We start from the raw sequence: 115,083 nt of genomic DNA, 5'->3' as shown, positions 1-115,083 counted from the left end.
ATCTAGAACAACCATTCTGTTTTTTAAACTTCCACTATAGTTATGGTATATAACAATGTATATATTTAATCATATTATAAAGGACAGTACTAAATCATGTAACAGTATTTTATATAAACCATAGAAAAAACAAAGAGAGGGAAATGTTTGGACCAGTCCCTGGAAAAATCCCTGAAGTTTCTAACGTCGCATGTATAATAATACAAACAACGGCCGCGGGGACGATTGGCGTAGGTCTTCTGTTATTGACGCTAGGACAGCCTTCACCGGATGTAGGTCAAAGTCAACGTGTCTATGAAGGTTAGAGCTCTGTAGGCCTGCCTTCGTGACTGAACTGCGTCAACCGGCCGGCACACTCATCTGTCTGTGCAGAATCTTTTATCCAACAAGGTATGGATTTTTGTATTGCCAGCAACATGAATGTGGAAAACCATACAGATAAAGAAAAGGAAAGATAGGAAGGATGCTGTTATCCATAATATTTCCTTTCAATCCCATTTCCACATGTAGTGCGGTATCGAAAGAATTCGACCCCTCATAGCTTTTCCAGACTTGTTCTTGTAATTTTTCACTACAGAAGGTCATATGGCACCTCAGTTTACAAGTTTACCAGATTGCCACTCAGTCGAAATGTGAGTCCGAACATTTCAAACATTTTGGAAGCCTTTTCCTCCTTTATTTACAATTTAAATTTTAAGCTTAGTTTGTATTTTAGAAAATAAATTTGTGTTTTCTGATATTATTCTGAATTATCTTATATAATTTATTGAATTGTTTACCTTCTATTGTTAACATTTATTATTGTTATCGAATGAATGTGCATTCATATCTCTAAATTTGTCAAAGTTGGTAATATCTTTATTAATTTCTTTACGTTTATTTGTTACTAGTTTTGTTAATTTATTCTCCTGATCTTACTTCACAAATTTATTATTACTGTTACCTCACTTATATAAATTTATTTTTTATTGCTAATTGTTAACGTTAATTCTTAACATATTGTTAAAATTTGTTATTTCCTTGCTGCAGAATTTCATCGTTAATGTTATCACATTGAATACATTTATGTTTGGGTCAGTAATTTGTTAATATTACTGTTATGAATTATTTATTACTTAATCAGTTGCTATAAATTTCAAAAGTACATTAAATTCGTACTATATATAAATAAATAAATATATATTTATAAAATATTATTTATTTATATCTATGTGGCTTTTTTATGTACATAATGTCTGTTATCATAATTACAATAATCTACAAAGAGTTTTAGTCGAATTTATGTAAAATGGTTTATTGCCGTACGTCCCATTCAAAATGTAAATGAAGGGAGACGACCTTATATAGCACGAGTAGAAGACAATATTTCGCACAGACAAGTTGTCTATGAAATTACTGTTCTAACTGGTCTGTATTTTCGAGACAGATTCGAAGAATCGTATCCCAATGACATCTTCGCAGCGTGCAAAACACTAAATAAGCATTTGCTTATCATATGAGTGTCAAAGAAATACGCCATCATATCTGTTACGTAAAAATTGGGTTTGACGCACTCCTTATCAGTATCGTTTGATTTGGAGCGGCTGTGAGGATCGTTGTTTCTCAATCTTCGATCAGATATGATTATTTTGAAGAAGTGAATAAACCAGCACCTATTGAGTTAGTTGTATGGTTAAACGGGTGCTGGATTCGAGTGTTTTTAAAGAATAGGACCGAAAAATTACATTACAACAGAAACTAAATAGTAAGTGCATTTTGGTTGAATAACTTAAGGATGATTGAAATAGTCGAAACCCTTGGCTAAACGACCAGAGAATTTATTGAGATACACTATCGATATAGAATCTACAAGATTGTTTGGATTTGTTAAAATAAAGTAATATTAAATACAGGAGAAATTATACACTGAGATAATCGGCTTTTTAGGTACATTATTGGCTATACATACGATGGAACATATTGTAGCATCTCCTTGTCACATTCTTAGCACATCCATTTTTATCTTATTAGTTCTGCCCATTAGCTAATTATCACTGCAGAATTTCAGTACCCTTAAGTCCAATAGAATGTGTACCCAGACTCATATAGGCTACACTATTTTTTACATGTTAATAATTGTAATAGTCGTACAGTGAGTTCCAAATTTTCATGTAGACAAAAGGCGTTCTATGTTAAATCATTGTTTGATAACTGAATGATCCACAAACGCAGGGTTTTTATTCGGACTGTAACTATTTCAATTTTAAAATTTTCATCTACGAAAAATATTACAAAAACGGAAAATTAAAGATCATTTCGACCGGATAACCACATTGATTCTTATGTAGGTTCAGTATTTCAAGGTGTTTTGATCTTTAGGTGGTAACAATCCGGTTGTCGGTTGGGTTGCTGTTCCCTTAATACAGGAAAGTATACGTTTTAAATAATTCCACGAGGAGTTTTAGACATTTGAAGTAGAAATATCTACCGTCATAAAGTCCAACTCGTGGAAACTGTCGAAATGAGGATATAATATTTTTTACAGTAGTTTTGAAATCTAGCTAAAGAGAATAACATTTATTATATCAAAACCATATAATTTTCTAAAGTCTAATTTCACTAAATTTGACTCCATTTAGTAGACTAACAGTTCAAATATTTACTAAAAACATGTACTCGTATATCCTTATTTTCAGCAGCTTGCTTTGAGCATAGTTACATAATTGTCCAAAATTACTACATTACATGACTATAAGCTAAATAAAATGAAACCATGGAACCATCCTGGTCAAAGCACTGTATACTGAGTGGCTGTGGCTATGAGACTGAATAATCAAACAATGAAATTGATCTCACTACATCAATTGACACTATTCAAAGAGGTGAATCACGATCATGAGACATTCGCTAATATAATGTAATACTATTTTGAGTGCTCTGCGAACACTCAAAGCTTTCTCTTGTACTTTGAACACCACTCAACATGGGACATGCGTTTCAAGTATGACTCAGAATAGAGGAACAACTGATGAAGGGATAAGGATCCGGCAAGGTGTGAGTCGGGGAAGGTAATGTGGGCACTACATTATATTTAACACTGATTCATGAGACGATTTGTTTCTAGATATACTCATTTCGTACCAGAAACTCGATACTCAAAATTGTAATTTATAGCTTTGCGGTAAAAGTTTTCTACTGTTTTTAAACATCGATACGTATACATGCTAATAGTTTAAAGTACAAATGCTTATTTGGGAATTCATTTGAATCAATCCGCTTAGGTGACCGCAAATTTCGTTTCTTTAAACATTTGTAGTTATAAACAATGTCAAAATCAAGTTCACAAAGGCTTTCACCTAGGACCAAAATGATTCTCTGAGTAAACCGAGACAAATTTGGAACCACAACCAACTGGCCTATTGTTTTTCGGGGTAAAAAATTTCTCTAAATTATTCGTACGGTCAAAGTATCGATGATTGGTATTGGTATTGATTGGTTGATTTTTTTTATTTGATCTAAAAATTAAATTTATTCGATGTTCTCTGCTTCATAATCAAAACGCTTCCATTGATTTATTTATACATATATATATATATATTATTATACATTTTGAATGATTTATACATTTAAAATAATTACAATAAGCAATCCCGGAATTCGCAAGCAATGTTTTACAGTACTACTTATTGAATAAAAAAACTTCTCAACAACACACATTATTTTAACATAACAATATTTAGGTAGTGTTTTCTGTTTAGTTTAGTAAAATAAGCGTACACGAGTGCACAAGCACAGTTTAACACCAGACGAGTCCAAGAAATCAAATTTGTTAAAAAAAAACTCACATAATATTCGTTGTGCCATGACATTCAATGGAGCGAAATCTCTAAATAGCTCTATAAAAAGCTATATGTATGAAAACCAAATTTCAGAATTATTAAGTGTCCTGAAAACATTTTCGGGACACCGTACGTTATTATAGAAACACCGGGAAAATCCCGGTTTTCCGGGACGTTTGGTCTCCATATAAGGAAGAAATGTCACTAGCAGCACTCACCGGCCAACTGTATAGTACATGGCGTAACAATCTGAGTTGGGAGCTCGAATTTCCGCTGGATTTGTCATTAATTTTATTGTTTCTTTATACGTTGATATGTTATTAAGACCAATATCGTCGTAACAGAATTAAAATTGCCCACTCACGGTAAAATTGACGCCCATTAAATGAGCTTCCAAGAGAAGCGGTCAATTCCGGTAAAAACTCTAATGCGAATAAAAATGGTTTTTGAAGTGGCAGAAAAATAACTGTTTACAAAATAGGGTTTAGTAGTATCAGGGTTCCCTATTTGGAGGTATTTTTATAGTATAATAACGATAATTTCAAGAACCGTCGAACCCTGTACTTGGTGACTGATTTTTTATTGTTATGGACAATGGAGATATTTTTATAGTATAATAACGATAATTCCAAGAACCGTCGAACCCTGTACTTGGTGACTGATTTTTTATTGTTGTGGACAATCAATCATTTTAATTATTTTGCTTAAAATAAACCATGTTCCAAAATGTTTGCAGTTTTGATGGTTCCACGAAGAATGCTTTTGAATGATGTTCCCAAATCGGGTGTTTTGCCAAATTTTAAAGAAAATTAATATTAGTGACACCGTCGCGGATAATCACGTGATCTAGTCTTGTCAGTACTCAGTAGAGTTGATCAATAATCATGAGATTAGTTACATATATCACTAAACAGCGATTGTAACTGTAGCCGATAACGCAATGGTTGAGTTGGTGAAATGTGTGTGCCCTTCATGTGATAACAGGGGCTAAACTGATAACATGTGACCTTAACCCATGAGTCGCCATTAACGGCATTAAAAAAATAAAGTCTATCTTATTACTCGCCTTTGACGATGAGTAGTTTTAAAACGCAATAGAGATTTATCGTGTAAGCCATCACAAATCGATAACGGTAATAAAAATAGTAGACGGAAACGCTGAAATAAACTTTTTAAATTACTCCTCCCCCCCATCACATCATACGAAAGGAATGCATAAAAATATTTCCAACATTCCTAAAATAACGGATATGTTATATTAATTATAACATATCCGGATATGTTTGAATTGCGGTTTTTATGTATATTATACTGAATACAACTGATCATTTGGTTTAAAAAAAACCTTGAAGTAAGCCATTCCAGAATAATGGCCATATATAAAACATCCGGTATTTTCTTCTAAATGCAATAATAAATGTTCTGAACAAGAATTTAGGGGGTTTTATAAATATGTCAAAACTCATAAGATTTATTCATTATTTCGAATGAAAACGAGACATCATCTTGGAACATTTAAAATAAGATAAACATTGTGTTTTACTTAAATGTAGAAAGAATTAAAACAAAAATAAATTTTTATATTTTGGCTGATTTTATCTCAATTTCTTTTTAAATTGTCGGAAAAAGCCTATTCTTCAGAATACAGTATGAAGGTCAAGAATTTACTTGTATTAGTGCACGCATGCACGTTTGTATCTCACAGCTTTGTAAGAAATATTTTAACATGAAATTTAAAATTTTGTTTTAATTGTTAAATTTAAAATACGCTCTCAGTGCCCGTACTCGTAACGGACATTTTCTGAAAATTTTAGAAGGCGTCTTTAGGGAACTCGTCACCATTTATTAGTATTAATTTATAGATTTTTGAAATTTTTTCATATTTTTTTATATGCATGTTTTCATAATAATGTTATATTTTAAAATAATGTTAGGGGGGGAAGTGTGAGGGAGACCATCCGTACGGTATGTACAATTCTCGCAAATACTAACTTTAGTACTTTTTTCTTTCTCATTTACCCCCTAATGTGATCTCAAGAATCCAATTTAAATATTTTCAACGCTTTTAAATAGCCCAAATGGCACAATTCGGGGAGTAGGGGTGCTTCTTGGAGAAATTTCAAATCCAAACATTAGTTGTGTGATACAAACATTTAAATGTTTATTTACACTGAGATTTTGGTCCAAACACAAGTTAATTATCTTTATCCACATTTATAGGGTGTACCAGGTTTACTACACAGCACCTACACTACAAAAGATCTCTGTCTAGTTACCCAGCAGCCATCCAGTGTAATCTAGATGAAGAGATGTCCTCATCGTGTCATTAGGTGTACAATAATTGTTTCAGACACGGAGCGAAAGGTGAAATGGAGCTGTATTCAACATTCGAAGAGATGTTCTCATTGCCTCATTAGGTGTACAATAATTGTTTCAGACACGGAGCGAAAGGTGAAATGGAGCCGTACTCAACATTCGAAGAGATGTTCTCATTGCCTCATTAGGTGTACAATAATTGTTTCAGATACGGAGCGAAAGGTGAAATGGAGCTGAACTCAACATTCGAGGAGATGTTCTCATTGTCTCATTAGGTGTACAATAATTGTTTCAGATACGGAGCGAAAGGTGAAATGGAGCTGAACTCAACATTCGAAGAGAGGTTCTCATTGTCTCATTAGGTGTACAATAATTGTTTCAGATACGGAGCGAAAGGTGAAATGGAGCTGAACTCAACATTCGCGTTGGCAGTCCTTCCCACCATAGACATGTTATATTTAATATATTAAAATTGCGACAAATTTTATTTTAAGTGAATTCTAGGGCATTTTGAGATTAAAAATACAACTGCAAACATCTTAGTTAGGTTAATAGTTATTCTCTACTTCAATATATAAATTATGTATACTTCATAGCTACTCTTATAATGTACAAATCCTGTACAATAATCTCTGTTATGTCGGGGTTTCTGGTTTACTTGTCATTGGATGCACATTTAAATATAAACCTCAATTGAAAAACAAATCAGTGACCAGATTACGTAATTTTCAAGAGGAGCATGAACAGTGCATGAAAGCTATATCCGTACTTAGAAAAACACATCGGGCATGCCAAAGTAAACCTTCAGTCCTTCAGTCACTGACTCAGGAAGCAAACACACATGAATGGTGTTAGTAAACAATATTACACCTTTTACATTTTAATTATAGATCTTACAATTTTGAATGGATTAAAACTTTGTGCCACACTGCAATTAAAAGTGAACAGATAGTACACAAATAGTATATGGTAGGGATTGTGAAGACATTTTAATTTAGTTTAGGTTGAGGTGTTTTGCAACTATGTTTATCTTCCAAAAGGTATAGCATCGTTACTCAAATAATATTCTTGCTCTGTGGTGTTTATGTATTCACGGGGGGCAGTGTTACAAGAGGATAAATGGACCTTACTGGATAAATTTTAAATTATATCTTAATTTCTGAAATACTTTATATTCCTAAATATAATGGCAGTTTTCTTTTAAGATTCTAAATTCTTTGAAGCCATATTTATGGATACTATAACCTACATTCCAGTCTTTTCTAAAGTTGATGCTAGTGTCTACTACGATATTAAAGTCTTCTCCTACTTCCGCATTTGTGCAACTGCAACTCATGCAACGCAGAGAGATTTGTTGTAATGGAACATCTACAGCACTGTTATTACCTCCCTGTGCTAAGTTGCGGGTGAGTGACTGAGTGAATAACTCAAGGGCAGTCAAGGTGACTGTACCGCAGACTATCATCGGCTTGCCTTACCTGGTACCGGATGGGTGACGTGTCGACGAACGTTATATAACATTTCATAACCTTTGAGTTGATTTTATTTGTTACAATCAACTCATACTATTTAGTTGGCTAAATAAAATACTGTATTTTGACTAGGTAAACTACACAAAAAGCGTTAAGCAAATCTTCTCTTTCTGACGTTGTAGAATGAAACCTTTCTACTAATTAAGGAGAGAAAATACACAATTAAGATTACAAATTCAGACTACTGTCATGAACTTATGTTTATTTATGTATAACATTATTTGTACTTCCGTCTCACAGTATTGAGTTTTGAATTGAATACACGATAAACTTTTTATAAAGCTTATTCTGAATGATTTGTATAGGCTGAATATTTGATAAACTATTTTTTTTTTCAAAATGTTTACACGTGAGTATTCTCAAAAAATGGGATCAGTGCGGGTAAAAAAAAAATTTTTCATATGTCGTAACTTATACAGCCCTGAATGGATCATCCGTCTAAATCAGAGCGGTAGACTCAGCTAGGGTAAGGCAGCTCAGAAGGTTCAATGCAGGATGGCACTACAGATATGTAGGGGATATCGCATCATTCTAGGGGGCGCAGCACTAGTCATATCAGGGACTCCACTACGTGAGCTGTAGATTCGAGATAGGTGAGATCCCTAATAAAGAATGGACCCTAATAACTAATCAATGGACCATCAACAAAATTACATTGAAAAGTTTAAAGTCATAGTCAATCTCACATCTATATGCCTACTTTTCAAAAACGCTGGCTAGGACTAGCTATATACCTAGGAACATGTATGACGCAACGAAATTTAAAACGCCAAACCAGTCTTCAGGCGGAAATTACAGTAAATTGAATACGAGTATACCATCACCAATTTCATATACATTCTTCGAAATGTAGCTGCTCTGTATCTAAGATTATTTTTACTAAACTTATTACAGTCAAGTATTATCTGAAAACTAACATCTTGGTCTCATAAGTGGTCCTTATCGGTAACAATTCAAAGAAAGAGATTTGCTAGCAATTATTGAAATTGTGTTTTCTTTGAAAATAGAGCGTGATTCTTGTTCAAACAAGACAAAATAATTTATATTCTGAATTAGATTTAAACAATAATCCACTTAGTAAAATGGATTATTATATAACTAAATTTAGCCATTATTAAAACGTTACAGTTACATAAAAACGTTATATAGTAATAATCACTTTTATTATTCTGTATAATCTGTTGGTATTTTTGTAGATTAAGATGAACTTACAGCAATAAATTTACTATCTATGAATTGTTCAATAGAAAATGGGAAATTTCAATGCTTATCCCCAAAAAAATGCATAAGTAAAGGGTATTAAAATAAAATTATATTTCATAACTATACAGTTTTTTTCATAGTACGTGATTTACTGCAACATTGTAAGCGTATTTCATCTCAATTTATAACTTTTGATTTTGCTCTATGGTATTACTAAGAGGTTCTTAAGTGGTCACTGAATCAAAAGTTAAGTGTTTAAAACAATCTCATCCCGGAAAACAGCGATGTTGTTCAGATGAAAGAATCCCAAATTAGCAAAGGAAGACTTGCGCAGATTTACTGCCTTTCAGTTCACGAGCGCCCAAGGTCACGTCCGTAATAGCTACAGACCTTTACACAACCGTACACACGCACACCTGCTCGTGCAACCAATCAGGGGCTCCACGCTGGGCGAGTGACAGTGACGTCAGATGATGACAATCTGGGAGTAACATCAGCTGATAACGTTTGAACCTGGTTCAATAACACCAATGTCACTGACAATAAAGAGGTTAACGGCTGATGACCTCCAGCTTGACATACACAAAGGTTACACACATTTTCGTAAACAAAGCAGTTCACTGTTTAGCTCAGAAAATTGACCGTTTTAAAATTTTTATGGGAAGCAATTTGTAAGTGAATTGACCTTAAGAATTGTAAATTACATTAAACTATCGCAAATAAAACTACGATTTGTATGTAAAGCATTGGAAATCGACAGTACAGAACCAATTCCGATACCGTATTTAAATTTTAACATGCATACTGTCTGATGCATTCTTTATTTATCGGCCCACAGTGGGATATATTTGGAGCCATGATACTCTGGGGAAACATGCGTGGATTATGTGTGAAGTTTTACAAAGCCCTGGAAGATTTACAAGGGAGTGGATCGATTCCGATACTCGATACCATGGCACTTCTCACTCAAACCGATACCGACAAAAGTGATTAAAATACGATTGAAAAATCACGATTTCACAATGTTACAACTAATAATATGTGGGAGATGAATCTCGAATCAAAATAAGTCTATTTGCGGACGACAGCTGATCGCCAGTACGCAAATTACCGATTGCTAAAACATGTTTGTAGATTTCTGCATGAAACACTGTTGACAGATGAACAACATTAAGGCAAAATTATTGACCAACGCTTACAAAATGTATACAGCATCTTTTAAAATTGATTTATGTCGAAAATACAAATACAAATATAAAGATTTTCATAACATTTAAGCCAACATTTTGTTTTATTAAGATACGTTAAGTAGTTTCTGGTACTAAACGTGTACAGCAACTACGAGACAATAGTAACAAATATAGTGAGTGTTTTAATTCAGAAATATTAATGATAGACTAAAGTTTCAGTCATCTCGTACAGTATTCGAGTTTCATTGATCTCCAGAAAGGCATTGTAAAAACTGGAGTGATTCACAGTAGCTTGAAATTTCAACGTAAAAAATACGAATACGATGTAAAGTAATTATTAGTACTAAGTGACGGTGCAAGCAGGGTTACTGTTCCACTTTCTACAATGAAGGCCGTAGCCAATACAGGGCTTGGACACAGGCCTTGAGTGCAACAATCAATCAGCTACGTCTGATTCGCATTCGGACTTTGCTCTTTCATCTGGTGTCCACACTGAGATTGCATTGTAGTCCTGTCCCCTCTGGACTACAGGATACATCTGTTATGTATGAATAACAATAATGTCTGTTTCAAACAATGCCTTAGATACTCAAAATAGTTTTAACTGAAGATCTAGGCGGTCACCATTATACAAGAAATGCTAAAATAAATTACTTTCTAATCTTGTGATAATTATTAAAAAACAAGGCCAATCACCTTTCTAGTCTTGATCTGCCCATCCTCAAAGGACCACTGGACTTCGAAGATCTTATTAAATAGAATAAGGAAAAAAGTCAGTACAGTACAGGTACTGACAGTACTGAAAGTACTGACAGATAAAAGGTGCAATGGTCACAGACAGGAATTGAACATGCTACCTCTATTTCAGATCTAAAGTGCTTAACCTTCAGGCCACAGGCTCTCACAGGGATTCTAAGGATTCAAACTTGGAGACTACAGCTAAGGTCACACTTTCCCTATATATTAATCAACCAACTGTAGGGAAAATAAAAGAAAAACTAATATTCAGTTTAAAATGTGGGAACTTATAGATTCCCCTTGTTGGATGCTATTTTTGGAAAAATTCAATAAGAAAAAGTTTTGATGATTACCCAAATGTATCCTTATCACCAAAGACAGGAGGAGCACAAACAAAACAAACATCAAATCACATTCATTTCTCACAACAATAATATTAAATCTAGTGTTATAAAAAAGGAAGAATGAAACAAATATGAAATAAAAATTAACTAAACACAAAAGAATTGATGTTACAAATAAATAAAAACATTATTTTTGTTCATTTTTATTTAGGAGTATATAGTTTCACTTTAACGTAGTGTATAAATTTTTGTTACATATAACGAGTAAAAGATTGTGCTAGTGCTCTTAAAGCAAAGGCGTAAAGTGTAATTTCAGTTGTTTGAGTAATGATTAAGAAAACTTGTGCTTGTTGTGGTAGAAAATGGGCTGTGCAATTTACTCTCTTTACAATTTAAGAGCCACGCAAAGCTTGGTTGTATCGAAATGCTATGAAAATCCAGGTTTCAAAGCCAACTTATACATTTTTGAAAGAATCCTGAACCTTGCATCTCACACTGAGTTACAAGGATTTTTTACCTCCCAAAACCCCCTGGAAGATCCTTCCTCTAGCATCAAAATCAAAATTCTGCCCATGGTTATAAGGAATAAAACAACAATTTTTCTTCGCATCTCAGCCTTCGCATTAATTGCTGTTTCAGGAATGAAGAGATATTTGTTTGACAAAAATATGTGTTTTAATTTATCATATTTAGTCACCTTTTCTGCTAAGAAGTCATCTTGGTTAAGTGCTTTTGCAGTTATATTATCATATAATTAGAGACTAATCCTTCCCAGAATTATTGTTTATTACTCTCTTATCTAAAGTGATAAAGTTTACGGAAAAATAGTTAATATTACTAAAATTACTTTAGTGATAAATTAACATGCAGTAAAAGCATGAGACTCGGAACAATACAGGATAGTTAAAATAAAAACTTTGTTTAGAATGTAGAGTTTTAAAGATGTTCAAAAGGTGTCTATAGACCAGCTTTTGTTTACATAAAATTGAATCTTAGCAAATGGAAGAAGATCTGTGTTTTGACTCGATTGGAATCTCATCTGTCTGTCTGACCTTTCAGGAAAGCCAAACAGTTGCGCCTATTGCTAAAATTTATGGCAGGAATATACTTTTATAACTAAACTCAACTATAATAGATCAGTGTGAGTTGTGCCCACATGTTCACCTGTCTGATTAACAACACGATTATGGCAATAATTATATATAAACTAAAATTTCTCAAACATAATCATGTGACCTAATTAATAAAAACCTGTTTTCAAGCTGAGATTGAAACTCTGTGTAAAAAGTTTAAGTCATAATATTATGTGTTATTATTTTTACTCATGCAAGTGTAACAGAGTTATATTATTAAAACAAATCCTAAATGTATATAGTAGTTCTAATTCTACCTTCTCAGAACGCATAAAAGCACATTTTAGAAATTATGTTTTTAAACGTTTTCTGCAGGAGACTATGCTCTAAGATTATGACTAAGCTGATGGAACATTTACCTTGATTTGCATGACTATCACAGAGGTAAATTCCAAGAACAAGCTTTTGCAAACAAGACAGGTGAAAAAATGCGGATTTCCAAAATTATGAATTTTAAACACCTTCAACTGCAAATTATTCTGTGTGTAGCCTTCAGTCGACCCTGCGTACCTGAGTGGGTATCAAAGTAAAAGTATTTTTAGCGGATTATGTTGATCTGATTAGCTGAATATATGTTGATTATAAAAACCTTGAAATATGTGACACTCTTAGTGTGAAAAGACCCCAAATATTTTAAAATATATTTTTGTGAAGTATAAAATCATTGTGCGGAAATAATGCTATCAATGTTAATGTAAATTCAATTTTCAAGTAAGTGATCCTATGGCTATAAAAACAACCATCAAGTCCAATTTTTAAAAAACTTCAATATAATGATGTGGTGCACCAAAATTATGTATGATTGAGAATCTAAATATTCATACGTTGGTTTTTGAATACATAATAAGGTAACTACTGAGCTTAAAGTTGTTTTTCACAAAAGCTAAAAGTTGAGGAATAACAGTGTTTCCAGAGTAAGTCAAAGGAGGCTCACATCTTTATGAATGTAATATTAAGAACCTTTGAACTAGTGTAGGAAAGAATGCTAGGTGCAGCCATTGACTATGTAATCTTCAGTTAGAGGCATAGATAAGAGATAAGCTAGCTGTCAATTAGCAGTTTAGTCAGACAGACCCAGAGCCTCACTCTGCTGGTTAGAGGAGAGCTGTTAACTTTACTGTTCTGTACCTTGTACACAATGCAGCCCTGGCGTACCACTTGCCAGGTTGTTTTGAATTTTCATTTAGTTGGTTACTTTCAACTGTGATTTTTCCACATTTTATTTTTTAAATTAAAATTGATTATATAGAAATGCAAAGGTTATTAGAATTATCAAAATAACATTACTCCTTCTTTTAATAGAAGTTAAAGAAAGAGTCACGAAAAGAAAAAATATATTTTTACAGCTAATTATAATTTGTAATCGCATTAACCAATAGGTTAATAGGTTAATAGGCTATCACTGAAAGAAAGCAAAAATAGTGATATATTAGATGTATTTATTAGAGACTTAGAGGCTGGTGGGAACGGTTTCCTTCTACTTTTTACATTCCTGGTAAAAAAATCAATAGGGTGAAAAAGGAAGGGAATTAAATATTTGATTGAAAAAAACACTGTTATTTAGAATATACGCCTGGTACTCCCATGTAGGATAAATATATTGCAAACCCCTATGTAGCATCTGCAGCTCAGGTAATTTTGTTTACTTTCCAAAGTTCATATTACGAAAGGTTCCTGTAAGTAGTCAAGGAAAAAACAAAGACTTGTGTAAACTTGACAAATACTTTGACACAACAAATTTCTCATAAAATCAAATATAATGATAATATTAGACCTGTAATTTTTTAAAATCAGTTACCATGTTTCTATGATGAGACTCCAAAGTTTGACCACTCAATGGAATTCCGTAGTGGTCCCTCTTCTTTAAACACTTGACCAAAATAAAATTAACAGTTTATCATGACCCAATTAACACATACAAATCAAAAGTTTTCCAAACAAAGATTAAAAGTATATGAGGAAATTACTGCTGAACAAACCAACCATTCCTTCAGAAACAAAGGAAGATAGTGCTACCAGTGGCGCATAAAGGAACTAAGTTTTGGGCGACCAAGCTCCACATTGTAAACAGCATAACTGACACTGACTGTACATTTGCTTGTTACTTGAGTTGCAGAGATTGATGAGGCAGAACTGGACAAGCCTTCAGAAGTTGAAATGAAATACAAATGTTTATTTTAATATGTAAAGTTAAGGCAAAAGGCTCTTTCTGACATTTAAACTGAATTGACGTGATAAATAATGTAAAGAATAAAATAAAGCTCTTACAATTTCTTTACATGACAGTACTTAAACAAAAGAACACTCATATATACACATGCACATATCCATTAATGGAACAGCCCAAAAAGTCAGCTACAACGAACTTCGTACTTTATCCGCTTTAAGTACATTTGTTCAAAACAGCCTCAAATTAAGAGTAAATTACAATGGAAGAATAACGTGAAGGTAGAACAGAATATAGAACTTATATTTAACACAGATGTTTTGTTATTTTTTAACTCCTTATACAAACACCCAAATTCATAATGTAAGAGATGTGATATGACTTGTTTCCTGTGAATTGGTTGTACAGTAGTCAGAGAAAGAAAAATGATAGTTTTATTTGATATTCTTGCTTAGAGAACAAGAAGCAAGTACTTGCTTCTGTTCAATCGTTCTCATTTGAAATTAAGTAAATCCTAATCTCTCTTCTTTTACGTTCTGAATTTATTTTTCCTACTGAAATCATCCCTGCAGCTCTATAAAGAGATATTGAGTAGTCATACAAAAAGTAATGCATCAATGTGTCTGCATGTAATGCATCAATGTCCAGATCAACACGTTAAATTTTAATTCTGGTACATATTGTATGTACTAATAATCGGTTTCCAATTTTCACTCCATAAAATGAAGTAAACAAGTTTTTTAAAGGGATTGTGAACTTGAAGCAATTCTATTTCATAAAGTTGTTGAACTGACTTATAGTCTGTTCACAAACTACTGTAATTATTTTTGTAGAAAATCTATTAAATAATATTCTTCCACTACAAAATATTGTAGATATTTAAAGCTCAAAGTAAACTATTATTGTTTAAATTAGAGGGGAAAAAATCAATAAGCAGAAAAGGGATGAGTTTAGTAAGATACAACTAAAATAATCATGGTAGAGTGAATTTAATAAAATTGTAATATAATACTTACCAAACCTTGAAGAGTGTGCAGCACACTGACTGACAGGGAGATGAACTTGGCTATCACGATAGAGTAAAGTTCACCAGTATATTAATATCAGTTGACCTTGCTTGTAATCAGCGATTGCTCAAACACTGTTTCAATGTTTTGTAATAAATTAGTGGTCTTTGCGTGTTTTTCACTCAGTCAATGAGTCGATCAGTAGACACCCGAGTGAGCTAAAGAAAAACTGATGATTTCTTACACAGATCTTGCTTAACTTTATTAACCTTACTGTATGCACTAGCCGCAAGCTTATGTTAGTATTACAGCAGGAATATTTTGCATGAATATTTGTGTTGACTTTTTTGTGGAGTGATGCAATAATGAAAGACAAGTCGTACTTCAAAACTATAATTTGCAAAATTCTTTGTGATTCTTCAAGAAAATGTATTACCATTTTAAAATGGCTCATAGAATATATGGTATCATGTGAATTTTTTAGTTCCAGTTCACCTTCCTCTCAGTGCAGTGTCTGGAATCTGACACTGTCACAGACTAAATTGTGCATCTGATGAGACAATGGGAATACCTTTTCACCTAGATTACGCTATATAATGATATTTTTTAGTCTAGGTGTCTCTGATGTCCAAACGATATAAAGAGTTCATCTTGAGCTTCTTTGTCACCGACTTCTTTTAGATCTCTTCAGACAATCATTCACATTTAATCAACCCTTCCCACCAAAGATACGTTATGTATCATATTATTTGGCACAAACTTTCTCACATTCCTTATATAATACCTCAAAATAACCCTAAATAGCTTTTGATCATATCTACAAGAAAATAAACAAATTTTTTCAGTAGCTTTCGTCTATTTTCCATCATCAAAAATTGTTTGGAACAGACCAGATTTGCCACAACCAATTTGACCAGCCTCGTAACATTGGCAAGTGCTATACACTAGTAATCACTACTTCAATATTTGTTTTTCGACATATTCAAGATCTGAAAATAAACCAGTTTTGTCAGCATATTGCTAGCTATGTGGACATACTGGCTTCACTAGCTAAACTATCTTACAAGTTTAAGTCAATATCGGTTGCTAATGACTTTGCTAGCAACCCTATCTGGCGATACTGTAAACTCTGGTTTAGACAGTGATCTTATTACCAATCCATTAAGAATACGTCCTAGCGAAGCACAATGCTATCTGACGATTTCAAATAAATTTCATGCACTCTTTCGTACAATATTGTTATGGACCGCTTAGGTTATCACAAGCGGTGTTGTTCCAAAAATGCTCAATGAGGTGCACAAAACCAAGAGGCTCGGAAATGCTTTGACTTTTCTCACACGGTACAGTGATGATGGTGAGGAGTTTTTAAACAAAATTGTGACAGGTGATGGAACTTGTGTCCATCATGTCACACTTGAATCCAAACAGCAGTCAATGGAGTGGCAACACATGCAATCCCCGAAGTAACAAAAATTGAAGATGACAATGTCTGGACAAAAGATCATGTGCACGTCTTTTGGGATCAGAAAGGTGTTTGCTGATTGATTTTCTCCCAAGAGGTGAAACCATTAATGCGGCAAGGTATTGCAAAACCTTAAGAAAACTAAGGCGGGCAATTCAAAACAAACGGAGAGGAATGCTCAGTAATGGAATTGTGTTGCTTCATGGCAATGGTTGGCCCCATATCGCTCGCTGGTGACACTCAAACATTGGTTCGACAATTTCATTAGGAGCAGTTCGATCACCCGCCCTACAGCCCGGAATACCACTTGTTCCTGCACATGAAGCACGAGCTAGGCGGCCAACGCTTTGAAACCGATGATGAAGTTAAAACTGCTGTGGCTACATTCGTTGGCGGGAACCTTCTACAAAAAGGGTATAGACAAATTGATCACCCGCTATGACAAGTGTTTCAATATTGGTGAAATCTATGTTGAAATATAGTTTAAGGTTTCGGCTTTCATGTAGAAATAAAATTGTGTTGAAAATAACTGTTTTACTTGTTTTTCTTTTTTTATTAATGGTACTTATTTTCCGAACACGTCTCATATTCCCAGTGTTAACGAAGCTGACAAGATAAGGTTTTCAGTGAAGTCAAGTGATAATTTGATTGTGCCACCTTGCAGCTGTAGAAACCTGTGCTTTTCTAATAGGCATTCCTAGAGACTGGTGGTACACTAGGAACGTAATTATCTGAAGTTGATGGAACCAAACCAGTTTTGAATAATAATATTCCTTCCAGTTTAGTGGGAAGAAAGGTACATTTTACATGTGGCTGTCATCTTGAAATGTTAAACTGAAGGTTTACATGTCAAGTTCAGCTGATTAATTTGTACAACACTGATTTCATGAATACTCACACGGTTGGAATGTTAATATACTCAAACATTTAAAAACTCCATAATCTTGAAACTTTACAAGACAAAAATTGTTATAAGCATTTACACTAGTTGTTAAGACGTAGACTTGATTTAGTTACTATCTATCCAAAATTATGTTTGTAAACGTATTTACTTATAACAGTTTGATTTTATACTTCTAAAACTTTTGAATGGCTTTCATCTTAAAACCTTATGAGTTATCGAAAGATGAGTAAGAACAAAATAATGTTGCTTGAAATTGCTTCAAACCTTCATAAGAAATGTAAATTATTATATATGTTATACAGTACCCAAAAATAAAAATATTGCACAAATCCGCCATCTTGAAACCTATTATTGTTTCAGACAAACGTATTCAAGGAATGTAATGTAACTACCAAGTTTAATTTGAGTCACCTATAAATTATGACAATTAATGTGTTCACCCTTATTTTATCATTGTTACTGTATATTACTCAAAACATTGTACGGTAACTATCTGGAAATCTTACAAGATATAAAAAAACACAGAGGAACAAACGTTACTGTAACCTGAGAATTCAAAAACACTTTTTTGTTTTGCTTCACAATGCACAATAATAATCAATTCTTTCCCAAACTTTGAACAGCTACCATCTTCAAACCTTAAGAGATTTTGTGAAAATTACAGAAATAAAAGTGTTTCACAATTTATTATCTAATATTTTATAAAAATCAAGTCATTTGGGTCCTATTTAAAATTACTTTAGTTAAAAAATGTTCACAAATTCAATTGGCTGCCATCTTGAAACCTTAAATTGGTTAATCCTGGCTAACAAACTCATCCAAGCTATGTGCAAACACTATCTCTACACCAAGTTTAGTATGGATCTATTAAAAGTTACAGCAGTTTCCGTGTTAAAATTATTTCTACAAGTTTTATACTACCGTACCCAAAACTTTGAATTGCAGCTATCTATATACCTTACAACATGTAAAAAATTGTAAATTATTGTAAATTATCTAAGAATTCTAAAACACCTCTTAGTTTTGTTCTACAAACTATAAGTAAAATATATTCATTCCTTTTAAAAACTTTGAATAGCCACCATCTTGAATTTTTAAAATATTTAAAAAAAGTGCAAAAATAAAAAGTTGTTCCTAATTTCCTAATATTAAAAAAATCATGCCATTTTAGGCCCGTACTTGGAATTAGTTGAGTTAAAAGTTTAGAATTTGTTTTAAAAATTGTTTAAATACATATACATTTTCGGATATGGTAGTTTTGGGTTCTAGAGGCCATGATTGGAGAAAATCCAAAAATATCTCCTGGTAATTCCGTTGTGAAGGGATTGTAATAGGCAGATTTCTATAAAACATAACTAAAACTTCAGATATTGTGGAAACAATTAAAAATTAGCTTTCTGGTTGGTATTGATAACTAAAACCTGAGCAGTGGTATTACACAAACAAGTGCAACAATGGCATAAAAAAATATTGAGTTAAAAAAAGATTGATTTCCTGCATCATCCATTATACTTCCTCCTAGATTAAGAATATGAAATGAAGCAAAAGTATGTTTTATTCCCACATTCTCCAGTTTGAATAAACACATCAAAAGTGTTATGAATACGAGATATGTTTAAAAAAGTAATGGGAATTTTCTTTTTTTGAAAAAATATTTATTTGTTCATCTATATTAATGTTGTCACTTAAAAATAATCCCCATTAGATATTATGCACTTGTACCAGTGCTTCTTCCAATTCTCGAAACACTTCTCAAACTCGATCTTTGACATAGCCTTTAGCTCTTTCAGAGATGCAATTTTAATGTTATCTATGCTTGTAAAATGACTGCCCTTTATGTTTTGTTTTATTTCGAAAAGTCAAACGGAGCCATGTCTGGAGAATATGGAGTATGGGGTATCTTGACAATACTGTTTTTGGCCAAATGTTAATGAACAAGCAATGAAGTATTGGTGAAGAAGCATTCTTGAGGTAATCCTCCATGCTGCATGTCAAGATCTCCCCAGAAGAAACAACCTACATAACCACTTCACAAGAAACGGTAGCGACTATATTCTTCCCAATCACAGACTGGCACTCTATGAGAAGAAGCCCTCATACATCGGTGCCAAACTTGCCAACTACCTGCCTGATGAGCTGAAAACTCCAGGGCCAATCAAGAATATGAGACAGCGGCTTATCAACTGGCTCCTAGTTCGACCTCTTTACTCAATCGACGAGTACATTCGGTGGAGGGAAGACCCGACTTTTCAAAATCAAAACTAATTTTTGTACATGGATTCATCAAGTTCCAACTCTTGCAAACTTTTGACGACATTTCTGTACTCAAAGTTCATGAAATAAAGAGATTTGTCTATTGTCTATTGTATGAGCAGGTTCATAAATGTTTTTCCACTAATCCAGTGTTTTTTTTTTTCGGATTGCCTCATGCAAACGGCATTAAACTTGCAGGCAGTACTCATTATTGATTGTTTAACCTTGTTGCAAGAATTGATGATGCACCGTTGCTATTAAAATGGAAGAATGAATGAACGTTTATTGTCATATTACATCTTACAAGATATTACATCTTCTTACAATGGAAGAACACAATGACCATAACCTTCACGTTTGACTGCACTTTCAAGCCTTTTTCGGCCTTGGCTATCCAGAATGCCTCCACTATAATGACTGAGCCATCATTTCAATGTCATATCCCTAAATCCACCATCACTTGTAACACATTCCAGTCAATCTGCATCATCGTTGACTTTATTTAGTGACTCCAGAAAAACTTCCATTCGCCGCTGTTTTTGTTCAAAATTCAACAATTTTGGAACAAATTTTGCTGCCACATGTTTTATACAGAAAACAGTCAAAAAAATTTCATGGCATGAGCCAACTGATATTCCAACACCATCAGCGACTTCTTTGATTATAATATGGTGACAGTTCATAACCATTTCTTCCACTTTTTCACATTTCATTTGGTTGTTGATGTACAGGGGCATTCGTCATCTTCAATGTCTGCACGGCCATCTTTGAAATGTTTACCACTTGTAAACCCTTGTTTTACTCAAACCAGACTCACCATAGGCCTTTTTGACATTTACCACACTTTATTTAATTTTTTACACAAAATTTAATACAAATTCTTTGATCCATTTTTTATCAAATGAAAATTGCTGATTTAATAAAACACATCTAACCTTAGTAACTCCCACTGAACAAGTAAACAATGAAAAACTGGAAATTTTACTATATTTCAGGAGCATAAGTACCAATATAATAAAAAATATCTTGACAATTAGAGTTTCCAAACCCATGCAACTTTAAAATTCCCACTACTTTTTGAACACACCTCGTAGATCTACGAATAATCAATCAAAATCTGCCAGACACCAGTGTAGTTTTGATGCTACAAAGAGTACTATGCTACGTAAAAGTTAAAAGTTTTCATACGTGTTTAAGTTTTATGAGATAGTGCCATGAGGATTTTTGTAACATTTTAATTGTTTCCCATACTGTTTCAAACAGTTCAAAACTATTAACAAAAAGAGGAATTATTGGAAGAGAAAAATAATTATGGGTTATAGTTCTAGTTAATTAAGGATGTTCGAAAATCTATTCCCTTTGCTTTTGAAATAACTAGTCTAATGATCATTAAAATTGCGAGACTTAACAAACAGGATGGCGTTGTAGTGTTCTGCTTTTTTCAAAATAGAAAGTGATGCATAACACCAAATAGGAGGCTGAATATTTTTGATCTTTTTCAAATTATTCTTGAAAATTAATTTTATAAGGCAAGCAAATAAAGAGTGGCAGATATTTCAAAATACAATTCTATAATAGTTTAACATAGAAAATGCAGCCCCCTTTCCACACAGTGGTTGTAACTACATGGCAGTCTGAGGAACAAGTGAACAACGTTACATAACATAAAATATTTCCAAAACTATTATAAATCAAGGCCTATCTAAAAAGTTAAGGTGGGTTAGCAAGTTAAGGTTTAAGAATCTAAATTGGACTTTAAATTTGCAATGCTGACCAAAGTCAGGATGAAAGAGTTCAGATGCTGGAACTGTGTACTTCTTCCTCAACTAAAGTGAATTCTATACATATATTAATTATACCAATGATGGGTAAAATTCAAGCATTTACAAAATTTGTCTGGCCCTGGAGCTCTTTCCTCAGACCAATTTTCCATCAAATTCCATAGATGCTTAAGATGTCGATGATAGTTGTGAGCAAAATGGTTTTTTTCCCGAACCTTAAACCGTTTTAACTCTTAAAGCGACCTCAGTTTAATTACTGCACATTTAGAGATTCTAAAACGAATTCTGTTTTTGCTACAGTTAAAATTATTTTCTTTTTATTGGAATAAAAATAACACAAATACATTTTTTAAAAAAGCTCATAGCATCGCATAAGTTGGTATGCCGTATGCTTATATCTGCATGACGTGCCTTGCACTGTAAGACGAAACATCAATAAAAGAATATCACTGTTTATTGTTCGATTATTCAAGTGACATGCAATCCAATTTCCTTCCCAATGGTCATATACATCAACACTTTTATACATTCCTACACATTCACATCATTTTCATGAATTATATGTACAGAATAAACTAAAATATGACAATACAGATATGTTACACAACAATGGAAATGTCCAAAATCCTATTAACTTTCAAATCTTCCATTGTCAATAACAAACTCTAAACTAAGAGTAGTGCTAGGGAATATGTTTATAACCCTTGACTCTTCGGCTCAAGGAGTGCTGAAAATTTATCATACAGAATGTGCAAGCCAGATTTATCTAAAATTTATGGATACCTAGAAGTCCAGGATATTTGTGTAGAAAATGGCTTTGCCTTTGGGAGCTCAACCCTGCTTACTTTAGAGGAGTTTACTAACACATTTATCATGTAACATTCGTTCCAATCCATAATCCATAACACTTGGGGGGTATTTATGTGCAAAATGTTTTCAGACTTGGATTATGCACCTCCATTTTCTTGTTTCAAAGGGTGCTAAGTAATGATCTAATGTATAATAACTTATTCTACAGAACATCTATCCCAAGTAAGACCTCTACCACAACATTATGTGACCCTCATGGTCTATAGATTCCTAGGAATAGCCTCGATTAACATTAGCTCTATAGAATGTACTAGCTAATGTTTGATAAAGTTTTTGCAATCAAAATATTATAGAAGAACTTTAGAAAATAAATTTGGCCTAAGAATCTACTTCTTTTGGTCCAGTTCCTAAAAAATGCATTGAAACTAATCACTTACTTGTAGAATGTATATACAAAGTGACTTGCCAAAAATACATTACCATACATAGATTGGAAAAATAGTACAAATTTTGAAATTTCCATGATTTACACTTATGACTTGCCTAAATTGACTCCTGGAAACATGCCGAAGTACTAAAAATTGTCTGGGAGTGAGTCAGTAATAAAGTTACATAATTAATATCCAAGTTGCTAGACACATGTTGGATCTTAATGTTCATGCATTTGTATATTATAAGTTAAAGTAAACTTTGCCACAAGAGTCGTACATTATAATAACTCAGGGGTTATTGAAACAAGGTATCTAATACACAATTAAATTTGTGATAGGTTGACTATAAGTACATCAAGGCTAGCAAAATACACAAACTTCAAAAACGTTATTTAATTTCATTCTACTTTTAAAATATCAACATTAACAAGGAATACAACAAAATAATAACTAAAATTAACTAACACCACTCTAAATGCCTCCATAAACAACCTCAATATTATCATGAAAAATAATTTGCACCACCTCCCACAACAGTACTGACAAAAGTCAATATACTATTTAACATTCATATCAAAGTTAATTAAACACAGTCATTGTTTGATCATACAGTATTTAGACATTTGGCACTGTGTAAAAAGTTTCCAGGCACATTTCTAGGAGAAAAAAAATATCTGAATAGGGTATAAAATAATAAAATTAAAACCAAATAAATCAATAAATTTGAGAGACATTACAAATCTAATAATACAAGTTAAAAAAAATCAAGATGTATATGCTATAGACCTTTGCAAAAAAACGTCATTTGTAAATGAAACTTTAATGATGTAAAAAAAAGAAATATAGCATTAAAAGAAATTGTGTGGTCTCAGGTTTTAAATTATTAGTATCACTGATTAGGCCTAAGCATGAAAAACTTTTATTTTTTGTTTTAGTAACATAAATATTATTATGTTGTAAGTACGAAACACTTACAAATATTTATAACAGCATCTACACTCTATTTTTCATTAACACTTCAAGCTTAGCTAATTAAGTAAGCATACAAAAAAGACACTAACAATATTATGGTTTGAGTTTGTAAATACAAAAATATATATTTTAAATGGTATATTATTATTTTTATTTAAAAACATGAGATATCAAAGGTTTTAATTAAAATATAATTTTACTACTATATAAAAAAATAATGTCAAAAGTTAAAATACGGATAGCATAAATATTTTGCAAAACAAAGCTGATAACCAGCCATGAATATATTGATCACAGTGTTAAAGAGGCTATATTATCACAAATTATCTTGGCCGTTTTGTCACAGTTGTAACAAAACTCTAAGGCAGGACAAGTCCTTTACTGATTCTCTTTACTGAAGACTCGATGGTTGCTTAATCAGGAAACCTGACCTGCAGCATGTGGTACACATAGTCATAGACCACCAGCATGATCGCACCTCCAGGACCCAGTCTCATCACCTTGGGCACCAGACCTTTGTATAGAGCTCTCCACCTGTCAACACCAAGTCTATTCATGTAGGATTTTGGCTGAGTTACTGTATAAACTTCACCAGACTTTGAATGGAACATCGTGATGTCAGCAACGTCTTTATTACAATAAATTCAGGAAGAACAGAAAGGAGAACACTCCAAAAACAATTTTAAATACATCCTTAAAACAGTAGATTTGAATGTCATTATATCTTCAAGAATCATACCATACTTCTTCATACTTTGAGTTAGTTTCACAGCACCTCTCTTAGAGGATGGATATGACATCACCTGATTAAATTCTTTTGTAAAGTATATGGAACAAAATCAAGCTGACTGCAGTGAGAAATCTAGGGATATTCTTCTCCTGATAAGTTTTCTATTAGTTTAATCCACAAAATGTATACTATATGGAACTCTTAAGCAATCTAATTACAATAATGTAACACAATTATTCCATTGATTGTATTTTGTTACAGAAAAGGAACATTTAATTTAAAAAGAAAGGTATTTACCCTTCCTCTCTGTAGACAATGACAATAGTAGCAAGTGTTCCTTTGTACTTGATCTGTCCAGGGACAGGCTGGGGACCTTGTATCCGAGACTTGGCCACGTCAAACGGCAGATTGAACAGTGAGCCCAGCGTTCCAGACACAAAACCTATTCCAACTTTACGCAGAAACTCGTGCACTGGATCCTGCAGTTACATAATCGTGTTACATGTATGAACAAAAATATAAAACACACATAAAAACAACATCAGTAGTGTTTGACACTGTCTTTTACTCACAAGGCAAAAGTCAATATATACTTAACCATTTTTTATAACGGTTTTATAATGAAATTAAATGTTGAAAATCTTTAATTACATTCACAACGGTGGAATAAACTTTGTATTTTCAAGATAAGGCATTTAGAAACTCTGTGACATGTCAAAAATATGCTATTTTCTTTTAGCCCCAGAAGTATTGTATTATGGATAGTTTTATATAATATGTACTGATCGCGAGAGAAAAGAAGAGACCTGGATTCTGGCCTATCTGAAATTTGCAGGCGCTACTACGAGTATGTTGCCGCGCCTTGTTTCGTAATTCCATTATTGTTTCACTGTTCCATTGCTATGATAATCAATTCGCAGGGCTGGCTGTAGGGCGAAGCGCCTGAAATTACCGCGCGGCAACACACTAGTACACAGCTGTGCGCCGGTACGGGCCAGGTCTCTTCTTTTCTCTCGCCATCAGTAATTTATAAGTGTATTTTTTTGTTTTTGTGTAGGTTAAATTTTACCCATAACTCACATGAGAAATCATTTGTTTTGCAGAGTATATCAAGTGTCTATATTGACCCACCAGTTTTCCCTGATAGATTAGTTGGGAATTTTACATGCATATCTTCTGATTTATACATGCAATATTGGTGGGAAGCATGTATATATAAACAAATGGTTCTGAATTTGTAATTTTTTGAATTGGATTAATTGATATGCTTTGTATTATACAACAAACATTGTAATGTTCTGTAAATTTAATTATGTTGTAATACTTTCATAATAATGTAATATTGACAGTTTTATGTTTACATAATCATTTTCTCACAACGTAATGTTCTTTAATTTTAATTTTATTGCAATATTGACATTACAATATGTAATTAAGATGATTTTGTAAGGCCTATAAACAGCTGTGAAATAAAGTCTATACAGTTTTAAAATGCTTTGTGCATTTTACCTTAAAAATAACTTATATTGGGTCATAATTGACCAACAATATCTAAAAATATTGTTGTGTTGTTCAACAATACCACAATGCTTGAAATGAGGCCAGTGACATTTTTGTTGCCGTTGAAACTAAATAAAAGTGTGGGGCACATCTAACACATAACGTCATATAAGAAAGTGCTGTGGGTTAAATTTGAACCATGCGATCATGGACGTGTTAAATAAAATATAGAATCCTAAACTTTAATAGGGAGATACATTAATTACATGCAGTATTTTTTTATTACTATACAGAGCAAAAGGAGGAGTGATAGGAAATATTCCAATGCCATTTACAGTAATCTTGTTTCATCTGCATTAAGATGCATCCAATAAATACAGTACTTTAATAAAGAATAATATACGTGCAATGTGTTTATCAATCTTGCTAGTTTCTGAGGCAAAATCTACAAATTGGACAAATTGTTTTATTTTCTAAAAATATATACAAGAGCTATTGCTATCAGATAAGTATAAAGAAAAATTCATACATAATGGAAATACAATTTTATCTTGTAAATAAAGCAGGGAAAAAGTAGTGTGGTACCAAATTATTTAATTAAATTTAAAGTAAGGCATAACTTGATACTCATTCATATGAGGGAAAAGTATAAAGAATATTGTTAAGAAAGATTTTGTAATAGTGAAAATGAAATCTAATTCAAAGCTATAAATATCATACATAATTCTATATTTATTAACTAGATTTTGAATAAAAATTCAACATAAAACAATCTTTCGTCTATATATTCAAAAATAATTTCCGTAATAAACAAACTATAATATTACAAGTTAAAAAAGTGGTAAAGGCTGAAATTAAATAAACTAATGTGTACAACAATATTATAGGGAATATTGTCAACAATTAGTACTGTGCGTTGTTGAATGGTGATTAATAAGAGTTCAGCTGCAGAATAATAAATTGTATTTATGAACATATGCCAAAAAAGGCTTTTACTATACCTTAAACTAATTAACCTTCTTAATTTAGATATAGTTTTGTGGAGTGTCTCATTTCACTTAAGGTATCATTTAAAGAATTTTCTTATAATATGAGGAGTTACCAAAATATAAACTGGAATTATATTTTAAAAGCCAAACATATTGAAGTTTTTTTACAAAACAACCTTATTCCTTCAGAATACTATCTATACACTTGATTATTTTCCTAATCAGTAATTCCATTGTTAAAACGTTTTTTTTTATATTCGTCTTCAGTAATGGACAATGCCTAATCTCAGGCTCTTAACCCTTTGGCTGCTAATAATTTTTTGACATGTTATCCCAAAAGTGCTCAGGTTTTTATCGGATTTTATCCCAAAAGTGCTAAGCCTAAAATGGTGAATTTGTAGTTTTACTAAAAAAATCATAAGTTCCTCAGATTTTAACCTATTTCATTGATTTATGTTTTTTTGTAGTATATAATATATGTAAGAAAATAAAAAATAATACATTTTGAAAAATACAAAACTATGTAAACAAATAAATAACTTTTTTTTTCAACTTTGACACAGAAAAACATAATTAAATTTAACTTTTATTTTTTTAAATACATTTTTACCTAAAACCATATGTTGTTTTGAGTACATACTGAAATTTTCATTCAAAAATATAGATTTTTACTTATGAAATGAAAAAAAACACAAAAACTTACCATGTGCTATCTAGATCACAGCTGTTTTTTGCCGTTAGTGTACTATAAAAAAAAAACCAGCAAATACAAGTGTTTATTTTTAAGGAAAAGTAAACTTATTCAACTGTCATTTACCGCAATCCGCGTGTAAATAACGTAATATTTAGCGCTGGAAAAAAAAAAATTTGCAACAACGAAATATCGTTCTATAGCATTTTTCGGAACAAAGGCCAACTACGATATATCGTTGCATAGCATTTTTTGGCATGATTACCAAAAACGACATATCGTTGCATAGCAGTCAAAGGGTTAATACAATAATAAGAAAAAAATCACACTGAACCATGACATTTTTTGCCAAAAACTGGTTGACAGAGATGACTGAGTATGCATATGCATTGTCATGGTGAAAAAACCAGTTTCAGTAGTGCGTCTGCCACAAACAATTTTTTTATGAACACTGTTGTACAATCTTCCTAGAACTTCTAAATTAAAAACTCAAGGTCTTTGAGCACACATTGACGTTTCTCAACATTTTAGTCATGTTTGGGTAGTCCTGAATGAGATTTGTAGTAGGGATTTAATGAATATTGACCGAGGACCACTAATGGTTCACACAACACCACGGATACTTGTACAGATAATGGTACATGTCACAACAAGTTTGGGTAGTCCTGAATGAGATTTGTAGGGATTTAATGAATATTGACCGAGGACCACTAATGGTTCACACAACACCACGGATACTTGTACAGATAATGTACATGTCACAAGTTTGGGTAGTCCTGAATGAGATTTGTAGGGATTTAATGAATATTGACCGAGGACCACTAATGGTTCAAACAACACCACGGATACTTGTACAGATAATGTACATGTCACAAGTTTGGGTAGTCCTGAATGAGATTTGTAGGGATTTAATGAATATTGACCGAGGACCACTAATGGTTCACACAACACCACGGATACTTGTACAGATAATGTACATGTCACAAGTTTGGGTAGTCCTGAATGAGATTTGTAGGGATTTAATGAATATTGACCGAGGACCACTAATGGTTCACACAACACCACGGATACTTGTACAGATAATGGTACATGTCACAACAAGTTTGCCTACGCAGAATATGGCAAAAATCCAGAACATTTAATACATTTTCAACATTTTATATCAATTTATTGATTGATTTTAATGTACTCAAATCATGAACTTTAATTTATACATTGTTCACCACAGTGACATTTTGTACAACCCAATCCTGGATTTTGTATTAACAAATAGAAACTATTACTTCTTACATATGTCAACTATGAATTGTTGAAAGTTCAAAGTTTAATTTGTAACAAGCAATTAGCAGTTAACACATTAATTTTTTTTAAATTGAATATTATATTTGTATTTATAGTATCAATAACATTACATACATAATCAAAATAAATCCACAGATTTCATTATATTTCCCAATTTATCATATAGCTATAAAGTGAAATAGCTTTATAATAATTTTGCACCTCTTTCACTCATTAGGGGGGTTGCTTCAGCGTTATCTCTTAGTTGCGCACTTATGAGATATCATAAAATCTTTTTTCCAAATCTTACATGCATTTGGATGTGTAAATACATTTTCTTTAAAACTTCAGTGCTATATGTTTATACATTAGCAAAATTGCAGGTTAGGGTGGAATCAATCAATAGCACCAATAGTTTTATACTATACATGTTTTCAATTTATATTTAATATATTACAATATTTAAATCTAATTGCATTCTGTTCTATCATGGTATAAAATTAACATTTTTGCTTTCCAATTCACATTCTCATTTAATGCAATATTTTGTTTCCTTAAATTTTCAATTCATTTTGTGATTTAAAACATGTTTTATATTTTCATCTTTAGTACTCAAAAGTAAATTGCTCACAAGTATTTGTAGTATTTGTTACATATTAAATATCAGAGAAAGAGAATATAATATAATTTCATGATCTCTAACGTGGTAATTATTTTTAAATTAAATTCTAATTATAATTGTAGTGCATTTTTAGGGTTGAATCTCATGTGTAAATTGTTGATGCTGTACTAAACTAGGACATTCAGAGATTGTGCAGGCAGAAGATTAGGTGAGATCATCTTGATTCACAAACAAGAGCTTTGCATGCTTTGTGGTCAACAGATATTAGCCAGTAACTAACCAGTTATGAGTCGTTTCATGATAATTCAATAACACCACACAGCGTTGTAAACCCACCCAAAAATTTAACATTGTATATGAGTAACTACCATCCCTGTAAAAAAGTATCCATTATCATTATTATGTTCATACAATCATTAATTTACATGACGTATCTAAAGATTGCAACAATATAACTAAAGATTCTAAACCTACATGTTTTTACAGTAAGGTACTTAATTACTTGGTTTATGGTCAGGTCAAAATATTCTCTAATAGAACAATTTTAAAAATATTGGTTTCATAAAAATAAACTTGTTATCTTTCATGTTTCACTTCATATGCCATTACACTACTACAGAGGCTTGCCACATACTTTAAACACTTGAGTGGCACTCTTTATCTGAGCTAAAACATTAGTAGTAGCTAAGTGCTTTACGCTGCCTAACCTACATAACACAAGATAATGTGAAGTTGATGTAAATCTAATTCTCTTTTGACAGGATAACAATAAAAAATTGTGACTTTTTAACTCCTTAGTAAAGGAATAAGAAAGCAATGTTGACAGAATTTTCCTATTTAAAGGAGCTTAGGTGTGATATTATGCAAGGATACTTGATGACCACTGAAGTGATGTTAATGGTTTGAAGTGAAATGTTTCAAACTTAGTGGGACTTTTTAGAAATGAAAAAGGTACAAACGCTTGAACTGCAGTGAGATCTGGAAACTGCATTCCACTGTTTGAGATGATGCCAGATTAGAACATGGGAGATACCTTAGCAGCGAGAACCTTCTAGATGTAGTTTACTAGATCCTACAAAAAGGACAAACCACATCTCCGAGGCATTGGTACCAAACCCCAATGAACAGGTGTTTGTGTTGGTGTGCTGGAACAGTATATGATTGTTTTTTGTTTACTTAGGACAATAAGCGGAAGAAACCCCTCATTTCACCTAGTCTTAAAAAGACTTTTGTGCTTGCTTCTGGAGTGACAGACATTCCGGATGGATAAAGTTTGTGGTACGGCTGTCTCCTGTTTAGATACCATGAGAGGGTTGTCTTATATTTCAATTTGGTGAAGATAATATAACATGAAGTGTAAATATAACGTCAAAGGAGGACTTTTCAAAATCATCAGATGACAAAGAAAAATATCTAGAGAAGATGCTCTATGACAAGCGATCACAAATGCGACAAGATTTTGCACTACTGACAGGTGTTATTCAGTTACATATTCTCATCAAAAAGATCTTTTCACTGAGTGATACATACGCCGATTTTAGTTGTACAAGTTCTTTGGCAGTTTGGACATTAAAATTCATCTGGAACTGTTATGATACAAATGGGATCATGTAGAGCATAATTTGGGGTAAAAGAAGTATTTAGAAGGATACAAATTCTTTGCTTCAGCTTGACATCTCATAAGTACGAGGCATGTTCAGAAAGTAAGTACCATAAAAAAAAAACAAGTAAAACAAATTTTGTTCACACAATTTATTCCTACATGAAAGCCCAAATCTATTTTTTGACACAGTGTCCACCGATGTTCAAAAACTTGTCGTAGCGGGTGATAAATTTGTGTATTCCCTCTTCGTAGAAGGTTCCCACTAACGAATGTAGCCACGACTCCACCGCAGTTTTCATTTCATCATCACTTTCAAAGTGTTGACCTCGCGCTTCATGTGCAGGAACAAGTGGTAGTCAGACGGTACCAAGTCCGGGCTGTAGGGCGGGTGATTGTACTGCTTCCAATGAAATTTTTGAACCAATGTTTGAGTGTCACCAGCGGTATGGGGCCGAGCATTGACATGGAGCAACACAATTCCGTTACTGAGCATTCCTCTCCATTTGTTTTGAATTGCCTGCCTTAGTTTTTTTAAGGTTTCACAATACCTTGCCGCATTAATCATTAATGGTTTCACCTCTTGGGAGAAAATCAATCAGCAAAATGCCTTTCCGATCCCCAAAGACAGTGCACATGATTTTTTTGTGCAGACATTGTCTTGAATTTTTGTTTCTTTGAGGATTACGTGTGTTACTCCATTAACTGTTGTTTGGATTCTGGTGTGACATGACGGACCCAAGTTTCACCACCTGTCACAATTTTGTCTAAAAAATCCTCAACACCATCACTGTACCATGTGAGAAAAGTCAAAGAACTTCCGAGTCTCTTGCTTTTGTGCACATCAGTGAGTATTTTTGGAACCCACCGGAAACACAGCTTGCGATAACCTAAGCGGTCCGTAACAATTTCCTACAAAAGAGTTGGTGAAATTTGTTGGAAATCGTCAGATAGTGTTGTCATAGTGAATCTTGGATTTCTGTATTGTCTTCCTTGGATGTCTGTTCTCATGGATTTTTTCGTCAACTGCCCTTACCAGATCATCGGTGACGAGAGAAGGCCAACTGTGCGCATGCGTGGAACATCGATTGCGGCGCTACGGCGGCAGTGGAATGAAACCTGTACTTACTTTCTGATCACGCCTCGTAAAAGTGCCTGGTTAAAACAAGATACACACAAGCAGATCACCACCCTCTGGTTCAGCTTTTGTTACCTCTGACCATTAAATAAAAATATTCATTGTCCTACGTTAATTTTGTTTGACACATAAAGCACCAATCTAAGAGGTACAGATATATCATGTTTAGGTAAGATTGGCTACTTGAGGTGCAGTAACCGTAACTCTGCTCCTTGCTCATTGAAAAAAAAATGTTAAGTGAGTCATATTCGTACATGTTATATATTGGACAAGGTGAGTTTTTACCGATTTCATGAAACAATGGTGTTAAACATAACTTTCTGATAAGAATCTAGAAAATGCTTGGTTTTATAGAATAATAGGTACTTTAACATGACAAATATGTTTTGACTGAGTATATTGACAGTGTTCTGTAATTCTGTAATGTTTGAATTACTATTTACATTGTCACAATGTTATATTAACATAAATAACAATTACTATCAATAAATTTGAAAACAAACACTCCAAGTAATACATTTTTTTTATTTTTGTGAGACCTTTCGTGTTCAAGGCTCCTCAAAATCTTGTATATGTCTAATTTAGCTCTCCTTGACCTGAATATATTCCCTGAGTTTTATTTTATTATATTGTATCACAAATAATAAGGAAAAGAGAGGTGGCATTCTTTATTATCAATTTTTACTAATTAATTAGTGTTCTAATCAGAAAAAGAAGGGATACGATGCATACACTTAATTCAGCAAACATATATTTCTGATCACTTCTTTGATTTAAACTAGCTAGACTCAGTTAACCGAGTGCTTAGATTAGATTGTATTAATAAAACATTTTTCAATAAAAGGAAAGATGTTAATGTTAATATACAAATGCATCATTAATTACTACAGTTGCCATCTAAAATGCATGATTCAATTTTTACAAGTTGCATGCATGTTAGAATGGAATAAAGCGAAATACCTACAATCTAAAACACCTCTGCTACTGTAAAAACAACACACATAAATTATGTCTCACAATATATATATACATACATACATACATAGACAAAGGTTTTTTTTGTACATAGAATTAAATTAACAAAAAGCAATTTTTGTGTTTCTTTTATTCTAGATAAATTTAACATGTTAAATTGATGTATTTTTTATTTATGTTCAAAGTAGTAAGCCTATATTATAAAATATAACTCCGGTACTGCAGTATTGTTGTATTTTGTGGGATGTTGAAATAAAATGTACTATAGAGGGTACTTTAGTATGCAAAAACTATCAAACCCAATATTTTTCTCATTATAAATGGTACTTTTCACTAAATAAACATACATATTGTTACCATAGATTGCAGTCAGACAAACTGAGTCGCCTATAGAGATAACAGATGAACAATATTGTGTTTGTGTTATTAACTTTAGTTTGTTAGGTTACACAGGTACTCAGTCAGTACCTATGTCACTTGTGTTTCACGTATTGAATGTTTTACTATTTAATCATTTGTCTTACTTTGGAAGATCTGAAGAGTTCAAAAGTGATTTTGGTTTCCAAAATGAAGTCTCCAAAGAATTGTAGTTGTTTTAATTGATTATATTTGACAGGCAGCATTAGAGACAATTAAGAGATTTCCTAGATAAAATCAAAATTGTTCATAATCGTAATTATGGCTTGCGAGATTATTCAAAATAAGTTCCTAATGAACTTTGTATCCTTCACTGATTAGTTTTTATAACTTTAAGCAAATACATTAAGTAGACCAACCTTCAGAAATTATCACTTTCTTACTCCTTGTCAATGTTACCCAAGACTGTAAGTATGGCTATAGGCAGATAACCCCTAAAATAAAGTAAATAACAAGTCAGCAACAAATTAAATATACTTCAGCCTGTAGGACTGCTAAGAGAATTATTTTCTGTCCGCCCTAAACAGAAATTATAATTTTTTTAGTTGAAATTAACACAAGTATTGTTGGTACCCTTCCATACCCCATGTGAAATGCTATACAATAATTAGTAGAAGTGAAAGAATGTAGTTCTAGGTGGAATGAAATAAATATAATTTTTTAGACTTACACTTTATCTCTAGCTTAAATAATGGTACACAGGGTGTCTTGCAACCATTTGACGAAACTTAATTAGGCATTTAATCATCTTACTTTATGAAGGCTTAAAATTCAGTAAACATCTAGCCACAGACTTTGATGACAACAGATATCAAGTCAAAAGTACCATAATCAAGAATTGAAAGAGAAAGAGAAAGTCCATTGGTTTTACAAACTTGTGTACCATTATTCTCTACTGTAACTGAGTAATAAACTGTTTGTGGCCTCACTGTGTATGTAATTCATTTACTTAAGGCAAATATTAATTCAAAAGGGTTCAGAACAGCAAATAAATAAAAAAAAGTTCTTACTCAATCAAAGAGAAGGAACCACTCACAATTCTATCTGATCTTCACTTTTTGGCAGCTTCCAATCTGGATAAAATTTATATTTAAGTTCAATTTAAAAATAGAAACATAGCCAGAGCAGTTTTGAATACCCTGGTTATATCAGTATTAACAATGAATGCATTTTACTGATTAACAACAGTACCTTTGATGATATTTCAAAAGAAAATTCACTAAATTCTATTCATTCATTCATAGAACTCAATTATAGGTCTCAAACTATGGTTTTTTTTATATGATTTCTATTTTAAAAACAGTCAAATTGAACCTTATATACTACTTTACAATTTTGTATTGTATAACTACACAAACAAACTATAGATCATTCAAACCATTCATAAATATCATACTTCAATATGAAATAAAATCGGCCTGAGATATAATGTATCTCTCTTTATGGGCACTATATTGTGGTTTATTTGAATATTTTATCCCACAGATTTTAACATTACAAAAATGAATTACTAAAGTTTAAAGATCTGAAAACTATTACCAACATAAACAAAGTATTGTTTGTTCGTAGAAAAGGGAAGTTAAATTTTGATTAATTTCTTTCTATTACTACAGTTGATTTTAGAACAGCTCGATATAAATGAAGCAATCCAGTAAAAATGTTGAATTATTCAGTGAAAACATGAAAGTAAGTAACAGATTGACTACAACATATAAAGCTTCTTTTGCAACAATTTCACAAATCCTAGAACACTACTTTAGACTTTGCTACAGGTAGAGGACACTTATTCAATGTGAAGATCAATTGAATTTACCTCCATTTCTGGTAAAATTCCTTTCACAGAATGGTAGAAGCCAAAGTAGACTGCGTTGAAACATCCATTTCGTCCAATAGTTGCAGTCACTCCTTTGTTGAGTCCTCGAGATCCTAGACCCTTATTACAAAACATATTTCATTTAAAAAACTGTGAAAAACAGAAAAAAGAATTCAGTCTGAAAATATGAAATTGCTTACATACAAGGGTTATAAACAATGTAATCACCATTTATGCATAGCATAGGGAATAGTGGGAGTAGCACTGCCATATTGACATTGGTGAGAACAGTGGTTTAGTATGCTTTTAACTGTGTCGCAGCATTGTATGTTCGCGTTTTGTCCAGTTATAGTTCAAAACATGAGTCCCATAATAGAAAATTCCACCAAATGTGGAGTGTGTGGTGTTATAAGATTTCTTTGGATGAAAAATCAAACCGCAGCTGAGATACAACGTGAGTTGTGCGCATTTAATGGTCCGAACATTTTGAGTGAAGGTGTAATCTGTCTGTGTGTGCATTAAAAACAAAAGTTAAATAACAAACATTCATGATGAAGAAAATAGCGGCAGGCCTTCTCTTGTCAATGATGATCTACTGAATAAAGTGAATTCAAAATTTCATGAGAACCATCGCTTCACAATTTCAGAAGTTTCCGATAATTTTTATGAAATTTCTCTGTGTCATTTTACATGAGACAGTGACTAGGCTACCACAAGTTTTGTGCTTATATACCAAAACTGCTTACCGACAACCACAAAACGGAAGTTCTGCCATAGATTTTCTTACTCGGAATGACTTGGAAGGAGAAAAACTTTTGAACAGGATTGTTACAGGTGATGAGACAAAACAGCAGTCAACACAATGGGGACATACTTCTTCTCTAAGCAAGCCAATGGGAGCCCACCAAACTCTGTCAGTCATGGCTATAGTTTTTTGGGATGCTAAAGGTATCTTACTTGTTGATTTTACTAAACATGTTATGACCATAATTTCTGAAGCCTAATGTGACACTTTGAAAAGACTAAGAAGAGGGAACCAAAACAAGCATTGTGGCCTTCTTAGTGTTTATACATGACAATGCTTTGTATGTATATGTTCACAAACATGAAACTGTGGATTGCATCTTAGCAATTGGCCAATGATCAAGAGTTTCAAAACGCTATATTCACAGGCAACAGATTTTTATACAGAGATATTTCAATGACTGTTCAAAGATATGACAAGTGCTTGGATATGTTTGGTGACTAAGTAGAAAAATGGAGAAAAGTTATAGTTTTCAGGAGTATGTAACATTGTATCTTCACTGGTTTACTTTTTATTTCAACACAGTGATTACTTTCTTGATAACCCTCATATATGAAAAGACTATCTTGGAATTTATTTGATATTCTATATAATTTAATTTATCGAAACGTCTCTATTAGACCTACTACAATATACGAGTACAATACATGTACAAAAGTATGAAACTATTAAAATAACCATGTACAGTTCAACTACATTTGTTTTAGATATTTCCTTTCAAAACATTGGCTGCAGCACACGCCTTACAGCACACATCTCCAGTGCGAGTTGTTGGTCTTAATCATTATAGAGCTGCAGTGAAGCTAGTAATAACCTTTCAGACTGAAGTTGGCAAGTTTCATACTTTTGAGAAAGGGAGATAAAACGAGGCAATTAATATTTCTTTCTGGCAAGCCATGTCATCTTTGCATTTGTAATATTTCGTTATTTGAAATATAAATTGTTATTATATTCACAGAACACTCCATTCAGGTCAAAGAACTGCTATTATACACGGTAAATTTAACTACAAGGTAAAGGTAATTTAATAATTAAATTACATAGTTTTCTGAATTAACCCTTCCAACGCGGCTAACGCCTATAGACGCGGAACTGCCGATAATTTAAACGCGGATAACGTCTACAAACGCAAAAGCTTTTACTTTTGAAATGGCGAAGAATTAGTTATTAAAACTTCCGTAAGAGAACAGATCGATGTTCCTTTCGACTGTCGGGACTAGACAAAATGCTTTGTCACCGTTGGTGGACGTTGTTACGGTATCTACTCGGGTTGAAAGCAATCGCCGCCATTTTTTGTATGGCCTGTGACGCGGCATACGCCTACAGACGCGTTCGTTTCATTCAGCTGTTTAACTGCGTGTGTGTTGGTCGTATGTTGGTTATATTGTTAAACAAAGTGTTTTGAATCAGTCCGTTGTTATTCTAATAGTGTTTTAGTTTGTTTTTACTAACATTTAGTATAATGTTTTGTTATAATGGCTAATCCAACTTTTATCATGTTACTACGAACAAAGTAGTTTGAGCACATTTTTGGTATATTATGTGTAATATTTTTTTCTATTATTTGTTTTGTATTACCAGTTTTACCATACAAGTCCAGTTTATTTATTCTAAATAAATAAGGTTTATAACTACAATATTTATTTCATTTCCCTTGTAGGCTATCGTATAAATATATTTGTGTTGAATTTCATATTATTACATTTTAAAATCTTATACTGAACTTATTTGTTTTTATGTACTAATTATACAGAAACTTCAGTTAAAATTTACTTATTATAAATAACCTGTATAAATGTAATGTAATCTGTCAAATAGTGTTCCTATGTACATTATCCTGCAATGCAGTTTATCCAAAATTTCAAATGTTTTCGTCCGTATAAAATTCTTAAAAATATGTAATATTACATGTTTATTATTTTTTCTTATAAAGGTAATATCAAGGAATTGAAACAAAAATTAGCATTGGGAAATTTAAAAAAAATATATTTTTTTATGTCTTAGCGTTTGACAGTAATTTAAATTAGCGCTTTAAGGGTTAAGGGTGAAATGACTTTAACGTTTTCTATATATCATGTGTTTTGTAAAGACTCACATGTTCTCTGACTATCTCCTTGGTGACAGCCCAGGTACTGGGGGTGTACTGAACCTTAGACCTATTGGCCTGGAGGGTGACCTTGACTACCTCAAAGGGATTGACAAGGATGGCTTCCGTCACACCTGCCCCAAGTCCCGCCAGTGAGAATGTCTGTAACAAAAGGTTGTGTTGTGAATTATGGGATATGACATACAGCAATACTTATTGGTGTCCATTTAATCAGAATAAATACTTGTTCATTACACTGCACAAAACAGCTGACTTTTGACACAGATATTAAGAAGTAAAATCAGAATGCAGAATTGTTAAATACAAGAACAATTGAAGAGCATGCAATATAGGTGAAATGTATATAATAAAGCATATCATCTAAAGATAAAAGAGAATACACACTTAGAACAATCTTATAGATATGATTTTTTAAATTATCCATGCTGCTGAGCAATATCGGTGATAAAATATGGGCATCACGAGAGCCTCTTTGAGATTGTAGAAATAAATGTTTGTAAATTAATGTAAATCATGATGTAAATCCAATGGGGCAGTATAGCGGGTATGGGATAACCTAATCAAACAAACAAGCGTTGCTGCTGTTTGGATGGGAGACTGCTGAGCAATCCTGGCCTTGCAAGCAGCCTACCTGTTTGGCTATTGGTGATGGTTCAGAAGTCACCTTTAAGCCGTTAGTCCCCAGGTTAACTTTGAGACAGTCCTTCTTAGCCGTATCTGTGATTGGTAAAATAAGACATTTTTCCCCTTTACTTTTATCTTTAAATGGAGAAAAAGATTTTTATTTAAAAAAAACACACATTTTTGAATGGAAAATGAGAAGAGAAGCAAAGGTTAGGATAACACTTGATTGGAAACATTCTCTACAGCTTTCATTTGGTTTCATTCCTCAGATATTCATTTTGAAGAGTAAATATAAGAATTGGTGACGTTAGTAAATCTCCAAAATATTATACCGACCTTAACTTTGACACAAATAAGCCTAAATAACCAAGTTTAAGGCATTTTTCTGAGGCAAATGTAGAAAAACATCTTAGAGCAAATGTGGCCAAATTTATCTGCTTCAATAATCTATGTATAGTAAAGGCAAAGTCCTCACTCACTCATCACTAATTATTAAACTTTCCAATATTTCGGTAACTTGGAATTTGGCATTTCTATCACTCTTTAGCTTAAATATAAAAGCTAAAGAATTTTCATAAAGATCAAACATTTATAAAGGTTGAAATAGGGTTGTAACCTATAGAAGAACTATATCTTGTTTTAATCTTCCCAATGTCCTACAACAAGGCAATTGACATACATGTGCCTCATGCTCTAAACAGACAAATATAAAATTTTTTCATGAGAATCAACTGCTCAAAGGGTTTGAAATCGGGTTGCATCCCCAAAAAGAACAATATTTTTTATGAACTTTGCAATGGTCTATTATAATAATGAAATTTGAAATGTGCATACCTTATGCTCTCAACAGATAAAGTACAGATTTTTGAAGAAGATCAATTGCGGGTGACCAACTGTTTTTATATTCAAATTTGAGATATGTTATGCAATTAAAAATCCTGCCAGTTGTGAAGTGCTGACTGTGATTAATTTTTTGTTGGCAAACAATTTTAAACCAATAGAAATTCATCAGGAATCGTGTGAAGTGTACGGGAACAATGTAATGACTGAAAGTTCTTTCAGCAAGTGATGCATTGAGATTAAAAATGGCAAAACAAACGTTCATGACCAAGAGAAGAATGGACATCCGAGCATTGTGACTGACAACCTGGTCACCAAAGTTGACGAAAAGATTCATGAAAACCGCCGTTTCACAATAACTGAGCTTTCTCTATGTCTCCCACAAGTTTCACGGACTTTATTGTTTGAAATTGTTACACAGAAGCTAAGCTATCACAAATTTTGTGCAACTTGGGTGCCAAAAATGGTTACAGATCACCACAAAGAACAATGGTTACGTGAACACCATGAATGGTTAGGTGAAGGAAATTGGCTTCAACTTACTTTTTTAAGCATACAAATAAAAAATTTGTTTGCTTATAAATAAAATGGAACTTATTACAAGTGAGGGTGATTGTATTCATAAACTTGAATTTTTGCATCAGGGAATAATGACAAATTTGCTTGTAGGGAACAACAAAATTTTAATTATTTTGAAAACTAAGTGAGTAAAAGATGTAAAAATCTTGTGAAGAAATATATGAAAAGAGATAAGATGAGTTCCCAAGCTACTAATATTGTTAATCTTAATAATACTACAGAATTTTGAAAATTGCGACAAACTGCCGTGGGTGCAACCTCTTGCTTGCGTGTTAATAGTATAAAACTGAATATCTTAATGTTAATATTTAAGATGTGGTTAGATTACTGGATAAGCACCTGAGCGTACCAGAGGAGTGGGGGTCGGAGAACCAAACATGAAAAACTTCTTGTACTGCTCAAACGTCAAGAACTGAAACACACCAATAAAATGATAAATAGGTAAAAAAAACTTAGACAACAAGTATTATGACTACATATTAATACTTTAACACATATTACTTCAAATACCATTAATATATTAGAGAATTTTACAATATGATAAATAAATTTATTGAATGCTTGCTGATGAAAAAAAAAACTAAAACCATCTTTCACCACTTACACACTGGTCATGAAGCAAACAATAGATTTGTACTGTCTTGATAGTATTGATAACAACTAACTGATGGGAATCTTTTAGATACTTTCTGTATTAGTTTTTATGTAAATTATGGCTTTTAGTATCATGAGTAAGTTGAGAGGAATATTAATATCCTATTATTAAAAATTTCCAAATATTACTAAATTAAAGTTTTTTTGTAGTGTTAATATTTTTTATGTATGTGAGCTCATACATTTCTGCAATGTTACAGAATGATAGGTTTGTAACAATTGATATGCATAGTGAACTGTAAAAAAATTGTTTCACATTAACTATGAACAAAATAAACTGAAAATGTATTTTTATTTAATATATAAGAGTGTTAATTTATTTTTGTGCTCAGTTTTTTATAGTGATAAAATTTTGAATTTTTTTTTGTTACCATTGAGTTATAGCATGAAAAGATGAAAAGGTTGAAGTAACAACGTGGGTGTGTTCTCTTCCTGTGTCTAGTTTAGCCACAAGGGAGTTGGATAGTATAGTAGCTCATTGATCCTCCATTATCTATCACTTTGCTTCAATCTCAAGATTAATAACAGAGCTTATAACATGCAGATACCAGTGACAGCTGATCTGTGAGTGAGAAGATAACGAATGAAAGATCAACCTGTTCATTACTGGGTTACATCAAGTACCATAATCATTCTTACCCCACAATATAGACTATAAAAATTACATGCAAAAACAGTCGTTGAATCATTACTATATTCATTTTGTGCAAGAGCTACTAGATGTCTTAAGACATGTGAATCGTTTCAAACTTTGCACACTATAGGAAGGAAAAGTATTAGTAGGCAGATTAGAAGTTCTTTTTAACAAATATTTTTTAATGTCAATAGAAACAATTTTACATATTTTTTACCACATCAATACATAAATTTAACAACCAATGACCCATTTTTAGTGTATTTAGAACCTATTATAAATTCTGAATCTAGAAATTGAAATTAAATTAAACTAAATTACAAATATGGATTTGGTGTTGCTCCAAATTTTAACCCTTAAAGTGCTGTAGGAAATTAGGTCTCGGTTCAATTAGCATGCACTAATAGATCTAAAAACAATGTTTAAAGTTAAACTTAATTTTCTATTTCCTATTTCTAAGTTTTTTACAAAGCTTTACTGGTTTACATGTAGACATACGAGATGAGGTTATGCCATGTGGTTATATCCGCATGGTAAAACGAAACATCAATAAAAGAACAACAATAGTTTTTTATTAATTTTTCATACAATCCAATTATTTGTCAATTCCTGACAGTTATAGATCAATACATTTTCACATTTCTACACAATTAGAAAACTTGTATCTCTAAATTGAATAATGATATAAAGTTCCAACTTTGCAAAATGTTAAGTCATTAAGCCCTATTTTTAAACTGTAATAACTCAAAAACAGAGGATGTTATGAAAGAGTTTCTCTTAAGTGAATATTTTGATACAACATTTATTTCACCTTCTGTTTGAGGTGGTGGAGAAGCCCATTAAGTAACAATGATTATTAGTTACCTAAGACCTGTTGAAACCTGCAAAGTGGAAATATAGTAGACCTTGTTGATGCATGCCATAAAAAATATAAAGTATGATGAACAGTATGGATTATAGGATTTGTGTTAGGTGTCTTTAAGATGTTATTATCATCCATCAATTTTGTCAGAAAAATACGTGAATCATGTCCAAAAATTCTTCCACCGATTTGCCATGCATTATAAAGAATTTTAGCCCAATACATTGATGAGCAGTTTCGGACCTTGTTATGCTAGGGCTACTGATGGTGCAGTGGTACAACACCAAAAAATCATTTACCAAGCTTGTAGCTAGTTCGTCGCTACCTACCGGCTCAGCTGATAGTAGCGTTAATATGTTGCTCATTATACAGTGATCTTTTCCGGTAACAAGATATGCACTATAAAATCATCATATAGAAGCAGTTCCACTGCTAGCCAATGTATTTGACATAACTCAATTACCATCTGCTCCACTCAACACCCTAGTATAATAGCAGCCTTACTGTCCACCACAGTTTAATCACACACAGCAATGTTGGCAGTAAACACAATCTATCTGATTTACTCTGTACCAACAAAGTAAACATCAGTAGTCTGAATGAACTTGTGATTATCGTGTATTCATAGCAGACACTTTGAAACATTTCCACCAGCATGTGTGAGAAAATGTGAACAATAACACTAGTTTCTTTTACAACAGATCCTGAATTTATGAGAGCTCACACAAATTTTGAACAGTTTAAGAATGTAATCTTAACCCTGGATCTGTCAAACGTATTGTGACTAGTTGCTTAAAAATGTTTCTCCAATGTTAAGCAAAAACAATGATGCGACTAGTCACTAGTCGTTGTTGCAGTCACCTTTTCAATCAAACTTTTGCTATTAAAATCATATTCAAGCAGGAAAAAATGTATAGCAGATTAATTGAGATGTTTCCTATTTTAATTTGATATATTGTTTAGTGAGTAATAATACATAGTAAGTACATACTGAAATAAAAAGTTGAAATACAAAATGTTTTTTGCAATTGTTTGCTCGTTCACTTTGACAGAATGCAAAATAATGGGATTTTGTCATCTACGTTTGATGCAAGAAATTTCCTTTGGGAAAAGGTTGGCTACATTATTGCGTTTAGAATTTCTTCCTTGACAAAAGTTTCTGTTTCAAACATATGTTTATTACTCTCTGGTCTAAAGAAACATCCAATGCAAACAGAGTTAGCGGCATTTCTGTAATACCAAATGACTAGTTGCTAGTATTTTGTTATTTTTAATTTTATTATAGAGTTGTTATTGAGATAAATGATATCAAACGTTTAATCATGAAATTTGGCATCAAGGGGTATATAGTAGAGAAAGTTTTGAAATATAATAACCATAATGAATATGTCAACAGATTTTTAAATTTAAATATGTGGTTTTTGTAAGATGCAAATTTTACAATTTTTTGAAAAAAAAAAAAAAACAAAATAGTTGGTGGAAAGTGAAATTTGTTTTATGTTTTGCTTTTGTAGGATATTTTGTTATTTTAAAAAATAAACAAAAACAATTTTTCTACTTTTTATTAGTCTAATTTAAAATTTGTTTTCTTTACTTTTGTAAAATTTGTAATGCTAAAAAAATATCCTAAATTGAAATACAAAAATAGATCCAATTGCATATAAATATTTTATGCAATGTACTAAAAAAAGAAAATATATAATAGTATGCACTTTACTTCAGTAATAAATATATAACAAAGGTTTGAATGATGGGTGCGCAACTAATAAAATAGAGCATGAAATTAAAGGAATTTCAACAGCCAGATCCAGGGTTAAGAAATGTTTCTTTATTCTATGATGAATTCTAACCTTGACAGCTCTCTTAGGTGTCTCTGCGAGGATGGGTGGAAGAATGCCCTTCCAGAGAGAGAAGAAGCCTTCAGTTCGCTGCATCTTGCGCATACAGTCGAACACTCCACTGTAGTGGTTCGGGTCTCCAGGCTTGGAGTTCTGCATCTGCAGGCGGGTCTTCACCAGGTCCAGGGGGTGCATGATGCACACCTCCACGAACCCTAGGACACACCAACAGATTGTCACATGCAGCAGAGACAAGACTTCCGTCACACCTTTATTACAATATTCTGTCAATTCACATAAATAAATTATGTTTTATTAAAACATATTATGAACATTTTTCTAGAACCACATAGCGAAAAACAATTATAGTATTCCTTTGTCTAATGAATCGTTTGACTAAAGTTTATACGAAGTATAATTTTACAGCGCAAAGAATTTATGTTTACGCTTTAAGTTGAATTAGTTGAAGTTATGTTTATAGATCATCAATATACCTTACATAATAAAGAAGCTTAATTTACATATCATAGTTAATCTTGTGTAAAATACAATGTATTTTATATGTATATCTATATAAGATTTGTTGTCTGTTAGTAATAATTATGATAATGAATCGTATCTATAAGCCAACTGCTTAGCACAAACAAGTTATTTTGTGCCAAAACATATTTATATCTATAGTAGGAACTCAAGTGAAAGACATTCCTACAAACATTTGTTTATTGTATAAGAATCTTCTATATTTATCTTACATCAAAGATTGATTGTAAAATCATTATTAGTTAGGAATGGATATAGATTTATTACACAATTTAACTTACACAAATTAATTGTGTTCTATTTTTAAATGAATTTCTTGAATAAGTAATGTACAATATGGCATAATACATTTATTTAGTACATAAAAAACTTCCACCCCTTTTCACCCCTTTACTTAGCATATATCCATTTAGATACATCATCCTGACTGATACTACTTCTCAGTATTTGTCACATTCTCACTATATACTGCCAGAAAAAAATTAAACATTTTATTCATCATATGGTTATTGTATTTGTTATTTATTATTTGACTTCTGCTTATACTAAATTTTGTTGTTTACTTTACAATAACAGTCCTCTTAAGAAAACAAAGTCAATGATAAAATAAAACTTTTTTAGGTTAAAATATTAAAATGTTATTAAGAATGTTTTGTAATTTTGGGACACCTACTCACTATTTCCATCATAGTAAATAACAAATAAATTATACACATTCAGGAAGTTATTGTTGGTTAAATAGCGAATTTCAACATGGGTACGTTACTCAACAGGATATTTGCAATATAATAGCAGTGAGTAAGCTTTATTTTGTGCAATAAAGATTTGTTTATTGACTGCAGCAAATGCATTATGACGTTTGCGTTTTTGTCGATTATGCTCAAATGTTATTGATTTCAGTAGCATCAGATATTTGGTTAGTACGATTAAAAATTGTGGTAATTTTCAGCTCTAATTTGGCATTTCGTATTACAATTACTGAATTCTAATTTACTGAATATTTTAAAGCACAGTGGTTAATTTACTTATATTAACCACACACAATGAATGATGCAAAACTAAACGCTTATAATTTAAATCCATTTTGATTCACTTTTGAGGAGTTCAGTGATATGTGAGTATAAATGAGTTAACCTGTTATTAAGTGACATAGGACAGAGGAGATATCCTTACAGAACAAATCCGAACTAAGGAGGTCACAGTAGAGAAAGGTGTATACGGTCATCCTGTTACTGTGCATCAGAAAGAATCCCATTAATGACCTGCAAGGATCCTAATTGCAAGGTGAGATTTTATTACACCATTCTTCTGGTTCAATAGTAATCAGACATTACTATACAATATGAGTTAAATTAAAATTAAAATCAAAAGTAAAATGTAATAAATCTGAGTTCAAAATATGTGACATAAATACCTGACAAGTTTCATTCACTATGTGAACAAAAATTCATCATTAGTAAATTCCAATATTCAAGTTAGCATATTAATTAAGATTTGTTAGCTCAGATTGTTTAGGAAACACATTAGTAAAACTAGTAAAATTTGGACAACTGTGCAAAGTACATAAGTTGATATTTAATATTTAACTAAATAAGTATATATTAAAATATTTAATATGTCAATATAAATTAATGAGTACCAACATTAATATATACATTCAAAATTAAAACATTTTTAATGAAACTGGAATACAATAGGCTACTTTAATTGTAAACTATCATGTACATAAAAAAGAAACATGCTATAAACAATAAATAAAAACAAAAAACGTAAAAGCTATTTACAAACATTTTAAAGGTAAGAACTGTTTCTCCATTAAGAAGAAATCTGGGCGAGTTGTTAATTTAGAAAATTAAATTATATACCACTTTAATTTAATATTTAAATTTTTTAACTACTCTAGATATAATTTGCAATACAGCATAGTATTACAATGAATACTTGTTAAGAGAATACCACAAGGATATATGTTTAAATAAAAATATGAATACTTGCACAAATTTTACTTTCTTGAGCCTCTCTTTTTACGAAGTATACAATGTAAAGCCCTTACTCAGATGGATATTGAGAACCCTGCGCTTTCTTCAATTACTTTTATAACATAAAAGACAATTCGATAGACTACAACTCGTCTCTCTCTTCATAAATACGGACGTCGGACAGTCTGTCCACAATTTTAGTGTCACTCACTTCTTCGCATGTCTGAAAATAGAAGTAAATCTCGAAACATTATACAAGTAATGTGAGTATAGGTGCTCAAGCAACTCTTGGTCACTTGAAGATTTGGTTTACCAAATTCGACATGAAAGGTTGACCTCTTTGATATTCATATGGAATTCGTTCCCACATAAAACATGGCTTCCAACAGCTTATGCTATGGCAAAGTTAGTGTAGTACTACTTTACTGTTATGCCAATGGCTTCCTTGCAAAAGATCGGTTAAAAAAAACAAAAATTCATTGAAGCTTCGACTGAAAAATATAATCTTTTCTATCTAAAATTTGATACCATATTATTAACTAAAAAAAATTAAAAAGAGTGTGTACAGAAATTGAAGTAGATATACCATCACAGCAAAATAGGAAAATAAACACTGTATAGACAAGTAAATTATATATACAATTACAATTTTTAGGAAAGAATTTTAACAGAATTTGCACTTATCAACTTTTCAATGACAATCTATTGTTCTTACTTCTAGTGTTGTAGATAAGAAAATACTATCAACCACATATCATTATCAGAATGTCTTTATGAATGTTATACAAAATATTTCTTTAGTAAAGATTAAATATTTGTATGTCCCAATAATGAACCCTTCAAGAACTTCAATGTATTGTATTTGTAAATGAAGTATGAGATCTTGGTCATATCAACTGAACATTTATTGAATATCTTGAGATAATCTGTTGTACTTAGTTATACTTAACACTCAAATGAACATAAGTTCTTTGTAATGTTGACAGTGACTTTGAGGTGATCTTGGACATAGGCTTCTCACAAGTTTTAAACAAATTTAGTTTTTAGTATAAGAAATTCACTAATTTCAGGATAATGAGCTTCACCATTAAAACAATTATATATAAATGGCACATATAAAAAAGGAAAAAGTTTTCTTTGTTGACCAATATTTTCATACTATACCCTAGTATGCATTTGTTATTTCAACTTGGTATAACTTGCTGAAATAAAGTGAAAAATCTTTATATGATAGAAGAGGGAAAGGTAAAATTTTGTGTTTTGCAAGTGTTTGTGGGAACACAAATTTCTCAAGTTCTATAATTATACAAGAAAAATTTGTTATTAATTTGTTTATGAAAGAAAAATCTATAATCTAAAGTGAGTATTAAAATTATTAAAATATATAAGTTAATTTTTTTTACTTAAGAAAATTAAAAAAACTGGGATTCAATTATTTTAATAACTATGTTAATAACAGTAGAAACTAACAAATCCATGATAAATAATGTTATAACTTAGCTAACTGATCAAAATAAAGAATATCCATTTGAGCTATCACTTTTAGAACCTAAGAAATTTGTGTTCCTACGATAAAAAATATGCTTTTGAAAAACAAAAAAACCAAAAAAATTCAGTTTATACCTTTGTTAAGGCCTACTTACACTAAAACTGCCCAGGACTAAACAAGACACCTTCAACTTTTTTTGTTTTTATAAGTGTAGTAAAATATATAGAAGGAATAAAATACAAAATCATGCCACTTTTTATGATTCATTATCTAAAACTAACACTTATTTGTATTAATAAATTAGTAAAAAATATAAATATAACAAAACACTTTAAAAAATTTAGATTTTGGTGGTTTTTGATGTGAACTTAATCCTTATATACCAATTATTAAAATAGTTATCAAAACAACTTTTTATGAGGTAATTTTCAAACTTATTCATGTATCTTGAAATATGTTTGAAGAAACTATAAAAGAAGGGATGTTTACACTACACATAAGTGTAAATAATAGTCACTTTGTTGTTTTATACTATCCTTTGTGTAAGATTTAAGATTGCAAACTCAACTGTAATATTTTTCATAGGCAATCCTATAGAAGACAAGCTTACTTGTCCTTCTTGTAAAACTATTGTGACAGCATTGAACAATTGTAAATTATAAAAAATTTTCTAGGTGAATGTTAGCTTATCGTTTCTTCAAACTTGCACATCTGCAACATTCGATTTCCATCTTTACAATTTCATTTGATAACTGAAATTTTTAGCTGTTTCACCCTCTAAATTCCTAACATTTTTAGTGTTTTTACTTTAAATTTTTTGTAATACAGACTAAATTTTAACAGTTTAACAGTTTCTTCATAGATTTTTTAAATAATGCTTTGAATTACAAAGCAAAATTCACATTTGTGAATTGAAATGAGACAAAAATATTTTCCATAACATAAATGAAAAGTGATTTTTAAAACATTAAATTTACTTTTTACAACATTTGAAGAACTTAAACTATGACATAATGAATTATTTCTGCTCAACCACAAGTTTAGATGAAACTGACAAACGAGAATGTGTTATACACCTGAAATATTAGAGGATTGTTGAGTCAGTGAACTTCAAAGCAGAGGAGAGCCAAACATTGGCCGCCAAGTAATTATATCCTGAGGTAATTTATAGCCAGGCCTTGTGTGGAGCAGAGCACGTTACATGTGCGTGGCCGTGAGTTGTGTGAGGCTCGCCCATGTACTCCGCCACAGAGAGACAACTGATTGTGCCAACCATTGTCATCACTTCCCCTACTCTCCAAGGCTCGGCTGTCCCCTCCACTGTGAGTTGTCACCAACATGTCATTCGGGCCTTCCAAATTTATACAGAAGCTCATCACATGTCAAATTGCCAGATTTCAAATGAATTTGAAATGAAAACTGAAAGCAACTTTACAATTGATCATTTAAAAAATAATTTTACAAAGAATAATTTTCAAAAATTTTATATAAAAATCACTCTTTGATATAACTCTGATTATTCTCGTTTATTTCCCAGAAGCTTAAAGAAGATTCTGATTTTAAGAAAGAAAGGGTTTTGAAGAATCAAATTTAAGTATAGAAATTTATTGTAACTACACAGGTTTTCCAATTTTGTATAGTTAAGTATGGACCACAAAAACACAGTATACAACCGTACAAATTAGTATATATTGTACTGATTTTTGTGTGTGTGATACTACTTGACAAATGTAGATGTATTAATAGTTATTACTTACCATGTTCTAAAATTTATATATATATATATAATATTTTATTTCTTTAGGATTTGATTTATATTTTATAAAAATTGCAAAACAATAATGCTAAAAGGTGATTTTAACATTGACATATTACAGGATTTTCCAGATAAAGAATACTTTTCAAATTTACTAAGATAATTTGATAAGTACTGCCTTCCATATTATGATAAAACCACAGAGAATGATTTTATTAGGAATGTAATGAATGCAGTAACGTATGTAAAGAAAATGTTACAATGCCCAGTTATCGAATCAAATTTATCTGACCATGCTGGAGTCCACGTAGAGTTCTACGGATTGTGCTTATTATATAAATTGTCTGACAGTAATGATAAAAAAAAGGTATGTAAGAGATTTGATTCCTGATGCTACTGAAAATAAAAAATGTGAATAAATGAGGTAGCTGTTTTACATGTGTTTTCAATTACTTCATGCGTTTACTGGCAAATTCTTTAGGAAAATATTGTGTCCTAAATAGTGTAAGGGGAACCCAGTTATAATAAATTAAAAAAAAATAATATTACTGATTAAAAACAGTAATATTATTGTATTTTCTTTTATGCAAACTTTGATACCAAATACTTGATATTTAGTTAACTTTTTATGAGTTTAATTTCAATGTTAATAATAATTTCAAAGGAGAATATAGTATATCAGGAGTAACACAGTTAGTCAAAAAATCAGTTCTCATATTTTTAATGTCGCGTGAAAAATCACATATCATAAAAGAGTTGTAATTAATTGACATAATGTTACAAAAAAAGACAATCAATTTCACAATACTTCCTTCCAAACAATGTTGGATGTAAGCCGACTTTGACGTTTAATTTCTACCTTAATATTTTTTAACGATTTCCTGTGCGATAGGGCCACATACAACTACTGACCATGGCTGAACACTGGTTCAGGTAAGTATAATCCAACTTGGTCGATTGTTTACTCCTGCGCCTTGTTAATTGTCATTATTAGTCTGGTTAGAACTATAGAAAATCGGAAACACACAATGAGTGTGTTTCTTGACCTGTCCAAAGCATTCGACTGCGTTGACCATAACACACTGCTAGACAAACTTGAGTCTCATGGCATTCGAGGCGTGCCCCTTGAATGGCTTAGCTCATTCCTAAGCCACAGATCCCAAGTTGTCCAAATTTCAAATCAACTGTCCAGGCCAATAAAACTGAAATATGGTGTCCCACAGGGATCCATACTCAGTCCTGTGCTTTTCCTGCTCTATGTCAACGACATAGGATCATCACTTCGGCATGGAAAACTAGTGCAGTATGCTGATGATACGACTCTCTGTTTCAGTGGGAAATCCAGTGAAGTTTTGGAACAACAGGCTTTTGTTGACATCAACAACTGTGTCCAACACTTCAACAGCCTCAATCTCACAGCAAACTCATCAAAATCAAATGTTTTGAATTTTTCTTTGCGTGTGGTGGAAAACCTTGGTGAACCCGTAGTTTTCTTGGGGGACTCCACACTGGACGAAGTCTGCTCTTCAAAATTCCTGGGAATACACCTTGATAGAGGGTTGACCTGGAATGATCATATTGACCACGTTTGTGCCAAAATTTCCTCAGGAATTTTCGTTCTGAGGTCTTTAGCAAAATACTGCCCGAGTCAGGTACTGATAACGGCGTATTACGGCTTGATTTATCCCCATTTGTCCTACGGTCTGGTTTCTGTGGGGAGCGTGTGCAAACACTCTCTTCCAGAGAGTTTTCAGACTTCAAAAAAAATCGATTCGAATCATCGCAAAAATCAATTACAGAGAGTCGTGCAGGCCGGTTTTCAAGAAATTGCAGCTGTTGACGTTGCCGTGTCTCTACATTTTAGAAACAACCATGTTTTGTATGTACAAATGTGCCTTAACCAGAGGCCGGGACATACACATGTATGAGACACGAGGCAGAGAAAAAACTACCGTACGGGAAGACACAGAACGGTAGTTTGTGAACGCTTGCCTTCGCAAGCAGGTGTTAATTTCCTCAACAGACTGCCCAACTCTATAAAAACTACCCCAACGCCCAAGGCGTTCAAAGCTCGTCTCAAACGCCTTTTGGTGTCGCATGCATTTTATAATGCAGATGAGTTTTTTGAATTCGACTGGGAGACCACACAATTGGAATGACTGACTCCAATGTTTGAAGTGGGTTTCATTGGCCAGGAATGAAAGATGCGGGATTGTAAAACTGTATGTTTGAATGAGGTAATGTGGTATGAATGTTTAAAATTTTAGAATAGACTCATACAATATTGACGTTTGCTATGCAACTCATACATGTTGTCCTTGCAATAAAAGAATTTGATTTGATTTGATTTGATTTGATCATGCAGAATACCACTCTGATAGGGAATTGTCTTCGCTTTAATCAAAACTCTCTTCCAGTAATAATTTCCAAATCAAAACAGTTATTATTTTTTGACAATTAGTCTTGTACCATTTAGTAATCTGAAGGGAATCTGAGGGGAAGGTAAAGTTTATGAGCTTGGTTATTCAGCTTTAAAGGCCTTATATCTTTTGAAGTTTTATGGGATACGCTTCATCTGGAAATTTGGACAAATCTGTTGAAAATAGCTCTGTGTGGAGAAACCCAGCAACTAGAAGTCTTGAAGGAAAATGTTCCTCCCACAACACAATATATTTTGAAAATTCTTTCCTTGGTAGAGGAGTACCTGGTTTAGTCTGGTTACATTGGACCATCAGAATGTTTCATGCTGTCTTAAGTGGTTTGAGAACAGTCTAAAAATAAGATTACTTTCTTTCGCTGATCTTTTCATGGAATATTCTTTAAAAAGACTTATGCAAACAAATTTAAAAGGAGAGACCCTTCCATCCATCCTTATTTCTGGGCAGTGTATGCTGGTCCCTGCATAATCATTTTCAGTGATCCAGATGCTCCAAACGTAAGTACCTTAAAATATGATGAAAGGGGGCATCTTTGTCCCATCTGCTGCCCCACAAGTTAGCACTGTTGTATTTAGTTTTCCTGAGCCAGCGATGTTTTTGGCCACTCTTTTAGTACTTTTCTTGGCTACAACCCGGACGTCTTTTGGATCATGGGTGAAACAGGTTTCGTCAAAATTAAAGAAGAACTTTCCATCTCTGCAACTATTTTTTTCTTTTTTGTAGAGTTTTTTGATATCCTTAAAAACATTTGCAACCACTCTGATTACTTAACTCTTCCCCTTTCAAAATTCTCAAATTTTGGTGCTGTTTTAAAAATAAATTAAACCTATTATCTGATGGTTTGTTGTCGTTCCATCTTATTTTTAGCTTATTGAATTCTAGGAACTCTTTTACTAAATTTAGAGTTTTTTAAGGCCTTCACTGTGTGTCGCACATGTTTCTAAATACTTTGAAAGGGCAGCTTCGTCTTCTTCCGAAATTTCCTGCTTGCGTCCTCCTCCAATTTTGTTTTCAGGAGCTTTATAATTTTCCAAGAGTTGAAGCAGGCACATTGAACTTTTTTGCTGCTGCTCTTATTGATGTACCCTTCTTCACTTCTCTAATTGCTTTCTGCATTTCTTCAGGATCAAACTGACACTTAGGATTGTTTTAAATATATTTTCTAGGCATCTTAAAAACTAACATTTATATTTGGTCTATTAAATTAACTGTCTATTCACTACCAGAAGAAACATCTTTAGTATAAATTTTCACTCAAAAACCTGAAAAAAAATACACTATGGGTAATAAGAGACAAGTGCCTCTTATTACTCCTTAAAATGTTAAAAAAGGGTTAATAACATACATGTTAAAAATTCACCTTAAATTACATCTTGCAACAGTTTAAAAAATTGCTTGGTATTTTACATAATCTTGGTCACAAAATAACATGCAACTGATTTCTAAAATTCCATCTCAAATTTTAAAATGAAATTTCATTCTTTCCAGAATGAAATTTCATTACTCTGAAGTTACAATTTTGCTCGGTAAGTTCGGGCGTATCTTATTTTTCAGAAATGGAAAAAATATTTTTACCTGTTGTAATATTGGGTCAATAAATTAAGGTTACACAGATAAAATGTCAAAAATTTTAATTGTATTTTTTATATATAAAAAAAATATTATTAAAGGTTGTTTTAGTTCTGTCTCTTATTACCCCGGCTTCCCCTACTTATATTTATTTAAAAAGTAAGAGTTTGGTGCCACATAAGTTACAAGCAATGCAGTGTTAAAACAAAACACCACCGTTAAAATAATAAAATAATGTTTTATATGCATGCTAAGTGATGTTTGATAAACTAAAATAAATTACACAGAAAAGAACAAGAAACATGTGGTAATATTAAACAATAAACAAATGTATACCAAATTCAATTAATATGTTAATTTATCATAGAGGAAATAAACAACCCAATTATACGTTTGACAATGAAATGTCTAAGGTAATAGGTTCTAATAAATAGGAAACTAAGAGCAAATTTTTTAAATTTAAAAATTTTGTGTATGAATAGAATTTATAATAGAAAAACAACAGAATATACAACACAAATTGTCGAAAAATTTATATGAGTGATAATTTTTAGCAATGAAGTTTGATAAATATTGTCATGAACTTTGCCCAAACACTTGCTGAAGAAACTATCTCTATTTACAACGATGTCTTGTGTAGAGATGACAAACATTAACTTGGAGAACACACAAACAGTGAGTAACTCACAATATTTTTGCCATTTATCGATTTAATTTAATACATGTTAAACAGAATATTAGCAATACACAGAATACATTAGGTTTTAATTATTAATTAACTAGCGGGCCCGGCGCGCTTTGCTGCGCATTTCAATAATTTTTTTGCAAAAGTTGCCCGCGGCTTCGCACGCAATTTCCCGTTGAAAACAGTACACTATATTCACTTATTCTTTTTCTATCACATTCTAAACATTGCTGAGATAATTGATAGTCGTTCCATCGTGAGCCTCTTGGGCGTATTATGAAGGTATGTACCATATTCCTGCCTCTATCTAGCTGTTACCCACGGCTTCGCACGCAAATCTTAAGAACCGAAGTCCTTATATTACTTAAAAATTTTTTTTTACTATAATAAATTTTAGATTAAATTAGTTATATCTCCGATGCCACGATTGAGCTTGCTTTGTTGTCTCGATCGAGAGAATATGTACACACGGAGTTTTGAGAAACCATACTTCTGTCAAAAAAAACAACTAAGGTTGATTTTTTGATTTTATAACATTCTTTATATTTGTAGCCAACGTAAGATAGTAATTATGATATCTGCATTACTCTTCTGATCAAGCATGAGCATGGTTTATATTAAATAAATATTGCAGTTAAAGGTGAATTTTTTACGTCAAATTTGAATTGTATTATCTGGATAGTAAAGTCTATGTTTAACAGTGATTGCAAAAACAGTTTAAACAAAATTTGTCGTTTCTCTTAAGCTTACTCTATGCTTTAAAACTATAAGTGTAATATATGTTTACAAAGAACAGCTGATTAAAAATTTGAAAAGACGTTAACATATGTTTGCTGCAATGCATTTCTTATGGGTATTTCTGTAACCAGTGGGGCGGAATCCTGAATCGGGAAAGGGATGGGCATAGCTTATAAACCTTCTCCGTGGAAAAATACATATACGTACAAATTTTCATCATGATCGGTCCAATAGTTCACGATTCCATAAAGGACAAACATACAAACATTCATTTTTATATATATAGATTTAAAATAAACACATCAATAATAATTTGTTTATTTGTGTGAGGCTTTTCAACTTCAGACCCACATAAACTTATTGTTTAGTAATCTTTAACAATGAAGTATCTGATCTAAGATAAACAGCAGTATCAATCAAATGTTTAGGTTGAAAGTGTAGTGACAAATCCATCATTAGTAAGACATGTACGTCATACAACTTCAGACTTGAGTAGGCTACTTTTTTATAAATCTTTTTACAATACATAAAAATCAATAGGAATAATTTCAAAACATAAATTCAATTAACCTTGTTGACAACATTTAAAAAATGTATTATTAATAATATTGAAAGTATTTATATTCAAAAAATAATTCTGTTTTCTAAATTGAAAGAAAACTAACCCAGGAAAATAATTTTTATCATAAAGGTACCATCTATCAAAATATATATTAACTGCCAGAAGCTGGGTTTCAAACTCTATCTCACAATCTGAATAAGGTTTTTGAAATTCCTTCTTGAATACATTCACGATAACCCTGCTGCATAAAAGTTTAAAAACGAATTTTGAAGTTGAGTATTTGTATTATCTGAATAAAAAATAATTATATGTATTAATTTATTACATTTATTCTTCAAATAACGTATCTACAAACATTTTAAACTTGCAATGAAGCAGAAAATAACATGAAGGGAAATTAGATTATGTTACTGTTTTATTTTAAGATTAGTTGTGAAATATCTTTCATAATCATTATTACTTAAATAAATTGTAGTGTTAAATGGTTTGGGAGCAGGTTCAATAAAATCTTGATCTCCCTATTAGAAAAAAATCAAGCAACAAACAGTTTACTTAAAAAAAGTATAATCCTTCCAAAGTAATAAACTTATACAGATAAGTTTTCATCATACTGTAAGCATCAACAAGCCAAAATATGATAACGTTCACACAGAAGTTATTTGGTGTCTTTCAAATTTAATGTCGGTTGATATACTACTATGTAACACTGATGTCTTCATTACACCCAACTGTGTGTGAGTTATTGATATTTATCTATCCATAAGTGTTTACATATACAGGATAATGTACCAAAATTAATTACATTTCATAATAAGTTTTCATATTATTCACACTCGTAAATTTAGCTTTTATATTCAGGTTTCATTTGACCTAAAAATGTGGTACATTATGGACATATTGGGAGATGTAATGTATTAAACGATTTTTGAGTAATATATTTAATGATTTAATTGAATTACACTTGTGAGCTGCCACCGATTTCCACTTAGCAAGCAGTAACAATAATTAATACAGACAGATTAGGAGTCAGTAGCTTCTTAAACATTTTTATGTTCAATATTTTATTAGATTTTATAATTTATAACAGTTTAACATGATAAAGTTTACCATATATTTAGTTATATGATAAATATAATTAAATACAATCTTGTCAATGTGTGTTGAGTTAACTTATTATTTTAATACTTTAGTTTTTAATCAAATATGTCCGATCGGAAGAAAATATTTGGTTAATCATATAATTTTATTTGCGTACAAAATTTTTATGTTTCAAATAAATATAATTTGATCCAAAAGTAATTACAACTGATCTTTGACCTCCTTGTGGATTAAATTTGAAACTACTGAACTATTTGTGATATTTTCAACTACAATCAACCTATTATAGTCCAGGAGACAAGAGCCAACTTGTACTGTACGAGCAAAAAGCCTGGCTTTTCTTAAAAGCAACAGAAATTCATTGTCAGCGCATTAATTATGATAGAGGTTGAAATGGGAAGACATCAAAAAGTTCAAAAGTGTGAAACAATAATTTTTAATCTTAATATAGTTTTCCTAACTTACACTTAAAACCAACTGTCAGATACATAAATAAATGTTAAAAATCACTGTCGTATAAACATATACAGACCCTTAAGTGGTGACTTTCAGTCTTTGCATTCAGTTATCTGACGATGATAGATTGTTGTCTATTATTTATATATATATATATATATATATATATATATATATATATATATATATATAAACTATTATTTGTACATCCGAGAGTCAGTGTTAAGTGTATCAAGGTAGAAAAAACATAATCTGAGAAAAACTTATTTCATATTTTTAACCCGGTAGATACCTTCCCTTTTTGAACTCCACCAAAACCAGACCTATCAATTCCAACAGACCCTAACTAACAACTAACAATAACTATCAACTCAAACTAACTAACAACTATCAATTTCAAGAATAACTAACTTTAGTTTAACCTAGATATTTAATTAATAACCAAGCGATAAACAATACATGAGAATTATGTTGATGACCAGCTGACTCCAGCCAAATGAAAATTTATTTTTTTATTTTGCTATACAACTATATTTTTAATAGAGACAATTCTGGATATTAATTACTATTATTACACAGTCAAGTGGAATATTTTAAAAAGACGCATATTCAAAAACAAATTATTATTAAAATATAGGAGGATACCACACTACATGTTGTGTAACAAGCTTCACAGAGATTACATGCAAAATGTCAAATCTCTAGCTCATTTCATTTTCTTAGTGATGTCCTTAGGCCAGTCAGACAGACACACAGTCAGATGGAAAAGAAATTATTACACCATCCCGCAAAAAGAAGAGAAATTGTATCAGTTTACAGGTCCACCCCTGAAGTTGTGGGTTTGATTTCCATGCCTCACGTTAGGAATTTTGCGGTCTGGTGTGTAGTTTTGAGTCACTAGTCTGTGGTAAAGCTGGCAGGAGGGCCCACCTTAAATTAACAGTGGTTGACTTGGGTGGGATTAGCTGATGGGATCAGTGTATTTTTGTATAAGTGTACCAGACCAAAACAGCTGTTTTGCATTTTTGTCTTTACAATTTAAAAAAACCTTGATTTGTGTTATTTTATGTTTATTATTATTATTAAATCATAATCATAATATTAGCTTAGTTAAAACCCATTAAAATCATACATAGCGTGTTATAAAAGATAACCAGCGGTTAGAAGGTTAAACCTACAGATGAAATCTTTCTTTAGATAATTTGTCACAAGGTACATTCACAGTTTTTTTTTAATTAAGCAGAGTGTCATAGCAGTTTTTAAAATAATAAAAGTCAATACACCAGGTCCCCAAATAGATGATGTTGTATGTGTTGGTATAATTAGACTGTTAAAATCTCATTTGGTTATTCTCAGCATGTTCACAGATTTATTTATTCAGCTATTTTCTCATTGCTGTAATGGTTACACTCATAAGAACAATGTACCTGTAACATTTCATTGCTATTATGGTTACTTATAAGAACAATGTAAAAATATTTCACTAACACTCAGCTAAATCCCACAAAGTGACATCATCAAACTAAGTGTTGGCTTTATAGAAATGTAGCTACTTGCATTTGTTATTCATCTTTTGAGACATTGTTAGGACAGACAAACAGACAGAAATTAAAATTTGGCCTGGTCAATCACATATATTGGTCAGATATATTTATCTCATGTATTAATTGATTTTTCAGTGGAAAACTTAACACATCTATTTTACAAAAAGCTTAAACTTGGTTAAAACCGTTTGACAGTAGTCCACACAACACATGGTTACCAGTCTGAGACTCGAAAATATAAAATCAGCCATGCAAAGTGATTTGCTGTTTTCAACTATATTACTTATTTGAAAATGTTAAAAATAATACTTACCAGCAGATCCTCCCGCCCCCACCTGCATGGCAGCCTCCTTAAAGAACCGTCTGATGTCTGCCATGAGACTGAATAGACAGAGCAACCTGTTAGCTTATCTCTTTATGGCTTGTTTTATCAAATCACAGTGAGACAGCCAATCAAGACTGGCCGTAATAGTTCAGTGTCACTTGTGAACAAGAATTCACTCACATGAAAAGAGAACACTCGTTTCTCTCAGTCTGTGCAATACAGTTACCAACACAGCATATGATGTGAGTTATTTAGGCTTGTTTTCTTCACACATATGTATTATATATGTATATTGTATTATGGTGATATTCATCTGTCTACATTGGAGAAGACATGCAGAACAGATCGTCTAACAAGCTTTATAGGTGAATTTATAGTGAATAAAACTTGTATTCCCACAATAAAAAAATATAACTAAACAAAAGACAATATTAATTTAAAAAACTAAGTGTTGATATTGGTATCAAATAAACTTAATTCAAATGGCTTCTACTATGAACAGAAAAATATATTTCTAAATGAATTCAATTGAAGAAAACAACACTAAATAAAAATGGAATACTTTGTTTTGTATTATAATTTTCAAACATAATAATAATTTTAAGACTCTTCTGTTCCAACAATTTTTTTAATAATTGAAATTTAAATTAGCTTTCCCAATTTAAAATGTTATATTTACAGTTTAGAACATGAAAATTGATGAATATTTAAAAAGGCATTCTCTAAATGTTAAACTCCATAAGAAATGTCAGCACTTTGAGCTCTTGTATCTCCGTTATTCATAAAAATATCAAAAAAGTTCAAGGAATAAAATCTTAAAATTACTTTTACCCTTGTAAATAATAAAATACAGGATGTTCCATGAGAAAAAACAAAGTTGACAATCATAATGGAAAATTATGGCAGTTTTCAAAGTTTGATGTAGATATTTTTAAATGTCTCTAAACACAAGGAAAGGTTCCCCATTTAAATATGCTGTCAGATTTATAGTTTCAAAGATCACAATGGTGGTCTATTAAAAAAAAGATACACTATTTAACTAAGTATAACAAGTTTAGTATTAGCAACCAATACTTACACAACACAAATTTACAAAAGATTATTAGGTTTTTACCACAAAGTATTGTGGTTTAAGTAATAGAAATTTAAATGTCAGCCAAGAACTTTTCATATTTACTTGCAAAATTAATGTTTTGAATCCTAATTACACTTTGGTATCAAACATATAAATGGATTGTGTCAGAAGTGATTAGCCAAACTTAGGCAAATGATTAAACGGATTAAAATAAAGAAACAAGTTCTTGTGATCACAATTATCCCTATTTCTTTTCTTTGTGCCTGTCTTTTATTACTTAAAAAGCCCTAGTTCACATGGGTGGTTTAAGTTTTGCACAGATTTTTGTATAATAAATAATTAATTCTGGATATAAAAATTGTATTGATTCCAGAATGGCGGCCATAAACACATTAAAACAGCAAAATTTCATAAAAACCAATATAATACAATAAAAAGGTACCTATTTATTTAAAGAATAAGTCTGAAAAAAACACAAGATTGCTCCACAAGATTGTCTTTAAAGTAAGATAACCCATTTTTACTGTCTAAATAATCAAGGCCTTTTAGGACTAAGTGCAATGAGAGGTTTCTCAGGTTCTTGAAACCCTGAGCGAAAAAAAGTGTGAATAAGTGAATTACTCCAGGCCAATAGCAGTTGCTAGACTGTTCCTCAAGGTCATTAGGAACATGCAAATGTTATTTGTGTATCTGGCTAAAGGCTCCAGGCAAAATGGGAATTTCACATAATTTAGGTTGGTAGAGTGTTTCTTACCACCCACCAACCCTGTTATATCAGCCGAAGCAGTGAACATTTTTTTCTCTGTAAAGGTTGCAATCACAAATGTTTATTTGACTCATTCAAAGTTTTCTTTTAATTTGCGCCCTCTCACTGTCTGCAAATATTAGAGTGGCAATCAATTCATCACAGATCAGTTTGGCATTTCTGATTTGTGCTTTGTAGAGAGAGAAGCAATGATGGAGTGAGGGATATTTTATTTTCGGAATAACTGTTCTTTTTATCATCAGGCTTGCCAACTGACTCATTAGGCCTAATAATCTTAAATAACGGATAAATATTCTATTACAAAAATCTTATCAGAAGTGTACTATATTGTACATCAATGTACCATCATAAAAAGGCTATGGCAGTATCTTACAATGTTCCCACGCTGCCATTGACTAACCAAAATAATCCCTTGAGATAGTGTCTATCAAGTAACATATGAATATTCCAGGTCTGACCATAAATGCCTCTGGCCAGAAGTGTAACTAAATATTACGAGTAACTATGCCGGTGCTAATAAGTACCTGAAGCTGCTTGAAAGATTCTGTATATTGACTTTATGGCACTTAATATTCCTTCTTTTGTGAACAACCTATCCCAAAGATGTAAAGTTGGAAATGTAAGATTCAATCATATATTTGCTCAACTCAATTCAGGGAAAATTGAACATACTACCAGTAACATGATCGTGCTCAAAGGGATAGGCTTACTATCCAAAACTGAAGATTTTAGCAGTGAAAGAGCTGTTAGCAGTTTAACAAAAGTGTTCTAAACCCTGTGAAATTCACCAAAACCGTAACAAATGCCAATAACTAAATTCTTTGCTTTAAAAATAAGTCTCACTCTTTACTAATAATTTGAGTTGTCTACCCTAAGATATATGGAATAAACTATTGTTTCCATCCTTAAACCTTAACCCTAATTATAGGGCTATCAGATCTCGGAAATATAACGTTTTAATGGTATGGTCTCATTGCATGACAAGATGTCTTAACCATAGTAGGTACTTTCTCCCAACAATGCAACATGTAAGGTATAAACCCCCTCTCCAGACTAAGTTTGTTAGTTGCGAAGTGAATTGGCCATAATCTCAAACCTAGTGGTTTGTGGTAGTTTTTTGTTCTCTTAGGACAAGAAGCTTACAAATTGCAATTAGTTCTATAAGAACCTTAGTGCTGCTTCCGGAGTGACAGGATATTCAGGATGGGTAAGGTTAGGGGGTAGAGGCCGCCTCCTATCACGATCTATGAGGAAGAATCAAGGCACTAATCTCAAAGGCATGTCCCCCCATAAGAAGAGGAGGCCAGCTCTAAACCAGCCTCTCCAGTCAAAGCAGGCAGGGGGTGGCACACCCTTGTTGAGGCTAGCAAGAACCTCTGATACTTAGGGAACAAACCCCACCATCTCCAACAGTCATTTCCCGCAGTAGTCTAGACCTACCCTTGCACCCCTGAATCTCGACATTTGCGGTTAATGATGTACCACTCTTGGACATCCATAAGGTTGCCCAGATTTAAGTGACACATTGGTTTTTGTTGTGCCCAGTGGTAGGTTCAAATTGGAAGGTATAAACAAGCCAGAAGTGATCCCTGCTGGGTAATCTGTGGTACCTTATAGTTTGTGATACTAAGTATTTGCTCAGATCTTTGGTACGTTATAGTTCGGAATAAAGTAGAGTACCAATTATCTGAAATGTTGATTAACTGAAAACGCTTCTGACTAATATAGTTTAATTACAAAATTCTTGCTATGCTGACAATGGACAAGCGGTCTGATGGTAAATTAATAACCCTAATGGCTGACAGGAGAGCGGGTGACGCAGCTTTCCGGCTATGTTACTGTTCCACATCCACCTGTAACCTATCATCATTTTGCATAATTGAAATTAGTGTTATATTAATGGTCTTTGCTGTTGCTTGATGTACTGTATAATGTCTAGCAATGTCAGCTAAATATAAACATATGGTGCTTAGTTTTATTTTACAACATGTTTAGCTACCGCCTCTGAAACCTTGATGACAAAAAAACATCTCTCAAATCTTTTAAGCAAGCAAACCAAAATAAAAAAATGTATGTGTAATCCCTATGTATTTATGTGTGTATGCATCATACAAGCTTTAATACATCACTGACGTGAGTCATTAATAAGTATTACAGTATGTATTTATAGTCCAAGAACATATATTATTTTCGACCCACCCTCACCATTACCCTTAACAAAAAAGTAGACTATTTAGAAATGTTCAATTATTCGGAAAATTGATTAACCAAACACTCTATACCAATTGTTTTGACAATCAGTACTAGTGCTGGTCTGACTGTATCATTTTCTTATTTTTAGAATTTTTTTAAGGTTATAAAAAAAATGGAAGAAAATAATTTTAGCAATATTCGTCCTACAGATAAAAAGTTTGAAGAAGAATTTTCAGTTGAGATGATTTTGAAAATATTGCTCTGTTATTGATGTATTATTTGATGGTGATTAAGGGGCTAATCCTACCCAGCAGGAATCACTTCTGGCTGGTTTATACCTACCAGTTGAACCCACCACTGGGCACAGCAAAAACCGATGTGCCACTTCAATCTGGGCAACCTTTTGGATGTCCAGTAGCGGCACATCACTAACCGCAAATGTTGAGATTCTGAGATTCATGGGCAATTCCATAGGTCTAGTCTACTGTGGGAGATGACTGTTGGAGTTGGTGGAGTTTGTTCCCTAACCTCAGAGGTTCTTGTTAACCTCAACAAGGCTGTGCCACCCCCTACCTACATTGACTGGAGAGGCTGGTTCAGAGCTGGCCTCCCCTTCTTCCGGGGAGACATGACTTTGAGATGTAGTGCCCTAATTCTTCATCATGGTCTCGATAGGAGGCGGCCCCTACTCCCTAACCTTACCCATCCTGAATATTCTGTCCCTTCGGAAGCAGCGCAAAGGTTCTTACAGGACTAAGTGCAATTCATAAGCTTCTTGTCCTAAGAGAACAAAAAAAAAGGCGCTAATCCAGATTTTATCCCTCCATCTAGCTGCAAAGAAAATAATTGAGAGGTATTTGAAATTCAAAGTAAATAAGACAACTGTAATCTAATGATAATGAAGCTCCTCTTATAACCTTTTGCTGTCCCTGTGTCTGTTTACCTGAATCTGGGTTACCTACCACTACCTGTAATATATCTGCTATTAACAAAGCGAACAAAATCTTGTGGCAGAGTACGATAAGCGAACCCGGTTTTTATATGATTTTATGACCCAGTAGGTATTTGTATGATTCATAAATAGAATACTAGATTATCAATAGATATCTGCATATCTATAGTCATAATAACAATCATGATTGAAATTAAAATAATTAGTATATTATACACAGTGACAATCTAATAAATAGTAAAGGAGCCATAACAATCAAACAAACAAATAGAACAGGGAATAGGAAACACTCACAGATAATAACAAAGTGATAACAACATAAATAACATTTAAAATTACGATTTAATAAGGTTCAAGTAATCTATTGATAATTAATTTATAAATAATGATGTTAAAAATAGAACAGAAAATAGGAAAGTTGTGGAACTACTTATTTGTTTTCTTCTGAATAGCAATGATCGCTTTCAAAAAGTGGTTGAAAGCATCCTTTCCAAAAAACCACAGATTATTCTTATCAAAAAACCGCTTATCATTCTTCTGTACCTACTCACAGAGATAATAAGCAAGCAGGTTGGTAGATATGCCACTTTTAAAACTCTGTTTCAGGACCCTCCACTAGCTTTTGACTATTTGAATATTAGTAAAAGTTGTCACAACGGTTGATGGAAAAATACACGGAACCACATTCACTCAACCAAAATTGAGCATTTCATAAGTCTGTGACTATGGTTATCCACATAATAGGCTTCTCAGTACCAAACCAACATCTTGCTGCCAAGAAAAACGCATTTTACCATCTTTTAAGGTAATTAAATTAAATTTTAAAGTTGACATTTAGAATTCAGCAAAGTCACTTATTAAAAAGTAAAATTTTATATGCCTATTCATTAGCCTATCTGAAAAAGTGTTTACAGTTGATACAGATGACAAAAAATATATTTTTTTTTTTAACTATTTAATCAAAATCCATTAGTGATACCAATGGTTACTATATCGATGGTTTGTTTTTTAGTAATATAGTTTGTTAATATCAATATAAATAAAACGGGTCCGCTTATTGTACTCCAGCTGAATCTTGTAGTAGCCTAATAAATCCAATTGTAATTAATTGATTTAAGTTTACTAATGAACTATTATTTGTTGTTTAGAAATACATTAACTTTATGAAGTAAAATATTGTTTTTAAAGAAGGTTTGACACAGTCTATCTGCCATTGTTAATTTTGACAAGATGGTGTATAAATCTTCTTTTATTTCGACCATATATTAGTATAAAAAATTGCCCCTAATAATAAAAAAACTGTTGAGCCAAATCACATAAAGAAACTTATAAGGATTCAGAAAGGCAATGTAACAGTCTCAAGAAACCTTATACTCTTATATAGTCAGGTAGAGGGTCAAGATATAACTTATCTAATAGGCCTACATAATAATTAGTAAAAGGTACATAACCATAAATTATGTGTGTATATTATGTATAATAGTATACAGAACTTATATAAAAAATAATTTGATTACAGTACATGGTTAGATCAGTAAAAGCACTGAGTTATCTTGGGTTGATAGAGATGAATTGCCAGCAAATATATTGCCAGGGCTGAATTTGTGTTTACCAATAGAGATAAAAATTATTTACTATTCTAACACTACTTTCAGATAATGTACTGAAGAAAAGAGATGAACTATTCACTTATTTATACAATAGACTATGTGTATTTACACCAGTTTTTAGGTTATGTTTACAAACTGACGTTTTTTTTGGCAGTATCAAAAGTGCAAGTCACTTACTTGTTAAATCAAATTAGGCTAATCCTTCCTTATCCAATGCCACAGTTCAGTTTTGAGATATGCTTAGTGAGTGTTCGACAACGGCACCGCGCTGTGCCTATTGCTTTCAGAGGCGACACGGAGTGGAAAGGGTTAAGCCTATCGTAGATGACCTCCCCTACCAATTTTCTTATCTGACAATTTAGGCTTGAAGAAAAACAAGATAACTGATTTCAGACAAATAAGTTGAGCACTTCATGCCAAACCGTCTATATTTTCATTTAGTGAACCAACGACTACTCATGTACAGATAAAAGTCTAGTAACATCCTCAGCTGGCATTCGTTTCTTGGTGTAGTAGAGTAGAGGACTAGGCTCTCTCTCATTATTGACAGAAGAAGGAGTCTCAGGAAAACATGAGTGTGCGGAGAAGAAAGGTAAGTTCAGAGATTTACACGAAAATTCTGTTAAAACATTTAAGGCATAATTTTACAGGTAATTCTTAGAAAGCATTGAGAATTTTTCAATTTGTTTGAGTACTGATAGTAGGTTGACAGTTATAACAGCTGATTTCTTGTACTAAGAATAACCTCACCAGTCACCTCACAAAGGTCTGAATGTTCAAGAGGCAGAGTGTTGTTCCTATGTATACTGTGTGACGTGTGATTTTTGCACTTTTTATAATTTGTTTTCACAATTGAAAGTATAATTTTCGAATAGGAGATTTGTATAAAAAGTCAGCTAACTTTTGCAATAATATTTCAAAATTATTACTGCCCTCTCGATTTTTTATAATTTCGAGGTTATGTTTACAGTATGTTCAAAATACAACTTTAATAGTGTCACTGTTGTGATATAAAGCTGTGATATTTGCGATATATATTTAATATTATCAAATTAATCTTCATGAAACTGTGTAAGCAGTTATCCAAAGTTAAATCTAGTCAAGTTTTGTTAGGCCTACTATTAAAATAATGTCGTCTCTTGTACATTTGGCTAGAAATCCCAGGTATCCAACTTATGAGAAGGTATGTCAATTGTTTGTTTGGTTTAATATTAAATTTTCTGACCACCATTAACTTACGATTTCAAAAATTCATTGTCTATTATGTAATAACATGCCCAATGACAATCAGACCATCGATATTTGTGAAAATCAAATCCTCGATATTCATGATTACTATCTAAAACTACTGAAACCAAAATGTTGAACCAAATTATGTTATAGGTATTTCAAATTACAATTAATGATGAATAAAAACTGTTCATTTATATTTATAAGTGGCCTACACTCGTTATTGGGTTGTTTTATCAAGTGTTTCAATTGTTTTTATCAAAAGATGAGCAATTTGTTAATAAATTATAGTAATGTTTAATGTAAATATTAAAGAACAAGACTTAAAGGAGAATCTTTTCCTGTATTTCACAAAAGTGGTTGCTCACTGCTATCAAGGCACACTGTAAGAATTTTAAATTAGTATTTCAAATATACAGGTTTTGGTCAAAATTGTTTTTACTATTTTAATGCTATTGTTAAACTTCTGGGTAGGGTACGATAAGCCGACCCCGTTTTTTATATCGAAGAATGTAATCATCGATACCTAACATTCGCATCTCAAATCCTAGACCATCAATCAGTATAAAGCATCTATAGTCCTCAATAACAATCATATGATTTAAATTAAAATATGAATTTAATATTTACAGTGATCAAACAAATTATTATAAAACCAAAATTAGGAAAACTTAAGACGACCATATTTGCTCCTCTCACAGTTACAGTTGTTCCTTTTTGTTCCCACAAATTTCACATAATGGGTTTCTCGATACGAGTCCAACATGTTGAAGTCACGAAAAACGTGGCTTATCATCTTTCAAAGCAATGTCGTATAGTTTGCTAAAATTTACTCCAATTTTTAATAATCAAATGTTACTTATATAACATTGAAATATTACAACTACGAGTATTATTTGAAAGTGTTTACAGTTGTTGGTATAGATTATTGAAGTTAATTGTTCAAAATAATTAATCAGTATCGATTTATTATATCGATGGTTATGATTAAGTAATATCGTTTGCCAATTTCGATATAAAAAGCCGGGTCCGCTTATCGTACCCTACACAAATTTCTTTTGTTTTTGTATTTGTGTTAGTCTTGTTGTTAACGTATTTTAATTGTTGTTGCATACAATTATTATATAGCCTAAGCCTAATATTGAAGTTTAATAATATACAGAATAGTTATATAATAACAATCTAATAACGTATCCAAGCTGCTTAATAAAATCTCCCCTATTTATAAAATGTAATAAACAAAACAGTGTAACATTTACTTACATATTACTATTTTAGAGGATAAATGTGTCCGACACCCGGTGACGCAAACAACACTTACATCGCCATTGTAGGCTATTTACAATTCAAATACCATACACATGATTTTGCTTTGTTTTAATTAATTTGGAACAATAATGTTGAACCGAATTACGTTATAGGCTTTTAAAATTGTATTATAATGAAGCTATAGTTTTATGTAAAACAATAAAAGTATTTAATAATATAGAAAATAATACTTTAGTTTGGCTATATTGTTATAACCATACAAAACAAACCTCTACAACATTTGTAACATTGTCTACCCATTTGCAATGGTAGACAATAGACAATAAACAAATCTCTTTATTTACATGATCGTAAAGAACAGTATAGCGTCAAATATTTAAAACAGTCATAACTGAGAAATAAACTTTAGAAGATAGTTTGGAATTTTGGAAAAGTTCATCTGAGACGTGCACTCCTTGCTCTCTCAATAAATTCATCCAGGCTGTAGATGGTTTCGGACATGAGCCAGCTACGTAGTCTCTGCTTTAAGGAAATGTGATTCCCTATGTTTTTTCTGCATGTACTGAGGATGTCAAAACTACATTTATTTATTAGAAAGTCATAGTTGGTTTGGTTCCAATTAAAATAGTACAAATAAATAAACTTTAAACAAAGAATAAAATAGTACGTGATTATTAATATATACATAAAACAAAATTTAGAGTGTTAAGAAATGTCTTCTCAAGTGTGTTTTTCGTAATTTCATGTTTATTTTGTCGATATATTTCATCCACTTTATATAACAATGAAATATTCACAACATGTAACACATCATAATTCATAAGGTCTGATCTAAAATTCCTTTAACAATTTTTGTGCAAGCTGATGTGTCTATCATGCTGATGATAAATGTCAAACTCTCTCAAGATAATCTCCAGTAATATGTTAGGCCTATATAACATACCACAGGGTCTGATACTCAAAGATTACTCTTAGAACCAACAAATCTTTCACAAATTTTATAGTATTTTTTAAATCTGTAATAAACAAAATGATACTACGAGAAAAACTAAGAGTAACATGCTTATTTTGTAATATTTACATTAAAACATGATGAATTGAAGTAATAGTTTGGAATATAGAACTCTCAAACATGACTTTTAAATATCAAAAATAGCATGTGATTGTACTTGTAAAAAATGACGCAGCCTGTCAGATCTTAATGATTTCGATTAAAGCTTGCTCTCTCTCTCTCTCTCAAATATGATATTTAATGATTTACGGTACTTTGGGATTATACCGACCACACCAGTATGAAGAACACAAAGATATAAATTTATAGAAACAAACATGATAGAACGAAAAAACAACTCTTTAATTACAAAATTACAAGCATTTCCAGGTATTTTGATCGGTATTGTTGTCGCTGTTATCTTATCTTTCTCGAGAATCCCGATTACGGCTGGCCTCGCAGCATCACATGATTATTTAAGTATTTTGCACGGTACATAATTGCCCTTCCATTACAATTCAATTTATATTTCTGATCAGCTCCTCTAGAATTTGATATTTTACTGATAGGTACTATCTCGAGGGATGTTTTTCTTTCGTTGACATCAGCGCGGGGCAGCACCAAATGCCGAAGCCAGCGCTGATGGCCGGAGGCACTCGCATTTTGGGTGGCGGAGTATGATCAAATAAAAACAAGTTTTTAGTGTTTTTTTTTCAACAAAGAGTTTAGTTTTTGTTTGGTAATGTTTCTTTTTGTTGATTTTTTTGTGTTTGGAGAAATGTAGGGGTAAAACACGGAAGTACAACAAAGCGACGCACCAGCTGAACGGGCAGCAAAACTCTGCAATCACGTTATCTACTAAACCGCTTGACTTTGACCTCTGTCTGAGGATGGGGAAGGGTTTGCGATAAGACAATTCCTATTTTATATTGACGAAATATTGTTCTACGCTAATCTAGTAATCAATAGAAGCAAAATGTCAAATAACGATTCATGTCTGGGTGTGGTCGGTATAATCCCAAAGTACCTGATTTTCTTTGAGCATTTTATTTTATATAATATTTTAGATAATATGTTATTTAGCTAAAAATATGTGTAAGTACGTGCATGACAGCGTGTGTGTGTGTGTGTGTGTGTGTGTGTGTGTGTGTACTTTTTGTTTATTTTTTTACAATTGTGAATTAGAATTTCTATATTGTGTAGCCTACTTTAAAAAGTAACAAAACTAAAAAAAAAAACAATGAAATATTGTACAAATAACTGCAGTCTGTGTTCAAACTGTTTTGATTTGAATTGCGCGCACACACACACACATACATACATATGTTGGCTAATGTTATATGTATAATTTTATTCCAAATTGGTTTATGTCACATTATACCCCCCCCCAAAAAAAACAAAATTTTTATTTATTTCTGCCAGACTAATTGTTTGTAAGTACAATATTATCTGTACTAAATAAAATAAAATCACAAGAATGAGTGAACTTTCATCAAAATATAATGAAAAATGTACACTAGTTAGAGATGTACCTCACTGCTTTGATGTGTAATGTTTTCCCTAATAAAACACAGGTCTACTAACACTAAGAGAGTATGACACTATGAGGATAACAGTGTTTGTCAACTCAGAAAGAAGGGCAAACTGAGTCTTATCAATTAGAGTCAAACGAACAAAAACAATAATTTAGAAGACAAACAACCTCCAATTTCTAGGCATATAGAGACAACAACAGTTATATTATACGAGAAATTACTACAAAAAACTCCATTGGAATTTCTTCCATTATTACAATAGGGTCAATAGTTTTTAATGTATGAAACTATTCTCACCACATTTCTTTAAGCAGTAATACATTTTTCTTGATATTTTTCCATGCCAGACTAGGTTATACTGTGTACTGTGGATGAAGTAGGAAGTTATAGATGGAACTGCTGCCCTAGATTTACATTATACAAAAAACATATTGTGTACCTCCATTGATTTTCAGCCTCTTGAAATAATTCATTGGACATAAATTATAAATAAAAAATCCCAATAAATTTTGATTTTTGGTTAAAGAAAATTACGAGATATAACAAAAATTAAGTTTTGATATGTTCTGAAAATATGATAGATTTATTTAACTATTTACCTTGTGAATGCATTTGTTTCTAAAGTGACAGTTTACTAAAATTTTGTAAATTGTCCCTCTTTGTGTAAAGGATCTCAACATTTAGTAGACAATCTAAGATTCATTTTCACTTTTCCCTCAGTTCTAATGTTTTTGAGAAGCCTGTCACTAAAGGGCTTACATCTTAGACTGCATACGATTTAATGTCCACTTCTTACACTTTGAAAGAAAACCACACACAGCTGATACGGTTTTAAAAATTTGTTAAGAGGACATCAAAATTCAATCTGTTTTATTTAGTACGTTGTAGGAGCTTTCTGTGGCATAATTAAAATATTTGCATGTACAAAACATAATGATGATAAAGTCTTCTCTGTAGTCTCTCTAGGGTCCATTCTGAAACCATCAGTAATAATCTCCCAGAACATTTATCTAAAGTCCAAATCGTCATGTTTAGTGATGATACCTCTTGTGTAATATCTGCAAATAGCAAAACTGTCTTTTGTTATCTGCTATTCCTAAGGTGTTGTACTTTTACCCTTGTAGTACACAACTTGGATTCATCCAAAGTTTTTAAAAATAAATCACAGTTTTACTAATTTCATACTCTAATCTAAAGCAATGTAGAAGATCCTCAATGTGATACATAGTTTCTCCTAAATTAATGTCTAGTTTGTAGTTATTATTATTGATCGTTATTTTGATCACGTTGGCTCCTTTACAGCTAATTCCCATTATGAAGGTAGTAATTATTTATTGGTAAGATCTGATTTTGTATTACTCTACTACGAGTAATGTAGGTTTGGTTACTAACGAAACCCTAAAATTATGTCAAAACGTTAAATTACTTAAAGCAAAAAATATCTAAAGTCATTTATGTAATTTTAATCATATCTCAAGTGATAAGGGTTAGTTGGAATTGATGGTCTTGGGCAACTCTGGAGAGTTATCTAGAGTTTTCATAGTGCAGAAAAGGAGAGTATTGATTATTTCCAGAGTTAGATGTACAGATATAAACAGATTTTCCAATCGCTTGAAACTGTACTCCTTCTATTAATATTAATATTTATGTGTATGCGTTTTTGATGTTCTTAACTTAAATACATTTTACAACAAACCATAAATATTAGTCTAGTCATTGAACCAGGCACTCTTCTTAAAAAAAAACATATTTTCACGAAACACTCCCTTTTCAAACATCTATCTATTATGGTGGTAATATTTACATTACAACTATTTTACAGCTACTAAATAAAAAAAAATCTGTCAAATTATAGAGCAAGATTATTTGAACTTTATATCAAGATACGAGGGCAAATCAAATATAAACGGTAATTTTGCTGTTGACTGTACCAAACACGTTCGAACGTGATGCGGCTGTGGGCGATTGTCGTTTTGCTTAATAGGAGTGGGGGGACTGCTTGCTTCACACTAGCGTTGTGTTCTGCCTTCAGTACAGCCAGTCTGAGTGAGAGGTACATCCATCTTTTGCGCAATGCATCGTCATTAAATATTTTTAACAAATGAAGGTGTTAAGCCTTCAGAAATTTTTACTCGTTTGCAGGCACAGTTTGGGGACACTACTCTGTCTCAAAATCGAGTGTATACGTGGGCCAGAGAATTTAGGGATGGCCGAGAACGTGTTGAAAACTAAAGTTACGGTCGACGCCCAAGGTCTAGTCTTACAGATGACAACATTAGTGCGGTTCGACGGCTTATTGAAGGTGATCGCCGGTTAACTGTTCAAGAAATCTCGTCGGAAATTGGTATCAGCTACGGGAGTGTTCAGTCTGCAATCACAGACCACCTTGGCTTCAGAAAAATTAGTGCTCGCTGGGTTCCGAGGTTGTTGACCGGAAATCAAAAACAGGTCAGGTCGGAGATTGCTGGGAGACTTCTGCAACGATTTCAAGAAGAAGGTGAAGATTTTTTGAGGCGTATCGTCACATGTGATGAGACGTGGGTCCACCATTACACTCCCGAATCGAAAATGGCAAGTAAGGAGTGGCGAAGGAAGGATGAAGGCTGCCCAGTGAAAGCCAAAACTCGTCTCTCAGCCGGAAAAGTTCTTGCAACAATTTTTGTTGACTCAAGGGGAGTTCTATTCATTGATTTTCTTCACGATCAACGAACAGTGAATGCGGCTTACTACTGCCAGGTGCTACAGTCAGCAAAAACCAGTTACCGGAACAAAAGACGAGGTATACCCATTAGAGATGTCATCCTTCTCCATGACAACGCAAGGCCTCACACCGCATTGTTGACAAGGGATAAATTTGAAGAAATGGGCTGGGAAACTCTCGAACACCCTCCTTACAGTCCAGACCTGTCCCCTTGTGACTATTTTTTCTTTGCGCCCCTGAAAGAACCACTTGGAGAAAAACGATTTGAAAACAATGAAGACGTCGAATAGCACGTGCGCGATTGGTTAACAACTCGCCCTCAATCTTTTTATGAACAGGGAATATTCAAGCTTCCAAATCGGTGGCAGAAATGTGTAGATAATGCAGGAGACTACATTGAAAAATTTTGAAGGTATAGTTTCTATATAATATTATTCAATAAATATAATTTTGAAAATTACCGTTTATATTTGATTTGCCCTCGTATGTAAGTGATATTTATTCGGTAAGTTTTAAGACGAAAGTGGTTTTATAGTAATAAGCAAGCCTTAGGTTTCTGTGGCTCAATCAAAAGTCAAAACCTAGATCTGATAGACAATTAATGTTGTTAATAGATTTATATTTAACTTATGATAATAACTGTTAGCTTTAATTGGACTATTCTGAAATTTGGTTTATCAATGTCGAGATAAGGACGTGGCAGTATTGTCTTAAGTCCACGTCAACCCTGATCATTAGGGTCATATAAACTATAACAAAATAAATTATCCCATATATGACTGGCACAAACTTTCTCCTGTTCCCAATATGTATTATATCACTAATGTTCCTAGAAGTTGTCAGCTATTTCTATCACAACTAATCTAAACTGTCCAGTAGCCCTTTCTCGCTTTCTCTCTCTTTTGTCAACCTCATTGTGGCTTTGAAATCACTCTGGCTTCTCAAAGTAATATTGGAAGTATACTTTGCTGACAACCCTACAAAAGTGAAATATCAAATTTTAGTGATGGTTGAAAAATAGCATTTTAAATTACGTAAATTGATATGCAAAATTTTAATCATCTTATTTATTTCATAAACACAAAATTCTTTTTGAATAAACACAAATCTTAATAATTTATAACAGTAACTTAAATATTTGAAAACACTTTTCATCTTTGGGGACAAAATACTTAACGTTTTATAACAGAGTGATGGAAATTAAATAATTAAGTTTATTGTTACGGTTCAATAGTTTTTTTATTTGATTATAAAATTATAACTAGTTTGATCATTATCAAATTTATATTTAATTTGTAACTATACATACTTTTAAAATATAAAATTTAAAGTTGTATGTAATTAAAAAAACATTATTTTAAATCTTTTTTGTTGACAATTGTTTTATTCAATAGTTTATCAGTTTTATTTCTGAATCATGACATGTTATTTACTCTCTTCTTATACATTTGCACTGTATAAAAACAATTATAATACTCCAAAAATAAAAATTTAGTTTTTAATAGAATTTTATGGGTGTCTTCAGTAGAAAATGTTGAATTTTGAATATGATCAGGATAAATGTTGATGCAGTGTGGTTGCTAATTGGACATTGCTGGTAAAGTCAGCCTGTCATTCTGTGCCCTGCTATTAAACTGACATGTTACAATGTTGTCAGTAAGTCTGGCTGCAGAAGCGCTGATTGTATGTTTAAGTTAGATGACGTTGACATTATTTATTTTTACACTAACATAAAATGTTTAATTTACTGTGTGATGTATTGCATATTTTTAAGTGATAAAATTTTGGTAAAAATTCTTTTGTTAAACTTATTTACTAAAATCTAAACTTTTCTAGTGTACACATTATATTTTTTTTAAACTGAAAAGGAATACATACCAGAATAGATGAATTTTAATTGACTCCATGCCATTTGTAACTTTTTTTGTATGTTTTAGTTGGATCAAGAAGATGAGGGATCGCCCACATCTGGTAGAAGAGTCAAGGTTTATGGGCCTAGCCGTTCTCACAAAAGATGTCTTTTGTATTCAGCAGTCGTATTTATTATCAGTTCAATTTTTGGTAAGCAGTAGTATTGCCTTAATAAATTTTAATACTTACCATAATCACCTGAAGCATAAAGCTCTTGTTTCAAGAGCTAATTTTCAAGTTAAATCATATTTTTAAAATACTGTAGAATTATATTACTTGTGTAATCCCTGAGCTCATATGGCAAAGAGTTAAACAAGTGTTTTTCTATCAAATGTTTTTCAAAAATTATTTACAGCATGCTATCAGGTGTTACTTAATTAAGGATCTGTATATATCTATCCCCTAGTTTAAATTGGAATTATGTGGCAACACAGGCTCTGCACAATTGTCTTGTTATTTCCAACCTAGGCAACTACACTGGTAATTCCTCATCAGAAAAGTTACATATTGGATTTTTCTTCTTCAAACAAGATTCTCTGAAAACATGGCCACAATAACCACAAACTTGATAGTTATAAATAACTGTTCAGTGAATAACTGTTTACTCTCACAATACTTTTCTCCATTTACCACTCAGAAGAAATCTAGCAGTCTGTAGATATATGCTAGTTTGAGTGGTGCATGCTATTTATTTATGTCTTATTCCCTATACGAAGTATATGATGGAGACAGTATGTTGGAAAGGTAAACAGTTTTGTAAGTAATGGAAGATTTGTTTTAAAATAATATGTTTTGTATTAGGGAGATAAATAAACAGTTCTTGTAAGAAAAATATTTGCGTGTATTCAGTTGTTGAGTCAATTTCACTCACATTTTTTATGTAAATTTAGTTGACATATACAAATAGTTATAATTTTAAATTTCTCCTAAAAATGTATTTTTAAAACTATAAATTAAATATGTATGCAGAAAACAATAATTTTGTTGCAAAATGGTTATGATTATGAAACTTGAATTAAAAACTATTGGTATAGTTTATTTTTGATAATTTAGTACATAGGTTTATTATCTTTTAGTGGCATTAATATTGTGATGAAAATGCAATTGAATCAGTTCTAGAGACTATATCTAGGTTTGATTTGGATCAAATTCAGCTTGCAATAGGCCTAATCTAATTTTTTTTTATCCGAAGACTTTTTCTTCTAAATAAATCTGAATCCAATATTTAGATCCATTAAATTAAACTTTTGTGTAAAAAATATGTTTCCTCAAAATAAACTATCTGCCTTAAAATAATAACAATCCGTATCAATATTAAATTGTAATTTATAATTATTTTTATTTATTTTTTTTTATTTATCTGATGGCCTAAAAATTAATAACAACTATATATTATTAGTAATTATCATGGTCAAAGATGGAATGATAAACCCCACCACCATTATTGTTTTTCCAGGAATCTCTGTAGTGTATAAACATTTACATTCAATGTTTACTACACAAAGAGAGATAGTGTGTGTGCTGCACTTTGCCACTGTTTACCATCAGACCTTGAATGTCCCAAGTGACAGGGTTTGTGGACTGGACAAACAACTTGTATGTCAAAATAATTTATCATAAATACTTGTCACTTGGTCACTTGTGTCGGATTACTCATCAACTACAACTTTCTAAAATACCGTACAGTTCTGAGAAAGGCTTCGCCCAAGTTAACAGATTTGTTAAATTAGAATAAAACTGTAATAAAATAACTATACAGTTTGTTTTCAAATTTGTTCAATCAAATATTACTCGGCTCAAGAAATTTAAAATTATTCTTATACAAAAGCTACTGACTCAAATAATTATAATTATAGTTCTCAGCTTTATTAACAACAAATTTGCAACCAAACTCATTGTGTTGTGATAGAATTACAGGAATTAAATATTATGTAAAATAACCTTCGATAACTGCAGGTGTATTATCTTATCAAAGAGTCATTAACCACTGAGCTAAGGATAGGCACTTCTGCTAACTAACTGTGTTGTAATGAGATTACCGAGTGGATAGGCACTTCTGCTAACTAACTGTGTTGTAATGAGATTACCGAGTTAAAACTCGGAAATAGAAATAACGTTCGGCCTCATAGTTTGTATGTTACAACCAAAGTAACCCAGGTATTAGAAATATAATATACATTCATTATGTATAATAGCTAGTGATTTTGGTCTAAGTGATTAATAATGCCCTTTTTATCACTTTATCTGGTCATTATACATATTATTTGACTAAAGATGGTAAAAGTGATTAATTATATTTAATTTATTACGTTATTGGTATTTGTTAATTATAAAAACACAGTGGATTTTTACAAGGGGAAATGACAATATAGTATTAGTTTTAATTATTGTTGGGTGTCTGCGTTGTTGTATGGTAGCAGTTATGTAATATGTGTTAAAATTAGTTCCTGTTTCGAGGGATGTTATTCTTCTTTTTTTGTCAGAAGAATGGGGTGACGCCAAAGACACCACAGAAATTTGAACTTCTTACCTGGGGCATTTCCGATTGATGCTTTCCCGTGCTCAAATCACACTAGATGAATTGGTATGGAAAATACTGATCATAAATGCCACTGGTCAGAAGTATGGACTTCGGTGATGGTTGTCCTAATCTTTAAAAAAATCATCTACTGAAATTCTTATTATTGAAAAAAATGTATACAATAACATTTATGCATGGTAATTAACTTTTGAAAATACATTTATGTTTAGAATTTTGATTATTTTTGAGTAAGGTTTCTTCAGATGGGTATTAAAAACTTGTTTTCAATCATTCATGTAGTTAATAAAACAAAGTTTTAATCACTTTAAGGAGCTAACTTTTCATATGTAGATGAAGCCATACTATCTTAAATGTAGAAATTGCTTAGAAAAGTTAACAGAACACTTGTGTTTGTTTCTGTAGTCTCTTGGGTGTATGTTGCAGGATACTTGTTACTACTACTGTCTACAACACACACCACCGGTACCCTGGATAGTATAGCTCTGACACTTGGCCTACACAAGAGCATATACGTTAACAGAACACTTGTGTTTGTTTCTGTAGTCTCTTGGATGTATGTTGCAGGATACTTGTTACTACTACTGTCTACAACACACACCACCGGTACCCTGGATAGTATAGCTCTGACACTTGGCCTACACAAGAGCATATACGTTAACAGAACACTTGTGTTTGTTTCTGTAGTCTCTTGGATGTATGTTGCAGGATACTTGTTACTACTACTGTCTACAACACACACCACCGGTACCCTGGATAGTATAGCTCTGACACTTGGCCTACACAAGAGCATATACGTTAACAGAACACTTGTGTTTGTTTCTGTAGTCTCTTGGATGTATGTTGCAGGATACTTGTTACTACTACTGTCTACAACACACACCACCGGTACCCTGGATAGTATAGCTCTGACACTTGGCCTACACAAGAGCATATACGTTAACAGAACACTTGTGTTTGTTTCTGTAGTCTCTTGGATGTATGTTGCAGGATACTTGTTACTACTACTGTCTACAACACACACCACCGGTACCCTGGATAGTATAGCTCTGACACTTGGCCTACACAAGAGCATATACGTTAACAGAACACTTGTGTTTGTTTCTGTAGTCTCTTGGATGTATGTTGCAGGATACTTGTTACTACTACTGTCTACAACACACACCACCGGTACCCTGGATAGTATAGCTCTGACACTTGGCCTACACAAGAGCATATACGCTGTAGTAATAGATGCCGGAAGCACAGGCTCCAGGGTTTTGGCCCTGTCCTTCCATCAGTCCATCCTAGGTATGTGTATTATTTGGATTTGTGGGAAAGGTATTGATAAATTTGTACTAACAAAATCTCAAGTTAGAGGTTACTAACATACGGTATGTAATGTAGTGTGGGCAAACACACACAAAGAAAGATATGGAAAACTTCATCAAACGTTGAGATTATAGGAAGATAATCCTTACTAGATCTTATCATCTGACCTTAAAGAAAGAGTGCAGTAAAGAAATTATTTTGAACAATGATGGTTGAATAGCTCATTAATCCAGAAAACAATGTATACCTACTTTTTGTTTCTTCCCATCTTTTTAAAAATTTATTGGCATAGTATGAAAAATGTTTTATTTTATGTTATATTCTTAAGCAAATCTTAATTTCACATACAGAAAACCTACTTGTACCCTACTGTCTGATTTTTGAAACTTTCCATATATGAATGCATTTTTTTTAAACTCCCATATTTAAAATCAGTAAAATAAACATCGATAGGTTATGTAACACATAACAAAGCATTTAACATGGGTGGTAGCATTTGATATTTGGCCGTACATGAGTGTGAGGGATAAACGGGGTGGCCAACCTTGAATGCTAAATGTCTGTCAAACTATTCACAATTGGTGACTAAATATCAGTAGCTGTGTGTTGCTGGTTACTGCTTCCAAACACAACACCTTCACGGTTTTTTGTTAATTGATGCCTACTGTTTTTTTGTGATCCAAAATTTACTCTTTGATATCCAAATTGCCTGTTGTGACATTAGTCCGGATATCAGAGGTTGTACTAGAAACAAACAGTAAACTCTTATGCGCTAGAAACTGTCAGTCTTGATGTTGTTAAATCAAAGTGGCTGTAAATTAAGTTCAATCCGACTTTCCAGATATATGTATCATCATAATATAGTATCTCTGAAGCATTGATTGGTTGCTGTTTATTGAGGAAGAATTTTGATGATGCCTTAGAAATAGTACCAAATCATTATAGTTTCCATATAATTAAGTAGTGCAGTGAAAGTCATTGTGTGTACATTTACTTTTATAAATGCTTGTCTTAGATATGATAATACATTTAATAATAGTATGTTTGTGACATATTTCTGCAACAAAAAAAATGTTATAATGATGAAAATCCTGCACCTGGAGACAAGTTAGGAAAAACATTGGTGCAACAAATGTCTTAAGTCCTGGACAGTGGTGATAACCATTTGTCAAAATAATATGTACATTATTATTTGATGGGATAAGTCTGGTTGATAATGTTGAACGATGTTATGACAATAATTGACCATACTATGTACCAGTGAAGATGGTACAGTAGGTGGCATACAGCTGTCTGCGACCTTGACCAGTGAGGGTGGTGGCGGGTTTGGTACAGAGGATACTGTGTGCATTTCTGCAAATGTAGAATAGGCACCTTTCCTGCTAGCTGATGATTGTACACAGGTTGATGTTTTTATGCATGACTATACAACTTTGGCCTGTTCCGGTTGCGCACAAGGTTATATGCCTCCTAAATATAGGAGGCATATAATGGTAGTGTAACATGTTAAGGCCGTTTCACACTGCGGTCACACTATGTCACGTTACAGATTTTTCAAAAGATCTGTTTCCATAGTTTTAAATGGTGTAATTCACACCGACCTCGCAGAACCTCACAGACGTCGACAGACGAATCTGTGGAATCGCTCCGAGAGCGACCTTTTCAAAACATCTGTCGACGTCTGTGGCCCCGCGCATGCGCACTGGCTCGCTTCCCGCCGCGCGCATGACCAGACCTGTCGTGCAGTTTCGTGCTGTAACTCTTTACAAGAAGTTAGATTGCTATTTTTGTTATTTATTATGTAACAGTTAATTGAAGCCGTCAGAACGCGTCCACTGCTGTGGAATAAAGATTTGGAGGTGAATAGAGACAGCAATTTAAAGGACACAGCATGGGGTGAAATAGCAGAGCAACTGGAACAAAATAGTAAGTAGTTCTAGTGGTTGATAGGGTGTACCTAGTGCATTCGGTTTGTAACCGAATACAACAGCATGAGTTCCTCTTCACTATTCGAACTACTATCGCCGTCATCCAACCAAGGCAAATTTTTAGTAAACGCGCTATCGCACCACGTACCACTTGCCATGTTATCTGCTTCAACTAAACCGACTGACAGAGCAGAAACAATGTACCAGTATCTGACAGACGTCGGTGGCGGTGTGAACTGTATGTCTGTCACACGACATCTGTCACGTTACGCAACGTGACATAGTGTGACCGCGGTATGAAACGGCCTTTAGTCTGCCTTGTTGTTTACATAATCAATCTAATAGATGATAGACATTTTATTTCATACAACATTTTCAAAATTAGAAAAATTGTGTGTTAACATCTATCCTAAATCCATTGAATATTGGATATTCATTATTGTAAGATTCCTTATTGTCAACACTATTTCAATGTTATCTGAACTCTTGAAGAACAAGACGATAAATGTTTTATATACGTCAAAGTAGGCATGAAAGATTAAGTACTTAAAGATATGAGTATTTTAATTATCTAACTGTGTTTTTCTCTGTGACACAAGTACATTATCCTAGATTGTCAGGTAAATTAATAGAGAATTTATAGTAGAACCTTTCTTACTTAATTGGCTGCTCGCTTTAGTGAAGTCTACCACTCTCAGAGGCTAGAAAAATTTAGTTTTGTCTGTCTGTCTATCTGATTACTTGTCTCTCGAACAAACTGACAGATGACGAATTGTGCATGAAACTTCATTTCTCTAAGAGGAATGCTGAGTTGGATTATGGTGCATTTCACTCAGTTTTTACATGGCGTATGTTTGGGATTTGGCTGAGTATTAATGAATATTTTTACATTTGCGTTATGGGTAATGATGATGTCAACAAGAAAATAACTGAGTAAATAAATTTGTAAATAAAACAAGTAGATTTTAAAATGTGACATATTGACACATGAGGCCTAACATAAAATCAATTATTTTATGGTTACTTGGTAAGAATAAGTTCATTATTAACAGTGATATTAATTACACCAATTTAATGAATTAATGTGAATGTATTATATGAAATGAAAATTATTGTTCTAATCAAAAGTGTTAGGGAAACTACAAGACCTTAAAACAATTTCATAACTTTTAATACAAGGCAATGTTGATTGTTTCAAATCTTGACATATCAGTTGATGGTTATAAATGAACTTAAAGTTAATAATATAAATTTTTAGACTATAGAGGTAGAAAACTCAGTTGGGATGATTGTTCAGCATGTGATAAATAGAATAAATTCGGAGACCTTTGTTATTGGAAGAATGTGATTTCTGTGTAGTATTGCTGTTCTTAAAATTATCTTTCATTAAATGCATGAAATACAGTCTTATTTTGCATATGAAATTTGTATTTATGGAGAAACTACCATTAAAAATCCGGACAAAATTGTAATTTTACAAAAAAGTGATTAAGACAATGCTTAATTTAAACTATGATGATCCCTTAAAAATATTTTTGCTGATTTAAAAAAATTAACAGTGTGTAGTTTTATATTTTAAATCTATTATATATCTTAGAAACAATAGTAGCAAGTTTCTGGTGCACAGCCGAAATCATTCATATGATACTAGGAACAAAAATAATTTGGTTTCCACATCAGATCCCAACCTAGAATTAAAAAAGAAAACTTCTTAAGCGGAGATACAATTTTATAATCAAATTCCAAATATTTATTAAATATACAGATGACAACAAAAAATTTAACCCATTGCGGATCACTGACGAGCTGGGCTCGCCATGTAGCGGCCGGGCCTAACGGCACTGAGATGTCGAGCTCAGGTCGCAAAAGCGGTCTGCTTTTAAGTTTACCTCCAAATAGTTCTATTAATGTCTGATAAATCGGGTGATCGTCTTCACTTGTCAACTAAGAGTGTTTAACAACGATCTACGTTTAGAGTTTTCAAAAATTTTATAAATATCCTACAGATCGCAGTTGTATGTCGAAGTTGAAAAATCATTCATATGAGTTCACTCTCTGCTTTTTAGCACTTCTGATTGGTTGTTTTCCTCAGTTTTTATTATTTTATTTTTATTTTGAGGTTAGTGACACAGAACTAAACGACGCAGACGTACATGTTAGCGGGTTTAGTCTAGACAATGGCCCGGATGTTGTAATCGCTTCGCCCGAGCCACTTTATTTAGACTATGATTCAGACATCATCCCTGCCACCCCGGAACCTTGCTCGCGTGTTACTGTTCCTACACCACGGATACCCCAGCAGGCCCATGTTCCGTCTGAACGAATACCTTCCCAGCTGAATTTTCTAGTATACAATAGCGAGCAATACGATGTGGCGCACCATTGCTGTTCGTGCGGCCGCTGACCGTAAATTAATTCGTGCCCGCGCGCCAAAACAATAAGATCCGCAATGGGTTAAAAGGTTTAAATCATTTTATTAGTTTTAAGAATTTTTAATATAGTGTGACACTATTATTTATACAAAATGTTTTATTTGAATAAATATATGATTAATTGGTTAAATGTGAAATAAAATTACTGTAATATATCCTGCAACTACATTCTGTTTCTTGAATTAAGTCTACTGGTGGTGAGGGAGGTGTTCATGGTCATGAACCTCCTCACAGGTCAGCGAACCCAAAAAAAAATAAACGTTTTTATGAGTGCCACAAATATATTTTGTAATTTTTATTGTTGTGTCATTAAATTAATCATACAATAAGTTGGACTATTTATAACATATCTGTATTGGAACTAGTTCATGAAAAAGTGAATCAAAGTTTTAACAGGTAGGTACATGTTGTAGGATAGATAAATAACAGACAAAATCAGTACAGGAAAAGTTCAGGCAGAGACAGGAATTGTATGGTCTCAGTATTTGTATCACAGATTAGATTTTATTGCTGCTAATAAGTGAGTTGAACAGTCCAACTAGAATGCAACATTATCTAACCAGCCTGCTATCTAGATATGGGTCAGCTGATTGTTATCTGCAGTCAGGTTTTTTCAGGATCATTGCCATACCTAATTTTGAAGTGCAGGAACACTTGTGTGCTCATTACTAATCGAGTGATAGTTTGATACACATAGCTTCATGGAAATGTATTAATACTGTTTCTTGGCACAAATATTGTAGTATTAAAGTAAATTCAATAAAATTTACTGAAGTTTTAATTGGTTTGCTTCACTAGTTAAAATTTAAAAATTGTTAAACATGTGATCTCCTGTGACTTATTGTAAGTATTTATAAACTTTTTCATACAATCAAATATTATCACAATAGCATTTTTAATTTTTACTTCTGCAAAATTAACTACAAATATGTCACTGTATTGTATAAATTTGAAATGTGTACAGTTTTGCAATGTGTATCTGATTTATTTGTAATATTGGAGAGTTACCTGCTGGGATTTCTAATTTATTTTCTCTACAAGATTTTACAACAAGATTTTTGCTATATTTTAATGCTGCAGATAGTTAAAAATTATATTTAGTTAAAAAATGAAGTTAAACATTTGAGGCATGTAAGTAATTGTCAATGTTTTAACCATACAAGAAATAAATCTAATTTTATTGATTTATAGGCCTAATAAAAATCTGTCATTATATTTTGTTTCAGATGATAGTTTAAAACTAGATGATGAATTATTTATTGAGCAAGAACCAGGATTGTCAGCCTATGCTGAGAATCCAAAAATGGTAAGTACTCTATATCCACACTACATTTTTTTTTTCTTGTGGTTTACTGTAATTTCATTTTTGTTTTGTAAAAGTGTTGACTGTATTATAAAAAATTAACTTTTAGTATATCTGGCTAAAAATTTACTTATAATAATTATTTGAAGGCTTTTTTAACCCTAGCAGTGAGTCATATTACTTTAAATTTCAAGTTGTTTTGGAATTTCTTGTAGGGAAATTTTTTAACTATAACAAAAAAATATACTAGCAATCGTGAGGATTCCTAATAAGTTTAAAAATGTATCCAAGCATTCAAAGATTGTGTGTTTTACTTTTAAACTTACAGTTGCAATTAAAGCAACTAATTTTAATTATAAACATTGTTAATGTCTAGCTAAATAAATGTATCTGTGAGATGTAGTGAGAAAATATGACCTAAGAATAAATCAAATTTATAAAAATACAGTGTTTTAATACTGTTGAAACATTGTGAGTGAGGTAGGTCAAATTATGTCAGAAATTAAAATTTGATGCCTTCTTACAATCTTATTAAACGGGATAAATTTAACTAAGCTGCTTAATTTGAATTTAGAGAGGAGGTTGAATTATATTATTCCCAGGTTGACTGCAACATCCTGCTACCAGTCTTTTAATTTAATCTTCCGTAACAATATAGTTATAATTAGATAGCAAACCTCCCATTAGGTTTCTAAATAAATTAATAAAATATGTCGTTGAAGTGTATTTGATGAATTGGATGTTGGCAGGGAGCGGAGAAAATAGCAGAACTTGTGGAGAGAGCCAAGGGGTTCGTTCCGCAGAAGGCGTGGTCCAGCACCCCTATGGTACTGAGAGCCACAGCAGGTCTGCGTCTGCTGCCCGAGGGCAAAGCCAACGCGCTACTAGATGAGGTATGTGTACACTAAGACTATGAATATTATCAAACTAAAAATAACGTTGTTTTTGTACATGAAGTATTTCCTACATACATTTCAAAAACTATAATAAAAAAAAATCTTAAATTCAACACACAGGAATGAATAATATGGTTATTTCTACCTTTGGTTACACCATAGTATCATTAATTTATTTTGATCTTACCTTACTCATAATTATTTTTCATTTTTAATTAGAAATATTTCTTTTTACAAGTTGGGCTTGTGAGTCAGCTCATTGGTCTTTAAACTAAAAGTTGCCGTTACAAACTGTTCATATTCAATAGTTGAAAAACTATAAAGTTATGAATGCCATTCAGTAGTATATATGTTTTTCATTGATTCATTTATATAATGCTATAAGACACATATTTTTGCAACAGTTCTGATAACTAAATACAATTTAAACCTAGGAAAGTAAGAAGTTAAAAGTTATAAATAACAGAACCATGATTTAAAAGAATATCTTATGAAACAGAATTTTTTTTAATCCCATCAAGCACTGTTTTATGGTTTATAACACACTGCCTAAAAGAAATTTAGAAAATTGCAACAAACAGAAAATGAAACTTGATCAACATATAGCTTCAAAAACTACGAGGACATTTTCATTCGGTTTATCTTAGATTTTTACTATCCTAGAAATGGTGTACATTCAAACTAGAGTTTTGAACAAGGCTTTTTACAAAGTAATATTTAATATTAATTATTGATGTTTTAATACACACTGTATATTGATACACACAGGAAGATATATTCTGAATGATTTTATATAAACTGCTTTAATTTAGCAAATCTCACAAATGAGTTTTGGAGTTATATAGCTGTTTAGTGATTCTTGAAGTTAGTATATATATATATATTAAAACACAAATATGATGTTAAGGGGTTATGATTATTATAGAGCTTACATCACATAAAATCAACTAGTATTATATATTTATTTCATATATTATATATATATATATATATATATATATATATATATATATATATATATATATATCAGTAAACTAATTAGGTTATAAAGAATCAAAATTGTGTTAAAATTAATTTTCTGTCTAAGATATTTCCAGTATTATTGTGGAGTTTGTCTTGTGCTCCGATCAAGAAAATGTACCAATGAAAACCTATTTCGATCATAAAGCGTCTTCTTTTGGCTCTTTTCATTTACCTTTGATTTAACCAAATTCAATTACCTTATGTGCAAACATTCATAGCTTTGTACAATGAGGTGGTTTTTATAACAGTGTTTAATAGTATGTATTTTCATTGCATTAGATAGATTATTGATCATTATCGCAATCTAAATTCAAAACAATCAATAAAATCACACAATTGAATGAGTTGTATTAGTTTGCTTCTTAAATTTCTCTTCACCAAAAACTTTAATTTCAAAATTACTAAAATAGTGTTAAAACTTATTTGGGCAAACAGTATTTCTTTTGAGAGACCAATTTATTCTTTTTACAATGCAGTTTATATGTGCAGACTATAACAATATTTATTGGTGTTTCTAAGAGAATGAATTAAAAGTGGCTTTTCGATTTTTCTGTTTCCAAAGGTTTTGTTTTAATTAAATATAGATCTTTTAGTTTTTACTGTACATATACATATTGTTTTAAACATAGGCATATAATGAAATTTATTCAAATGAAAATAGTTATTATTATTTGACAAAGGGCTAAACTTGAAAGTTCTATTCAAATTTTGCCTCTATCAATGATAAGTCTGCATAAAACTTTCAATGGTCCTACAAATATAGAAGTTTTTGATTGCCAGATCTATTGATTGGGTTCATTAAATAAACCAGTTGTAAGAGTGTACATTTGAATGAAAACCTCTCTAGTGAAGTGTTCGGAGGAAGTCTGTACTTCACTAGTATCACTCAGTAAACAAATATAACTTGTGATAACAAATTGTTGCTTAACTCTGTCACAATGCATGGCTCTTGTTTTAGACCATTAACTAAGCACAACAGTTATTTATAAAATGGTTCCTTTTATTAACACGTTATGTGAGTTATCTTTGAAATAATGGTAAATTTACAAACTAGTTAGTACTTTTTTTATTTATAGGTTGGATTATTGTGGATGTAATTAATTCAGCATATGATTAACATCTAATGTTTTCACAAACTAGAAGTAAAGATTAATTGGAGGACTTGAATTGCAGTATGGTAAAATTTTGTTAAATCACTATCCTTTAAACTGTTAGTTTCTGTTGAACATCAACATTGTGCTAACGAAAACAATTAAATTTAATATTCAGTATAGTGGCCAGACATGCATGAAACTGTGTAGTGAAGCTCCACATTAATGGGAGTATAAATGTGTCATTAGGCAGTATGTACAATGATGACCTTCAGTTGGCATACCAATAACTCATACTCCCTTAGTCTATTGTCACACTAATGAGTTACAACTGAATTGTGTACACTACTTCATCACAGCTACAGAATATTTCCATGGTGAATGCTTGTATCTCAAAGAAGCCAAATTAATTGATTCAGACAATTTTTCATTTTAATACAGTAGATTGAAGTTATTTCCATAAAGGTGCTATATGTTTCTGTTCTCTGCAACAACCATTATTGAGGTCGAGATGATGGTTAATCAAAATTCAATTGTACCTTCAAAATTATGTTGAAATGACTGATATAACTCATAAATGTTGAATAAGTAACATGTAAGAGGGAGATGAATGATGAGTAAACTCAGCTTTGTTTATACTATAAGTTACCAGTTTTAATGGCAGTTTGTTTTATTGTATTTGGTTTCATTATATTTTCTTTTGACCTATGATAAATTGTGGATTTGGGGTATATATTTTCATTTTCCCTTTCACTACTTTAGATAATCAGACAATCTATTACTATACTGATTTACACCCAGACATATGTAATCAATTTTGATTGTCTTGACTACCTCTTTATATTAGAATTTTGAACAGCTCACGGTTCTCCAGTGATTTGGTACATCTGTTTCCATCGTTCTTTTCATTAACTTAGATAATCAATTTATGTATTATTCTGTCCATTAACACCCAGCATACACCGCCTGTCATGGTGGGCGCAGTTGTATGTTTCTGTAAGAGTTGTTAAATGCCCGCTTCTCTCCAGCGGTTTTATATATTTTAAAAGAGTATTCCATCTTCATCATTTAAAGGCTAACAGTTTCTCCATATCATGATAGTTGTATTTCTATAAAACCATAAGGTGGAACTGCTTGATGGTAGAAATTAACTCCCTCAGGAAACTACAGCACTCGGTGGGCTGCCTGACCATTCTACACTGTGGAAAATTTCTCACTCAAGGACAAATAACAACTTTCGATATTCAAAAGAGACTACTCAATCTATATTTTGGAACTTTCTTTATTTTAAATTTTGATGTCAATAAATTGTTGTATTGAGATGTAAATAATGAGCTTTTGACTTGTTTGGTAATTAAGAAAATCCAAATTTACTGAGATTAATTAATAACATAAATAATGTGACATATAACTATAAGTATTGATCATACTATATATTGGTGTCCTAATGTTGACAGGTACGGAGACTGTTTGCCAATTCACCATTTCACACAACAGAAAATTCTGTGGCAATCATGGAAGGTTCTGATGAGGGGCTATTCGCCTGGGTCAACATAAATTTCCTGTCAGGTTAGTATAACCAGTTAACAAATATATCTATTGAACAAAATATTATTTTGTAAACTAAATAGTGTGTAGTTGATTCATTTACAGACTTGATTTTTGAATGAAGGTAACTTAGAGTAGCCTGCTCGAAAATATTCTGATGGTAGCTGGTGCTTCTGAATCCTCCACTCTACTCCATATCAAACACTTGCCAGTTTTATTTTATAGAAAATAACTGAGTCGTCTTAGCATATGTTGCAATAAACAAATATCATCAGTTGTTAAGGCACAGAAACATTCGTAAAAATTGATTTCACTCATTAGTAGACTACTGTCTACATTACTATGTGAATGTGGCCACGTCTCAGTGAGAACAGTTGGTGGTTGTCAGCGTTTGACAACATAGTTTCATGTGTTATTAGACTATTTTCATGCAGGTGATGATAGTTAATGTTGCTGTTTGTATTTTAGACAGATTATTTGGCAAGGCAAGCCAAATGTTGGCAGCCCTGGATCTAGGTGGAGGCTCCACACAAATCACGTTTCCTCTCATCGATGAGAAACAAAGGAACAAGTTCCCTTCTGATGATGTCCATCCATTGAAAATGTTTGGGCAGCAGATCTATGTCTACACGCATAGGTAAATTAACAAACTTGTGTTTTTAATCTATGTTTTGGTACAGTTGTTAAATGTGGGTTATAACTAAAAATATGGCGTTTCTAAATAGTTTTATTCCAAGATTCAGAAAAGATTGTTGATAATTTGCAGTTACCTGGGGCTGGGACTGATGGCAGCCCGGAAAGCCATCCTATCTATGGGCAACCCAGAAGGATCCACAGACTTGGCCAGTGAGTGTATCAATCCCATCAACAAGAACAAGAAGTTTAAGTACGGTGGCAAGGAATATACTGTTCAGTAAGTCAATCGTTCCAAAAGTGCAAACTGAACTTAAATTTAAGATAGGAAAATTGTACATACATATACGTATATTAAACCTATATATAGATCAGAAAATGTAACCCCTGGAAGTTACAGCCCTCTAGGTTGGAAAAAAATATAACTATTGTTCAGTTTAAACAATAAAAGTGAAACTATTGGTACATTACAATTTGTGTTAAGATGTAAAGACCCTATATGCCCGTTACTTCCCTACAGGGGAGACAAAACATTTAAAAGTCAATTATTTTATGAAAGGTGCATTATAGTAAAATTTAAAAAAAGACCAGTCTTTTAACTTTCTTTTCTTTTACGATCAATATAGAAAATGTATAACTTTTTATTACTCACCTAAAATTTCCTTCCTCAAAATAAAAACTCCCAGTGTTTGTATCTAGTAACAAAGATACTGTTAATTTATTAAACTTTGGGGGCTCTAGCTTCTCTAGTGCATGCCTTTCCAGCCATGTTCATTTAAGAAAAGGTCTTATTGTAGCCTTTTAAGAAAAATTCTTATTGTAGCCTCTTAAACATGCCTTGAAATTCTCTTATATCAATTATATAACACTGTATAATACAGTGTAATGTGATGTACATAAAATAACTATAATATGTTGTATTTTTATGGTTAAAGCATTAATCTTAAACCAGCATCAGGTGTAACGAGACGATTAGATCTTATTTTACAAATTAAGTCCGGTGTGGTAGTCAAAGTAGATTTGAACAGAGGCTCCAAATTTACAGATTATTTTCTACAACGTCCTTCTCATGCACCAATACTACACTTATCTTAAGTATGCCATAACACATGTTGTATCACAATCTGTGGTGTATAAATTTATAAATTATTATTAAAGATTGTTATAAAAAATATATTTAGATTAAATTATTACTGTGTTGTAAAAAAAAAAAATTATACTTATAAAAATATAAATTTATAAAAAATTAAATTTGTTTCTAGGGCAAAAGTAAAGGGTTTATTACATAAATAGTTAGTACCATTGAAGGCTCTTAGAGCAATTGGAAAATAATTTTAAATAGTACTAAATGTTAATGAAACAGTACTTTACAATATGGTTTGTTTTTTGGACGAGGCCTTTCGAAACCAAAGGTGCTGCTTCCAAACAGAATAGTCAGAGTGTTTAGTAGGATATCCAACCCTTCTTGGAGAAGGGCCGGGAAAACTCCATTCGCCCCAAGAGATTTAAATGGCATGAAGGATCTTATTGCTCATTTAATCCTTATAGATGTAAAGATTTTTTTGACTTTTGTCTGGATTTAGAAACCTTCCGACCAGATATCTCTTCCGCCAGAGAATAAAAATCCTCATTTTGAGTCATAGAGACTGCCCGGAAAGTGTGTCTCCAACAACAGTTCTAGAGTATCTTTCTTGTTCACTGTAAAGCCTCCATTTGCCTTTACTCTCACAAATTCTTAAACACAAAGTTTCACTCTTTCTAAAAAAGCGTTTTTTTAAGAAAGTTTTTTTCTGTCTAATTTGGAATTTCAAAGTTTCTAAGTACGCTAAACTGCAATACTGGTCTGATGGAGTAGATTTATATGCAAGATGTAACAACAATTTTAATATGGTAATGTATTAATATAAACAAATGTTATAGAAAATAAAATGAAGAGTTGTTACAATTGTTCTTCAAAACATAAGTAATGCACAAATTGTAATAATTTGTATTTCATTGTATTTTAGAGGTCCAGCAAACCCTGAGATCTTGAAGAAGAAGAGGAAGAACCCTGATGAAGGCTTTGATGAGACACCTATTGTTAGACTGAAGGAGTGCACTGACTTGGCCAAAAGTTACCTCAATTCTCAGAATATGACCAAGCCCGATGGTGTTTTGGACTTTGAAATCACTGCATTCTCTTATTTCTTTGATCGTGCCACCGAAGTTGGTTTGCTCACCGGTTTGTATTTATTTTTAATATTGTAGTATTTGTTGTAAATTATTAATAAAACAGAAGTAGTGCATGTAGCTAAACTGTGCATCATATTTGCTAAACTGATTAAATTATGATGCTGAAAAAACCATAATAAACTGAAGTTCCATTTCATGTGTCAGATTTGTTTATGTGCATTAAAATATTTATTGTTTTGACTAGTAACTATAAACATAAAAAAATCCATACATTTATTTAGAGTGAAAATTGTTCCTAGCATTAAGTAGCGTAAGTCATTTAAGTATTTACGTTTTTTTTATTTTTTTATTAGTTTTAATCAATTTGTATTTGAATAGGAAGGTTGTTAAATTGATTAGCTCCAGTTTGTAAAGGTAATTGATTAAACATATAATATTCCAATAACTCTCATTTTCCTTTCCCTTTTGTATTATAAGTATTTATAGTAATTTGTATGACTGATTAATGATTTACCCATACAGTAATACCATGCCATAAGAAAATTGAAATATATTAATCTGTAATATTGAAATATTTAATTTTTGTATCTTAATAACTTCCCTTACTTGTAAACATGGATATTCTTGAAAAAAGTAGTATTTTAACAAACTGTTGTTTGTAGTTATACCTTTTAATTATTTTTACCATTTCATTTGCAGTGGTAGGAATGAGAATGTGAAATTAGATGCCTTGCTTTATCAGCAGTACACTTGGTTGAATTTAATAACTTGTGCTATGTTAGAAAAACAAATTATTAAATAATATGCAATTTATTCTGGATCTGAAGGTGTTAAAGAGTTGGAAATCTTCATAGTGCAATTGATTATTTTCTATCTTCACAGTCACTCAGTAATGATTTGACATTTCATTGATAGTGGTTTGTAATCAATTACATAATGCTGTCAAAAGATTATAATATACCTAAATATTTTAAATTTTTATTCCTTACAGTATTATGTAATATTTACTGTAATCTTCACAATATCATAACAAAAATTATATTAAAAGCAAACAAAGAGTTGTATGATACGTTGTTAAAAGCTCAAAAACACATCTTGATCTTTGGAAAAATACTACCTGAGTCGGGAAGGGTGTTTTTTTCCTTCCTGAGGGAAAAGGACAGTTTGTCCCCGCGTTTAGTCCTAAAAGGACCTTTGCGCCTCCCTTACTTTAATTTTGTGTCCTCAAAGTCCGAGGCTTTTGCAAAAACCGATCAGATTTGAGGGCTTCTGTTCTTTGATACCCTTGGGGCTGAGGAGATATGCTCCCAGGTATCTTTTCCGAGTTTCTAAGATGGCAGGACAATCTAACCAAATGTGCTCTGCTGATTCCTCCTCTTCTCCACAGAGTCTACACTCGTTAGTCTGGCTAAGGCCTACCTTCATAAGATGCTTCCTTAGGAGGCCATGTCCTGTCAACATTCCTAATATTAGTCTTATATCCTCCTTATTCTGATCTAAGAGAGCTGTCCACGCTTTAATGCAAGGAGAGATAAACAATTTGGATAGTCGGGAATGGTGTTACTGTGGGGAATGTAAAGGGTTAATGGTTATACATTGTACAGATAGTCAGAAGTTATCTAATTGTGTTTGGTTATTATCAATCAATATTAAAATTTATTTTGAATGCAATTTTTTAAAACATTTCATACATAATAGGATAAATTGTTATAGTGTTTATTTTTTCTGTTGTATAACGAAATGCTTGTTTCTTATTTGTGTGGTTGTTATGTTTTAGATATTTATACCGGTGGGACTGTCCTCTTCAAGGACATTAAGAAAGCGACTAAAGAATGTAAGTACAAAAATAATTTAACCAAATACAAACATATTATCAGTTACCCATGTCTTCACAAGCAATTTTCAAAACCAAAATGTGTAGCCAACTTAGTCAAAGCACTTATGATATAGTATGATGATCTTCTATGACATTTTTCAAACGTAAATAGGCATGAGATCAGGTACATATCATTTAAGTGTTCATGGTCAGACGATCATAGGTTGGGGGACTATCAAGTTTTGCACTTATAATAGCATTTCTGGTTCAAATGAATTATATTTCCGATACCACATCTCAGTTTTCCTTGTTGCCCAAAACAAAAAAAATCTATACATAGGTCTCAAAAACTTATTTTGGTAAAACAACCGCTTATTTTCAGCTCTTGTTATCTACTTCTGGTTTAATACATTTCCAGTTGAGTTTGCCTAGATCAGTTTTTGAATATTTATTATTCTGTTACTAAATATTTAGATAGCATTATACTTAGTCTTATGTTATACATAGTATGTCAAATAAATATAGATTATCCATCTTAATTTGATTTTTTATAGCTGGTAAAAGCTATTTGATATATTAGAGACAACTTTTATGGGTGTGCAGATTTTCAATGTTTTGCACTAACATATAAGAAAAGTCATAGTCAGTATTACAGATACTTACTTTTTTTAAACTTGGTAAGTTTTATTTGTTCCTACTTACATAGAGAACAATGAACAAATTGCATAAAAATGTATTAAGATAAAAAATTGCAGTTTTCCTGTATCAACACGTAAAATATTAAAATTTTGTTTCATAATATTTTAGTTTAAAACTTTCAACAATTTTATCATCCAAATAAATATTGTTATATCTTACTTTTCCAGCAACACAATAAAACAAAAAATCATCCTATTATGTTTATTTTAGAAAAATCTTTATTTTTTGGAACACTACACAAATAGCAAACTTAAAAAAAAGAAAGCTCAGTTATAAAAAAAAAACAAAGCTCAGTTATAAAAAAAATCAATTCAGTTATACAGGTACATACTTTTTGTAATTTGGTATGTTTGTTCTTATGTACATAAGAAAACATAAAAAGGATATATACAAATACGAGGGGTATTAGAAAAATAAGGTTCCCATGATTTTTAAAAATAGATTTAGCTCTATATTTTTACTTAGTGTTATACATAAATTTAAAACTTAAAAGTTAAGCTATTTTTCCACATAATCACTGTTTCTGTCCAAACACTTTTGTAGACGATGCTCCAACTTTTCTATCCCCATGTTGTAGAATTCTGCCGCCAATCCTTTGAGGAATTGAGTAACCTCTTCCTTGACTTCATCATCGGTACTGAAGTGTTGGCCACCCAAGTGTTCCTTTAATTTTGGGAATAAGTGATAATCACTTGGGGCTAGGTCTGGGCTGTTTGGGGGGATGGGGTACAATAGTCCAGCCAAAATTTATCAGCAGTTCTTGAGTTTGACATGAGACATGAGGTCGAGCGTTTTCATGGAGAAGCCTCACACCACTGGACAATCTTCCTCTCCGGCGGTTCTGGATCAGTTTTCTTAATGTGTCGCAATATCTGTCAGAGTTTACTGTTGTTCCATGAGGCAAAAAGTCGATCAAAAGCAGGCCCTTCCTGTCCCAAAAGACGGTTGTCATGACTTTCCCAGCAGACTGTGTTTGCTTGAACTTCTTCGGCTTAGGCGAAGTTGAGTGACGCCATTCACGTGATTGCTGCTTGGTTTCGGGGGTAAAGTGAAACGCCCATGTTTCATCGCCTGTAACAATGGAATCCAAGAATTCTTCCTTGTTGTCTTCACATTGTTGCAAAAACTGTTTAGCACACATGACACGTTGCTGTTTATAGTTTTCTGTGTGCATTCGCGGTACCCACCACGCACACACTTTGTGATAGCCTAATTTTTCTGTTAAAATCTAATGAATTGTGGTGCTGGAAATCTCAGGAGTAAGCAAAGCAAGTTCGTGAATGGTGATTTTCCGATCTTCAAGCAATATTGTCTCAACTTTTTCAACAACTCCATCTGAAACTGAATGCCGTCCAGTTCGGTTTTCATCGTGAATTTCCATGTGGCCTTCTCTGAATTCTCTACACAATTTCCGAACGTGTTGAACATATATGCAGTTTTCCCCATAAACTTTGATTAACTGACGATGAATTTCAATATGTGAAATCTGTTTTGCATTTAAAAAACATATCGCAGCACGAATTTCGCATCTGGCGGTAACAACGATAGGGAGCTCCATCTACTGTACTGTTGGACGTAACGAGGCGCAAGTGGTATGTAAGATCTTACTATCAGCTGTAGGCGTAACACCTGATGAGTAAGACAGTGTTGCCAGATTTCTCCCAAGATATCGCATTCTGTCTCGGCGGCATTGATAGGGAACCTTATTTTTCTAATACCCCTCGTAAATTAAGATCATAAAATTACAATTTTTTATTCCAAAGTTTAAAAAAAGGTTGAAAGTTGAATCTTTGTTTGTATTAATTTTTAATTAAAATTGTCAACTGTTTCATCATTAAAATAAACATTACTGGTTATAGGCTACTTTCCCCCCTATATAATAAAATAAATATATAGAAAAATAAACATAATGACATCTTATTATATTTATACTGTTTTAAGTTTCGAATTATTTGGCTGAACACTTTACAAATGCCAAAAGAGTACTTGGTACTGACCAGTAGCGTAGCCAGAAATTTCGTTCGGGGGGGGTCCGAAACCGGGGGACGTTTTGTGTGTTATTTGCCAATGAGTTCACTGGTAAAAGGTAAATACCAAAAATATGGGCTTTAGTAACTACGCCTTATAGAAAGTGAAAAGGTGTAATAGGCAAATTCAACTCTCACAGCAACTCTAGTACCACAAATTTTCTTGTATAGCTTTGAAAAGTTTACGAAGTTCGATTCTGGCACCAAAGTGATGTTGGATTCTCTGGATAAGAAAGAAAAAGAACAAAACAGAGCTTCGCTCAAGTGTATAATTGACACAACTATATTCTGTGGAAAAAATGAAATACTCCTTAGGGGACATTGGCCCACTGACGGCCGAAAACCCTTTAGAAAAAGAGGGCAATTTTCTAGTGTTACTCGGGTACAGATCAAACTAACGGTCGGAAAATGCACCAGAAAAACTCTACTGATTAGAAGTTCGGCTAGTTTGGATTTCACTGATTGAGGTATTTATGAATGAGTTATAATGACGAGTTTTTGTGTCATTAAACTGTAGACGAGTATATAATTATCGGAAAAAATCAAAAAAATCACTTTCGGTCGGAAATAAAATACACCTGAAAAACTCTAATGATTAGAACTTCAACTACTTCGGACTTCAGTTATTGAGGTGAACGTGGTATTTTTTATTTAGTTAGGACGACGATTTTTTGTTATCATTAAACTGTACTCGACTACCTATATAATTATCGACAAAAAATCACTTCCGGTCGGTAAATACCGAAGAAAAGCTCTCTACAGATTCAAGTTTTGAGGATTTTGGATTTCACTGGTTGAGTGGTTGAGGTAAAAGTGGTACTTATAATTTTGTTAGGACACTGATTTTAGGTACGGTATAAATTCTACGCCGACTAATAAATATATAATTATCGAGAAAAAAAAAACAAAAATAATCACTTCCGATCGGAATATACTAAGGAAAATGAAATAATACCTCAGTCAGTGAAATCTAAAGTAGTCGGAACTTCTTATCAGTAGAGCTTTTCAAGTGTATTTTCCGACCGAAAGTGATTTTTTATATTTTTTTTTATAATTATATACACGTCTACAGTTTAATGACACTAAAATCAACGTCGTGGCTTAATTCTAAGCAGCCATTTTACGTCTCTCAGACGAATTTGAACGAAGTGGTCGCTAATTTAGACTGTCCAAGTCCAAGTCGGGTCGCTAGGATGGCCTCTGGGCGCTCCTCCTGGTCTGTGGGCAGTATCTGAGCGGTTGAGCTCAATGACTTCCCTGTCAACTGGAACAATTTGCTCCTGCAGCAGTCTAGCAGCTGGTCGGTGTGCCACTGAGGGCCACTGCTTCATTGAAGAGCCGGGTGAGGTTTCGGCCAAAACGGCTTGTAGGCTGTGCTGGGCGGGGGGCGGCGGCTTTTGCTGCTGCATCAGCTGCTGGCGCCTCCATTTGTTGCGGCGGAGTGGCTGGTGTAGGTGGCCACTCTAGTTTCTGCCGTGGAGTCGCCCTGGGCCTCTGTGTGACCGGATGGTCAGCCACAGATGCCGACGGGCGAGGCAGTCGGTTGGCTGGGTTCCGGGGTTTCCTCCGGCGCTTCTTCTTCTGCGGCATGTCGACTTCAGCTTCACTCTCTGATACGGAGCCCGCTGGTGACTCGTCCCGCGCTGGTCACTTGGGTGGCTGGGCCGTTGGTCGCCTCGCCGCTGGTTTGGTTGGCCGGGACTTGCGGCCTAACTGGACAGCTGCCGCTCTGGCCTCCTTGTAGGCTGGACACCCACGATAGTTGGCGTTGTGATCGCCGCCACAGTTGCAGAAGTGACCCTTCTCCGTCGAGACTTTAGGGCAGTTCATCTTCAGATGATTTTCCCCGCAGCGGACGTATTTTCTCGGCCTCCCGCAGCTGCCGGAGCCGTGGCCAAAACCTTGGCACCGGTAGCACTGAGGTGGGCCGGCCGGCTTCTTGTAGACAGTGACTGAGACCCTGACATGGAGCAGGCTTGTCACGTTGTAGATTTGGTAAGCCCGCTTGGTGTCAGGGTTCTCTCGCTCACTGTCCCTGGTCAGCGTGATCAGCCAGCTCCTGGTAGGTCCCCTGGCTGTCCGAAGTCGTGCAACCTCGTCGACGGCGAAGCCCTCATCAGTTAAGACATCATCGGTACGGAAGAGCTCCACATCATCGGTGTCGGGCAGTCCGCTGATCACAACCTTAACCGATCTTTCACGCCCAACGTTGTGAGTGTAGAAGGGCAGCTTCTTGGAACATACCTCTGAACTGCCCTGAAGTCTACCAGGGTGGTCACTTTCTAGCGATAGTGAGCACCGCGGAATGTTGTCGTCAGGCCATCCCGCGCCAACTCCTCCAACTTCTTGGCGTGGGTAGGCCAGTCCGGAACACTGTCCAGGAACAGCAAGGGTATCCTGGGCGTAGAAACCGAAGCCGTAGGTTGGTCAGATGTCACAGTAGCAGAGGTGACGTTGTGGCCTTTAAAAAGGCCCTTTGCTGGAGCAGCGACCTTCTTAGGCGCCGAGCTGGCAGGTGGAGTGCTAGGCCTCTTAGCTGGCTGCCCGGCGCAAAGGCACGCTGTTCCATCTTCTTGAAGATGTCACTCATGTTGTTCCAGGAGTTGTTGACACAACGAGCGCTGGAGGTCGATTGTTCGCCGTGTTACAATTTAGGTTACTTTGCGACGTCACGTGACCGCGCTCTATAGCAATACCGTGATTACACTACACTATCCGAAAGGCCGAGCCCAAAAGTATCGTTTGATACTTTATGATTTAAACGAAAGAACAATTATATTTTTAACAACGGTCACGTTAATAAATTAAATCAATCAATTTAATGTTTGTAGACAAGAGTAAATGATAACTCTCCTTTTTTCTCCTGCTCCATGCTTTGTTTTTTAATATGTCTTAAAATTTCGGGGGGGGGGTCCGGACCCCGTGGACCCTCCCCTTCGCTATGCCACTGGTACTGACAGCACCACTCCCTCAAAAGTGTTTGGCGCTCAAAGGGTTAATATCAATAAGTTTGAAAGGTATTGTATCAATAATTTATTATATCAGCTTTATAGTTTCCAGGTTTCAAATTAGCTGAATCTGGTGGATTATTTTAAAGAATTTAAATCTGAAAACATTTGTGATTAAATAGATTTTTCAGCTGTATGGATCTGAATGTTGAAAGGACGTTTGTGTCTCAATCATGTGTTCATCTTGTCTCTTCTTGAAGATGCTTATGGTTAAATGAATGTTTCAGCCTGTATGGATCAGAATATTGAGAGGCTGTTTGTGTCTCAATCTTGTGTTCATCTTGTCTCTTCTTGAAGATGCTTATGGTTAAATGAATGTTTCAGCCTGTATGGATCAGAATATTGAGAGGCTGTTTGTGTCTCAATCTTGTGTTCATCTTGTCTCTTCTTGAAGATGCTTATGGTTAAATGAATGTTTCAGCCTGTATGGATCAGAATATTGAGAGGCTGTTTGTGTCTCAATCTTGTGTTCATCTTGTCTCTTCTTGAAGATGCTTATGGTTAAATGAATGTTTCAGCCTGTATGGATCTGAATGTTGAAAGGACGTTTGTGTCTCAATCATGTGTTCATCTTGTCTCTTCTTGAAGATGCTTATGGTTAAATGAATGTTTCAGCCTGTATGGATCAGAATATTGAGAGGCTGTTTGTGTCTCAATCTTGTGTTCATCTTGTCTCTTCTTGAAGATGCTTATGGTTAAATGAATGTTTCAGCCTGTATGGATCTGAATGTTGAAAGGACGTTTGTGTCTCAATCATGTGTTCATCTTGTCTCTTCTTGAAGATGCTTATGGTTAAATGAATGTTTCAGCCTGTATGGATCAGAATATTGAGAGGCTGTTTGTGTCTCAATCTTGTGTTCATCTTGTCTCTTCTTGAAGATGCTTATGGTTAAATGAATGTTTCAGCCTGTATGGATCTGAATATTGAGAGGCTGTTTGTGTCTCAATCTTGTGTTCATCTTGTCTCTTCTTGAAGATGCTTATGGTTAAATGAATGTTTCAGCCTGTATGGATCAGAATATTGAGAGGCTGTTTGTGTCTCAATCTTGTGTTCATCTTGTCTCTTCTTGAAGATGCTTATGGTTAAATGAATGTTTCAGCCTGTATGGATCTGAATGTTGAAAGGACGTTTGTGTCTCAATCTTGTGTTCATCTTATCTCTTCTTGAAGATGCTTATGGTTAAATGAATGTTTCAGCCTGTATGGATCAGAATATTGAGAGGCTGTTTGTGTCTCAATCTTGTGTTCATCTTGTCTCTTCTTGAAGATGCTTATGGTTAAATGAATGTTTCAGCCTGTATGGATCCGAATGTTGAGAGGCCGTTTATGTGTGTGTCGATCTTGTGTTCATCTTGTCTCTTCTTGAAGATGCTTATGGTTAAATGAATGTTTCAGCCTGTATGGATCAGAATATTGAGAGGCTGTTTGTGTCTCAATCTTGTGTTCATCTTGTCTCTTCTTGAAGATGCTTATGGTTAAATGAATGTTTCAGCCTGTATGGATCTGAATATTGAGAGGCTGTTTGTGTCTCAATCTTGTGTTCATCTTGTCTCTTCTTGAAGATGCTTATGGTTAAATGAATGTTTCAGCCTGTATGGATCAGAATATTGAGAGGCTGTTTGTGTCTCAATCTTGTGTTCATCTTGTCTCTTCTTGAAGATGCTTATGGTTAAATGAATGTTTCAGCCTGTATGGATCTGAATGTTGAAAGGACGTTTGTGTCTCAATCTTGTGTTCATCTTGTCTCTTCTTGAAGATGCTTATGGTTAAATGAATGTTTCAGCCTGTATGGATCAGAATATTGAGAGGCTGTTTGTGTCTCAATCTTGTGTTCATCTTGTCTCTTCTTGAAGATGCTTATGGTTAAATGAATGTTTCAGCCTGTATGGATCCGAATGTTGAGAGGCCGTTTATGTGTGTCGATCTTGTGTTCATCTCGACTCTTCTTGAAGATGGTTATGGGTTTCGTCCTGACACAAAAATCAAGGTTTGTCAGACAGTTTTAAATATTATTTTTATTTATAAAATTCAGACATTTTTGCTGTATAAATATTTATTTATATTTTATAATATTCTCCCTTTAGCAGAAATAAACTTTGTTTAGTAACTTTATAGTTTATAGTCAGTTAAAATATCATAGTGAATTTAAAAACCGTATTATGGCAATTAATTCTGAGATTAACAAGGTATATTTTATTCTGAAATATACTGCCTTTGATAATGAAAATACTGAAAATCACCAGTATAAAAAAATAACAGTATAAAGTGAAACCAAAATAGCCAAACTCAGCTAAAACAGTGATTCGATTAAATAATTTACTTTTGCATGGTTAATAAGGTCCATTATTAACCAATCAAAGAAATGTAATATTGCCATTGCCATTGCCTTTACCTGAAAATCTGTCTGCTGATGTGTTTAACAATTATTTATTAGCAATGTCCAAGAAATTTGTGATATAGTACAATCTAATATTAATGACCATTACCATTGTTTTAACTCCTTTATTCACAAATCTTACAATGTGTATAATGAATAGCGTCAATGTCAATATAAATATAACTGTGTTGTATAAGCTAATCTAAATGATGGAAAGTTAACTGTGTTCTAAACTTTAAAACTAGTTGCTATAAGTAAGATTAAAAATAATTAATATTTGAAAAAGTCATCAATAGAGTATATAGCCAGATTTCTTTAGGTATGATTTCAGTTTGTATTTTGAATTATTTAAAATTTACTGTACTAGTTCTAAATTCTGTGGTGAGATGAAGTAGGACCTTTATACCCCTAAAATGTGTCATTTTTCAAAAAAAACTTAAGTTATGTAACTCCACAGGACAGTTGGTGCGGCTGTTGTAAATATGTTTACTTGCTAAGTTTCAAGTTGAAGTTTTCGTTACATGCAACACTGTCTCTAATATATACAAACCATAATATATAATATATATATACAAACCACAAACAGTAATAATTTTAATTCCACAAATAGTTCATTTAAGTCCGCAAATATAAATAATCTTATACATAATTTAGATAATGGCATCATTAAATTCACCTTTAGGGTGTTTAAAGTTGAGGAGGCCCACTCAACTATTAATATCCTTGGCAGTAGTTTATGCCTTAATATTTTTGGTATAAATGCCATTGAAATAAGCTGCTAAAGATATCTTTGAGGTTTTAACCTATTTGTTCAGTAATTTTATCATGCTTAGGGTTCTCCCAGAGGTGTTAACCCATTGAGGTAGTAGTTATATTAGCCTCTGTAGACCTGATAGCAGCAATTAATTTAAGTGAAAATGTAAGCTTTTTTGCTTTTTTTACTGTAATAACTTTTTTATGATAATGATTTTATGATAGGGCAATGAAATTTCAAACATCGTTTAAAATAATTTGTCCCTCTACATTTTTATGAAAAATTTAAAGAAACAAAGTGTATTTAAAAACTTTGTATCATAAAAAAAGTGTTTTGCAAAAAAAGAAATCAAAATAAAAAACCACATTTTTTAAATTCAAGAGTTTTAAACTGTGTAATTGTAATACTCCATAACGTTTTTACACCGAAACAATAACTAATCATATATCTAAAACAAACAAACAAAATTAAATACTCCCCACTGATTTTTTAATTATTCAACACAAAAGTCAGTAGTTATGGTAACTATATTGTTTTATGGTAAGATTTATAGTTCACAACACTGTATGCAGACAAGTAAATTTTATAGTACATAATCTAGTAGTATCTAGTAGTTATTTACATTATTTGTGCGGTCACTGTTTTTTTTTTAGTAATTTCCTTAAGTGTGGAAAGCCTTGAAATAATTTTCAAGGTGCAGCAGCACTTGGCATTGTTCACATATTCACCTGGTTTCTGCTAATTTTCTTTTACGTTTGCTTGGAAAAATTGTCCCACTGTTTGCCAAAATTTCATTGAAAGTGTTATAAATGCTATCAACTAATATAGGCCTATCAATAAAAGAATCTATGGGCCGAGGAAACTAGGCCTAAGTCTAATACAGTATTTCTAGGTCTACAAAAGTCAAATGTACTTTCCTGTTGATCATCCTCATTATCTGAAGGAAGGATAATATCATTCGAGTTGTCCTAACTGGGAAATATTAGATAACCTCCATCTTCAGGGTCTGAGTCGTTACTCAAGTGTCTAATTATCTTGAAGCAGTCAATATGGTTTTGACGATATTACTGTATTGTGGTGCCATCCAGTTTTAATAATTTACTGTTTTGAAGACCTGGAACTCCACAACAAGGTCCTCTTCAGGTCCTATCACAAGTCCAAGGCCTTTGACACTAGGATGGTGATTTGATGGACAAGGTGTTCCTTTGTAACTTTTAACAATTTGCCAGTCCCCAATATTTCTGTATTTGCTTTTAGTCCAGAAACAACGCCTTAAAACATTGGTAAAGTGTTCTGGAACACTATATTTAGCGATGTGTATTATTTGGGCATTATTATTTTAGTAGTCATGTTTGTAACTAAACATATTCTCTGATGGAAGACAGTGATTAAGTGATTTTATATTTTACGTTAAATATATAAAAGACTAATATCGCTATTACAGTTGGTAATATTCTTACAGTTGGTGAAACGTATTGAAGGACATGAAGTCAGCTGGTCTTTAGGGGCAGCCTTCCACTTCCTACAGAACGGCTTATAACACAGGCAGATCTCCCTGTTGAATGTAATAGAGCACTAGTGATGCTACTTATTATAAACTCTGTGCCTCTTTAAATGTTTTACTATTTTTATAATTATATAAATTTTAGCTATTTACCTACAGTTTTTAAATGTACCCTATGAAGTAAATACATAAAATGTAGCTGTAAATATAAAAGTAAAATGTAAATTTATATTTACAGCTACATTTTATGTATTTATTTCGTAAGCTACATTTTAAATCTATTCTACAGTTAAATTAAAAACTGTTAATATTGTTGTTATTGTAAATTGTTTTAATGAGTTTCACGAGTAATGCACTAGTTTTAACATAGCTTATACATGGTCTTACAAAAGGTGAAAGTAACAACCAAACTGCAAAACATAAAGCTATATAAAATGTATTTATTAGTTACATTTGGTTTGTTGTAATGGAAAGAATTAGTTGTATATAACAGATTACAGTTGTAACTTGTTTTCACTTTGTTAAATGTGTGTTTTATTAAATAGTATAGAAAAGATTTTTTGCATGTAACAGATGATTGTAATAGATGCATGTAAAGTAAAGAGCTTATAACCGAACCACAAGTAAGAAGTAAAATAAAAATTAATAGTTGGTGTAAAACAATAACCCAATTGGAATGATATTACTTTTATCTTTCTTTTTTACTTCCAGTTTTAAAGTAACACATTAGCTAATGCATTATAATGAGCATTAAATACAGTTATGACGCTACATTACTAGATTTTTACTTAATTTTTGTGTGGAAATGATGCTGCATGGGTGTATAAGCTATTTACATGCATCTATTACTATCACCTGTTACAACTAATTCTTTCCAACCTCTTCAGAAAAAGTTAAAACAAGTTACAACAAACATACAATGTACAACTAATTCTTTCTGTTTATTTCTCTTTAAGTTCAAGCCTCTGTATGATATAAATGTATGTATGTTGACAAAAGGATATCATAGAGGGACTTGAACTTATAAATGTATAACAATAAGGTAAGGCCCTGTATAAGCTGTGTTAAAACTAGTTAAGATGAAATAAAAACAACTTTTAGGATAGTCTTTAAAATATGATTAATCTTGTAATTACATATCGTAAAAGCATTCCATGAATTTCCTGGTGCTGTCATGTGTCTTATATTTAATTTTAGATCTAAAATTGTCCTACTTTATTTTACTTGATTTTTATTAATGCTCATTTTGACAATAAATAGTGAAATTTAAATGTCTGCTGTTAAATATGAATAATTTTTCATTGCTGAGTTATATTAAACTATTACTTAATTACAAATTAAAGTAATCGTTCAGTATAACTAATAAATTTACAATATGTTTTAATAATAACCCTCTACATTGACCATGTAGTATTTAATGAAAATACTTTAATCAATTCAAGTTTATATTCAAATGAATTAATTGTTCTAGGTTTATTATTAAACCCAGAACAATTGATTCTCGTACATTCAAAAAACTACTTTTTGTATGGACATATTGATATTCAAATGAATTAATTGTTCTAGGTTTATTATTAAGCCCAGAACAATTGATTCTACATTCAAAAAACTACTTTTTTATGGACATATTGATATTCAAATGAATTAATTGTTCTAGGTTTATTATTAAGCCCAGAACAGAACAATTGATTCTACATTCAAAAAACTACTTTTTTATGGACATATTGATATTCAAATGAATTAATTGTTCTAGGTTTATTATTAAGCCCAGAACAATTGATTCTACATTCAAAAAACTACTTTTTGTATGGACACATTGACCGTGTTTAAAGCAATCTAGCATCCTTATTGTAGGTAATGCTCATTATATTGTTAGTATATAAAAGATTAAAATACATTTAAATGTGTATATTTGATCAATGAATTTTCTTTACACAGTAGCTGTTTCCTTTATGTGCTTGAATAGGACAGTTCCACCGGCATGAATGTCTGTAACATAAAAATAGCATTTTACAACAAAGAATATTATTTTTAACTTTTAAAATGATATTATTCTCTTATAAGTGCTAAAAATTTCATTTTAGTTTTTGAAAATAAATATAGTTATACGGTTTAATGTTACTGGAAATAAATCAAATTCTTTTTTTGTTTTACCTTGTTTCATGCTTAATAAATATGTTGACAATAGGATTCAAACTTAAAAGTAAAGGTTTTAGGATAGTATCTAATGTTTTTTAGAAATAGAACATTTTTAGTTCATTTAAATAATATATTTAAACTCAATTTGATAATAGGATTATTATCAAATTGAGTTCAAATATATAAAGATTACTTATGCCATAGTATAGCTGCTCTTAAATACATCAATTACCATTAAAATATCATTCCACAAGGTCTAATGAACAGATTATATGACCAATAATTACATTTGGCATTTGTTAAAATAAAATCCAATATTCCTGCCTTTTGGTAAATTGCATTTAAAAGTCAGTAATGATATTTTCATTACATTCTACATGGTTAATTTAGTTAGAAAACAGAGTGCAAATCTGTAAAATAATACTTGTGTTACAGTATTATTTTACAGATGGACATTCTACATTGTTTTATTGTATACTTGTACAAGTATACAAAATGTTTTCAAAGAACATTTTGTATACTTGCTGTTTTATCATTCTATATATTGTGATTTTTTATACAATAAGTTTTTGTGTAGTACATTGTGATTGGAATCACTGTTGTAATGTTCACTGGGTGATTCTTTCTGGAACCAGATGTAGATGTGGAAATATAATTATTAATTATTCAATACATACAATTTTTAAATCTCATTAATTACATTTTATACCCAGTGTCCAATCATCATGTACATTAACAATATTTATAATATATTGTAGTTAACATTAATACGATTTCCACGTATTAATGTTAACTACAATATATGGAAATCGTATTAATGTAGTTTCAATAAAACATAAAATTTGAAACATAACAATGTCTTGTCCATGAATTGACACAATTAAGAACATTTCTCTCCAAATTTTAGTCTTAAATATAGTGTAGCGTAAAGAGGTTGTATACAAAAATCATATGTTAGTTTCTACAATAAATAACACATCATAGAATGTTATGTTTCAAACTTTATTTTTTATTGAAAGTGACCAATAAGGGTTTAATTTTACAAAATGTATAGAAAACTTTAAATCATGTTACTGTGAAAAATATAAACCATTTTATAGGTTGTATTTTGTTTTTTATTTATAAAAATATTCTTAGTGTTCATGTCCTTACCTTTTTTATATTTTATGTATTGAATATCAAAAAGTAAATTAAATTTTCTATAGTTATATGCAGTTATTATGCTTGAATTAGTTCACAAGAGTCGGTCCTTGAATTTTTCATATGCACACAAATATTAAATATTTGCCAACTAATAATTTTTAATATTATTGCTTTTATTGTTTTTTTGTGAGTTAAATATGTTGTCAGAGGAGCTAATACAAAAACTTAATTGTTATTAACACATTTTGTCAATTGTACCAAGACTATGTATAATATAATGGGCATCGTCATTTCTTGTAGGATATGATTTTCTTTCTAATATTTTTTTCTCTCTGATATAAATACTATTAATACTTAAAACTAAGATAATAATGGTTAAAAGTTAAAAATGGATAAATAACAACATCAAACAAATCAAGAAAATATGTAATCAACATTATTCTCTTATACTTGTTAAAGCACTGATTCTTAAGTACACATAATTGAATGGGTAGTCTGTTTCACCACTTTTGAGGTAACAAATAACTATACAAGGTGTACCATAAATCGCTTAATCAATGCTTTTTCATTCCCCTAATGAATGAAGTATATTTTGAAATCCATGGTTATATTTAGTTAAACAACTGGTAAAAAACAAGTTCAAATTCCATTGTTATAATTAAAATCAAAATAAAAACTGTTAATGGCAAGGGAAAATGATTAACTCCCCAAACTGAACTTTTCCTTTGGGCTTAAATAAGAGTTGTGTTAACTACCATATCTGAGGCACTGATACGTTATTTTGTGATGAATATAAACAGAAGACAATTGTCATGATTTTCATGGATAAGTAAAGTGCAGCTGTGGTAGATATATTTGACTGTCCCTTAGCAGACGTAGGTAATTAATAGTCCAATTACCAGTTGTGTCTGTACGTGAGGCTTGCATTACTGTGATTCCAGTTTTAGTTAACTAGGCTATTGGAATCCAGTCACAATGCCAACTCCCATTCCTTCACCGTTCAAAGGTGACCTGAACAACTGTGCAAGATTATATTTCATCAAAGGGGTTGTTATCTGAACACCAGGTGAAAATAAAGACCCCTTATTATGCCTCGATTTGTAATCTGGCTTCCAACCTGCTGGGTTAAAATGAAATAAAAATCGTTGGGGTTTTTATTAAAACAGGATGAAAGAAAAAGTAAAATCGTAATTCTTTAGTTAAATAGTAATTTTAAACTGTGTTTGTTGAAAAATGCATTCCTATATACCATTTGGAATGAAAGATGGGAAACAGGGGTCAAAATGTGTAACACATGGGATGTCATTTGTTGTTTTCAGGGTCAGCAGATAAGTCAAGTATAATTATGTTTACAAGTCAATTGCTTGATAATATTTTCTAAGTCATAACCTTCATTGACTGGTTGTAACATTTCTCGGTTTCATTGCTATTCATCAGCTGTTCACTTCTATTCAATATCTGTCTTTGTCATTGTTACGACCATTCTTATTTTTTTATTGAATTAAAATAAAAAGTAGAAATAGAAATTAGTACAAGTCATTGTCTGCACTAGTTAAGAGTCGCACATGTAATCGTTAAGATCACAGACTGGGTAATAACGCAGTACGATACGTTTATTAGTACAAACTATGCAACTAAAAAATAATTTTACTCAGTAGTGAAAAATTGTTTACAATATTGTTAACAGTATTTATTTGTTTATTAAAAATATTGTTTTGTATCAGATATGAAATGTATAAAACAGTGTAACTTGTTAGTTGTCACTATCTATCAGATGGAAACATGTAATATTTCAATACATTTAATTTAATTAAAACATTTATTACATTATGCTGTAGTGATACATTACTTTATGAACATTGTTGTAGTTACTTGCGGAGCATTTGACAGTACTGGAATGGTTCAAACATATTTTATCTTAATTCTTGCGATAGTAAATTATATTTTTTAACTGTTTGAAATTGTCTAACAAAATATTATGACATATGTTAAAAAAAAAACTGTTAGTGTGTTCCAAAAATGATAGAGCAAGTTGTGAAGCTCAAAATTAATTTAAATGTTAGTTAAATTAGCCAGTAAAATGAACTTTCTATCAATGCAATCAGTATTTTCCTAGTTAGTAAAGGTTACATAAGCATGTAAGCTGTTATAACAGATATTAAAGCACACGTGAGTGGTAGCTAATCAGCAATGTTCGATTAGTCTTCTGAAAGTATTTTGTTAATTACTTAACATATAGGTACCAAGTTCAGTTAGAGATATAGAGCACAAACAGGGTCATGACTACACTAGCATTGTTGGCCACTGCAGGGGTCAAAGTATTGTGATAGAGAGACAATCACTTGTTCTCCTTAAATTCTAGATTCCTGATGTTGTTTTAAATAAATGTTTTAATGTTATCTAAAGCTGTTTTGTTTTTTTCCCAAATATGTCATTTGATTTTTCAAGAAAGTTGTTACAAATAAAATTATTTATTATGAATTTTTTATAAATATAGGTGACATATACGTGGCTTGAAACTTGAAAATGTTCATATTTTTTTAATTAAATTAAAATAGTATTTCCTTTCATCCGAAAGTTTTTGAAGAATATTGAGATGAATCTTTATCTTGAGATTAGTTTGTTATCCAGTTTATATCCCCAAACACACTTGAGGCCAATGAAAGAAATCGTAGCATGCTTACACCCTATCTCAACTTGCTGAATCAGTAGTGCACCAGTGAGACATCTCAATGAGCAACCTTACCTGGACTAAGAGAAGTCATCAAGCATCCTTGAGTTTAGTTGATGAAATTATTATGCTTGAAGCGAATCTTTTGTCACAGAAACATTTTCAGAGTTCATGATGTTCAACAATGAAATTGGATTCTTGTTCATGAACAACCTACACACCATGAGTTAGGATGTCAGATGCACCAATAAGATAAATATATTAATAAATATGACATATGTTCCAAGCAGTTTAAATGTATCTAGTCAATATGAATGGATACACAAAGTGCAATGGATGGTATGGGGATTCTTTCTCGAGATTAAGAGGTTTTTTAGGTAGTTCCTTGTTTATGGACATGGTTGTGATAGGACTTCTGGTCTCTATACAATGTTTTTTTATGGACATCGATTCTTCCCTGAGAGACAGTTTAAATGTGGAAATAGAGATGTGGGAAATGACTCACTGTACAGTAATGGCTTGCTTGTTGAAGTCCCAAAATTGTAGGTCAAGTAACACAATAAAAGGTCAGGAGTGTGATGATTGAGATATATCAAAATAATAATGACTGACCTAATAATTATTTTGGAATTTACACTTTAAAGTATAAATTCATCTAAGTATCCCTGTTGGAGGCTTCAAACGTTCAAGTGTTGTGCAGTGAGGTGCGATTTCAGTGGCACTTGGGGATATCTCACCATAGGGCTTCCAAGCCTATTCCTCTACTTCACTGTTAGAATATAAATTTAAGGGAGGTTTAAAAAGAATTTGAGTTATTGTGTAAGAATTGCTTAACTTTATGCACGATCAAAGTTATTCCCTCCGATGTACAGCACATTTGAAGTCATGCCATGTCTTTAAAGAACCCAGGCTCATATTTTTTATCTTATTAAAAACTCAAGCATAATGAGATTAGGTATTTTTGGAGTGCTAAGACACTAATGCAAAACCCTGCAAAATTTTTGGCACTCATTGTTCTCGCTATGATACTCCTCTGTCCAACCAACTATAAACTTTACCAATGCAGTGTTTTTACAAAAACACATTTCTTTCTTCATCAATCATTTTTTCACCATTGTTGGAGCCAACTCATCCTTACACACCAAAATGAAACTCTCCTCATATTACAAACTTAAAAATTGGTGTTTACTTGTAATACTTAATAATTTACATTGTTCAATTGTTTTAAAATTCAAATAGCTATAACTACTGAATGAATCGACCTTTTTATGTCCGGTTTGCGGAATTGTACTCTGCTAAGTAAGACCTTTAATTTGATAGACCAAACTTGACCTATGCTGCTATTTAAGAATTTTGTCTGACTCCTTGTGGACCGTCCCCCAAAGGGATTATCCGGTCGGTAATTGGGCAGATGTGTGCGTTTTTATCACCAGTAAGCACGTGTGAACTTTGGTATTTCTTTCTATTGTGGTTTAAAAATTAAAAAAGAGGTTCCAGACTTAATTGACACCCTGTATCATTATGCATCACAATTTTAGAAATGATCTATGATTAACAATTTCAAGCGTGTTGAGGGGTTGCAGGTTGATTGAATCAGCGGAAAGAGAAAAGGGCCTCAGTCACAAATTTTTACGAAAATGAGTTAAGCCCGAAAATATTATCTTTGGCAATAAAACACATCAAAGTAAGTTGAAAGGACCTCTGTCCTACTGGTTGCTATGGAGATATAAGCTCCTCTAATATAATGTTGTAAAGAGAAAGGGCCTCAGTCCGAGACTGAGGGCCCTTTCTCTTTGTTTTCTTACTCTATGCCTATCACATGTTCCAATGAAAAACATGACTTCTACAGCTGTTTTGTTCATTCCCCGGCATTCCTGTGTCTACTGTTGTTTGGTTATGTGCTATGCAGTGAGTTTGAGGTTAAATTTTACCAATTAAGTACCGGTATTGATTATTGACCAATAGTTTCAAAGTTAAACTTAATATTTTATTGTTTACTGTCTACTGTAGTTTGATTATCTGCTATTCAGGAAGTTTTAGGTTTCATTGTTCAAAGTTAAACTTAACCTTTAATATGATTAAGCAATGGATGAAGAACCTAAAGGAAAGGAGAGAAAGAGTCAAACCAGAGCTAATGGAAAGCCAATAAAAGGAAAATGGCTAGAATTAAAGGTGAATCCTATATCAACTCAAGAGGGATAGAAGCTCCTGCTGTAAATCCTGGACCACTTTGCAGGTAATTTACAAAACTATTCTATTCTTCTTGTTTTTAGGCTAGTCACAATTATAATATAATAATACTCATATATAAGCATGTGATATAAACGGAATATCTTGGATTTACTAAGGAATGTAATACCAGGAGGAATTCGTAATAATAAAAACAGTATTTTACATTTTAATATTTTCCTTACAGATGGCAGGATGAGTTGCAGTGAGAAGATTGGTGACAACGTTGATATCATATTCGCTAACTTCACAGTATGGTGTCCAAGATCGAGCAAGATATCTACCTACAGGGTTTGATCGACCTGCATGATGTACGACGACGTCGTCCCAGGGAACCTGACAGTGATCGAGCTAACCAAAAAATCATTCACTTACAATTTTAATTGGAGGTATGTCGAGTAATGTTTTTGGCAGCTCATGGAGTAACCGTAAAACGAATCAAAAGACTTCAAAAAACTAGCCATTCTGGGAAAAAGTCCAAGAGACATAAGAGGGTACAGAGGACATAAGAGTTCATGAAATAACCAATCTAATCATAACTTCCTCTACAAATCCATCCAAATTCATAGTAAGAGAAATTGAGACAGAGGACATCGTATGCTACAAAATTGGTGGCAAGAATTTTATAAAAAATCATGCGTTTCGGAAGAAAAAAGAGAGGCAGAAACACCCGTTCAATTTGGCATCAGTTCAATGATGCATTTTCTCTTACGATTCTGGGATTAAGGGAACTGTTCAAGCAAGGAACTTTATTAATGGCTGTCATGTGCACACTTTCAACCTCCGACAACCTGGAAGTGGTGATCCAGCTCTAACAACCGACAAAGCCTATCCAGAAGGAAAAGTGGGGATCAAAAAAAAGCCAAAATAAATGATATTAAAAAATTAATGCAGTACATACCTCAAGAAAACATCACGATTTCTACAGTGAAATTTGTGAGTGGGTGGTTGGTGCAGAGAGTGGTGATGAGGCCTAAAGTTGTAAAACAGTTGTTTAGCAATCTGAAATTGCTTTTTTATAGAATTTTTTAGCCTATTGTTTGTAAAAATAAAACAAATTTCCACAAAAATCTGTGTAAACTTATGTTGAAATTTATTGTAATTTACCTTCTTCCACTACTCAGAAGACTAAAACACCCTTAAATTAGTCTATATATATATTAAATATAAAATAAATAAATTACGTTTTACAGAGAAAGGGCCTTAGTCCGCCTTATAAATAAGGCGAAATATTTTTTTTTGCCCAAATTATTAAATTTAAAGTAGTAGAATAAGTGTTGCCCTATCACAAGGGGTCATTTATAAATAAAAAACAGCAATAAAATTTCATTTAACTCTAAAAACTTAAAATTATGAAACAGTTTTTTACGATTTTCCGAAAGTTTGATGAATTGGACTGAGGCCCTTTCTCTTTCCGGGCATTCACATATGCTCAGAGTCTTTTTCAAGCTATAAGGTAATCAACGATAAACTAGTTACGAATTTTTTACATTTTTAAAACTTTTTGTACTGCTATGTTTTTAGTTCCTACTGAAGTTTTAATTATAATTTAAGTGCAGTTTATGTCCTCACCAATCACAGCATTGACATGATTCAATTTCTCAAGAAATGGCAAAATGTGGCTTATATGAACTTCAAAATTTCCAGAATTAACAAGACAAATACCAT

The 115,083-nt window shown here is 32.3% G+C and overlaps 2 protein-coding genes across 5 annotated transcripts; one reads left to right on the top strand and one right to left on the bottom strand.

The window, feature by feature from the left end:
* Positions 1–23,467: 23,467 nt before the first annotated feature.
* On the bottom strand, positions 23,468–66,861 carry LOC124356943 (mitochondrial 2-oxodicarboxylate carrier). Of its 2 annotated transcripts, none has more exons than XM_046808270.1 (8): positions 66,713–66,861; positions 59,928–59,995; positions 44,773–44,975; positions 41,122–41,184; positions 38,718–38,870; positions 35,818–35,937; positions 25,089–25,270; positions 23,468–24,595 (listed from the first exon to the last, which is right to left on the bottom strand). In XM_046808270.1, exons 2-8 carry the CDS (start codon positions 59,989–59,991, stop codon positions 24,475–24,477), a joined length of 906 nt encoding a protein of 301 aa, XP_046664226.1. In that variant the 5' UTR covers positions 59,992–59,995; positions 66,713–66,861; the 3' UTR covers positions 23,468–24,474. The 2 variants fall into 2 exon arrangements, with proteins under 2 accessions (XP_046664226.1, XP_046664227.1); XM_046808271.1 differs by lacking the exon at positions 66,713–66,861 and adding an exon at positions 66,448–66,636.
* On the top strand, positions 60,111–108,478 carry LOC124356942 (ectonucleoside triphosphate diphosphohydrolase 5). Of its 3 annotated transcripts, none has more exons than XM_046808269.1 (14): positions 60,111–60,181; positions 76,199–76,322; positions 79,138–79,786; positions 79,928–80,001; positions 85,609–85,688; positions 86,435–86,578; positions 90,153–90,264; positions 90,712–90,880; positions 91,010–91,156; positions 92,883–93,097; positions 94,826–94,882; positions 102,479–102,585; positions 105,192–106,799; positions 106,987–108,478. In XM_046808269.1, exons 3-13 carry the CDS (start codon positions 79,266–79,268, stop codon positions 105,267–105,269), a joined length of 1,704 nt encoding a protein of 567 aa, XP_046664225.1. In that variant the 5' UTR covers positions 60,111–60,181; positions 76,199–76,322; positions 79,138–79,265; the 3' UTR covers positions 105,270–106,799; positions 106,987–108,478. The 3 variants fall into 3 exon arrangements, with proteins under 3 accessions (XP_046664225.1, XP_046664224.1, XP_046664223.1); XM_046808268.1 differs by lacking the exon at positions 60,111–60,181 and adding an exon at positions 66,951–67,127; XM_046808267.1 differs by lacking the exon at positions 60,111–60,181 and adding an exon at positions 67,507–67,718.
* Positions 108,479–115,083: the final 6,605 nt, after the last annotated feature.

This window comes from Homalodisca vitripennis, chromosome 3, assembly GCF_021130785.1.
Source record: "Homalodisca vitripennis isolate AUS2020 chromosome 3, UT_GWSS_2.1, whole genome shotgun sequence".
In the NCBI taxonomy this organism is placed as follows: domain Eukaryota; kingdom Metazoa; phylum Arthropoda; class Insecta; order Hemiptera; family Cicadellidae; genus Homalodisca; species Homalodisca vitripennis.
Note: the sequence above shows the minus strand (reverse complement) of the source record. Positions and strands in the feature narration are given on the sequence as shown.

Coding starts and splice junctions, on each gene's coding strand:
- LOC124356942 (XM_046808267.1), top strand. CDS start 67,665: ATGTCGTCTCTTGTACATTTGGCTAGAAATCCCAGGTATCCAACTTAT. Junction 76,323..79,137: donor TATTATCAGTTCAATTTTTG/GTAAGCAGTAGT, acceptor TGTATGTTGCAG/GATACTTGTTACTACTACTG. Junction 90,265..90,711: donor CAACATAAATTTCCTGTCAG/GTTAGTATAACC, acceptor TTTGTATTTTAG/ACAGATTATTTGGCAAGGCA.
- LOC124356943 (XM_046808270.1), bottom strand. CDS start 59,991: ATGGCAGACATCAGACGGTTCTTTAAGGAGGCTGCCATGCAGGTGGGG. Junction 44,976..59,927: donor GGGGGCGGGAGGATCTGCTG/GTAAGTATTATT, acceptor GGTGTGTCCTAG/GGTTCGTGGAGGTGTGCATC. Junction 35,938..38,717: donor AGGAGATAGTCAGAGAACAT/GTGAGTCTTTAC, acceptor TTTTGTAATAAG/GGTCTAGGATCTCGAGGACT.